General features: G+C 29.9%; 3 protein-coding genes across 3 annotated transcripts; 2 read left to right on the top strand and 1 right to left on the bottom strand.

The window, feature by feature from the left end:
• The first annotated feature begins 2529 nt into the window (after nucleotides 1-2529).
• On the top strand, nucleotides 2530-18290 carry LOC107440544 (dual specificity protein phosphatase 22-B). Its single transcript, XM_016053504.3, has 5 exons — nucleotides 2530-3576; nucleotides 5864-5980; nucleotides 11834-11958; nucleotides 15963-16134; nucleotides 17306-18290. The coding sequence occupies exons 1-5, from the start codon at nucleotides 3556-3558 to the stop codon at nucleotides 17498-17500; spliced, it is 630 nt and encodes a 209-aa protein (XP_015908990.1). The 5' UTR covers nucleotides 2530-3555; the 3' UTR covers nucleotides 17501-18290.
• Nucleotides 18291-43645: 25355 nt separating this feature from the next.
• Nucleotides 43646-58939, bottom strand: LOC107440508 (ER membrane protein complex subunit 8/9). The gene is made up of 5 exons (XM_043048135.2): nucleotides 58730-58939; nucleotides 56988-57064; nucleotides 55010-55079; nucleotides 52825-52919; nucleotides 43646-48098 (listed from the first exon to the last, which is right to left on the bottom strand). Exons 1-5 carry the CDS (start codon nucleotides 58937-58939, stop codon nucleotides 47939-47941), a joined length of 612 nt encoding a protein of 203 aa, XP_042904069.1. The 3' UTR covers nucleotides 43646-47938.
• Nucleotides 58940-59119: 180 nt separating this feature from the next.
• LOC107440534 (transmembrane protein 42) lies at nucleotides 59120-66019 on the top strand. The gene is made up of 3 exons (XM_016053492.3): nucleotides 59120-59601; nucleotides 60682-60828; nucleotides 65492-66019. Exons 1-3 carry the CDS (start codon nucleotides 59422-59424, stop codon nucleotides 65636-65638), a joined length of 474 nt encoding a protein of 157 aa, XP_015908978.1. The 5' UTR covers nucleotides 59120-59421; the 3' UTR covers nucleotides 65639-66019.
• Nucleotides 66020-106177: the final 40158 nt, after the last annotated feature.

The raw sequence follows: 106177 nt of genomic DNA, 5'->3' as shown, positions 1-106177 counted from the left end.
AAAAAAAATGTTTATTAAATATATCCACAAAAATATACGATTAATTCAGTGATTTTATATAAAATTTTATTATTTTAGTTGGGTATTCATTGTTTTTTATCAAATTTTGAAATAGTTTATCGATTTGTTTTTTGGATAAATAAATATTACTACATATTCTTTGTTTTATTCTTCATTTTGAACTTATATATATATATGTATTTAAGTTCAAAATGTAGAGAAAACAAGGGAAAAATTACAGAATATTGAAAGGGGGGGAATAATAATAATAATAAAAATAACAAGAAACCGGAAGAAGAAAAAAAAACAATCCGAAAAAAAGGGACAAAAATTTAAAAAAAATCCGGAAAATAAAAGATATAATCTTTTCATCAGATCATTATATCCCTTATTTTCCGGATTTTTTTAAAATTTTTGTCCCTTTTTTTCGGATTATTTTTTCTTCTTCTTCCGGTTTCTAGTTATTTTTATTTTGTTATTATTATTATTATTATTCTCCCCCTTCTTTCATTGTTCTGTAATTTTTCCCTTGTTTTCTCGACATTTTGAACTTATTTTAATATAGTATATAGTAATATATATATATATATATATATATATATATACTTGTTTCAAGAGAATTTTGGTAGCTAAAATGAGAAAATTAAAATAATTCTCTTCAAATTTTAATTTTAGTTATTATTTTTTATTTCAAAAACTTTGTCTTTGTTTATGACTCCGAGTCTTTGTGTTTTTTAATCCCTAAGTACACCATTGTTTCACAAATTTTTTATACTTTGATATTTTCTTAACACTTCATTTAAGTCAAAGTGGAAAAATTGAATTCCTTAAATTCAAATATTTTAAATACTTAAATTTGTTTCGTTCGCATGATTTAACCAATTTTGGATAACTGTTGCGAATACGCAGAATTTTGCTGTGATAAGTACGTTTGTGAAAAAAAGTGGTAACACATTTATAGTAAGTATAATTTGATATTTTCTAGTGTGTGTTACGAGTTTTTAAAAAAATATATAATTTATCTAATTTCTCATATCGATATAATATAGGTATATTCTTTATAAATACATTATAGTGATAAGGAATGTCTTGTTCTTACGAGATAAATGATGATATAATATAATTGAATCTGGTGATTTAACTATATCATTCGTAACATTAATAGATAGTGTTTATAAAATTTTCAAGATCATTGTTAACATTTATTTTTAAAAAAATTCGTACGAAACTTGAAAAAAATACTCGGAGCAAAGAAAGTTAGCTATTCACCTTTTTTTTAAAAAAAGTCATATTTAGATTAAGTTCTGAACATGAATATGAGTCATGCAGGAAATTTTATTCAATATCTTGAGTCTTCGTTTGAGGATTTACTTCAAAAAAGAATTTATTTATTCAAATAAAATACCCATTTTATTATTATTAAGGATACATTTATCAATATTTAGAAGTACATAATAACTAATTTTTTTTTCATTCTAATATTGAATATGATCCCAGTGGCACGGAGCTCAACAACGATATCGTAAAAACGCAGTTTCGAACATCGTTCGATATCGTAGTGAAATATTGTATAACATAAGAATGAATACCATTTCTAATATTGTTCGATATCCCAAAAAAATAATAATATAAGTAATAATTTAAGTGTTTATATTTAGTCCTAAAACTAGCAATAACATTGATTTTAAAATAGAGTTAAAAATGAAATATCAGTATTTATCTCTCAACATATTTTGACAGCTATTTAATTTTTGAGGAGCGCTATGGTCATTTTATTCAGTGTATATTTTCTCATTTCAGCTATGATTTCATTTTTCTAAATTTAGAAATTGAAAGTAAATTTGAAACGTATTATTCATGAAAGATTGAAAATCATTTAAAAAAAATTAATTAATAAAAATAATTTTGATAAGCAACGATAATTCATATAGATATATACAGAAATATTTTATATGGATATCTATATGAATAAGAGATATTCATACAAAAATGTATTTCATATGAATATCGGTGCTCTTTCTGTATAAAATTTGTTAACTAAAGTGATTATTTATTTATTATTATATTTAATACAAATTCAAAATCTTATTTCATAAATTTTTACATGGGATTGGAAAATATTCATGAACTTTCACTTTTATTTTTCCAAAATAAATATTAAACAATTTTTTCCTACTTACAGTAAACAGAAAAGATTAAATACTAAAAATCCATTTTATTTTTGTAAAATTTCTCGAAAACAGACTTAGTTGTTTAGATTCGAAGAGAACAAAAATCAAGGTCATAGAATTTGATCTGGAAAAAGTTCTAGCCCATAATGAAATTTTAAAAAAAAGCCATTTCTTCAATAAAATAAATTTCACATTTCGTAGGATGACATATGGTCCTTAACAGTTCATTAGAGTGTGACTGACTAACGGAATGGTTGACTAAAACAATCATTAAGCACTGACACGAAAGGACTTTTAGTTGTATGAAAATTTGAAAAATGGAGTAAAAAGTAACTTCCATAACATGAAGCCCTTCCGCAGAAGGTCCGCATTGGTCGAGAACGCGCATGTCCTTCTGGTTGGTCCCGGGATTCAGGAAAATCAGGAAAAGTCGTTGGAACTCCTGCGCCTTTGCTAACGCCCGTTTAGGGGAGAACACATGGGACAAAACCTGCCTGATCATCGATCCTTTGGAATGTCTTTAATTTTCAAGGTCACTTTTCAATTTCGAAACATTAGTGGAGAATGATTGACGTGAAGTGAAGTGATTATTTTGTATATCAATCAGAAGAAATCGTCTGCTTCTTTGGAATTTGTTTAGGTTCTGTATCTTCAATATTAAATCGTGCGAGCTGTGTTTAATCAATATCGGCGTTGAAGTTTCTCGCTTTTGTATCGGCATGGAAAACCTGTGGAAAAAGCTGGAATGTGTGGATTAAAAACGTCTGCAAGGACAAATATTATCCTTATTTAAAATAAAAAAATGATTCCTCGATCCGTAGATCAGGATGGGTCACATGGTCACGGTTCTAAACTCTCCGAACTCAAACTAAGTATAATATTTCCTAAAACTTAAAATGAACCTCAAACAATGTAAATCCCTCCACTGTTCCGTGTCATTTTTGCTTTAGTGCTCTAGTTTAAAAAGAAAAACCATAACTGTCATTTACACAGTTGTGAGTGTTAATAGTTATTGTTAAGTGTTTATAAATTATATTCGTTGTTGAAAATATTGTGCTTGTGCAGATTTATATTGCGTCCAACGCCTACGTGGTAATATTCAGGCTTCAATAGATGGTCAGCTAAACAATCAAATATTTTTGCTCAACCCTAAAAAGAAATAAAGTAATTTTTAATTTGCTGAGCACACTGTTGGTAAAGCACATTTGCTGTTTTTGTTTGGGAAACAAAAATATTTAAAGTATGTGTATGAAACAATCATTAGTGTAGTCAATGATGTTATCTGTCGAAGATAATTGCCATTTAAAAGCTATAAGTTAAGCTGCCAAATTATTTTAAGAATTCCTATACTGAATTTGACGTCCAAACCTACTAACAATTGGCCATGGGAAATGGAATGAACAAAGTAAGCATACTTCTGACAATTCATTTTTATACATTCATGCATTGGATTTTTTTTTTTTAAGTTATTAAGAAATTCTTAGTTTTATCACGTGTTTGTAAAAAATGAACAATGATTTAAGTTAGTTTAAATGAAATTCAGTGGCTAAGGAATAGCATAATAACTGATAGTAAAGCATGATGCATTTTGATATAGATTGACAATCATTAGATAAAAATCCTTTAAAAATTTGCTTGTAAATTCCTTTATGTTTTGTTATCTTAAAATAAATAAAAGTTATTAAGAAATTCTTAGTTTCATCATGTGTTTTGTAATAATGAACAATGGTTTAAATTAGTTTAAATAAAATTCAATGGCTAAGGAATAGCCTAATAACTGAGAGTAAGACATAATTCATTCTAATATAGGTTGACAATTAACAGATAAAAATTTGCTTGGAAATTCCTGTATGTTTTGTTATTATAGAATAGATAAAAGTTGTTGAGAAATTCTTAGTTTCATCATGTGTTTGTAAAAAATGAGCAATGGTTTAAATTAGTTGAAGTAAAATTTAATGGCTAAGGAATAGCCCAGTAACTGATAGTTAAGCATAATGCATTTTAATATAGGTTGACCATTATTGGATAAAAATCCTTTCAAAATTTGCTTGAAAATTCTCTTATGTTTTGTTTTCATTATATATTTAGAGAATAGATTAAACAGTTATCAATCTTATTAGACAAAATTCCCTGAAAAATGTTCATGTAAATTTATTTAAATTTTATTTATTAAACTAAGCACTCCTATTCATTAATCTTATTTTAATTTTAATTTCATTAGAAAATTAAAAAATTTCCTTGGCTATAGGAATAAAATATACTAAGTAAGAATAATTGAACAACTTTTTCTTGCACTTAAAGTTAGATGTGACACAGAAGTCATGCCTCACAATGTTTATAGTGATAGTGAAATAAAATATAATTTTAATTTGTTTAATTTTCTCAGCATTTGAAAACTTCATCGCCTGATTTGCAGGTCTTACAAATTTATTTTAAATTATTATATATAGTGGTGGTTAAAACCTCTGTAAATCAAATTTACCTATTTAACTAAAAATAAAGTTATAAATTGTAAGTTTTACTGTATATGTTGACACTTATAAATATTTTTAAAATATGTCTCATTTAAATGGGAGATGTTGGCATATATGTACGGTTTTCTATAGAAATTCTTTGTTTCCTCATGTAATATTAAACACATTATAAGAATCAGTTTAAATGAAAATAAAAGGGCTCACAAATAGTATATGAATCGATAGTTTGTGTTAACTTCATAAATTTTTTATCTAGAGATTGGAATTAAAAATAATATCATAGACGAAATTCTTTTTAAAATATGCGTGTAAATTCTTTTATTTTTTTATTATCACATAGTTATCAGAAAGTTTAAAAATTCTCATAGCTTTTTGAATGAAATGTAAAGTAAGCATTATTCGAACATTTTTCTTCTTATATTTATGTGCTGAAATTTTTAAAAGTTATGCATAGAAATTCTTTGTTTTCTATCTGGCACAAACAATTAAAATGATTAAAAAGAAGAGAAAAAAAATGAGTAAGGTTGAAAAATAATTAAAATAAAACTTAGTAACTGAGAATATAGCTTATGAACTGATAATGAGTGAATTTTAATGTATTAACAATAAAATAAAGAATTATTAATATCATGGGACAAAATTATGCATGGTGGAATTAATGCCTTATTTCAAAGGAATTCTTTAATTTTTCATGATGAATTAATAATAGTATGTGTTACAATATTTAGATAATTGTGCTAATTAATTTCTGTAAATTTTTCACTTAAAATATTAACTCCACTGATTTGATTTAAGGAATATGCTTAAAGAAAAAAAAAATATTCGAAAGTTTCTAATTTAGAAAAGTAGAAAATGTGTAAAGAGTATGAAAGTTGTAATTTACAAAAAAAAAAAAAAAAAAAAATTCTGATATTTTGCTTAATACTATTTTAATTTTTTTTTTAAAATTGGCATTAAATCTTAATATTTTTTTATCTGTACTTCACTTCATTTAAAAAATAAGTGATAAATAGAATTATCAGCCATTATTGTAAACTCATTATACAAAATACTAAAACTTATTCAATATATCAAATTGTTTATTTAAATTTATTATTTTATCTAAAAATGTTGCTATTTGAGAAACAATGTTTTGTAGCTTATATATATATTTTGTAATTCCAAATAGTGAATTATTTACTGCATGATTTGTAATTATCTTATTTTATTTATTTTTAGGTTCTTCCTGGTTTGTATGTTGGCAACTTCAGAGATGCAAAAGACCAGGAACAACTCCGAGCCAATAACATTACTCACATTATATCCATCCACGACAATGCAAAAAAAGTTCATGATGTAAGAAAATTATTTACTTAAATATATCTTCAGTTCATTGTCTTAATGTTTAGCATTTGGGGTATAAAAAATATTGCATGATCGTTTTGTGAAATTAATTTTACCATACAATTAATTTTACCAATTTTTATATGTTGTGTATTTTATAATCTTTAAGCTGAACCAAACATTACAGAAGTACACTTAAAATTAATTTAATGTTATTTTTTTTTATAGTGTGCTGTTTTATCTAAGAAGGATGTATTACTAGATATTCTAAAATTTTTCCAAAGCTAAGATAAAAATTTGTTGGTGACTAAATTTATGATTATCATATTGTCTTTAAATTTATTTGCCTTGAAAAATATTTCAATTTTAAAATAGTTTTAAATCCAATTTTATTATAAATTATTATATGCTTTAGTCTTTAATAAACATTTTTTATTTTTTTTTTTTTGAGATTGAATCTATATACTTATAGAAGTTTATGAATTACAAGAGCAAAAGAAACCCAATTTTGAAACTTCTTTGCAATTGTGTGCATTTTATTAAGGCAAAGACTAAATTATATATTATTGTTGATTCAGCATTGAATTTGTGGTGATATATAAAAATTACAAGACATTAGGACAATAAAAAAACGTTTTTTGTATGACTTATATGTGAGGAAGATACAGTAGTGTATCTAGACTCTCGGGGCTAGTACACAAAGTGGGGCAATCATATTTCAATCCCTGGAAGTACAATATCTTTAATATGTAATGAAATATCTTTCCAACTAGAAAGAATTTTTGAGGCGCCTTATGCTTGAGACAAAAAAGAAGACTTGTATTAAAAGTTGGATGTAATTACATAAGACTCTTATACTCTGATGTTATAACAAGTCATATAAGCCAAAAATTGTAAAGGAGACAAATAAATTGAGTTATGACCTATCCCCTGGGAGTGTAATTCTTTAACACAAGAAAAATTTATTCGAAATGAAAATGTGTCTTTATATAGGATAAAAAAAAAGGAAAAAAAATCGTATTTTGTTATTAATAGTTGAAAGAGAAAATTGTAATAGCTTTTAGTATCAAATTACATCTTTGTCTTTCCTTGATGCAGATGTTTGATTAGTCCTAAATGAAAGCCATGATAGTTCAAATATGACCCATCTTCATTTTAAATTCTTTGTTTTTTTTCTATCAATAGATAGAAGAATAGTGAATGTGAATAAAAATGGTTGAATAAAGAGATTGAAAATTTAGATTTTACTCATGAATAGGAACTTGCTTTTAATAAAAGGAAATCTAGAATTATGAAAGTCCTGATTTCTTTAATCTTTCTTTCTTTCCAAACTCTAGCGGAATCACTGAATATACTACATCACAATTTTTTAATTATTTTGTAATGTATTACATGCAGTGAAAACTGTCAAGTTGACTGTCTGCCTAAGTTGACCATTTTTATCAAGAACCAAATTTATTCTATATATTAAAAGAGAGCAACATTTTTTTAACCTGACCACATGTTTATCATGTACGTTGACCAGTAAAGTAAGTCAAATCTATTCATGGATTTTATTAAATGCCATTCTAAACTCTACATAAGTTGACTGAAAAAAACAACAACTTTTTAGTAAGTTTTTTATGTTATAAAGGTTTATAATATTTTATACTATATTTATGTTATGGTGTCAAGAGCTTACCTAAACCCTTTTGTGAGTTGACCACATGAGGAAACAATTAAGGTATATGTTATTCTAATAAAGACACTCAAGAATAACATGATATAAGAAAAAAACAATGACACGTCCCGCTTTATAACTTGACCACTTAGACAATGCAAATGGTCAATTTATACAGGTTTTATTGTATTTTTAAACCATTATTGTATTTATGTTGTGGTGTTAAGAGCTAACCTAAACCCTTTTGTGAGTTGATCACACAAGGAAGCAATTAAGGTATATTCTTATTATATGTTATTCTAATGAAGACTCTCGAAAATAACATGATATAAGAAAACAACAATGACTCATCCCACTTTGTAAGTTGCCAATAAGACAATGCAAATGGTTAATTTAAACAGATTTTATTTTATTTTTAAACCACTATTGTATTTATGTTATGGTGTTAAGAGCTAACCTAAACCCTTTTGTGAGTTGACCACATGAGGAGACAATTAAGATTCTTATTATATGTTATTCTAATGAAGACTCTCAAGAATAACATGATATAAGAAAACAACAATGACTCATCCCACTTTGTAAGTTGACCACTAAGACAATACAAATGGTCAATTTATGCAGGTTTTATTCTATTTTTGAACCACTAAAATGCAATTAGGTATTGATAAGTTAATGGCAGAAAACACAAAATATATGAAAATCAATAAGTCACACATAAACAATATTCGGGGGGGGGGATTTATTTGTCTTTGATTTAACAGTAATTTTATATGATAGTAGTTCTTTTTACATTTTGTTCTGATGCTACTAGAAAACCTGAATTTTTTTTGGGCAGGCCAGATTATTGCAGTCCTAAATTATAGGAGAAATAATACTTGTGTTGATGTATTGTTGTGTAATTTGTGAATTATTTTTGACATTAGTAATGGCATGATGTGCCATTTATAGAAAAGCTACTGTAGCATATTTTTTAAAATTTTATTTTACTTTCTTATGTTGGAAACAGTCTGATGTAAAAAAGAGTCTTTAGATGGTGCTCGGAACATGAAACAAGAGTTACAGGTTGTCTATCTCTTCATAATAATTTTAATGTCTAATCATGTCAAATAACTGTGGAGTTGGTATAATTTTTTTTTTTGTAAAAATACCAATAGTACGTATTGGGGGATTAGATATCAGAGTATTTAAATTTAGCATGTTTCACATTTCAAAATTAACAATTGATCTTTTCGATTGATTTAACAATTAACATAAAACAGTGATTCTGCTTACAATTTATAATGCATCAAATATGTGCAAAAATTCCTTGAGTGGACCAGAAAAATAAGTAATGAAAAATAAGTCATCAAATCAGTCCTTTGTTACTAGTACTTCTCTGTCTCGGAGAAAAGAATTGCGCACTGGCAGATTTATGTTGGCAACATTTTAACCAAACTTTAAATCTATATCCAGATAGAAATTTTATTTATAGCTGAGGGATACAATTTGAATAATTCTGAGTATCAAATTACATTGTTACTTATCATTGATGAAAGTGTTAGATCAGTGGTTTTGGTCCTAATTGAATGCCTTGTTTGTACAAATGTAACTCTCCTTGTTTTTGTTCTTTTAAGATTCTTTGTTTTATCAATCAATGCAAAGAATAATTATGAATGTGCATATTGATAGATGGATAAAGAGATAAAACAGTCTGTAGTGATCGGAATCTGTTTTCAGTAAGAAATTTGGACGTCCTTGGATCATAAGAACTTGCAGTTTCGAAAGTCTAGCAGAATTGCTGTAAAATATGCATATTTAAGAGTAGTCAAGCTTAATGCATTACACACTGGCATTATTGATATGCGTAGATTTTAAATGAGTTAAATACAATATTATAAGTATAATCAGAAAATGGTCATCCCTAATACTTAGGATTCTATTGTAGTTGCATCATATTAAAATATGAAATCTAGTTTGTAATTTAATTTCAAGTGAAAATTTTCATAAGAAAAAGAAGGATGAAAAAGAATTTTCAGTTTGAATAAAATTATAACCTCCTTGATTTGTTGTGATTTGAGCTTGTTCTTTTTCCTAATATGAATTATCTATCAATGAGCAAAGTACAAATATTAACATTGCATTATTGATTTAATTATTAAGTACAGTACAGAACCCATTATCCGGAAATCAGAAAACCGGAAAACCAAAAAACCGGAACGAAATTCGATAAATATTCCCGTTATTTTTTTGAAAAAAAAATTTTTTTTCCTCATAAGATTTTAGGATTTTTCTTTCTTTTTTGAAAGATGTTTACCTTACCATCATTTTGGAAATAATCATTAGTGTATTACTTCATCGTTCTTCTTTTTAAGATTATTTCCAAATATTTTTTTTTTTAGTTGAGTTTGACAATGAAAAAAAAGGCTTTTTTTTGCGATTCAGAAATCCGGAAAAATCAGTTATCCGGAATAGCGATGGTCCCGATCGTTCCGGATAATCGGTTCCCTACTGTATATCTGTCTACAATTTCTGAGTAAACTATTTATAATAATTCAACCTATTTTTTTAATAACTTTTGAATTTGTAACTTTATATTTATAAGTTTTTTTATTTTTATAAGAAAGATATTTGACTCATAAACTTTTTTAAAAAAAAAGTGATTTGCTTCTTTTTTTTCCTACTAGCCAAATTAATTTAATTTTTGAAATTTGAGGGCGTTTTTCTTTTTATTTACTGTGAAGTACTTTTGTTATAAACCTCTATATCTTAAACAAATTTAAAAAATAATAAAATAGTTTCTACATTTTATAAAAGGAAGTAGCTTGTTCTTCCATTACCTTTTTATCCTTCTAATCTTTCTTAAAGATTCAGATTTATTTAAAGGAAGTTAACTCTTTATAAACTAGACTAAGGCATAGAGAAATCTGCTAAAACATATGTTAAAGGTATGGCAATGTGTTTTACAAAGACAAAAATTTATCATTCATTGTTTTTTTTTTAATTATTTAAAAATGTAAGAGCGACGCATCCACCTTACAGCCCGTTGTGGGTAGGAGGGATATTAAAGTTTGCGCAATTTTTTTGAGCATGGCTGTGAGGATGTGGTCAACAACCTGCTTTTACATTCTTGACAAGGTGGTACCCATTGATCTGAAACTGAGTGGGCTTCAAACCGCTACTCAGTTTCGAACCCTAGTCCTTCACGATAACATCTCTGTGCTTTTTGCCACTGATCCATCACAACTTGTCTCAAAAAGTATGAATAGATATTATATATTAAAAATGCACAATTCTTTTGATAAAAACAAAAGCTCACCTTATTAAGGCAAGAGTTACTTACTACAAGTAAAGCTATTTTAATGTTAAAGTAAGTAAAAAGAATCAGTTTTCTCTCTGTTTATTTAAAGAGAAGGTTATGAATTGAGAAGAAATGTCTGTTCAATCTTGCCCAAATGTTACTTGATTGGATAAATACTTACTACTAAATTTTAAAATTGAAAGAAAACAATGATCTGTCTACAACACTTAACCAACAAGAGTTATTTTCATCAGTTTATCATTAACATCAGTTTATGATATAAGGATATTATCTTTTTGATTTTTTCTCATTAAATGCATTGCATCTACCTACTCAGGGCCCACGTTAAGGATTTAAAATTATTAGCCTAATATCAAAAATATTTGCCAATTTTCCACACTCTGTTTTTGCCAAATGCAAATCATAAAAATTTCTTATGATTAATTTTTTTTCCCATAGAAAACTATTTTGCAATAGTTTGTTTCAGGCTTATATTATTTGGACCAAATTGTAATTGGTTACACGGCACATCTACCAAAAATTACTGTAATTGAATAAAAAATAATGATTTGACATTATTTTAATTTCTTTTCAGTAGAGAAAATCATTTTCCAAAACACAATTTTATTCTCCAAATTTAAAATTTTATCGCATTTGGCAAGGTGTTAAATGCTGGCCCTGCTACTACATTTCACATATTATTTTGAATTAATGCTTAAAGTTTTATAATAGTAAGAGATGACTATTTGAAAACTTTTCATTTTAGTTATATGTTATGTCCTTGGCCATTAAAATTGAATCTAAAAAAGTTTTATATTTTATAAATACAGTTTTTTTTTATTTAAAAATATTGTCTTCTAAAAATTGTACTTTACTGTGACATAAAACTTGTTTTTATTTTCAAACTAATATGGTTTGTGTTTATTAGGATAAAGAATACCTATGTATACAAGCTGCTGATACTCCAGGGCAAGATCTCAAGCAGTTCTTTTCACGATGCAATGATTTTATTCACAGAGCTCGAACAAATGGTGGTGGAGTACTCATTCACTGGTAATAATTCATTTCTTTTGAATTTAATACCAATATTGATATCTTTTAGGTATCATTATTTATGTATAGTCATGGTGTGATGTTGAGGGATCATCGTGACCTTCGAGAGGCCGGGATAGCAGACTTAGTAGGGCGTTGGACCCATGATCAAGAAGTCGTGAGTTCAATTCCCACTGGCCAAAGACTTCCTGTGTGCGAAATGGTGGCTGGTGCACTCTAAAATCTGTCCGTGTACATCATCCCTGTAGAACAGGATGTGACGTATGTATGTTGTCTCTGGTTCATCTTTAGGGATGCTTTCTAGAATGTCGCCAATGGCCCATTGTACAACTCTAGTGCGACCGGCATAAATAAAAAGTACCATTGTGACCTCCAAAAGATTTTTACCATCCAGGAAAAACTTTGACATTTGACAAATTCAGACAGTTTTCTAATTTGATGAGCTATTTGGGGCTATATGAATTGTGTTTTCTTATGTGCATGGTTTTTTTTTATGCATCAACATCACCCAAACATGGCCCCTTTTTGTTGTATTTGGAGATAAAAATTATTTTTTATTTAGCAACTAAAAATGCAACACCTCAAGTAAAGTTTCAAAAACATCAATTAGAGAAAAATCAGCTTGTTTTGCAAGGTGGTTGTTAGGGTGTTGATATTTAAAAACCTAATTAAAGCTAAAGATGAAGCATTAATAAGTAAATGAAACAAGTAAAGCTCAAAGGGAATCAGTAGATGATGTTTAGATGCTCTTTACTTTTGATCCTCATATTTTTTAGCATTCAGAGTGGTTTTTCTGAATTTTCAGGTCTGAAGCTAAAACTTTTTCTGGGTTTTTTTAATATGTTTTTCGACAGTATCACTAAGAAAATGAATCTTAAATCCTCAGTTTTTAACCTAACATTTTTTTCCCTTTTTATTTTTCCTATCATTTAATTTTTATATTTTATATGCACAACATCTAATATTGTGTTTTATGGGCCCACATAAATAACCCTTTAAAGAAGTTAAAATAAATCTTATTTTCCAATTTTTGTAGTTTTGATTTATGGGAAATATTTTTGTGCAAAGCCTTTAGACTATTAATTGCTTTTCTATATTATCTATAAAATGAAAAAGAAATAGTAAAATAAATATTCTATGTGTAAAAAAGTTTTAAATGTCGTCGGAACAGAGTCCTTGGCAAATTCCTCTTTTCACCCCCCCTCTCTTATGGTATGTTATATAAACAATTGAAAAATGAAGTAAAGATTTTATTCTCTCCAAAGTTTCATTAAGAAATAAAATATAAGTTTAAAACTAATTACTCTTGTGTTAAAATCTTAAGTGTACTTTGACACATATCCAGCATTAAAGTATGGTTAATTTTTGAACACTTGTGTAAATCTTGTTAAATTATTCCTCCCCCCCCCTTTTTTATCATTGTAGTATTTAATTAATAAATTTGATTTTATATCTTTAAATATTTAATTTTTTGGCTTGAAGTATTCTACTAATAAATTAAAAAAAAAATTTCAAAAATTATGTTTCATTAAATTTTTTTTTTGGTACAAAATCCACAGTTCTTTTATTTTTATTTATTTCGCATTGATTGAAAAAAAAACTTCTGCAAAATGCACTTTTTGTAGTTTTTATTAGTTCACGTACCAAAAGTAAAAGTTCTTATAATTTTTTTTTTCTTTTTACAAACATTTTTTCATGTATTTTCTATTCCTTTTACATTTGAAGCCAGCCCTCTTTGTGAAATAAGCGAAAAGTTAGCTCTATTCATAAAATCTTCTTTTTAGTTTAAATTTAAGATTTATGATATAAAAACTTATTTATGATCACTAAGTGACAGATACAGTCTCTTAGGTACTTGTAAACAAACTCACTTGGTGGCTTGCCAATTTATTTTTCATTGTAAATTTTTCTATTCAATTGAAATTGATATATTTTATTTAATACAGACTAGAAATAATATGTTTATGCGTAATATCACATAAAAAGTTATTGAGTTTTAACAAACAAATCATAATTAAGTAAATATTGCCAGAAAAAACTTAAAATTTAAATTCATCAATGAATTACAATATTTACATTTATCGAAATTCTTAGTTAAGTCCTCAGTCAAGTATAATTAATAAATTTTATATGATAGCTATGCCAAAAATAATATTTGTGTTTAGCGTCACTTTAATCTAGTTCATGAAGACCCTAATGAACTGGAGTAAATGAATATTTTTTTTGTCTTAATTGTAATTATTTTATCTAGTTTAATTTTTGTAAATAATATTTGTGCATTTTGTTGGATCGACAGAAACATTTATGAGCAATAATTTCAATAAAAGGCTATATGAATTGTGTTTTCTTATGTGCATGATTTTTAAAAATTTTTTTTAGTTATCATCATCATCCATCCATGGCCCCATTTTTAGGACTCTACTTTTTATATGCATTTGAATGAGTGTTTTTTAGAGACCTCACCTGTCTGGAATTCAATTTTTTTTGTATTTCATTTTACTTAAATTTTCACAAGAGGCTATGAAATTAATGACTCATTCCGTGAGTGAATAACCCTCAGAATGTTTATTTTCTATATATAAATACAGACTCTAAAACCTTTGGGACCATTACTTCATGTAGAAAAGAAAATTTTGCCTATTGATACTTTTACACTAGAAAACAAGTCTGATAGTTGAATTTAACACAACTTTCATGTAATTACTTGTCTGAATTTTTTTTCTACTTATAATAAGATGAAAATATCAAATTTATATTACGGGATATTTCTCATTATTTTATTATGATTTCAAAAAAAATCCTGAACTAGGATTTAAATTGTTTGTGTCTTAGCACTTTTGGTATTTTAATATGCTGCTAAAAAAAGGATAATAGTTGTTATTAAATGCATTTAGAACATTTCTTTCATGCAAGATTTTTTCGAAAAAATCATAATGTAAGTTTATTGTAAACCAATTCTTTTCAATTTAATGCATAATTATTTTTGTCTTTTAAAAATAAAATTATCATTTCTATATTTAGATTTATAGTCAGCTATCATTACATATATATATATGTATATATACTTATTTAATAGTAGTTATTCTTATGTTTAAGGGCTCTACTTTTTAGAGTAATATTTTAGAACATATTTAGTTTAGAATTTCCTACCTTAAAAACTTGGTATCTCAAATTCTTTTAGCGTCCTTTCAACGTTGAAAAACCGAGAGTATACTGTAAATCAATTCGAGTGAATTGCATACTCTAGGCTTATACATAGGTGAACTTATATTTGGAAATGCATAATCACTTAAAAATAGTTTTTCTTGGTAGCTACTTTTAAGCAATTATTTCTTTTTTATTTTAGTTATAAATATGGAATAGAGAAGAATATAATTTTAAAACAATTCTAATAGCAAAATGATCATATCTTAAAGTAAATGAATTTGTCATAAAGATGTGTTGAGGGCCTAATACTTTTAATTATTATTTTGTTATACATTTATTTTTCTAATTCTTAGTTACTTTTTTATTCCTATTTTTCTAGTCATTGTGTTAATTTTCTTATTAAAATGTTAGTGTTAAACAGATTTGGTCACATATTTCATTTTTAAATTATGAACGATGAACCTATTGTACATATATATATATATTATTAGAAGATATTATTTCCATCCATTTATTATTTTTTTTAATTATTTATTCATAGTAGCAATAATTTATTTATAGTAGTAATCTATTTATTTTTTCAGAGCATTACTTTTAAACATTCTCGCTGAATAATATTTTGTAATCAAATGTTATTATTTTTTATTTTATTATAATGCATCAAATTTAGTTGATAAGATTAACGAAATTGAAAGAAAAATATAATTTAATGTCATAATTTTTTGTTTAAAAATTTGTCAGTGAAATTAAATGTATAACACACCAAAACATTTTATTTACTATTTATTAGTATTGTGTTTCTAACTGCTTACTTAGTTATTTCAATCCTTAATAAACTTTTGATTTCATGTTTACAGCCTTGCTGGTGTCTCTCGCAGTGTGACAATTGCTACAGCTTACCTTATGTCCATCACATCCCTGTCTTGCAAGGATTCTTTAAAAATCTTGAGAGGTGCGAGGAGCATTGCTAATCCAAATTGTGGATTCCAAAAGCAACTTCATCAGTTTGAATTCCAGCGACTAACCGAGGTTTTGCTTTACATATATTTTTTTTACTGACTTTTTATTATTATCTGCCCCTTATTTCATGTAGTATTTTTATTTTATTAATTTTCCTTATTTTATTTAATGAAGACCGTTATAATGACAATTCACAAAAGTCAGTTTGTCGTTTTAAGCAAATGCACATATCAGACTAATATATATCAATAAAAATCGGCATTACTATGTTAAAAATTAATATATTAGAAAAATTGTTAGAAAAAAGTCGTGTATTATGTAATGTCAAAAGTTTCATGCCTGGCTACATTTTAGTTTGTGATCTTAGAAGTTAAACAAATGTAAAATAAAAGTAATTCATTAAATAATTATGATTAGAAGGAGGTTGTAGCAACATAAAATCTGAAAGTACATTTTCTTTAGAGACCTTTATATTCAAGCATATTACTCATAAAATAATGCATATTTTATTGTAAAAGGTATTGTATTTTATTTAATGGGATTTTAGTAACATTATTTTCAAAAAATTTAACTATTTTCCTCTTTTGAATAGTAGAAAAAGAGAGTTCTTACATTTATACAGACTGTAATCTGGATAAATTATTGCCAATTTTTTTTAATAAATATTTTTGCCAATTTTCTGTCTTATATGTATTGGTTACTTCATGTATAAAATCTATAGTTTGAGATTTTTTAATCTGATGACTTCCCAGCATCTGATCTTTTTAAAGAAGTTAAAACTACCTCAAAATAATATTTGTATGGAATTGCCCACATAGGCCACAAAAGATTAAACAGACCTATTTACCTCTTTAAAATTTGCAGACCCTCATCAGAACATGTTGGAAACACCAAATTGTATTTCCAAAATGCAAATGAAATGAAGTACTGCATTTGTAACACTAAAAGTTGATTTCATCAGTAAGCTCTCCTGATGGATATGTTGTCAAAGAAAGGCACATTTTATTATGTTTGAAAGGATTTCTAAAAATAGCAGAGGAATTTTTGTTTCCAAAAGAAGAAAACTTGGCTGATGGTCACCCTCACATATTTGCTTTATTAACATAAAGTCTTTTAGACATAAATAAAGAGAAATCATTTTTGTTTTTGCCTTTTCTGCATTCATGCCTCAAAATAAATAAAATTTTATTCCATTTGAACTTTTAACATATAATCCTTAATTTAACCCTTATATTTTAAGGAGAGGCGACGCTTGAGAGAGCGGTACCCTAAACAAACCTTTCAAATCGATGAAAAGGAATGCAAGAAATTACTCGTCATTTATCATGCTACAACCAAAACCAAAGAACCATGTGGTGGAATTTGTAGAAGATATGGACCTCCACCATCTCCAAAGAGAAGATCACCTAATCGGGACAATCCCAGGTCTTCATGACAACTGTTCTGGCCTGAAAAGGCTAACAGCAAGTAAACATATTCGTAAAGTGTGATCTATGCTTAAATTAAGAAAGCTCAATAATTATTGTATATTTTATTGGAGGAAATGTCTTGCCTTAATGAATTTGGTGAGGCTAAATGAAAAGATGGTTTATAATTAATTTTACAAATTTTTTTTTGGTGCAAAAGTGCTCACTTACTGCTCTTGACTATGCAATTTTTAATTGTAGCGACAGACTAGTCAAAATACCATAAATGCATTGTTTTTAGAGATGTTTGGTTATCTAATTTGTGCGATCCCTTTAGCTGTGAGACATACTTACTGTCTTGCACAGCAAACCAGTTTTTCTCTGTACTATAGAAAAAAAAAATGCTAAGCTAGGAAATTTTATACAAATTTGCTCCAGTAGCTTTACAGTTAAAGGGTTAATCATAAATGACGAAAGATGCAGATTGAATCCTAATTTTGGCATTGTCTTTACCAGGCTCTACAGTTTACACCTGATAACAGATAGAAAGTGCATTTATTTCATAATTAATGCAAACTTTCTAGTGTGTAAAATGCAATGAACTTTCCAATGATAATGCAACAAAATCATTTCTTGATCGCAAATCAATTTAATTTAACAATTAAAACTATGAGTATGAAACAGGTTACCCTGATTAGAAGCCTAGTATAGATAACTTGTTTATCAGCTTATTGGTATAATTGCAAATTTTTTTTTTTATTTAGCCTTTTTTCAATAAAAAATATCATTTGCCATTTTTAAGTTCTGGTTGGGAAAAGTTTTTTATTTTATTTTTAAAAAGCATTTAATGCATCTTTATGTAATAGAATTTGTTTAAATTCATTTACAAAGTAAATCTGTCACTAACTAACAACTAAATAATAAGTATTCTTAATTATTAAGGAGTAGAATAGAACTGATTCAAATTATTGCCGAATCAAAGAAATACTATTAATAGAATAATAAATAATTCATGTTTGCTTGTTTTTTTTTGTTTGTTTGTTATAATGCAATGATGTTTCTATTTGAAAAGGCATTATGCGAAAGAATAGAATTTTTTATTGCGCAGTTGCATTAAATAATAGTTGTTTCATGAATTAGTGCATATATCTGATTCATAATCAAACTAGAATACTCAAAGTTATAAAAACATTTTAAATCTCATTCGTTTAGAAAGATTTAGTATTTACTAATTTTCATTAGTTATGAGAGATTTCCAACTAGTGTCAAGAGCATGACAAATTAAAAAAAAAAATTTTAAAAATGTACAGTTTTCTCTAATTAAATATATACAGAGTAAAATAATAAAGAGCAGGCTAATGATATTGTATTGTTTTCTTAATTATATAACAAGTGCTTTAGTGGATTCTTAGTTAAGATTTTGAATCTGCTTATATGGGTTAAGAAAAGTGTAAAGATTGTACTTAAAAGTTAAGTTTAAAAAAAAAACGTGTTTTTTTTTTAATGGACCAACACGTTAATAAAATCATGTAAATAACCTTGTAGCATTATGTTAGTTAACGTCTTTGTCTGTTACTTTATTTTTGATTTTTTGAAGGAATGCCAACTTACGAAGATTTCATAAAATTTTATTTACATAAATAACTTGCTTTTTTTAATTTCTTTAAATTATCGTACTATGCGATTTCTTTCAACCTTGGAATTTTTTTAAATTTGCTGGAAGAAAGATTGTAATCTCTAAAATTGAGCATTTTTGTTAAAAATAATAACAAAACTTTATTTTGGGTACTAATTTTTGACTCAAAATTTTAATTTAAATTACATACATATGTTTGTGTTTGTATTTTGTTTATATGTATTTTGTATTTCTTTTTCCTCTTTTAAAAAGAAAGGTAAAAAGTTGTTTGGAAACTTTTTATTTTCGTTAAAAGTCTTATTAGATGTTGAAATATTATAGTATAAAATTGAATCTTGAAATGATATGAAAAGAATAATATGGAAATGAATCTTTAAACAATTGCCATAAGGATTAATAGTTGTTTTTCTGTTAGTGATACCGTTTTCTGGTTATCGAAAAAATTTGTTATCCTATCTCAGTCAGCAGTTTTATTTTGAACAATGTTGAAAATTATTCCTTAAAGTTTAAATAGTTTTTATTTGTCTTATTTTCATCTTTCTAGTCTCAGTGACAAATTATTATCATTGGCATATAGAATATTGAGCATTTTATAATTATCTAAGCATAACTTAAAAGTAGCTTAAATAACCAACAGCATTTTAAAAAATGTATTAAACATTTTTTTCTTTTTTTTCTGCACTGTAAAAGAAATTTGCTTTTATGGCAATTGTACGAGGTTGGCATTCCTAATTTAAAGCTAATATTATTTAACGTTGCATGTGAACACACTGTAATACAGTTGCACATTAAGTTGTCAATGTTCAGGGAAATGTTAATATTTTTATGACTATATTGAAAGTTTCTAGTGTTGCATAGGAATGAAACAGTTTAAGGCTTGTTATCTGCAATGAAAAGTGGCAAGAGAGTATGATATTTTTTTAGGATGAATTTTCATAAAATAATTGTTGCTGCATTATTTCTACTGATAATTAAAGGATTTTCACAATAACTTTTTCAATATCAGTTTATCTGAATTCTCAAAATCTATTTTATTATGAAAAACAAAGGCGATGGGCTCATTTGTCCATTAATTATGTTAGAAATTATTTAATAGGTAGAAATTTTGAATAGATATGCTTATTGATAGCTGTTTAATGTATTTTTTAAAACTATGTGCTTCTTATATGAATTCAATTTGTTGAACTTATGAAACTCAGCAAATTGAAATTTAATTATAATTTTAATTGGCTGAGATATTGGGCTCAATTATTAGTTATTTATCTAATTCAATTCTACATTAATAGCGCAGAAAATCAATAGCCTTTGTTCCCCTAGAATATTTGTTAAATTTTTGTTATGTCAAAATTTATTTTTGTTACTATTATTTTTGTTATTTATTTTGTTATATTTTATGTATTTATTTTTTTCGTAGTATTTATTTATTATTACTGTTTTATTAAATTTTTAATTTATTTATTTTTGCTCACATGCCCTTAACTTGAGTGGTAAATTTAACTTTTTATAAAAAACGTGAGCAGTTTTTATAAATACAACCTCTTTTGTAAGCCAAAACTATAGGGCAAAGGATTTTTACATTTCATTTCATTCTAACTCTAGTTTTCGCTTCAAATTTAACCCGGGTTAAAATATTGAAAAATATGTTATTATCTTTTGACTTTGTTTCTAAGTAGCAATTTTAACTCCAAACCTCAATGTATTTGAAACGGAATTGATACGAAAAAAGCACTTTAGTAACTATTAGGAAGGAAAAAAATCTTTTAGGTCATCATTTTCAATTTTTTTCCATTATTTCAAAGAAGGATGTATTAAGAAATAATGAACCAATTTAATATGCATGACATTAAAGAATTTCAAAAAAAGGTAAGGATGGTTAAGAATGTAATCATATACTATGATAGTAAGAAATAATGCATCACTTAAACTGATTATAATTAATGAGATTTATTGTATTTTGGTTGATAATGTACAGATAGTTTTATCTTGAAGTAATCCTGATTATTATGCCTTGAATGAAATGGCACTGTGTAAAGATAAGTGTTGTTGGGAATATGAAATAAGCAAACTCCTAATGAAGTCATTTGTATTGAAATACTGGTATAAAGAAGAAAAAGAAATTCCTCTTGAATGATACATGATCTTTACTTCTTAATCAGTGCTTGTAAATAGTTATGATAAATTTGAAAGTGCCTTTTAAGTATATAGTTCATTCACTTTGTGCATTTTGCTACCTTATAGGCTTATCTGTATGTGTGGATGATACATCGAAATTTGAGCCGTTAATAAAAAAAAATCTGTTTATTTTTATTTTTTAACGATCTGCTTTTTGACATCAAAGTAGAAATGAAATTTTTCAAAGATATATTTTCTTCTATTATCCATATCAATCATGCCTTTCATTTCTTGAAATCTTAAGAAAAGTATTGTTTTAAAACATATTTTCTGTTTTAATTTGCTGTTTTATATTTTACTGTACATTCTATTTTCAAATGCTTAATAACCAAAGTTTTGTTAAAATGATAATGTGAAACTACAGTAGCCCCTCGTTCTATAACAATGGACAAGAATAAACCTCAATACAGAGAAACTCTGATTATTTGATACCCCTTCTAACATCCGATAAAAGATTTCCGACTCTCATTTCATCATTATTGCAGCTGATATTATCCAATTACTGTTGCATTTTTGGATCTTGTACAGCTGATCATTTTTCATTTGGAAAAAAATTATTTTAATTGACTTACATTAAACCCTTAACGGCTCGGGAAAAAATTTAAGTTTATCTATTTCAAGTTTTCCAGGTATAGTTATGATAATTGTTTATAATGGTGAACATAATTTTATATTTAATTATGATTGAATTCATTGTAAATCTGACAACAATAATAAATAAAAAACTTGTAAAATGATTTTTGAAATGCAACATTGCAAACAGTAAGCAGAAGTGCTATGCCACTTATATAGCAGTATTGGTCCATTAAGGCTTGATTTTATTGTATTTAGAAGTTTAGGGAGATGAAAAAGGGGCACGCCTGAATGCAGAAGGGGCTACTGTATTAATAAAATTATTATGCATTTTGATTGGAATTATTACATTAACATGCTATTACATTGTTTATATGTTTTCTAATGAGATACAATTCTATTGTTAGTTTAACATTGTTGAATTTATTTATATACTTTTAAACACAAACGTTGTAATTTTTTTTATCTTAATATTGCTGTGAACATTAGTGAGGCATTGTTTTGTAAACTTTAAATTTGTTTCATGTCATGCTTTTTGCAAAGGCATCTCAAGCATCGTTAAAAACATTAGTTTTATTTTTTATTGATTGCTTGTTTAAAATTTAGCTTTCTATCATGTATATTTCACAAAACATGCAAATTCATTCAATAATTTATGCATTTTTAAATAAATTTGTAAAATTCTAATATTAGTTTTAAAAAAATTTTCTGTATTGATTCTGAAATATACCGTAAATTTTGTTATGTAAGTCGACCCCCTATTTTCAATTACGATATAGCAAATCTGTGGTACATCAGATGTATTACTCGAGTGCTGAGAAAGCTAAGTATGAATATTTCTAAAATTAAAAAAAAATTATCAAGTCTACAAAAAAATTCTTAAGTTAAAAATATTTCTCATGTTTTTTTTTTTTTGTTTTTTTTTTTGGATATGATACATTTGCTCACAAATTGAGATATTATGAAGCCCCAAGTGAAACAGAATAATTTTTTCTGAACGCAAAGTATTGTTTCTAAAAAAAACCTTTATATGTAAAAAAATATGAGGGAAAATACAAAATTAAATATATATATAGCATATTAACAATAGATTTTTTAATGGGTAAATTGATAGAGTCATTCATATATATCTCACTGCTTATAATTCATCGATATTTCACAGTCAACGAATGCCCAATTTTATTACCAGTGTATCTATCGATCCCCTGATATTCATAAAATTTTGAAGTTTTGAAAAGTCAACTTATATACCAAAATATACGGTATCTATTTATTTTGCAGAAAAAATCAGAAATTTACTAAAAAATGTAGCTTTAAAGTTCTTATTTCGAAATATGTCATATTTTAGATAATTTTTCAATTCATTAGGTGTTTTATAATTGCTACTGAGATTGTATATTGCACTACCTTTTGTACATGCACTTTTATTTATGTGTTACTTATTAATACAATTTAGTTATATTTTGAAATTAAATTGTTAATCTTAATGTTTTCTTGGAATGACGTGAAGTGCATTTAATTATGCTTACTATTAGGGGAGAGAAAAAAAGAAGCTTAAAATAATTTAAAAAATCTATGTAACCTGGCGTCCAACTCAATTGGTTTCACTGTTGCACACATTGCTTGCTTAATACTTTTATCTATGAATACTAAGTGCCTTGTTGTCGTTGTTTTTTCCCCTCATTTGGTAAAGTTAGTACCTATTCTTGTTATTTGAACCAGTGCTTCAAGCACAACTGCAATACCTAAAAACACAAGTACCTATTTTTATTTTGATAGCTGACCTAGTATTAGTTTTAATTAATCTAGATCTAAAGCTCTGTCACATTGCACCAACTATATACTGGCACTAACTATATCTAGTTCTCATTTAGAAACATTAAGTACTTCCTTTGATTTGAACCTAAAAGTCGGAATGAAATCAGTGTATTGATGTTCATTAGATGCATAAGGAAAAAAAACTAAGACCTTATCACAGTTTTCAAACTTATATAAATGCAAACAAATCGTGACTCAAAATTAAATTAAAATTATTTAGACATAACTTTTTCCTTCTAATTTTGATCACTAATATCGAGTATCTTTAGTACACATTTGTTGCCTAATACTCTATATTATACATTAGAAATTAAAGTATAGCTTTAAAGCTCATTTAAAACAAAAACTTTGATGCTATAGTTCGAATGAGTGCTTAATGACTATATTTGCTTTTTTTGTACGTAAAATTTTTTTGCCAAGTATAATAAAGAGTTAAATGTATAAAATAATAATGTAATAAAAGATTTGCACTATTATAACGATAAACAAAAATCAAGCATAAGAGCTATAATATTAATTTCTTCCTTTAAAATGAAATTACTTTAGATATTTCTTTTAACTATTAATTTTTTTTATGAATTTTGATAGTTTTTATCTATCTTTCTATCTATCTTCTTATCAGCTAAATTACTAAATTTTACTTGTGAATTTTTGCTTTAATTAAACATTATGCTGTTTTAGCTATCCTTATGCCACAAGAAATTTTGATTTTTTTCACAGTCATTTCTTATGTATTTGTTTTGATTTTTGAACTTTTCAATATATATAAACATTTATTTATTGCATCAAGGTTTTTGCTATATAGATGTTGCAACAAATACTCCAAATCACTATTATATCATTATATTCTTTTACTCAGGGATATGATAACGTGACATTATCTAAGTCAGTGATGCACAAACTTCTAACGCTGAAAACCACTCAAAATTATTGAAAAACTTTAAATGAATGAAAGTTAATGAAATTATAAAATTAAGTTTAATGAAATTATTAAATTTATTGAAAAAGTTGCTCACCTGTTCTTATTAGAATCAGAATTATCTAGCCAACAGTGTGTATTTATGAATATTTATGAATATTTATTCTAATCAAACTGTATTAATATTAATTTTAAGTTATAATGATCAAATATTTTAACCAATAATGTGCAGACGTGTTATGACGTAGAAGAAAAATTCTTTACTTATGTATCCCTATCCCTGAAAGAGGAGAAATTATAAAAGAAAAGAAAAAAAATAAATTATTTTAAATTAATTCTTTTTTTAAATTCATTTTTTTTTAATGTAAATACAATTGAAAATTAATCTATGATTTAAAAATATTCAGTTTCACCAAAATATTCTTACCTTTTTCTTGAATCTAACGAATATTTAAGTTTTAATGACCTAAATCTTCATAATCAAATTCGTTTTAAAATTGACTTTTATTTTTCATCAACTGTTTCTTTTGAGTATCATATTTATCTGTTAAAAAATCGAATTTAATATTGTAAATTTAAGGTTAGTGTCTTTATGCATCAAATTAGATGCCTCTTTGGCTTAGTGCCTAGAACTGTTAGTATTTTTTTTAAAAAAATTTTGCACTACTTTCCTCCTTGAATTTAAGATGTTTAAACGTAAAACATAATTTAAAAAATAATAAATAAGTTTTTTTTAGTAAAAAATATTAGATTATAGAAAATTATTTTATATTATTACTGTATGATGCAGATAAAGAACTAATTTTTCTTCCTTGCATAAAATTTGAGTAATGAGTAGGTGAAATTACTGAAATAGACATCTGACAGACAACTCTATTAATTGAAAAATTAATTCACTCACTAATAGAAAAATAAGAGGGGGCATAACATATTATTTAAAAGCTGGAATATAAATTAAGTAAATTTGAGAACCATTTTAAAGAACCAATAACTGAAAGATATAATTAATCCTTATACATTTTCATGGCTCTGTTAACGTGTATCTGTTCGACATTTTTTTTTTGATAAACTGAATTCAAATGAAAAATTACAATACGAAGAATAAAATGTTCACATTTAGGATGAAAGAATTTCGGACAATTACGCAAATTAGAACACAAAACTGAAAATCAAATAACCAAAACAGAATACTCCTCCTTTACACAGATTATGTTGTTTCTAATGACACTTGGCTACTCCTTGGCATTTTGTGAATTAAGTCAGGAAGGTGCGCCTTCTGTTTGATGAGAGAGCACCACAACAGTGAAAGTACTTCCTAGCTCAAAACTCCACGGGTAGAGGGCAGCGCCACTCAATCAAAGTCCCTTACTCAAATGTAGACATAGATCTGAAGGGGAAGAAGATTTTCGCCTGATCCTTGTACTCATGGTGTTGCTCAGCGACCAACCACAGGACTTTCTATTCCACAAATTTTACGAGTACGTATATCGCATGTAAATGGTAGGTCTTAGCAGAGTCGAGAATCAAAACCTGATCCCTCCAGGCCGGAAGGGCTACCATGTCCCATACTGATTGTTAATCCAAGAGATCACTGATAATTATTCCATGGTAGTTCTAGTCAAATTTTAGTGGACCCTTACAAACTAATCGTTAATTTCATGCCTTGCTTAAGATTGAGAGTTTGTGCATCACTGTTACAAAGCATAATTGTAACTTATGACTTTAATTTAACTGTTTATGATGTAAAATTTAATAAATTTTACTGCATTAACAATAAATTAAATTTTGACATTTTTACAAGTTAGCTTTCACAATCAACATTCCTTTTGCTCACATTTACTTTATACTTTTTATGACTTTTACTTTCTAATAATGCAATCCTGAAGGAGATACATATTTAAATATTTTGCAATGTAATAATGAATCCTGATAAAAAGTGATAAGGCCTTCACTTTAGCTGTGTGATTGCTTTAAATAAAGTATTAACTAATCATAGAATTTAATTAATTGATTATGTAAATATAGACAGGGAATAATTATAGTATTAAAGTTAGCCATCTTAACAACTTAATAGAGTAAATGTTGCTAGAATTATAGGTTTTCATTTAGAAATTTATGTATATTTAGTTATAGAAAGCTAGTCAATTTTGTGAACTAAACAAAATTTTCAATTTCTGTGATAAAAAAAAGAATAGTTAAATTAAATTGCTTTTATGTTATTGTTTTATTTTTAAAGATATTTATTGCTGTTATAAAACTTTAGATATTTATATAAATTATTGAATTTATTTAAAATATTTTTTAAAAATATTTTTTTTTTCTAATTAAAATTTTATTATATTTAAATAATTGATAATTATTATTATTGGTTTTATAATATTCCGATTACCTTTTTTAAAGAATGAAACCTCTTTTATAATGATTAAAATTTTAAATTAAAAGTAAATTAAAAATTGTGTTTATTATAGATGTGTATTAAACATTACTTTGTAACAGTTTTTATAATTAAACAAAGTATTTTTGATTATTCTAAAATAGATTCAACTAAGATAGTTAATGAAAATTAAATTTCATCTTGAAATGAAGTAAATTCGAGGAGTTAATATTGAAATTGGAACTGTTTATATGACATAATTTCCCTATTCTATTATGTGTACTATATTGATAATGTTTCAAATCATGAAAGAAAAAGAACAATTATGTTGTTCGCCTTGTGTATTTCATTTTATTACATTCTAATGTTGCGTTTTATTACTAACTTGTAAATTATAAAGATATTCAAAAATGAAATCAGAAAAAAATATTAGTGTAATATACGTAACATGAAACTTGATTAATACATGTATATTATAAAGACAATCTAAATTTAAAATTGACAAAATAAAAAGTATTTATTAAAATATACATAACATAAATAATTAAATTTCTGTGCGTTCTTTCCTCCCCCCCCCCCAGAAAAATTTTTCTAAGTTAAGAATATAAATATTTGTTTCTTTTCAGAAATTTTTTTTAGTTTCTTTTTTCTTGAAAAAATATTTTATTGTTTAAAATTTAAAAAAAAAATAAAAAAATAGTTTGAAAGCTTTGGTGAAATCTGAACCGTAATTACATCTATGCCATTTACATAATTAAAGATAAAATTGAATAAAAACGGACACCAAAAAATTTAGATTTAAAAAATTATAAGTGGTGTCGAATTCCAATTTAATGAATCTGTTGCCAACGAAGTTGTTTAACTATTCTACATTTTCAGTTCACATCTCAGCAATAAAAGTATCTCCAAGTATTTAATGTTTTGTGTGTGTGTTTTTATTACATGTTTTGTACATTTTTACTACATGTTTTAATGTTTGTTTGTCATGGAAATGAGAAACGAATGACTACTTGATTCAATCAACGAATGATCTCAAATTTCCATCTCTTTCTTCTTTGTTAAAAAAATGGCGTATATTTTTGAATGAATGAAATTTGAATGTTACATGTTATTGACTTTCTATTGGAAAAAAAAGAAGCTTGCCATTCATAATTAAGCTTGCGTAATGATGTGATTTTTGTTCAAATTCATGTGATTGTTACTTATTTATATTATTTAAAAATAAAACTTAATTTCTTTAACAAAATTTTAAGTTATTTCTACCAGCTGGGGAAAAAAAAGAGTTGAATTGCAGCTTTGTAACACCATTGAAGTATTCATTACATTATACCAACCAACTCTTCCGGATTTTATGGAAGGGCTTATATCTTATTTAATGTGGTAGCAGAATTTAATATATTCATGCTTTATTGGAATAAATGTGATTTAAAATGATTTTGACTACCATTTACATAATTTAAGCACAATTATTGTAGGCCTGCTGGCTCTCTGATGAAGCGTTGACCAAATTACGATGAAACACTAGTTTACGATCTTCGTTGATATGGCAATTCTTTACCATTTTAGGAAAAAACTTTTTTTGACAAGGGTAAGAGTTGGAAAGTATGATTTACATGACATAAGGGGCCGTTCAAATATTGCATCAAGATGTTTTTGGCAATTTTGGATCCTTCCTTAGGAAAAATATGCAAATTACAAACCCAGGGTTCCCACGGTCCTTGAGAGTCCTTGAAAGTCCTTGAATTTTTTTTTGCTAAATTTAGGTCCTTGAAAGTGCTTGAAAAACGTCTTAGGTCCTTGAAAAACTTGATAGGTCCTTGAATTTGTCCAATACTGCCGGCGGCCCTTTTTATAAAACACCCGCGGATCTTTCTCGTTCTTTCTGTTTTGTTCCCGAGCTCTCTCACGTGGTTTTTAACGCCACCGTTTCTAACCGGGCCTAGCGTCTTGGTGTCTGCCAAGCGCGCGGAGCACAGCAGACAATCAATGCGTTCGGGGCGAGACTCCACTTCATCTTCTGTCGCATATGCTTAGATCTTCTTTTTTCTTATCGAAACTGGAATACTCTCGAATTTCGTAACAATATGTACCTTGTAGTTTTCAATAAATTTGCCGTTTTACCATCCGCACTTGTCCTTACGTTTGCGTCATTTCAAAACTTTATTGTAAAGCGTATTCGCAAAGGCACGGCTTCGTATTTGTGTTATGTAGTTTAGACTAGTTATGCCTGGGAAGTGCTATTTTAATCCCCAATGGATGGATAATCAAGCTTATAAAGAATGGATTTTATCGATGCCCGAAAAGAAGTTCAGAGCCAAGTGCCGATTATGCATGAAGGAGATCGATATCGCGAAAATGGAAGAATCTGCTCTGAAATCACACATCAAAGAAAGGTAAAACAAAAAAGCAGTCTCATGCCCTGAGTTCTCTTTTTCCAAAGACATCAACATCTAATTCATCTGGTGTAAATACTCCTTCAACATCGTGTGCCCCATGTGAAACAGAAACTTTAGTGGCCGAGGTAACATTGTCTTCTTATCTGGTCAAAAGGAATGTGCTTGATGCTGAAATTCTCTGGAGTCTGAAGTGCATCACTAGTAATTATTCATGTAACTCCTGTGAAGGGATTAGTAAATTGTTCTCCAAAATGTTTGCTGATAGCTGTATAGCGAGACAATTTTTTTGTAGTGCCACAAAGTGAGCCTATTTGGGCTCCTTTGGATTGGCACTATACTTCAAAGGGATTCTTATAAATGAGCTGAAGAATGTTGATTGCTACACTGTACTCTTTGATGAGACGTTAAATCAGTCTCTACAATCTAAGCAGATGGACATTATGGTAAGGAATTGATAATAAAGTTTGCACTAAGTATCTTACCTCCCAATTTATGGGTCATGGAACTGCAGAAAATATTTTGTCCTCTTTTTACAAATGCATGGATGATGGTTAAAAGCTCTCTAAAATACTTCAATTATCCATGGATGGACCCTATGTCAATTGGAAATTCTATTAGAAGCTTCAGTGTGAATTAAAAGAGAAATATTCCCACCAGGTCATATTCATTGGCAGTTGTGGATTACACATAACGAATAATGCTTTTAAACATGGTGAAAATGGGATATGTTCCTTCTAATTTTTATTTTCAGAAAGAATTGTTGCTGCATAACATTTAGAGAAGGTTGTGTAAATTATGGATGAATAATTTCAGAAACGATGTTTAATAGAGGAGAGGAGGGGGTTATGGAATAGTCATGGAATATGGAATACCTAAGATTTAGCTCTGTCTTTCATGCAGCCTTCACATGGAAATACACAGGATTAAAGGATTTCACCATTAACACCTCATTACCATTAGTTATAGATTGTGCTGAAAATGATTTTGTGAATTAATATGTAAAACCAGTAGGGTTGTTTTTAAAAAAATATAAATTTTAGTCCATAATACATATACTCTCTTCTCTCTATATAGGCAAAGCATTTAGGTATTATATTTGAAATTAATTATTGCCACAACAAGCATTGTTGCTTCTAGTAAAATAGAAGAGAATAATTTTTAAAATTGGTCTTAGATTAAGGTCCTTGAAAATTTTGTTGAGGTCCTTGAAAAGTCCTGGAAAGTCCTTGAATTTCAATCTCATCATAGAGTGGGAACCCTGAAACCCCTTCAGACTCTTACATAAGAAAGTCTCAATCCTCCTCTTTATTTACTTATTCTTTTTTTTTTTGCTTCAGATTTGAAATTAATAAAGAGCGTCTTCTTTGTAATTTAAAGAATCAATTTTGAAAAATAAATTTTTGATAACATAATTTATGCATGTAATATTAATTAAGAACAATTTTGTGCACTTGAAATTGTTCTAAGGAGCAATTTTTAGGGTTTTTATTCAGTATAGTGCGAATTTCTTAATTTTATTTCCTAGATAGTATTTGTTTTGTTTTTGTAAATGATATAAAATAAATTCCTTGTGTGTCTTTAACGTGAGGGACTTCGAGGACAATATTCTCTAGAATAATGTCTGGAATAAAATTGCCGACAATTTTATACACGAATAGTACGAATTTCTTATTACCGACAATTGAAATTATTAACGTAGAGAAAAATATTCACTTTCTTTCAATAACGAATTTTGTTCTCTTGACTTATATAAAACTATTATTAATTTATTATTCGATTAACAATGTTGCAGAAAATTGTTTGCAAATAATCTAAAAAAAAAAAAATTTTTTTTTTAGAGGATGGAAAGAACATACAAAATACTTACATTCATATTCATAGCATTACATTCATAACAAATATTGTTAATTCAATTCGTGATCATCCCTCATTTTTTGCAAAACAAAATCCCGTGCGAAGAGGAGATAAGATTTTACGAGAGGTGAAAATAGCTCCAGACCTATTTGAGAGGTTTATATAGTTTGTCTATGTAAAGAGCTCCCCTTGCCATTCGTTTGGGGGGGTGGCGGTTACTATGGATATGAGGTATAACTATTTCAAATTGGGGTGTTGGGTCATTATTGAAGATAGGTTTTGACTGGGGGAGAAAAAGGGAATTAGGGGAAAAAGAAGCTCCTTTCTTCGAAGTGCACTATTTCTTGTGTCCATAGCAGAAGACAGTCGTAGACTTCGTGGCGAAGGGAGTTCTTTCTATGGACAAACTATAGGAATTGTTTGCCTCCTGGAGGAAGAAAACTCTTCAATTCTTCAATGTGCGCTTGCTAGTGGTAACCTATAGGAAACAAATTTACCTTCCGAGTATTCCTCTCGCTTCCAGCTTGCCTCCTCAGAGTGTGGCCGGCCTTACTGTGGTGATCTAGTTTTTTAAAATTTTAGGATTAAATTCAAATAAAATATTTAATTTCCCTTTAAAATGATACTGTTTTAATTTATTTTATAAAAATTTAAAAATCTTGCCTTAAATTAAGCTTTTATTTTCAAAATTGAAATTAATTCTAGTATAATTTTTTTCCATTGAAAAATTATAAATAAGGGGATTTTAGTATTTGATGTACCTATTGCTCATACCACTCTTTCTCCGTGGTCTGCAAAAATAAGCAAATCATAACCCCACGCCCCTTAAGGGGCTACGCAATACGACGCCTAACTGCTTCGACAAATTATCATGATGGCGTTAAAAAGAAATGAGATGGGAGTAGGAATTAATGCATTAAAATCATTGAGTTTTAAGAAAATGAGATAAAAAGTTTCTATTTAAAATTAAGTTAAAATGTATGCTTATTTTGCCATCATAAAAATTAACTCAATATTATTGAGGAATCTTTGTATGAACAGTAAGTAAAAGAAAAATCACCCAAAATAACTTTAGTTATAATGATCGGATTTTCATGTGTTAAAAGTGCCGAGGGAACTGATCTCCTCTGGTAGACCTAACCTTCTCAAACATGCTAATTAATTGCTGATAACTAATAAACAGGGGTGATTGTGCTCCGGAAAAAATCCGGATTTCCGGAATTTTCGCTAACAGTGATCTGGAAGTTTCCGGAGATCGAAGGTCCAGACGTTTCAAAATATCATTTATCACAGAAGTTTCCGGAAATCAAATTTTCAAAGGTGGAACTTAAAAACACAGTTTATTTTATTTGTTTGTAAGGGAGAGCCAGAGAGATACTTTATAAGCTTATATTCATGATTAATATTCATTTTTTATCAGTAAATAGTTGTTATAATCATAAACTCAAGAAAGAAAGACATATTTGTAAATTTTAATTACTTCTCCAGGTCATCATAGCTATGTGTAAATGGTATAAGTATGTGTAATATTTTAAGTAAACTAAGAAATATAGGAAAAAAACCTTGTTTAAATTTTTTTCAATTTAAACTGTTTTTTGTTTTTTTTTAACTCAAGAAATTTTCCGGAATTTTGACTTGGGCTCACAATCACCCCTGAAAAAAGTAAAACACACTTTGTCAGGATAAATGTACTCATTTTCGACTGATTCGGATTTTTAGCCATCAAAAATTTGAGATGAAAAGTTATCCGAATAGAAATCGGACAAAAGTTTAGGCTTCTTATTGTTAATTTACTTTCACCATAGTTTGGAAAATTCTTAAACGAATCGATAACTTTCTTCACTTAATTCTATATAATTTCATTCAAAATTTAGTACGGTAAGAATTTTGAAGCTATGCTATTTTAATTAATAAAATACAACATCCGAATAAAATCAATTATTAGATCAGAAGTTATTTAATATTTCTCCCTCTGTACCGATTTCAGAGATGCCAACTGCTCCAGACACGACAAAATAATTAAAAAAAAAACGGTAAATAACTATAAAGTAAATTTTGCAATTATTTGACTATTTTTTTTTATTTACTTTTTAAAAGGCATAGAGCGAATGATGTACTAATAAGTGGTGAATTATATAAGCCTACGAATTATTTAAAAATAGTGGTGGATAAAAATCTACTAAATTGAATTTATTAAACCAAAAATCACAATTAATAAACTACCACTTGAAAATATTTATTCGCTGTCCGGAGCAAGTTGGCATCTCTGCGATTTGATTGTCTAGTTTTCCCCAAATAGCTTCTCCCTCTTTTTAAGGCCTTAAAATTTGTTGATCAAACAATACAATTTGCCATAAGTATCTAAATAGCATTTTTTTCCCTTCTAAGTTATGTTTTGTTTGAAAAATTCGTAAAATGTTAGGCTAATGAGCAAACTGTCATGAATTTTCCAATATCTGAAATTATGCGAGACTTCAATGAGATAATAAAATATTTTCTTGCATTGGTATCGATTAAAATATTATCTAAATAATAATTAATTACGCCAAAAAATAATTCCCGTGGGTAAAGAAAGGTTTTATAAAAGTTTTAATTTCGTTCTAGAAAAAAAAAAATAGATGATAGGTACCTTTTATGTAGTAATGTTCATGAGTCGTAACTTAATTTAAAGAATGTAACACTTAATTTTTTAACGACTTCAGCTGCGGTTATAAATGAGATGTCCCGGTTTTTTTATAGTGGCTTATGCACTACAAGATATAACACCACTTTCTGAATAACCTGGGGAAAAACTTCAGAGTTAGCTTCCCTGTCTAATAAAATGGTACTTAGAGATTTTTGAAAAAGTAAATCAACTAATTGTTTAACATTATCGTTTTAGTTCAAATAGACACTTTGTATATCTTAAAGGTGAAATAAAAACGCGCAATGTCTTACGTGCCGAAATAATCACAGAAAGATAGAAAACTAAACACTTTGTTAACAAAAATTGCTTCACAAGGTTACACAATTTTCCCATTCTCCATACTTTTCCTCTTTCCCTTACTATGGTATCTGCAAATCATGCTTTTTCCTCACGTCAGTATATTCTTATTTCTTACTAAAAGGAAGATTTCACGTAATCATGGTAACGGAAATGTGTGAAGAGTGGGAAAATCGCTTAACGTTAAGGAGCCTATTGCATTTACAAAGCATACGGTTATCAAATGATACCTTTATTTTTGATGTTCAAGCTTCCTTTAAACTCTGTACATTGAAATAGAGGTATCTTGCGCTAATTAGTTTTTTCCCCCCATAATATCTCTTTAAGATCATTTTGAGCCATTTTTCGCCCTAGTCGCAAAGCAAAATTACTCAGCAATTAATGTAAGTCGATACAAAGGTTTGACCAAATCAATGATGCCCTATAATTTAATTCATTTTTTCCTCTAATCCCGTACCGCGTTTAATAAAATAGGATCTCTATCTCTGCTGCTTTCCACCAGGTGGCACTGTTAGTGGTATCAACTTGCAGCACATAGCCACTTTACTGTACATAAATAGTTGATGCCGTTCGGAAGTTAACAACGTGAATACAGCTTTAAGTGGGTGCTAGAAATAACTCACGTGTTTTTGTTCTTTTTTCATATTTTATCAAAAAAACTTCTTGAATTTACGGACTAATTTTTATAAAAGTCTAACAGCAAATACTTTAGTAGCGAAAATAAAATCATAAACAGCGGTTTTTTACTGTTATTTTTTATAATGAATAAAAATGTGAACTTGTCTAACTGTAACTAATTGAAAGAAAATCAAAGGTTTTATTCTAGTTCATTCTTTTGTTTAATATTTGCTAATGTATGAAGAGGGAATATCAAAAAAGTGAGATTTCTTTTTATTTATTTGTTTTATCAAAAGCTGCTCAAACTTGTCATATCCATAGTTATCAGCTTACATGTCAAACTCTGTTATTGTGAAAGTATATATTTTATTCATTGTAGTTTGAATTACCAACAATTAGTTTTAAAATGTAAGCATGTGCTTGTCTTCAGTATTGTTTTTAATTATTATATAGTTTTGATTGAATAAATGCTTTTTTTTATAATTAAAATATTGGTTTAAACTTTATAGATAAGATGGAGTTCAAAGTTTAATTTGTTATTGTTTACAGTTCTGTACCATTAATATACCAAATAAATTTTCATTCTAAAATAAACTTTTGTGTTGATTAATTATTACGATTAATTGATTGTCCTTTTATTTCAAAGAAATGAAGAGGTAGATTATTTTGAGTAAAACAATAGTTGAAATTTCCGGGTTTAATAGTTGAAAGAATATATGCTACTTTAATTTCTAGTTTAAAAAGAAAATATTTTTTGTGAAAAAAATAATTACATGTAAATGGATGTTTTTAAAACTTTCTAATATCAAATTAAGATTTGAATTTTTAGTGGAAGAACATAAAATACGTTAAGTAACATTTTGGAAACACGCTTCGTATGTTAAACTCTTAATGAGAAAAAATTTTTTTAATTTTTCCATTAGAAGTTACTTGAATACTTAATAAATATCTAAAAATTTGATTCCTATTTTTTGAATACTTTCTAAATTCTGCAATTAAAATTGTGGAAGAATATAAAGTATGTTAAGTAACACTGTGAAAATATTCTTATTTATTATTAAGTATTTCTGGAGTTTATTAGGACATAAAACAACGGGTTGAAGATTTATTATTATCTTTAGATTGCTAAAACTGCCGAATAATAGTTAAAAGAAAAAAATATAAAAAGAAGTAGCTAAAATAATAGTTAAAAGAAAAAAAATGTTCATTCAATTAAAAAATGTATCTTTTCATTTTTCGTAAATGGCAGCATATTCATCAACACTATGATAATATAGATTATTCATTTATATATTCATACATATTATTCATTTACAAATAATCCAGTACGTAAAGCACCGATAAAAATTTCAAATTGTAGAAAAAAGTGAAATTTTTATTTAAAATATTTTTTCATCGCATTTATTCATTACAAAGAAAGAATGAAAAGATTAAAGCCAGTTTGTAGTCCTTACCGTTTTCTCTAAAAACCAAACAAGTATTTATTTTTACTCTCAGTCATGCCTTCCTCAGAACTTAGATTTTGATACCAGTTTTGTTTTTTCTTTGCTTGAATATTTATTTGTGGCTCCAAAAATTTCGAAAAAAGCTTAATAAAATTTAGAAATTATATTTATATTGGAATGAACCAAGCTAGGAAAGTGATGATAAATGCATTTGTATTTTTGTTTTTCTTTTAGCGGGCATTATTCATGTTTTTTTTGGGGGGGGGGGATAGTTTTTTTTTTCATTTTTAGTATTTTGTCTGGAAGAAAGTGGAAAAAACTGGATGGAATGGGAGAAGCCAAGGCCGGATTTACGCATAAGCTAGATAGGCTGCTGTTTAGGGCCCATACTGTTCTCTTGCAAAAAGAAGATTGATTTAGGTAGTTCAACTAAAACAATCACAATTTATTAAAATTGATGGATAAATAGTCAATTTTAAAAAAAAGAAACAAATAAATACGGGTTATGAAGTTACTTAAACTTGCAATAACTTTAGAGCAAATCGGAATTTCGAAACAAAATTCACGTTAAAATCAAAAAGACTCTTGTTGTTTCTAATGTCAGTTCACCAAGCAAATTTAAGGCAGAGGGTGCGTTTCTTTTTTATCAGTGGCGCCATCTATCACCAAAAATACGACTTCAGCCACGCATACGTCACAACCCGTTTATAGGGCTGACCCATTCATTCATCCACAGATCGTTATTTTGACCTGGAGAGAATGATCTATCTCCAGTTTCCCCAAAGGTACGATTCGTTATAGGAACATGAAGGACTTGGTGACTCAACAGATTTAAAGTGCACCTGTCACCATATATTACACGGGGAGTCTTTGGCCGGCGAGGATCAAACTCATCAGCACGTTAAATTTTAAGATCCATTGTTGCATTTCAATCGCCAGCAGATTGACCAAACACGATATTTTTTTACTCTAAGTTTAAAGGTTAATAATTCTCGAACTAATTACAGAATCTGAATTAATTCTGAAATTTCATTCTCTGAATATTTTTCTACAGCTCATCTTAATTTCAAATCTTATAGTTTTTGTACAGCAAAACAAGTAACTAAAAGAAAACAAAGAGAGATAATAATCGTAAGAAATACTTAAAACTGATAAAAATTTTCTAACAAATTTAATTAAAAAGAAGAACTCGTGTTAAGTTTATAAACGAGACTGGTCTTTTCAGCGAGTTAACTCTGTAGTTGCATCTCTGTGGTTTACAGAGCCGCCTCTTTGGTATTTTGTACGTTAAGATTAACAGTTAATAATTCTCGAATTAAAAATAGAATATTATTTTTTTTATTATTCAATCGTAATTCCTTTGAGCTGTCCAAAACAACGGTGACCCTTACGAGATTTTAACATTGTTAGAAGTACATAGTTGAAATAAAAGATTTTTAATAAATAATAAAATTTCAATTATTTGTCATGATCACTGTTATGCCGATATAATTTTTCCATTGAAAAAATTGGAATTTTTTTAAATGTGTATGTAAAATACTTTCAAATGTTTTTCATTTGTTAACGTTGTCAGAGGAATTTTTTTTTTTTTTTTTTTTTTAAATCCATTTTAAAAATTTTTATGCCATTTTTTAATGTTTTCACAAGTGAAATGAAATGCTTAAAATACATTTCTGATGTAAGGTAATTTTTTTTTTCCTTCACAAAATCTAATGTGTTGAGAAATAAAAGAAAAATTCTATATTGTAGCTTCATAATTTTACTTCTTTACTATAATTTTATTTTATTTTACAACCTTCGTTCAACAGACAACCCATTTTTTGGGTTTACGACTACTAATGTTCAACTCCGTAACCTTGTAATTCTGAACCCAATCCAGAAGATAAGGGAACTTCTGGATCAAGTATTGGGAGAAATTTGTCTTCGTGGAGGACTTTTAGATGGAACTAACCCGCAGTTGCGTCACATGGAGAGGAAAACCTCTCACGGTCAGATTGACGGCAATGGGCTCTAACCCATGATCCGTCTACCACTGAGGATTCTTTTCATCAGCACTGTGGTCAGTGTTAGCCTGATGTGGAATTCGTATCGGCCTGCCATAGCGGCTCTTTGACTTTAATTATTATGTTTTTATTATCTAAACTAGGATTCTCCCTCCGCCCCCCTCACCAACCTTTATGACTGCCTCACATTTGTCTTTGATTTTTTCTGAAAAGTTGATATTTTTCAAAAAAACGTTTTGTTTATAAAATATATAATAATTATAATTTTGTTCAAGAATATTTTGCAAGATGCGTAGAAAAAAGAACGAGATTAGTTTGATCTGAAAAAAATCAGCTATGCTTAAAATATTGAACTTAAGAACACAGAATGTATAACAAAAAGTATGACACAATGAGAAATTATAAATTAGAAGTAAAATTTACTTGGCAACAATGTGTAACTATAACCTTATAATATAAAAGATGAAATTGCAAAGAGTAACTTTGTAATACAACTGAAACTTTATATTAAATTGTAAACGAATTTTACCTCTGCTGAGTCTTTTACATTTACAAAAACTTGAAAATTAATAAAGATGTAGGTAAGTGACATTTTCGGAGGTACTATAATTAATCCGAAAAAATAATATATAAGATTCGCATCCATATGAGTATGTCTAATGTAACAGAATCGTTTTCGTTCTCGCTTTTATTGTAACATAATCCACATAAGTTTTGAGTTTGATTGCATGATTTTTATTTCAAACTAGACAGAGGTAAATAAAATAAGGCAAATGACTGTAATGAGCAAATGACCCGACTGATTATAGACGCTCTGAAAATTTTCACTTACTTGTTTCTCTTACTCCATATGTCAAGATTTATATGCGATATCTAATTTCCTCCTCATTCTTTATTGCATTCAATCAAGCCAAGTGCTTTAAAACGTTAATTTTGAGAAAGAGAAATTATTAACTGCAAATAAATAAATTGATAAATAAATAAAAATATTCGAGAAAAAAACAGTTAAATTTGCATTGTTAGCACGAATTTGAAGGGAAGGTATAGTTTGTCAAACGAAAGAACTCCCCTCGCCACGAAGTCTACGGTCGTCTGCTTTTATGGAAACAAGAAATAGTGCACTTCAAAGAGGGGATGCTTCTTTTCCCCCGGATTCCCTTTCTCGCGTCAATCCGAGTCAAAACCAGTCTTCAATAATGACCCAACACCCCCATTTGAAAAAACTAAACCTCGTAACCTCCACCTCTCCAGACGAATGGATAGGGGTGTTCTTAACATGGACAAACTATGGAAGGCATTTTTCTATTAACCTATGGCCGGAAACGTCTTCATTCGCCGCTAAGTGGTGTTGTTCACAATCGCATTAGACGAAACAGACCTGTGTAGCTGCAGTCATCGCCCGTTAAGCAACGTTTTATGCACACTGAGCTGAGCACATAATGTACGAATTTGCGGGGGAAATGTAGAAGCAGCAGAAAGATTGTATCGTAAAAGGTTTCCACAGGAAGAAGCACCGGATGTACCTTGTGATGTCCCTAACATCCCTTTAAAGTTTGTCCTAATAATCTTGGGACACCCTGTACAAGGTGACGGATATTGAGCAACATGAAAATAAAATTTTCGAAAACAGAGTAAAAATTTTATGCAACTAATAAAAGTTGGTAGACAATCAGATTTAGTCATGTTTGATTTCAATGGCTACAAAAACTTACTATATAATGTGGAATAATATGGATGACCTAGTGCCTGAATGGTAGTTATAACCTCACAAGTGCTTTTGATGTTATGGCATAGACTTCATCTGTCAAAAGAATGAGTAACAACACGAGTTGCTTTTGGTGATCAATTTAAAAACGTAGAATATTTGCCATTGATCAATAAAGAATAAAAATGCAAATGAAAAATAATAATAATAAATAGAACTATGGTGGCTCAGGAGGTAGTGCGGTGGTCACGATTCACGCTAAATCTATCGGGGTCACAAAGTCCTCCAAGTTTCCATAACAAATCAATACCCCTGGGGATACTGATCCAGGAGTTCCATTGTCTTCTGGATTGCCTTCAAAATTAATGGCTTATGGAATTGAACAGTGGTAGTCGTAAATTAAAAGTATGAGTCGGCTGTTCAACGACGGTTTTAAAATAAAATAAGTTTATTTAGAGCTCTGGTGGCTGAGGGGATAGAGCGTTCGCCTTCCAATAAGGTAAACCAGGTTCGAATCCCGGCGATGACTGGTCGATACGAATTTCGCACCGACGTAATATATCATCATTGGTAGACGGATCATGGGTTAGAGTCCCCCTGCCGTCAGAGTAACCGTGGAAAGTTTTTGTGGTTTCCCTCTCCATGTAACGGAAACGCGGGTCAATTCCGTCAAAAAGTTCTTCACGAGGGCAAAATTTCTTCCAAAACAAGATCTAGGAGTTTTCTTGTCTTCTGGATTAGCTTCAAAAATAACAAGGCTGCGAAGTTGAACATTGGTTGTTGTATACTCAAAATTGGGTCGACTGTTCAATGACGTTCATAAAATAATAAATAAGTAATGAAAAAAATCCGGATAGGCCCAAACTTTGACTGTACCTAGTTTGATTTATAAATAAAACAGTACGCTAACATCTTACTCTTTTGACTTACAAAAACAATATGTAGAAAATCTTCGAAATTGATTATCAAAATGTTCGTTTGGTAAAAAAGTTTTATAGTATACTGGGATCAGCCCAAATCCGGGAGATTTTTGTTCTATTTTGGAAAGCGGAAAATGTAGCCAGAAACCGGGAGTCTATTACTAAATGTAGCAGAGTTATCATACGAGAGTTCGCACTGAATTCAGGAATATGTTAAAATATAAATGGCGCATCTTATCGATATGAAGAAGTTTATACGCCGAAACTTATTCGGTGTGAATGACAAAGTAGTGATAACTATGCTTGTTGCATGATGGAGACATTTGTCTAGGTGAGGAAAATGTAGACTTGCCATCACATTTTTGATCCTCTGAAGAGGGTGTGCTCCCCTGAAGGTAAAGAAAAAATTTACATTTTGTAAAAGATAAAAAGTAAACACCTTTTTATATAAATCCAATGAAAGCTAAGCACCATTTAGGTGCTTTGAAAAGTAAGCACCTTTAAGCATGACTTGGGTCTTCTTAATCTTATCATGCACACTTATATCTGGGCACAGTGTAGTGAGGAGACACTAAATGTCTGTAATAAATATTTATTTTTATCAGTATTTTTTTACTTATTTTTTATCTTTTACTGACGTATCAATAATTGATATGCATACTTCAACAAAACATTATTAGTTTGACTTATTATTAATTACTTTAATGAACAAAAAAATCTTTCAGTTCCTATGCTTATACTATATACTAGGAGGCTCCGCCCCCTGCTCGTTAACGCTCGCCAACCTCCGAGAATTGCTACGCAATTCACGCCGCGAACCATGGCTCGCTGCGCTCGCTGGCCAATAAACACAATGTTATAGCACAAAGACATAATATATTATCATCAAAGACATAGTATTGTACTTATGTAGAAGAATTCTACCAATGTTCTTATTGGCTTTTAAAAAAGTATATTAGCTATTTAGATTGTACATGGTGAAAAAATCAAAACATTAGCTAAATAAGAAACATATTAGCAAAATAAATTATCAAATATTGCTTCACTAATATTCTGCGTTTTAAAGCGTGAAAATTCAATGCATAAATAAACGCGAAATATAAAAAAATTCAATGCATTCAATACAAACACTTAAACGTTTTTTAGACGTTTAGGTAGCTCCCAGTAGAAAAATATCAATTCAACAGCGGCCTTTTAAAGCATTCTCACTTTAATTAATTAATTCCTAATTGAGTTTAAATTAAATATTGTCATGTTTTTAGTGCATGAATCTGAATTGAACAACCTCATAATGCTCACTCTGGTTATTGTTATCTGGTTGCTCACTACGTGCTCTTGCGCGCCGAATCCAATCAATTAAAAATGAAAACTGTTGCCAGCTGAAAACTCATGCTCGCCAATCCGAATCGCGAGAAAAGAAATATCATCGGTTTTTATTGATACATACATACGTACGTATTAGCGTTTTATATAATATAGATAGATAGATATGTTACCGACAAAGCATGAATTGCCGGCATTCTATAGAATGACAAATGCTATTTAGGCAAAGTATGAAAAAAAAGTCCTGATGAGGTTATTATAGTAAGTGGTGTGCATTTCTCAAAAATAAAAATGTTATTCCGAAAAAATAATGAGAGTGCCATTAAAATTTTTTTATTCAAAATGCGTAACGAAACATGAAAGTTGTACAAAACAAAATTTGTGCCTTTCTTATTAAGGGAAACAAAATTTTTATATAAAAACCGCTAAGTTCAAATGACAAATTCTGAGATTGAAGCGCTCGTTAAGTCAGGTGCCACGTAATAATCGAAACGAATCGGAGATGCATTTTATACTTTGCCGGTTTCTCATTTGGCATTCTATAGTATGCTCTATAGAATACCGGGTTTCAAACTTTACCGGTAACATATATATGAATAAAACTTCTTTAAGAAGTACTTACCATTACTTCTTCATCACTTTTGAAATCATTAGTTGATATTTTATGTTGACTCGCTTTCGTCATTTTCCCCGTATGTCTCGTTTATAATGAATGATACTGAGAGGAACAATCTATATATAAAAGTGTACGAGAGAGAGAAAATTCAATATATGCATTCAATATGTTTTGAATTGTGTTTACTGAAAAAAAAAATGTTTTGTACTGAAGATTTTTTTAAATTTATATATATTAATAAAATCAATGAATTACTTTGTTAGAAAAAAAAAATATTTAGGGGGACTATGCCTTACATCATCAGGCCATTCCCCCCCCCCCNNNNCCCCCCCCAAATAAGTGGGTATTTCAAAAAATCTAACAAAATATTATTTGTGCATGTGTATTACACACGATAAGAATAAGAACCAAATTGTAAAAAATGTGTACTGTTATACAATGTTAACTTTATTATTTTTTTTTAAAAAAAGATTAAAATAATTATACAGTTTAAAAAGAAAGAAAAAGAGTGAAAAATTTCCTAAAATCAGTTCACAACCATAAACTAAATGAGTTGAGAGCATTTTTTTTCTTGCATAAAAAAATCAAACTAAATAGCTTTACTTTAGAAGTGTATTCATTACTGTCACATATTGAAATCTGGGTTAAAAAATACACTTGGGGAATTAGAATGAAATTTATATACACACTTTCAGTGAAATCGAGTCATTTAAAAAACAGCTTATACAGAGAGCCATAATGTGTGTAAATTGTAAAAAATGTGCGTCCATTAATGTGAATAATTATTACACAACAGTAAAATAATTTGCTTCAAGTACATTTTCAGTTAAAACAAATGGAAGATTTTATTTTCATGTGAAATGTTGTACAGGTCAAAACCAACATTAATAATTCAAACAAACAACTTTTAATGACTTATTATAAAATGAAATGTGAATGGTACTATTTATATAATACAATCAGAAAAAAAACTTAATATACATGCTAATAATAAATTATTTACACAAAATTTAATTTTGCAATGAAACCTGAAAATTGTAACCCTTGTAAGTTGACCTCGATTATTAAGAGCCAAATTTATCCTATATAATATTTGGGAGCAAAATTTTTGCATATTACCATCAATCTATCTTGTATGTAGACCACTGAAATAAGACAAATTTGTCTATATTCTGTTGCAAGTTAAGAAAAAACCATTATCCCAATGAAGAGAGCCTGTTTGCATCTAAGGGCACAGTGAATGAATGCCAAGCTCCAAGCGCGAACGAATATCAACATTGCCAACTCTTGAAATAATGTAGCTTGGCTTTCTTTTTGCTAAAAAAAATAGCACCAATTCAATGTGTTTAACTTATAAAAGCTTTTATATCGTTTCGAAAGTATAATCATATAATTTGATAGGTAAATAAAACGGAACTATATGCAGTCGAGGTTGATTACTTAAATCACATACCACAATAGTATTTTCTTAACTGGAGTATAGTTGTTACCGTGAATGCTCCACATCAAGAGAATGTAGACTTTCACCGGTGAATGTCAACGATCACATAGTCACTTTGGTGAATGTCTGAAATATTTGTTACATCTGATTTGTTATTAATTTATTTGTTGATATTATTATATTTATTTGTTGACATTATATTTATTTGATATTTTAATATCTGTTGAGGATAAACATCAGTGTTCAGAGTACCCGGCAAATGTATAGCCGGCAGTGGCACTTAACTAGACCTAGTATATACTTCGTACATTTACCAAAGCGACTACGTGATTGTCAACAACCACCTATTTTGGTTGTTCACAGTAACATAGTTATGTTAATGAACGATATTCTAAACCCTTCATAGGATGACTATAAGAAGAAATAAAAATCCTCTTTTAGAGATTTCTTATGACATTATATTTGGTAATAGAATTTCACTGAATTGGTGAAATCGAACTAACATCTTGACTCCATTGTGAGTTGACAGTATGAGGAAACTATCAAGGACTTTTTTTTAACAAATTGGTATTATAAAATAAATGTCGAAATGTTGAGTTTTCTAATTGAATTTATGTTTGTGTGTATTAATATTTTAAGAAATTTATAATAAATAAAAATGGCATGCCTCATAAACAAAATAATTATATTTGATTTTTAAACTAATTAGTTTAACATTAAATTGATGTAATAGATTCTAATATATTTTATAAATTAATATCACTTTTTAAGACATTATTGTGGCGTATTTGCAGAATAAAACTTTAAATTCGAATTTTAAAAAAAAATTAATTGCATTTATTGATTGGTAATATAGAAGATATACATATGAATAACTTGAACAGCATCATTATATAAATCATGATATAAGAAATGATAAAAAAAAGACTCATTCCCCTCTTTTAAATTGACCACTAAAGAAATGCAACACATGTGGTCAACTTGCACAGGTTTCACTAAACAATATTTCATTGTACAATATTTTTAGTCACAATTGGATTTATTTAAAATTCTGTAAAACTATTTGTTATATCTTTTTTGTTTATGGCAATTAGAACATTTTATTTTTAATAAATGATAGATATGGGTCATTTTCAAAATGGAGAGGCATTTAGAAAAATATTTCTTAAAAAAATAAATATTCGAATTTCGACCAATAAAAATTTAAGCTGCAATTGGAATGTTCTTTACCCATAAAAGAGTGGTGCACTTTTTGACTTCGAACATAAAATAAAACATTAACTTGAAACTGCCTTATGTTCCCTTCTGTTACCAATATTCATATGTGTTTATATATATAAAAAAAAATAAGTTACCTGAAATAGTAAAGAATTCACACTCTAGTCAAATTAAAACTAGAAATTGACTACTTATTACTCCAATTTACTTAAACAGGATCAATTGAAAAAAAGAAATGCTTATAAAAAACTGAAAAGTGTAATTTGATCTCACCATACAAAATTGTTTACATTTGAACAATTAAATGCCAGTAACAGAGGAGAAAGTAAATAAAACATCATTACCTTGTTAAAGCTTTATTTTCTTAGAATATAGCATAAACAAAAGATAATTTTTGAAATGACTACCTTATCAGAGATAGACCATATTGGCAGCCATGGGACATATTTTTGCCAACTCAATAGAAGTAATTTAATATAATTATTGTAACAGACAGAAAAAAATCCATGGGCAGCATAAAAATGCTCAATTTTTGCTCAAACGTAATTTTGAAACTGAATAGTAGATACGCTGTGTTGTATAGTAAATATAACACAATTTACATAACTAGATAAATTAAAATGATTTTCTATTAGCAGTTGGTCTAATTGCAGTAAAATAAGAGGCAAAGAAAGCTAGTAGCAATTAAGCAGTAATTAACGCATTAGAAATGTATTACAAAAGCATTATTTTTAAAATACTAGTAACAGGGTTCTCTCTGGTAATAAATAAAAGGGGAGGGAGCTTACTCTCAAAAAAGGGCTCTTTGAGAAAGGGCATTTAACTCCGTAAAAATCTATTAAAATGGGAAATATTATGTAATAACTGAAAATTACCCTCTTATACTATTTTATGTGTACATTTCAAAAAATAGTTCTCACTCATTATCAAAATAAGAAAAAAATTTGCAGGTCACAAAAAAAAAATCCTAAAAGACAAATACTGTGCACAAATTTTTTTCAAAGACAGTCAACTTAGAAAAAAAAAATATTAATTGATAAACAACTTTTTTTTTCTATAATTTATACTGAGAATTATAAGAAAATGAACATTCAAAGGTGCATATTTCTTTTTAAAAAAAAAGTTATTTATTTAAAAAATAATTTTAAAATCACGTACAGAATTTATTAATATCTCCCACCGAAAAAAGAGATACTTATAAAAATTTAACCAGTTGAGAAAAATCCTAACAAAGTAAATATTTGTCATAGTAATCGGAATTAAACTTATAAACACAGATAATTTTACCAGTGTGTAATTATTATTTAAGCAGTGAATTAATTTTTTCCAAAATAGAATATGAATAAATAGGCAGTGTTAAGGGATGGCAGTTTATATTTACAAAAAGTGCAAAGAGGACGTACTCATTGTGATCACCACCCTTTTAAAAATGATCAGGGAGAACACTGTTAGTTGTGTATCCATATTTACCAAAAACATATAGTAAATTAACTTGAATGATTAAAGATGTTATTTGAATGGTTTTTACTTAAAATCATGGGACATTCAAAAGTTCAAATTTCTTGAAAATGACCCGAATATCAAAAACAGTAACAGCCAAATCATAAAAAGGGGGCCATTCAAATATTACGAAAAATTTGCAGGTTACAAAAAAAGAAAAAAAGAGGGGGTAGACGATTTGCTTATTTTATCTGACAAGGCAGAAGGAGGGGTAAGAAAATACTGATGTAAGGCATTAAAATTCTTTTATTTTCAAAATTTTCTTAAAATCAAAATAAAAAATGCAAAGAAAAAATTTACTTGTGGAAAAATTCCAAATATGAAACAAAAAATAAATTCAGGGTAAGAAAAAATTATAGGAATTTTTTTATAAGAGTTTCAGAGGCCAAAGTTCAAGAATATTCTACTCGAAATTTTATAAATTAATTAAAAAGCAAATTTTGCTTGATGCAAAGTTACACCTTTTATTTGAATTTTATCCAAAAAATAGAGTGCTATAGTAAAAGTCAAAATTAAAACCAGAGAAGGAATGTTGTGACATTTTAAGTAAGCAAGGGAGGGGTTCTTGATTTGCTTATTTTTGCTGACAAGATACAAATTGCAGAGAATATTAAGATACAAAACTGTGGGAGATACAAAATTGCAGAGAATATGCTAACCTAATATTTGAATGGCCCATAATAGACTGTGTGTTACCATTAAAAAATTAAAAGTGCTATTTCAAAAAGTTCATTCACAAACATTTCATTTTTTTTAAAACAACCTTTGTTCATACAGGACCCACATATGAGGAAATAAATATAGACATTTTTATACATATCAAAAAAGTACAAAATGAAATATTTATAATTGAAGTTTTTCCCTTTATTACTTAACAATAATAATGTGATAAATAAAATAATATAAATAAAATTTTTGTAACAATATATTTATTTTCAATAAATAGCAGCTTTTTATAGGCAACGATCAATTTCCTCATTGATTAAAGGATTGGTCCAGTCAAAGCCTATATTGTCTAAATGATTGTCAAAATCATTTAGTTTTCGGTACATTTTAGAATGAAGCATGGCTGCAGTTGCACTCAGGGCTTTATGACCTTGTTCAAAATGAATACTAAAAACAACAAAAAAAAGTTAGTTAGCTAAAAATTTTTACTGATATATTTTTCATTTTTTTATACAAATGGTAATAAGACAGCGCCTTTAAAAAAAAATCTATGAATTTCTGAAGAATTGTCAGAATTTGGAATACACAGTTTAAATATGTAAAGGTTATATTGTCTAAATGATTTTCTAAATTATCTAATTTTCTGCACATTTTAGAACGAAGAAGGACTGTAGTTGCACTTTATGACCTTGCTCAAAATGAATGCAAAAAAAAAAAAGCAATGTCAATAAACAGTTTATAAATGTGCATATTTCTGACTACTAAATTTCAAAAAGTTCCTAGCATATGCTACAGTCGACACTCAAAATAATGACTTTGATGGTCCGGGTGAAAATGTGAGGTTGTTTTATTGTGAGTACACAATACTATAAATATTAACTCATAGCCATAAAAAAAATTATGACCAATTTTGACAAAACAATACTTTACATTAAAAATAATTTGGTAACTATCAGAAATTTACATTTTAAAAAAATATTAAATCGGTGAAAAATAATAGGCTGGTTCAGGGATGCTATTTTTGATAAGTAACATGTAAGATAACTGTTATATGTTATATGCCATTTTAGATAATTAACATAACAAGATAACTGTTATATGTTATATGCCATTTTTGATAAATAATCTATAACAAGATAACTGTGATTTGTTACATGTCATTTTTGATAAATAACACATAACAGCAAAGACCACAACTTTTAAGTCCAAAATAAATCACAGTAGGTGACTGACATTTCAGAAATAAGTAAATACAATTTTGTAAACAAGAAAAGTATGAGTGATAAATTTATTGCAGAAAGGAAAAAAAGATACACAGATTATAAACTAGGACAAAAATTTAGGGGATACTGTTACTTTTCCTTCCTTGAAAAGAGCCTCAAGGTGTTTTAAATTATTGTGTGGTAACATTAAAGTATGATTGATTGATAAATTTAATGTATCATTTGAAAAAAAGCAACACAGATTATAAAGGACCATAGTTTGCAATCACCTAGGACTTATTACAATAATTTAGGGGGTCATGTCCATCATCCAAAGGAGATTTCAGGTGTTATAAAAAATTGTGTAATAAAATCAAATGAATTAATAGTTTAAATAGTTTCTAAGCCAATTGACTTAACTTTTAATCCCTCAATTAGATAGAATAGTTGAGTGCGGGCATTAAAATAACATTGAATCTGTAGACAAGCAAATAAGACTTCGTGCATTCGTTGCTATAATGGAAGCTTTGACTGCTCTTCTTATTCCAAAAATTTTATGAGTTGATTTTTGTTTGACAGCTAAACAACACCACACTCAAACTATCATATTTGAAAAAATTAAAAAAATTTTTGTTGAATAAAAAAGTAAACTAATTTGAAATTGGGTAATGGTAAGATGAAAGAGAAAAAGAAAAATGCTACACATATTTAAGCTTTTTAGCAATTTGAGGAAAAAACAAATGGGGGAAAAAAAGAGAAAGGCAACAAAATAATTTGCCCTTTGGAATAATGTAATGAAAGCAATGACTTATAGCAACAGTTATTAACAGAGTGCAAATAAACTTTTTCAAAAAGACAGAGTAGGAAAAACAATTTTGATTTCAAGATGTCAGAATCAATAATATCTTACAACAGAAGTAATAAATGTGCAAAAAAGTTCAAATATAACTTTACACACAGTTTTTTATTTTGTTGATAAATTTTACAGGGTGGTCACTCAAATCAGGTTTCAAATTTCCCTGATATTTCCAGTAAAAATCTTAAAATTTCCAGGTCAGCGTGTTTTTTTCCTCCTCTGCTAAAGTGTAGTATATATACAAGAAAAATGTCAATATAATAGTGTAGTATTTCATTTAAATGTTATTTTTTTAATATATCACCTTGAATAGATGTGGAGGAAACTATATGTTAAGCTTGCAAAAAATAACACTTTTAATGAATAAAAAAAATAAAAAAAAAAATTTAAGTGCTTAATAGATTTTGTACAAAATGTACCAAATAACAATGACTTAAAACAACCTTGGAAAAGTACTGTTTAATATATTTTTGTTAAGCAAAAGAAAATAATTCCAGGTGATTAGAGACCAATAAATTTTTATATTTAATTATATTTTAATATAGAGCCACTTTATACTGTATTTTATGCAAACAGTGCTCTTTATAAAATTCATTGAAATTATTTTCTTTGAACCAATATCACAAGTCAAATGTTTAAATAATGTTTTTTTCGAATGAGCACTATTATATTAAAAGACATTCAGTATTGGTGAAGGAAAAATTGTCAAATTTCTTGTTGCATATTCTATAGAGAAAAAAAAAACTAGATAAAATTCTTCAAATTTTATTCTTTTTAAAAAAAAACCCAGAAAATATTAAGAATTCCTAGTTTATCCATCTGGTTGCCTAACTTGAAACCTGTTCCTGTACAGTGCAGAACAAAAAAAAAAACTAAGCTTTGTTTTGCTTCTTTCTAATAAACAAATAAAATTTCTCATTTAGCATGTTTTCCATACATTCCATGGTTTTTGCCAGCTTTCTAGGGTAAAAGGAGAAACAGTTTCGGAAATATCAAAATAAAAGTTATCATGAAATCCAGAAAATCAGCATCAATGCAATTGTAAAATTTTGCTAATAGCGATTGGTTGGCTTTGCTGATAAAAAATAATTCATGAGAGTACAAAAGCTTTCAGAAAAAGGGCGCAAGATAAAATCTCTACATAAATAATAATCAATAATTGTTCGCAGAATTTAATTAAAAATACTAAAACATTTTGAATAATTTTGTTAAAAGAAAAAAATATCCCTAAAGCATAGGGACAAACTTGAATAATTAATGAATTCAGTTCACAGACTAAAAGAAGATTCTTTAAAAAAATTCTACTTTATAAACAGACGCAAACATCCTAATCCTTTCTTCCACATTTTTGCCTTTTCTAAACTGCATAATCTCCAAAGAGGTCAAAGATTTCTCCATTCATTTCCCAAAGTGGAAGAGTTTGAAATGACATTCTAGTTAAGCAGGGTAATACTGAAGAGAATTTTAATGCATGTATAGTTGTAAATTGTAAAATGACGGACCAGGTAAAATTAATTACCCAAAATAGAAAGGAGAAAGAAAAAAATATATTGTAAAATTTAAACCCTGACAAATTAAGAATCTTAAGAACATTTATTCTGCAAATAATATATTGAACAATTAACAATACTGGATAATAATTGATTTCACAAAATATAAATTTAAATTGAAATTTTTAACAGTAAACAAGTTGAAATAAGATAGCAGCAAATTATTTAGTTAATTAAACATGAAAACGATTTCAGACAGTTCAGCACAACTAATGACAACAAAAACATAAAAACGACTCACCTCGAAATTAATATAGCTAATAGCTATCGATAAATAACAATTTTGAACGTATCATCGTAATATCTTTGGGAGCTGGTCCCGAAAAGAAAATATAACCATCTACAACACATCGAATTCAAAATAATAATTTGCTCCGTGGCGAAAAAACGAAGTAAAGGTAAAGGTTCGAAAATGAAACTTACTACTGCGCAGACTCAAACAAAAATTGTGCTGACATCTCTGAATTTGAATAAAACAAAATAAATGATATTTAATGAATTGATGCTGCTAGCGTTTAAAGTTACAATTAAGAAATAAAATATACTATATTCAGATTGAAAATTAAATAGCAATGAATAATAAATTTTTTAAAACTAAACAATGCAAGAAAAGTATTGCTAAGTTGATGATATTTCAACTTTTTTATGAAAAATTCCAGCTCCTTTTTGAAATTCCCCGATTTCTCCAGGTTTTTATCCAAATTTCCCTGACTTTTCCAGGTTTTTTCCAGTATAAAAAAATTCCCTGATAATTCCAGGTGGGTAGCCACCCTGATTTAACTAAACAGCAATTTTCTCAAGTAGGTGGTTATATAATAAACTAATTATCATATAATTTGTTTAAATCAAATTCATACTTTGATTGAAGGATTAAGTTCAGACCACAAACTTTTTTTCATGACTGATTTCAGTCCTGAGGACAGAAGAGTGGAACAGTTCTTGATGATCCTATCAAAACATTTTGATGGTTTATGTTGGTTTCCGTGCGATTCANATTTTCTCAAATAGGTGGTTATATAATTAACTAATTATCATATAATTTGTTTAAATCAATTTCATACTTTGATTGAAGGATTAAGTTCAGACCACAAACTTTTTTTCATGACTGATTTCAGTCCTGAGGACAGAAGAGTGGCAACCAAGCAATAATAATTTTTTCCTTAGTCAAATTGGAAATTTAGAGATTTAACTTTGTGTAGTAGTCTTTAAATCAAAATATATTTATATAAGAATGAAGAAAATAATAATGTTGATAATTGTTGCAATTATGACCTTAATAACATAGTCTGATTATGAACCGTTTTATGGCTACAGGTTGTGTAAACCCAATTTAAGATATGAAGGTTGTTATCAACTAATTAACTTTATTGGTGCATAGATACATCTTGTGTACAGAACTCATAAAAAATTAGATTTTATAAATAAGAATTTAATTATTTTTATTTTTAAAAATACATTATAAGACTCATTGGAGTCTTTGTAAATTGATGCTTCAAAAATTTGCCCCAATGGGCAAAGAAAAATATCATTTTCAAAAACTACGAATGAAATTAAATTTGTTTTACCTGTTTTTGTCTTTTAACTTCCATTTCCCATCATTGCACTGATACAAATGAAAAGCTACTTCATCACAGTCAAGTGATAATTTTTGGTTATCAACCTGTAAATTTAAACATTTAATAAAAATAATTATTATAAATAGATTACATGCATAATATTCATGCAAAAATGCAGAGACACTAGTTTCCAAACTAGCTGTTAATAAAAGTACAATAAAATGAAAAGTATAGTTACTTTAATATAGAGTTGTAGCATAGTACATTTAGCTTAACATAGTAATGACATAGAGTTGGCAGGGGTCAGTCCAGACATTTTGTGAAAGGTCCAGTTTTTTGTAAAATTGTGAAAAAATGACTCGTAACTTGTGAATATAAAATAAACGTTAAGTCAAATTCTTTTAACCAGGGTCCTGCTTTTTTGAATTTGTGCAAATAGGGTCCTGTTATAGCAAAAAACTTTTTCATGTTCAACACTGTAAAAGTATAGTAAAAAAAATTACATTTTCAAAAACAAACAGCAATTGCTGCTACTAAATTAGAGATGCAACATGCAAAGATCTGGAATTTAGCCTATACTGCTGAAAGTAGAATATTAATTTCGGACAAATAAAGGAAGAAGCGTCTGCCGAAGACAAAACTTTATTCGTTTACATCTGTCTTTCTCTCTCTCTCCCCCCCCCACTTGGAAGGGTTTATTCAATTAACAAAACAATAATGAAGATAAACAAATTTGTGAAGGGTCCGTTTTTATGAAAAGATATTTTGAGAAGGGTCCATTTTTATGAAAAGATATTTGGTGGAAGGTCCGTTTTTATGAAACATTTTGTGAAGGGTCCGTTAACGGACCCAAATTTTTTCTAAGCAGATCCCTGAAATGCGTCTTACTGACATCCCTGATGTCTTCGATTTAACCACAAAAGGATTTATTTAGTTTCGCGAATTTTCATGCTAAGCCTGGTAAGAAAATAGGGGTGTAAAGATACACAATATCTTTTGTTTTGTTTGACATTCTCCATTTGCTCTTCTTGCTTTAACACTGACGCTTTCAAATTTCATGACTCTTGGTAGTTAAAAGAGAATAAACTTACTTTACACAGTTTATTAGGGAAATTCTCAAAAGCTGTACAACTGTAATCTTAACTATGAAATCGTAATAGTTACAGATAAAACATAGTAATAGTTTTGCATCCATGACTATAAGAAAATAAAACGTAAAAAGTTTTTTAAATAGAAAAATCCATCTGTAGTTAAAGTAATAATAATATAAAAGGCAGCCTTTTGTTTTAATATTTAAATTTTTTTTTCTGCCGAGAAAATTCAGACATCAAGTAAAAATTATGCAGGAATGTATTATTTTTATTAAACTTAAAGGGAAAAGTTGGATGGTCTATGGAAACTTATGTTAAATACTTTATTGATACACTTTTTCTCAGAAAATAATGAAAAACACTTTTATAATATAATTTTTTTTTTGTTATAATTCTCCTTTCAAAAAAAGTCTTTCTTATTTGTTTTATCCTTCAATTTACAACTCTAATGTCAATTCTGTTACAAAATATTTCTTTATCTTCAACTAAATTTTTCATAACTTTTACACTGACAATAAATTTTTTCATGCAACTCATACAGTAATAGTAAGTACATTCAATATTATTAAAAATATCGATTTATTTAGGGTTCCAACCCAATTTCAGAAAGAATTCCCAGGGAATTTTTTTTCTCAGGTAAATTTCAAAGGAAATCCATACCATATTTTATCTATACTAGCAATTTTATATCAGAAAACTTTGATTTTTTATTTTATTTATAATGTCAAATATTAGATTTTGTGAGCACAAACATAAAATAGAATGAGAATGGAAAAGTTCAACTAAAAAGTGAAATTTTATTAAATATTGTTATAGATATTAAGAATTATTTAACTCTAATCTCAATATCTGATATACTGTAACAGAAAATTTTAAGACAGGTTATTTTTCCGGTATGATATAGGAATTTTCTGGGGTTTTTTTTCTCGCAAAAAACTTATTTTCCCTTACTATTCCCTGCTCTTTAGAGTTAAAATAAAATTATCTAACAATTCAAGGTTTTCTGTGTTCTCCCTGACCCATGAGAGCCCTGTACATTTTAAAGCAAACAACAAGAACACTTCATCAATTCCTTTCTGTAGAAAAATAAATTATGTACGTACCATAATCAAACAAGCATCAGGGAAATTTTCATAGATTTTATCAGCTATTCGATTTGCAATAAAGTTGGGGCTGAAAAATGAATTGGAACAAAAGTTTATAAAATTAGAAATAAAAAAGCAAAACAAAGTTAAAAACCGTTTTTTAAAATAAAACTCATAATTTAGGGTTTACACTAAAAAAAANGGGTTTAAAAAAAAAAAAAAAAAAAAATTTATTTTTTTCCCTTGAAGTTCAGTTTACATAAAATTCCAACTTGAAAAAAGAAGCAAAATTTTAAAAAATATATAATTAATAAAAATGCAAATTGTGCTTAACATTAAAAAAAAGTATTAAACATTATCATAACGTTACATAAATTGGATTACTTTCAAAGATTATAGACATTTGATTAAAAAAATCATAAGTTTTCAATTTAAAATAAATAAAACAAACAATAAATTTAAAACATTGATGTAAAAATCAATGATTAAGATATTTGTTCGGATTAATCACTATTAAATATGCTCGATTTGTGATGATTCCATCGTTATTTCACATTGCTGGTTGATTATAATTATTTTGAAAGCTGTCATTTTCCAGCTTTTTTAACATGGATCGCCTTATCATTATTTAATTCATGAAGATTCTAATTGGTGACGGCTTTTACAGAAGTTATTAATAATTTTTTTCGGTCCCTTTAATATGGTTCTTCAAATACTGATACGTTTAAAATTTGAATGAGCTATCATTATTTGAGGAGCTTGATTTGTGATGATTCTATCACAATTCCTCGTCATTTTTGATGGGTTTTTTGGTAGTTATTTATCATTTCATCTGCCCTTTTCACAAGTTTGTTCAAATCCTAATATTTTTAATATGCTGATATTACGTTGTGCAATTCACGACAACTCCATTAAAATTTCTTATTGTCGGATGATATTTGGTCTTTCGGAAAGTTCTTGTCAATTCTATAATAAAAAATAATGAATCTGCACGAACTTTTCGGAAAACCTAATAGTTGTGTGGGCAGTTATTTATAATTTCATCAGCCTTTTGCATATGACTTTTATACTTTCCCTGATATTTTTATAAGTTTTAATAGATGTTCAAATTAGAGTTATCACTATTTAGGGCGCTTGATTCGTGACGCTTCCATCATAATTGACATTATTTACGGCAATTTCCACTTGTTTTTTCTTATTTTGATAATTTTAATACGATGTTATTATGACAACCAAGCTTTTCAATTTAAGGAGTAGCTTTTTGACATGCTCAATTTAGATCGATTCTACTGCAAATCCGTTTATGGATGGTTTTTTCAACAGCTGCTTGTCGTTTTTTGAATATTTCTATGTGATTTTTCAATTTCGATGTAATTAGTACAATGTCATGGATAACAAATTTAATATTTTAGGAATAACTATTTCATGAGCTTGATTCACAAAATTTTCAGCGTAAGTCCACCATAATTTTTGATAGCTATTTTGTCGGTTATTACAGTTAATTTTCATTCAATTTAGTTTGTTTTTAAAATACTATATCTTAAACACATTGTTTTAAAGACCTGTTTAATAAGCTATTATAATCACAGGCAACATTTTCAAAATTCGAGAATTAAGCTCATGTTAAAACCAATTTATAGAATGTGTGAATTTTACTGAGGAAATATTTTTAATTTAAATTTTATCTTTTTCTGCAATAGGTGCCCTTTTTTAAGGAAGAATAGTGCTTTTTTTGTTTCTAGTGCCTTGCCCTATTTAAGGTCTAGAATGAACACTAATATTTTTTTATTTCTGATATTAATACAAAAATGCAAAAAATAAATATAATTTAACTTAATATCATGTGATTAATATTGCAGATTTTAATCATTGAGAAGCTTTAAGAAAAATACAATAATACATAGATTAATTAAAGAAAAAACAAATTAAAATAGTGTTAAACAAAATATATGAAATAACAGAAAACACAATAAAAGTAAAAAGTTAAATATCCAACCTGCAGTCTTTTATATGTTCATTAGCTTGATAGTAACCTGCGATTACAAGACCTTGTTCTTTACAGTATTGCTCAATCTATAAATAAAAAATATAATAAAACAGTTAACATGTAAGAAAAATATAAAAAATATAGGACATTACAAAAATTGAACAAATTATTTATCCAAATAATCATTAGGTATTATTTAACAGTAGCTTTCTCACTTAAAAAGTTTTTTGCTTAATAAAATTGTCATGATGACACTTTAGATTTTAAGTTAATATATTTTAATGAGTACAAGTAATGTATTTAGTTCAATATTTCCAAATCATATTGTTTACTATAATTTAATTTGGCAATGCATATGCACAATTAGTGTATGCATATTGCACAGAATTTGTTTTATGGATAAATGATGTATTATAATTTAGCAATGTTTTCTTTTAATCATGAACATTATTTTTTATGTATTTAGTTCATTTAAATTTTGTTTGCAAAAATCAGATAACTGAAGTATGTTTTATTTCATGTAATTTTTAATTAAAAGTTACAAAAATAAGTTTATAAGACTATAGGTTGGTATAATTTGAAAAAACAATTTGGTTTGATAATGCAAAGAAAATTTATTTGCAAAGACAAAATGTGATAAGTGGGCCAAATTTGAAAAAAACCTACTGGGTTTTTTTTGTGACTGTGTCAACCTTGATACACCCAGATATTAACTATTTTATTAATAGTACAAATAACTTTATTTATACATTTCATTTTCTTAAGTTGATTTAAAAATGACACTTTTAATACTATCATTCCAATATTATCTGTAATATTAACAAAATTTAACCTGCAAAATTATATTTCTATAATTTATGTATTTTTTACCAATATAAAGTAAAAGATTTATTTTAGACCAAAACTGTGGAATCAGTAGTTCAATTGTTTGAACTTCAGTAAAACTCCAAATAGTAAAATTAAAATGTTCACTAAATCCTTTGAAAATATTTATATTAATATTAATATAAGTCAATTCATACAGAAGTCACAGTTAAAGCAAAAGGAATTTTATTTAAACTTATATCTCATATACCATAAAGAAATGAATCTTACAAAATGTAGGTATTTGTAACCAGTATAAGAAGAGCAAGATAGCAATGCCTTACATAGTCTCAAATTAATAAGCATCTTATTGCAATAAGAGTGCTTGGAAAACATTCTAGATTTAAAAAAAAAAACTATTAGAAATAATGCATAAAATTCTTCTTAATTTTCAAATGAACTTAATAAATTTGTTTCAGAATAAATATATATATGTAATTTTAAGTAGTTCAAATATTAAACATAGGCTCGAAACTGTTAAAATTTACTTAATTGTCACAATATTCATTTGAGAAATATTTTTTGTGCAATATATTAGACTAAGTAAGTTACATAAGATTAAAATCTTGGTTTCTTTCTTCTTTAAACTAATAAGAGCAAACGTTTAACAAACCGGTGTCAAGCATATGTTTAGGAATCGCACTTCTGAAAAACTTTTCCACGACTCTGACTACAGTCCAATTTAACATACATAAAAGGCAGGCATTGATGAGTCGGATGTGGAGTCAATAGGATTACGAAGTTCATAAATTTAGAAGTACGTTCATTAAACTGCATAAACGAAGAATGGATCTCAATTAGAAACAGCTACATATGCTACAATAAAATATAAAAAAAGAAGAAAATAATGCATTTAAAAAGGAAAAAGATATAATTTAATCATTTACTTGAACCATTGCAACTTCAAGCATTGGTGTTAAATTTAAATTTAGGTGAAATAGTGGAATGCCGTCGATAATATTAACAGAACCAGATCCATGTTCTTTGCTTTTTCTTTTTTCAGCTAAAAATACCCCATTAACAGCTTGATGAGGGTATTTCATAGCATGTAAAAGCATTTTACTGTACGCTCGAACACCAATTACGATGTCAGCCATCTTTTTAGTTATGTTTTCATTTTTGCGTTGCCATATATAAAACTACAGTTTTTAAATCTTAAAAAAGATCTGCTGCAAATGTAATTTTTGACAAGTTTTAGATATAGTTTGTTGGAAAATATCCAAAGAATAAAATACTATATTAGGTACAGTTAATTCGGCTCTAAAAAGAGGAGTGAAATATTTTTCAAAATTAAAAAATAATCTTTCTTTTTACTCAACTCATCTAATGTTGTCTGCTTCACTCGATTGTTATTGTTTTGAATTTATGATTAACCGTCCCGTTACTTTTTCAGATAATTAATTGTAACATTAAATGAGATTTGTTATTTTTTAGAACTTTACAATGTCACCCCCAACGTGCAGCTGTCTAACTTAAAACTATATGACTGTAATTGTAGTTTAATTAGTTTTAAATTTGCTTTTCATCGTATCTAACTTTGATTGATATGTAATCGTATTAATAAACTTATTAGTTTAAAATGAAAGGTATAACATTTTCATTGCTATCCGGTTTATTGGCTGCTACAGCGTCTCTGTGTGGAAAACTTTCTATGGCTGCTGAACAAACGTTGTCTTTGTGTGAACAGTTCATGCAGCACTTTTATCCTATTTCATCCCACAAAGAATTAGACTACACATATTCTCCTTTTTGTCAAAATGTAAGTATTAAATAGAATATATTCTCTTTTTTTTTGAATTGTAAGTTTTAAATAGAATTAATCCTCTCTCAAAATGTAAGCTTAAGATTAATCCTCTCAAAAAATGTAAGCTTACGTTTTAATACTCTCTTTTTGTCAAAATGTAAGTATTAAATAGAATATATTCTCTTTTTTTGTTGAATTGTAAGTTTTAAATAGAATTAATCCTCTCTCAAAATGTAAGCTTACGATTAATCCTCTCTCAAAATGTAAGCTTACGTTTTAATACTCTCTCTTTGTCAAAATGTAAGTATTAATTAGAATTAGGGATAACAATAAAGGAGCTGTGCAGGTCTATACTAATGGTAGTAAAAGATACTAATGGTAGTAAAAGATCGTACTGGTAGTGGCATTTACATTAGAACCCCTCTCCTAGAGCACTTATGCAACGCAACCCTGGTTTACCGTTCTGTCGTTAGCAGTGAGCTAATTCCGATCAGTGTTGGGCTTGATGCTATCTTGTCCGTACGAAAGTGATTTCAGTGAATTATGGACTTTACCGGATAGCCGCAGCTCACTGCAGCATCTAAATGGCTGGTCCTCTGCAAGAGACAAAACCAGCGTTTCCATTTTGCACAGAGTAAGGACAATCTCTGAGAATCACAATGTTCACCTTTGATGGATTCTATTATGCGAGGATATTCGCGGTGATGAAGTAGAGAACAGATTGGAAAAATAGGGAAGTGAAGAAGCCACTGGCTCCTCAGTTACTTATAATGAACTCCATTCAATTGGAAGATCTAAGCTAAAAGATTTTGTGGCGTTTACCACCTACATACCACTGCTATCATGGGACATCCCTTGCTGGACATGAAATGCCACTGAAAAACCCAGACCTGCTTTGGCCAGATTTGTTAGTGGCCATCTTAAGTGCCTTGCTTTAGTGGGAGGCAGAAAGATCTTCCATGCTTTCAAAAAATAATTGCGTAAAACATTTTTGTGTTAAAGGTGATATTTAGTCAATTTTTTTAAAAAAATATTCTGATTTTTATATTCTTTAAAGTATTTTTGTTTTACCTCTTGAACTTATCTGTATTACAGACTCTGTTTTGGACAAGAGTGGGATTTTTCATTGCAATGATGCTGTCAAATCTTCTCATGTGGACTCTCTTCTCAAAAGCATTAGTTGTGTGTTCCACAACATTGGAAGCTACCGTCACCAATACTGCGGCCAATTTTTTCTTTACAGTTGAGTATATTGAATTCAGTGAATGATTACAGTGGCTACTGAGTATATTGATACTAAAATTGTTTAGTTTTCTGTTTATTTCATGATTATTTGTGACTATCGGTTACCATCTTCAAAAATAGCGTAAAGTTTATATTATTCAGGTCCGACACCACGTTTGGTTTCTATTAACATTCATATGAAAGAAAAATTAAAGAAAACATTCATACAAAACTGATTTTTTAAAAATATGATTTATTTATTTTATTTAATTTTATTTTATATTTTATTTTATTTAATAATTGTTCTTGAACAGTGAACACAATTATTGAGTTTACGACTACTAATTTCAACTTCGTAGCCTTGTCATTTTGAAGCTAATCCAGAAGACAAGGGAACTCCTGGATCAAGTATGGTCGAAATTTGCCTTTGTGAAGGACCATTTTTGATGGAACTAACCCTCATTTGCATTACATGGAGAGGAAAACCACGAAAATCTCCTTTAGTTAGCTTGACTGCTAGGGGACTCAAACATATGATCCGTTTACCACAGAGGATATTTTACGTCAGCACAAGCCGGGAGCGGATTTCGTATCGACCTGCCATTGCTGGGATTCGAACCCGGTACTCTTCTTTGGGAGGCAAATGCTCTATGTCCTGAGCCACCACGGCTTAATAATATAATCTATCGTCATTAGCAATCGATACTATTAAGTATCCACTTCAAGAAAGAGGAACTTTTTCTGTTCGTAGATACTTTCTTTCAGTGGCTACTGCTTTTTTTTGTATTAAAAAAAATCATAGATTGAATGATTCATAGTTTCAGCTTCAACTACAGTCCAACCTCGTTGACATTCAACTCGAAGAGGGACAAAAAATTTGCCCACATTACCAATTCTGCAATTTTTTTTTTGATACACAGATATTTTCTATTAACTGTATCTGTTATCTATTTGCATTTTAATCTTAAATCTCTATAATGAATATGTATTTCATTTTAATATATTTCTTTATTATGTGTGTTATATTAAATTAATACTTCTATGCAACTCATAATAAGTACACCTAAGTTCTTAAATTAAAATAAAATTATAAAGGAAGAAAAAATATTATAGTGTAGAAGGAATTAAAAAAGTGTACTTACTTTCGGTGCTCTATTTTATCTTTTTCTTAGTTTTAAAGATGCAAATTAAAAATTACTGAAAAATAACTAACCAAAAGGAATAAATTGATTTTCTTTGCACAAATTAGAGAGGATTAACACCAAATAATCGGTGCTAACTCGCGGGTTTAGTTTCTTATTTGCGCATGTTTTCCAAAGTTTTTTAACTTATCAATTGCATACAAAATATGATTTGAATTTTCATTTTTCATTACAACGGAACGAACAGTTATAATCGCTTCGTAAGTATCCATCAGCGGAAAGTAAACCTAAGTATTCGCCACCAAAATTTAATTATTATTATTAAATATTTAGTATTATTTGTAATTTTAAATTACGATCAAATTAAAACGATTAAATTAAGTTCTGAGAATGAATGAATGGATGTATGAATGGGTCCGCCTTATAAACGGGCAGTGATGCATGCGGCTGAAGTCATATTCTTGGTAATAGATGGCGCCACTGAAGAGCAGGAAACGCACCTTCTGCCTTAAGTTTGCTTGGTTCCACCAAGTAGGCTTAATGGTATTGGTAAGTAGCAATAGAAACAACAACAACCTGTCGGAAGGGAAATAAATTTCCTGTTCACATTAAAAGTAATTTTTTTTCAAGAATAACGAAATTCGAGTGCATCTTAAAAGATATCTAACGTTAAAAGTATTATATCCGTATACAATTTGACAGGGAATTGAAAATTAGTTCACGTTAAAAGAAATTTACGTTGAAGATGGTTCTATTGTATATATTTTCCAATTTTTATGGTATAACTTTTGTCCTGGATCTCCTGTATCAAAGTTACATTTTTGTCAGTGATATTTTTATTCTGGACATAGGTTGAAATGCGTGTTTAAGATAACAGACACAGCTTAAAATGTTCTCAAGCTAACAGCTCAAATTCAATGTTCAACCCTTAACAATTAAACAAGGAATTCCATTCTCACTTTTTTAAAACACTAAGCGTTATCGTTACGGGGAAAAGTCTCAGACTTTAGGGTCGGGTATATTACAGATGTAACTTTACAGGCATATCTTTGTATTCAGTACACATTCAGAGCATATTCTAATGAAACATGCCAGAAACACGCTACCTTTAAATTAAGTAGTAAAAAAAAATGATATTTTGTATGAAATGGTAACAATTATAATGGTAGCAATTATAGGAATATTTAAAAGACGGAAATATTTATAGGAACATTAAAAAAAAATTTTCATACTAATATCAATCAAAAGGATAGATGTCAAAATTTCTAAGAACATATATATATGCTGAGAAATATTTATAAAACATTTTTAAGTTTTTTTAATATTTTAATATAGAGCATTTTTTATTCCATATAGTTAACACGGGTGTCGCTAAAATCAAGGATGATGCAAATATGATATGAGGCGGTTTAAAAAATTTGTGTAGTATGCATTTAATGTCTACTATTGTCTATTTCGGCTGTAGACATTGCTCGCATTTGTTTTATAATGTTATGATATTTGTTTGTATATTACATATAACTGTAAATAATATAAAAAATGTTAAAAATTAATTTTAAACAAATTTATTTACGTAATCACAATCCAGTCATTTTGATTGCTTTTGGACAATATACTTATTTTCCGTCTTTCCAATGTTAAACAGGCATTTTGAGTGGTGTCCATGTCGCGCATTTTAAGTTGTATGCAGAGAAAAGACGTTTAACGTAACGTTTAGATAAACGTCGTGACATTTCGCTCCCTGTTGTTCTTAGTTTTACGCATTGGGAAAAAGAAATCGTTAATATGAAACACTATTAAGCAAAAAATGTAATTTTTGATGGCTGGGAAAATGTTAATGCACAGGACAACGATACTAAATTCTATTTTTATGATTTGTCGTGTTGTTATAAGCAGATAAATGTTTAAAATACAGTAAGGAACCGAATATCCTTAACGATCGGGACCATCGCTATTCCGGATAACTGATTTTTCCGGTTTTCTGAATCGCTGCAAAAAGCCGTTTTTTTTTTTACTGTTAAACCCAACTGAAAAAAAAAAAAATTGAAAATAATCTTAAAAAGAAGAAAAAACTATGAAGTAATACACAAATGATTATTTCCAAAATGATGGTAAGGTAAACGTCTTTCAAAATCGAAAGAAAAATCCTAAAATCCTATGAGGAAAAAAATTTTTTTTTTAAATGGCGGGAAAATGTATCGAATTTCGTTCCGGTTTTTTGGTTTTCCGGATAACGGGTTCTGTACTGTAGTAGTAGAAAATCTAATCTCTTGTGTTTTGTTATTTCCTTTTTTAATTAGTGCCTAAACTTCCATTTTTAATTAGTAAGATTGTTGGTCTCTTCAATTTTGTAAAAAAAAGTAAATTGGTCTAAAAAATAACAACTGATAAAAGCTATATTCTGGGAGGTTCAGATTTAAAATTTTTGTAATTTTTTTATAATAAATGAAAATGTGTATAGTATAAATATAAGTGTTACTGTGAATCAGGGTTCGTGATTTTTTTGATTTTTTTTAAAAAAATCGAAAAAATCGGATTATTTTGATTTAAATCGGATTTTTTTGATTTAAATCAGATTTTTTTGATTTTTATTTAAATACACTATAAGAGCTTTAATTTATGATCAAAAAAACTTTATAAATGTTTAATCAAAATTAAATTAATATTAAAACTATATTATAACAATATTTTAGAAGCTCTAACTTACTAAAATAATTTTTCATTATAATGCATAGCGACCATTTTGATACAAAGGCATGATTGAAATTAAAAGACAAGATAAAATAGATAATTTAAAGAATACTACTTTAACTAATAACACAAAGTTTCAATTAGCACAGCATAATTTTAATTTAAAATTGTGATCTCTTTTTTTTCNATAAAATTTTAAGAAAAAGTATTTTGTGAAACTACCGTTTTCCCTAAAGTTAAATTTGTGAAACTACCGTTTTTCCTAAAGTTGAATTTGTGAAGGTACCGCTAAACGGTAGTAAATTCGGCCAGGACAGACCCCTGTAAATGTCCGAAATATATACGAGGTCTATTAAGTGCCACTGCCCGGTATGCATTTGCCCGGTATGCCCTACATCCATGTTTTTTAAGTCTTAAGTGCCACTGCTCGGTATGCATTTAACCGGTACTCCGAACACTGATGTTTCTCCTTATCAATCCTCAGCAGATATTAAAATTTTAAATAAATATAATAATATCAACGAATAAATATGAAATTGGATATAAAAAAAAAATATTTCGAACATTCACCAAAGCGACTATGAGATTGTTGACATTTACAGGTGAAAGTCGACATTCTCTTGATATCGGACATACACGGTAACATATGCATTTTAATATGCGTTCCATAAAAACACGCTTTACTTTAAATGTCTATTTAATTAACACGTGAATAAAGTACAAATGAAAGCACATCTGTTCCTGCATGTCTGCCTTATTCACTTTTTTATATTTTTGCTTTAGTCTGTTTTATTACCTATTTTGAATTTATAAAGAGCTCGCTAAGTGTTTTTGATGTTACATTTCAGGCTGTATTTGGTCAAGTTTTTTTCCGAGAATCTTTATCTTTTCTTTGGTGGATGGGAACCATGTTGATAATTCTTGGACTTGTCATTATGCACAAGCACGAAGCAGAGTCTACAAAGTCGAATTCTCTTGATAAAAAACAGCAATAATTCATCTCAACTCTACCAAAACTCACACATTCCCGTATCTTGCAATACTTCATTCATGCAACTGGACAGTATTCTTATCAATAATTATATTGTTCGAGGTTGGTGGTTGAAGACGCTGAGCCGTCATTGTAATGAACTTGGGTTCGATCCACAATGGCGGCTTGAAAACCACCCAGCTTCCATTCAATGGGCACCAGTTTGTCTGGAAAATGAAGGCGGCACTGTGCGCTATGTTGACAATTTTGCCTTGCCACCACCCTGCTGTGTAGTTATGAAATGTGGAACTTTATAGCTCCATGATCCCGCTGGCTCACAACGGGCTGTTGTTGTATGCTTTACTTTAAAATATATTGTTTAAAAAAAATAAACACTATAAATAAACTATGTCTGTTCTTTTACCAGCAACCAAATTGTATAGGTATGTTTATTTTTTGGAAGTTCTAGAATAAAATTTTGTCTGTTTATAACGTCCCTCAGTGAACTGATCATTAAAACACGGTTCCCTATAGAGCACTTCAGTCAAGCATCACTGGCTGCTGTCAGTGCGCAGGTGGGTGACCACTTTGTTCTCGTGGAACTATTCTACCGAGAAGTGCTCGACTTCGTGCGCAGATATTCGGGAAACCGAAGCAGGGTCGCCTCCCATCTTCGCAGAGGATCAAAATTGTGATGGAGTGTCTTCGGATCATCCTCAGGCATGTTTCCAAAACCGTTGCCAATAGCAAATTGTGCAGCTCGAGTGCGACGTAAAGCAATAGCGACAACAGTTTCTTTAAAGCATCGTTTAGTTTTTATCATGAAGAATTTAATGTATAGTGTCCAAAAATAAAACACGGATCACCTTAATATAACACCTGATAGAATGATCAGACTTTTTGTATTAGGATAATTTGACTAAGCATTGAATTTGACTTGCTGATGTCATCCTCTTATTGTACAATGCCGAAAGCTTTAAAGGACTTTTCATTTAATGATCGGATGTTCACAATTCTAGGACTCAATCTTAAAAGATATGAGGGGTTGATTTCAATTATGCTAATTAATTTGTGCAGACGATGTTTTAAGTTGCGAAATCAGACATAAAAACGCATTTCGTCTGATTAAACATACCTTTTTTTCACGGAATTCGGACTGCTCAAATATAGGGGGTAGTCCCAATCTGGGAAATATTATCCCAATAGTTTGGTAAGAAGAGCGGTCCAAAGTCCTTAATTTTACTTTTTAAGTATTTTACGTGCTTGGAAAGTATGCAGGGTGTCCTGTAAATGCTGAGAAACTTTTGGGGAACACACAAGGATTAAGAAATGCATAAGAACCCATGACCGGAAATGTCATCTTACGCTTCTAGGGGCGCTTTTCTATTATGGACATGTTGTTCATGTGCCTTTGAACTTTTATTCATCTAAAATATTTAAATTTCATGTTAATTTTATGTTTACAATTAATTATTGTGGAGAGTTCCATGAAAATAATGCTGTTTTATTGTAACTTAATGATTTGGCGACTAACTGGTCAAACTTGTGTAATTATTAAATTAGGACAAAACACCATTTCCGAGCCTATTTTAATGGAACTCTCGACAATAATTAATTGTAAACACAAGAGCCGTGGTGCCCCCAGGGATAGAGCGCTCTCTTTTCGACGAGGTGACCCGGGTTCGACCCCAGCAATGGCTGCGATTCGAATTCCGCATCCGGCTCGCACCTACTACAGTGCTGAACTAAAATATGCTCAGTGGTAGAAGGATCGTGGGTTAGAGTCCCCTTGTCAGGCCAACCGCGCTAGGTTTTCGTGGTTTTCTTCACCATGTAACGCAAATGTGGGTTAGTTCCATCAAAAAGTCCTCCACACGAGCAAATTGCGGCTAATTCTTGATACAGGGACTCCTTTGTCTTCTGGATTGAGTTTAAAATAGCAAGGCTGCGAAGATGAACATTGGTAGTCGTAAACTCAAAATTGGATGGGCTGTTTATTAACGGTTATTTAAAGAAAGTGAACATAAGATTGACATGAAATTAAAATATTCTAGGTGAATAAAAGTTCAAAGGCTCACGAACAACATGTCCATAATAGGAAAGCGCCCCTAGCAGCGTAAGATGGCATTTCTGGTCATGGATTGCTATGAAATTCTTACTTCCCCCAGAAATTTGTCACAGCATTTACGGGACACCCTGTATATTCATTTACATTTCAAATCTTGCTGCGTGATTTATTAAAAATTTCAGGATTTCTTTTCTTCGATTTGAAAGCAACCAAAGTTTTAAATTTTTCAGTCGAGTATGTCAAAAATTTAATTAAATTCTGCTTTCGAAACTGAACAGCGTTAAAGAAAATTCAAAAGATTGTATTGCGGTAAGAAATGGGATAGGGCCAGTTTGTAACCTCTTACTAGAAAGAGTACGGGTTTAATTAAACTTTTTTCGAATGCACATAAATGATAATAGATCTTGCAAGAATTAAAGATATGAACTAAAAAGCTTTTCAAAAAGCTTACAAAATATGAAAATAAGATTTTAGAAAGAACACATAATAAATTGTGTGAGAGGGCCCGTGAAACTTATTTCTGGTCTTAGAAAAAAGATTTATAAAATTATGTATAGTTAATTATGAAATCTAATATTTAGTAATTGAAAGTTTAAACAGAAATTTCATTAAGCTACCTGAATTGCAGCTTTTGTTATTTTACAGCAGTTCAACACTTTAAAAATAAACAAAATGTGTAATTAAAAAGTTGAGTAAGAGTATTTTGTAAAATTTTTTTTTTTGCAACATTAAATTTAATACTTTTATGTTGAAAGGATGCAAAAGCTTCATAGGAAATAAACTACTTTTTAAAAATTTGAAAAAAGAAAACGCTATTTTAATTTTTTTTTCTTTTTGTAATCTTTGAATTTTAAGGGGTGAGAACACTACTGCTCCAGAAATAAAACCTTTTTAGAACACTAGTGTTACCGAAAATTTTATAGTTATTCACATCTTCCATAAAGATATCAAAAATTAGAACAATTAAATGTTATATTACAAAATATTAAATTTAGGTAGGTATTTTGTTTACGTTGGACTAGAGTAGCATAATGGGCTATTGGCGACGGTCAGGGAAACATACCCGAGGTTGATCTGAAGACATGCCATCGCAATTTTGATCCTCTGCAGAGAGGATGACTCACCTGCTTTGGTAGCCGAACGACCTGGTCGCGAAGTAGAGCATCTTACGGTAGAACAGTTTAGCGAGGACCGATACAGTGCACCCTCGATCCATACGCAAGCTGATCAAAGTGGTCATCCCCCCGCTTAATAACCCAGGCCAGTGCTGCTTGACTTCGGTGTTCTACTGGGAATCGTGTCTTTAGGATGAGTCCACATCGAGATTTGAAAATTGAGTAAAAGTATTTTGTAAATAAAATTTTTTCAAAAAATTAAATTTAAATACTTTTATGTTTAAAACAATGCAAAAGCTTCATTGAAAATAAACTACTTTTAAGGATTAGAAAAAAACAACAACATAAATACTGATTTAATTTTTTCTTTTCTTTTTTGAACGGTAGAATTTTAAGGGATGAGGACCTCTATCCATACCTTATGTTACCTTAAACTCCTCCAGAAATGAAACTTATTTCTATCCCTATTCTGTTACTGAAAATTTCATAGTTATTCACATCTTCCATAAAAACATAAAAAAATAGGACAATTGAATGTTATATCACAAAATATTAAATTTAGAAAGAAAAAAAAAATCCAAATTTAACTTTAAGTTCAATACTAAAACAATGTTTAGTTAGGATATCTATGTAATGCAATATGTTAAACATTTGAACTTTTTTTTTATATATATATACGTATATAATGTTTTAAAGTTTGACTGAATTTTAAAGTTTAAGAAAACTTAAAGCTTAAACTCTGATAGTAAACAAATTTATATCTTGAAAAAATTATCAACTAAACTTCCGCTAAAAATTAAATAATAATTTCTTATTATCAACAATAACATTGTGCTAAAATATGCTACACGAATTAAACTTAACATCAGTTTTAAAAATCATTTATTGCAAACATTTCAGTTTAGCGAGCGAGCTAAAAATTTCTAACAAATTCAAATCCTTTAGTAATAGATGAGATCTCATGTTTACGAAACATTAGCCTAGCATAAAACTTATCACTACTAAAGCAGTGTTTTTAAAATTTAATAGTTTATAATTTATGTTTTCCTTTTGATTTTAATTTGCTTATAGGATATAAATTTTAGGAATAAAAATTGAACATGAATGTGATTGAAAAATCTTAAATAACGGAATTTAAAAGAAAAAAAAAGCACTTAACTAAAAGTTAATTATAGATATTTCAAAATATATTTTGCTTATAAATTTCAAAACAAATCTAATTTGGTAAAAATTTAAAGCATCTACCCCTGAGTCGATACTTTGATTTGCAAATAAATTTAAGATTATAAACAAATGAACTTAGCATAACTTAAGCTGAAAATAAAGTTCCTCTAAGTAATTGCAAGAATTTACAATAGAAATTGATCTTCACTGAAAAATTCAGTTTTAAAAATCTTACGAATCGCAAAAATGTTAATTTAAAATACAAATCCAGCTCTTGTCATAAAATTCAGATTTCCAAGCAAATAATTAGAATATTTACGAAACATTGGAATATTAAAAAAAAACTTAAAAAATGTTTTTTTAACATTACTAGCACGTTTTCCTCAAATTCAAAAATTTCTGATTTCAGCAATTTTACAGTTTTATTGAAAAAACCTTAGGATTGATCACTAATTAACAAAAATAGCTTTTCTCGTTTATAAAATGAAAGTATGAAACTACTAATTAATTCCCTCTTAATCTTTTTGAACAAAAAGTTTTGTTCCCTTATATTAAAAAAGATTTGCATTTATTCCTTTTTTTACAACATTTTATTAAAGATATTTCTTTATTGTGAAATTGTAATTAAAATTATACTTCATAAAAATTATGATAAGAAATTTTCAAGCACAGATTACAATTAAAAACTCTACTATATCTACTATATACCATTATTCACTGTTACATAATAATTTCCTAGACGTAGAAAGAATTAATGAGTTTTATATAAACAGAAATAATTTAAAACAAGTTTGTTGATAAAAAAGCAAATGAACCACATAAAATAATTCGGTTTAAACTTTAATCAAAATAGACTCGAAAAATAAGCCGGTAAAACCAAATCTGCTTTAAGCGAAATAAAAAAATTTCGGATCTGAATTGAAATATTTGATTTCGAGTTAACAATTTTCTGGGAATCAAAAAAACAAAACCGATAGCTAAGGTACCATAGTAAGGATTGAGTTATAGAAGAGAGCATTTTCTAGGAATAAAAATTTAACATGAGATTTTCAAAACAAATAAAATTAAATAACACTTAAAGAAAAGATAAAAATTCAATATTCAAAATATATTTTATTCGTATAAATTCCAAAAAAACAAATCTAGTAAAGGTATAAAATTTCACGAGTCGCTTACACCAAAACTTAGTTTTTCTTCAAAAAACTAAATGCAATTTAGTTCCAAGAACATTTCAAAATAAATTTTTTCCTCAATAAATTAAACAGTTACTAAATATAAGAAATATAATAAAAAAATTAATGATAGATACACCTCGTTTTTTTTTTCTTAAGTCGAAAACAAGCACGTCACGATAAAGATTTTTAACACTCATAACAGACAAAAAGAAAAGAAATATATACCGATTTCAAATCGTAAGTCTGTTAACTTCAGACTTCAAGTCTTCATTCTTTTTCGGGATTCTACAACGTTGACGTCTGGGTACTTTATGCAGAATGTAAAAACACAAGTCGTAGAGTTTGTCCCAGCCTCCATTGGCGACAAATCCCAAACATTCTTTTCTCAACGATCTAGCGATAGCATTCACAGTCCTTCTTGGAGCGTCAGTAATGTTGTTCAGATAGAAAAGCACAGCCAGGCGAGTGATTTGGGCACAGAAACATAGAAAATCCAGCATTTGGAACTCTCCGTTAAAGTGGGCATCAACCATACCAGAAGCAAATTCATCGAAATGTTCGCCGGAAAGAACATTGCACCGCAGAAAGTCAAAGGCAACCAGAGTTTTTTCCTCTTGCAAAGTACCAAGATATCGTATAACGTGGCCCACGCATGGTACAAAACGAAGTGGTGCGATTCTAAAACGTGTATCGATTCTTGTAAACGGTAGGTCATAGCCTTGCATCACAAAGTGCATCAAATCTTCGGCGAAAACAAAGCTAGAATCCAAGTCGAAGGAGTTCATATTTTTAAAGAGTTGCAGCTTTCTTTAATACTAGATTTAAGTCTTAGTGCCCGTCCGTATTTAGCAACGTCGTCTTTCAGCGATTAGCTTAAGTTGCTCTTTATATATCCTAGGGTTGCCATATCCACATTACGTAACTGTGTGTTTGAAACACTGTAGTTAGAAAATCGGTTTTGTTTCGTTATTTTTTAACTTGAGTAAAGCTTTCTGGTTTAGATTAGATTTTCTTTAAGTTTTTAAATAAGAGGCTAGAGTTGCGTAATGACATAAAATGCAATTTAACTGAAAATTTAATTAGTTGTTTCAATATTAATTTTATATATGTTATAGATCTACTTTTTTTGCAGAGTTCTAGATGTTCAAAGTTTCGGAAATCCCTTTTTTTAATGAATGTTGAGATGGAAAGCTTTTATAGATTTTAGATTGTTGAAAATATTTTAGAATTCCTGTAGAAAAACATAGGTAGTGATGATTAAGCAAAATTTAATCTTATTTTTGTAGTCCAGAGTTTTCTTTACTTCCAAAGTTGGTTTAGAACAACAAGAATTTCTCTTTTGAAGGAGATAAAATAATTTTTTTTTTTTTTAAATGAAATCAAAACTTTTTTTTATAATACGCTTTTAGAACAGATTTCAGATAATCAAAAAATTCTAAACTATTGATGGAATATGACATCCGAATATCGCTTTAATTAGATAAATTGGAAGCCATCTATCAGAATGTAGAATTCTATTTTACGAAACAAGTAAAAGAAAAAGAAGCATTTTAATTCAGTAAAAACACCTTTTTATGATAGCTTTTTTAATATTTAATCTAAAAAAAATTTAAAATATTAAAAAAATATAATTAAAATAACTTAGTCTGGAATATAAATGAAAATTTGAATCATTTAGAATGAATTTTTATTTTTGCATGTTTCATTGTTTCTAAGGCAATAATGGAAAAAAAGTTTCTTGTAAGTTTAATTTATCAATGATAATTCAGGTTCGAGATAGCCTGGTAGGTAGGGTGTTGGACCCATGTTCAAGAGGTCATGAATTTGATCCCCGCCTGCAGAAGACTCTCAGTGAAGTAAAAGGTGATTGGTAAGCATTAAATCTGTCGGGTCACAAAGTCCACCATGTTCCCATAATAAATCATACTTATGGGGGTACTGAATTGGGGACTAATTCTTTGGTTCTGGTCAGAATTGCGATCTGCGGATGAATGGATTTATATATGAATGGATTGGCTATATAAACGGGTTGTGACATATGTGTGTGGCAGAAGTCAGCCAAAGATGGCGTCTCTGGAAAACAAGAAGACCCTATTAGCCTTAATGTGCATGCGACAGCAATAATGCTGTTGTTATCCAAACAGTTTATGGTCAAAAAGTAATTCAATACAAAGAATGAAAATTATTTATTATTTTTATTATTTATTCTAATGATGTTATGATTGAACATAAAATTGAACTGCAGTTTATAAAAATTTTATATTCTCTTAAACAATGCAACTTCTACATTTGGAATGAAATCGGCCGAATTTTTTTTGAGAAATAAAAATTCATATAAATACTATTTTTGTTTTCAATTTAACTTTCATAAGAAATTGTTTACATTTTTTTTTATTTATTTCATTTAAAGATATATGATTAAGAGAATATTTTTGTATAAAATTTTCCTTGGATAAGCAAGTTTTATCTACGTGTAGAATTGAAAAATATTTTTATTTTTGTAATTTTTTTTTCATAACCGTCGTTGAACAGCCGAACAATTTTTCGGGTTTACGACTACTAATATTCAACTCCGTAGCCTTGTCATTTTGAACCTAATCCGAAAGACAAAGGAACTCCTGGACCGAGTATTGGGAGAAATTTGCCTTCGTCGGGGACTTTTTGATGGAACTAAAGCGCATCTGCGTTACATGAAGTGGAAGACAACGAAAACCACCCACGGTTAGCCTGACGGTAAGGGGGACTCTAACCCATGATTTGTCTACTACTGAGGATGTTTCATGTCAGCACTGTGATAGGTGCAAGCCGGATGCAGAATTCGTATCGACTGGGATTCAAACTCGGTTCGCCTCATTGGAAGGCTTGCGCTGTATCTTCTGAGCTCTATTTTTGTAATTTGAAGAGAAAGAGGGGATAAATTTTACGTAGATCTCTTGACGAGACAATTGGTTTTTGACAAGTTGTAGCTACCTCATATTTGCCAGTTAGTAATCTATAGTAAAAAAAGAGACATTTTTATTCCATTTGACGTGCGTAAAAGAAATTAAATTTTCTCCTTTGGACTCCCCATCATTATTCACATAAAAATGACTTCTGCAACTTTAAATTAGCATTTTTAAAGTTACACCTTAATGTCATTACTGTTCGGCATTTGACACTGAGATCACTATAGTTGCCCGGTTTGTGCGGTGAGCAACGTTTTCGTCCACTAAGGTTTGGAACAGTGTTCGATTCTTTGAGGTAATGGTTGGGTTTTCATGGGACTATCTTTTCGATCGAGTCTTAGTAGTTCGGAATCTACTCTATGTCACTTGTAAAGTATGGGAGCAAAAACCCGGTCCGATGGATCAGTACTACCATCTGTTATATGATTTTTTGTAGAAGTGTTGTGCATCAGTTTTGTCTTTGTATTGGTTTAATGGTTACATTTTAGGCCATGGTCAATAGCTTATTTTTGCAACCGTAGTGTGACGTTAAAAATCAAGTATTTTACCTTATAACCGTCGTTAAACAATGAGCAGCATACCCAATTTCAGTAAGCGATTATCAATGTTCAACTTCGTAGTCTTGTAAATTTGAACCCAACATAATTCATTGCAAAATACGATTCATAAGAGTCCTTGTCCAGGTTAAGAACAGATAACACAAGTTAGAGAAGGACGCCACAAAGACACATCTAGTGTAATGGCTGGATTCGAACCTTCAACAAACGTTCTCAAGTTTCTGAGATCCTGAAGCTTTTCTCGGATACTTCCATAAAACTCGTCGATGTGTGGACATGCAAATTCCAAGATCTTCACGACGGATACATCAACATTAACCTGGTACAGAGGAAACATCATCGGCAGGTCATTAAATCTTGGAGTGGATTCAATTCCTTCCGTCTCTTTCAGAACGAATCCCGCAGTGGACTGATCGTTAAGACACGGTTCCCAGCAGATCACTGAAGTCAAGCATCACTGGCTACGGTCAGTGTGCGGGTGGGTGACCACTTGGATCAGCCTGCGTAGGGACCGAGGGTGTGCGGTCTGGGTCCTCGTTAAACTGTTCTACCGTAAAGTGCTCGACTTCGCTTGCAGGTCGCCGAGCTACCGAAGCGGGGGTGCCATCCCCTCTGCAGAGGATCAAAATTGCGATGGCATGTCTTCGGATCATCCTCCGGGATGTTTCCCAGACCGTCACCAATAGCCCTTTGTGCAGCTCTAGTGCAACGTAAATGAACAACAACAACAGCATCTTTCAGAACGTAGTTAAAAAGATCGTCGAAGAATTTCATCATGCTGTTTCGAAAAAAATGAGGCGAAGAAATTAGTCGCGTCTCCTTCCATTTTGTTCGACTCTCTGAATATCTTACTTTTAACAGCCAATACACCAGAGAATCAGCAAAGACAAGAACTGACTGGGAAATGGCGTATCTGAGCTTCTTTTTAAGCCTATCTGAAAAACAAGTTTAGTTGTTCTTGGGTTGGATGAAGAAGGATCTTTGCTCTTCGCTTTTATTCTCTGTGCTCAAGTTTTGGTGTTGTGAAATATTACTTGAATAGTAGGTGCCTCTCTGGCCGAGCGATCTCGCATTTCCTCAATTAGTAGTATTTAATGTACGTCGCGATATAGCTGCACAATAGGCTTTTGAGTTGTTCCACAAAACGCTCTGCAATGTGGTGGTAGCAGGTCTAATCCTCAATGCATCTTCATGATGACTTTCCCTAATTTTTGACATCTGTTTTTCATCTTGACTTGGGCTGATAAGCTGGAACACGCAAGCCTGCATATTTGTATGCATATGTAAAATAAATTCTTAAAAAAAATTTAGGCTCTGTGTCCGAGAATTATTTTAACTTTATATTTCATTCTATAAGCGGCTTTGGGCAGATGATCAATTTTTGTGTGAACGACTGTAACAGCTGAGCCTAGTCATTTTGAACCTAACCCAGAAGAATATGAACACCTGGATTAAGCATAGGAAGAAACAATCGTGCATTCTTATTCTTGATCCGTCTTCCACTTGTGATATTTTTTCTCAGAACTGTAGTCGGTGCAAGAAGTAAGCAGAATTCCCATTGAATATAAAGCTCTCTGATTCGAACCTGGGTCACCTGTTTTGTCTCTCTACCGAAAAATCAAAAGTGAACAAGCGGATGGGAGGCCTCTTTGATCAGGATAATAAAGAACCAAGGGTGTCCTCGTTAAACTGCTCTACCGTAAATAGCTTGACTTCACTCTCACGGCGTTGGAGTACCAAAAAAGAGAGAGAGCCATCCAATCCGCAGAAGATCGAAATTGTGATGGTATGTCTTCGGATGATCTTCAGGGATGTTTCCCATGCATATGCAGACTCTAGTGCGCACATTACAAAAATGGTTCGTTAGCCCAGTCACGTTATAATAAATTAGAGAACTTTTTCTTTCTCCAATACCCATCTGGATAGATATTTCGTCGATTCGGGCGTATTAGGACAAATTTGTTGGCTACTTTTTCAGGGACACCGTATTAGGTGGGCCAACTTTGCTTCTACAGTAAAGACAGACAGAACAGAGAACGAAAGAACATTCATGCCTTTTCCGGGATTCAAACCCAAAAGCTTTCTGATGCAAGGCCAGTTCCTTGACCCTTACACAGTCCAGTCGGCGACAAATTACAGAATAAGTCTAAAATATATTTAATATTACTGTGGGATTCGAATTCGTTATCTCCATGTTACAGAGCGTTTAGCAGATGAGCGAGACCACTCAGAGGCCAGAGAGGACCCCATGCATAAGCTTAGGTTCAGCTTTTGTGTTCTATTTGGAGTGTGCGTGATGAAAATATTTTGTTTCACCCTAAGCATGACTGTATTTGGTTTCAGCATTCTGTAGTGTCTGATGAAAATTTTAAATCCTAATTTGACTCTTAATTTTGCGTTTGACACCTCTTTAAACACTTCTATACTAACACATTTTTTGATTTTTTTCTAAACATACTTAAAAAATTATTTTATAATTTTATTAATTTTTAAGTGTTTAGGTAATTAAATATTTCATACTTATCAATAAAATTCAACGCTTTTAGATGTGCGAGGGACGGAGAATAAATTACAAACAGATAAAAGTGTTTTTGTACACCTTATGCCAAAAAAGGGAACAATAAATTTGTAACAATTATTTTGATTATTATATGCAATAATTACACAAAAATTCTTAAACCTAGCTTATATATTTATGGAGCTATGGACATTCTCATAAAAAATAACTTTTTTTTGTCTTACGTTTTTATTACTGTTTTAACTTTATAAATTTTCAATAAAATTAAAAAAATTTTTTGGAGAAATTTAGAATTATGAAATTATTGCTTCAAAATTAGAGAAAATTGTCTAAAACTGCCCAAGATATGAGTAATTAAATTCCTTTACACCGGGCATTGACTAGAAAAATTTAACTTTTTTTTTTAAAATTTTTTAGAGAATAGTATTGGCAACTGATTAAAAATAAGTCTGAATTGTTTAATAAATTGTTAAAGTTTCAAGCAATTTTTTAAGTAGTTTTTGTACTTTTTAAAAGAAAGCTCAAAATGAAAAGTGTGCTTTCCACAAATTTCATTTTGTATTCATAAACAAAATTTATTACAAACGACACAGACATGGTTGGGGATCATACCTCATAAAATTATATTTTCTTTCGCATTTTTTCGTTCCTTATACAATCATATTTCGGTGTATGAACGTTTATTGCAAGGTGTTGTCATTTATTATTTAATTTTGTTTTATAATACAAATTAATGTTTTAGGAAAACCTCTTTTTATTTAGAGTTTATTTTGAAAAGTTCAAAAAGTACTTGGAAAATCGCTAGGAACTTTTTTAAATTTTCACGATATTCAAGTCGAACTTTCTTCACTAGTTGCCAAATACAATTGACTTCAAAATTAGGAAAAATTTTTTCAATAAAAATTTTTTCACGCATTTTTGCCGCATAAAAGAACTACTCTATTTACATATATATTGCGCAGTTTTGAACGAATTTTGTTTCAAATTTTAAGGCAAAAATTTTAATTTTAAATTGCTCTAAAAATTTTATTTATTGAATATTTTTAAAGTTGTAGCACAAAAATTTTCGACAAAAAAAATTTGCTTTTTTAAAAAATTTCAATATTTTCATAAATATTTAAACTAGGCTTAAATTTTGGGCAATTATTATATATAATAACCGAAATAAGTGTTACAAATTACCAATATATTGCTACAATTTTGACATAGGGTGTCCAAAAACACTATTTTCACGTTTGTAATTTATTGTCTGTCCCTCAAACCTCTAAAAGCTTTAAACTTCATTGATAAATATGAGAAATTGCATGATGTAAACACTTCTAAAGTTACAACATTATTCTTTAAGTATTTCTCGAGAAATATGAAAAAATATATTAGTATAGAAGTGTCTCCATCATTTTGTTCACCCATATATATATATTAAGGGTGGACATTACAGAACTCCCTGTATGGGGAAATACCTTCATCATGTTACGTAGGCATAAAAATCATCTTTAGATATGCAGGCTTTTGTATGGAACAAACCAGTTTTTCGCTAATTAATAAGAAAAATGGGTATTTAGGGGGTATACTCAAAGATTTTCTAATTTGTGTAAGAATTGAATAGTTTTAATTTAATTAAAATATGACCTGATTTAAAGTCAATCCATATAATACAGGTGACAAAGAGCAAGATAATGAGTAATATGAACAACCGGACAATAAGAATACACAACAATGTTCTAATTTACTATTTATTTCAGAATAGTGTAATCAAATTCAGGAAAAATTCCTTAATCGCAAAACAAGTGAAAAACATTTTTCGAACACAAAACTTTATAACTGATGCAATTTTATTTTTTAATTAAATATAAAAACATTATCAACTTCGGTAAAATCCTTTTTAATATAAATTCTAAAACTAAAATGCGTTAAAAGAAGCAAATAAACAAAGCAGGAATTGAACAAACACATGTCTATAAATTGTTAAAAACCATGTGCTAAATTAACAAAATATCTTGATTTTATGCTGACATTTTCAAATTAAGAAAAGTAAACATGGATATCTGCAGAATCATATGCAGACGTGCTGCAAATTCGAGATTTGAAATATTACTTACTGAATTGGCCTCATTATTTAAAGAAGTCGTAGTTTTAACAATTTAACCCTCACAAAAATTAGAGGCCGTTAATTGAAGTCCTGTTTCTTCAAATTATTTAAAATTTAATATGAATTAAGATTTGATATTTATGTCGGCTGGATGAAATTCAATAAGATTTTGCTAGTTATTATATTAGTTCTAAAAAAATTAAACGATCAGTTTTTATAGAATATAAACAATCAAAAGTAAAACAATGCAACTCGATTTATGAAGTTATATGAACTTATTATATATCAGTTTAAAAAGAAATCAATGGTAAATATTTCAGAAAATAAACATGCAATTAAATAAAATGCGTTTGAATGCAAAGCTAATTTACTTTTGCTAGGAGACACTGATTCAGGTAAGAATAGTTTAAGATGAGAAGTACTCTGAGATCTCACCACATTTCAAATTTCGAAATTCACGAACCCAGTCGTTGGAATCACGTATGATCTGTAACACTAATTCGTGAGTTTTAATAGAAGAAGCCAACTGTAACTCCATTTCACCATCGAATACGGTATCAGTGATTGCTTCGATGAAAATCTTAGGATTTATTTCACCTGTTTTGTATATCAATGAAAATACTCGAGAAATGATGGCGAGAAAATACATTTCTAGTTGAGGAGTCCCATTGAGAAATTTATCGGTTAAACGTTTAAGAAATAGTTTTAAATCTTCTTTAATTCTTATCTTTTCCTTGATGCTTTGGTAAAATTTGTCTATGTCCGCTCCTGCTACTTCTGCCAATACTCGATGTATTGAAAAACCCAGATTTCTATCGTAAGAATTAAATAAGTCCGAAAAGTTAAACGTTAATCCTTCTCCTGGTGCATATCCCGAAGAAGTTGCATATCCTGATGCAGATTCTGATGCGGATACATATTCTGATGCTGACGCAGATCCTGATACAGATGCAGATCCTGATACAGATGCAGATCCTGATACAGATGCAGATCCTGATACAGATGCAGATCCTGATGCAGATGCAGATCCTGATGCAGATGCAGATCCTGATGCAGATGCAGATCCTGATGCAGATACAGATCCTGATGCAGATACAGATCCTGATGCGGATACAGATCCTGATGTAGATTTTGATGCAGATGATGGTCCCGATTCAGATCCTGATGCTGTCGTACATTCTGACGAAGCCGAAGCAGATCCTGATGTAGGCGCAGACCTTGTTTCAGCATAATGCTCCAAAGAAGCTGAAAGTGCTAGTGATAATTCATAATCGTCATCAGGCTCATTTTCTGATGAAGGTACAAGTCCTGATTTGCACGCAAACCTTTCAAACTTTTTCACTACAGGAGTTAAATCATAACCAGTTGTAGATTCTATTCCTTCAGTTTCTTGCAACACGTGTCTAAATAGATCCTCAAAAAATTTGAGCCAATTGTTTCGAATGTTTTCTATAGAAAATATATCTGAACTTTCTTCCATCTTTACTACCAATGACTTCTCTAGCTATTGTAACACGAAAAACTATGAGTATGACGGATCACTTTACATAACTAAAATACAACTGTTCTATAAACTGCAGTTATAGTAAGCAGAAAGAATAGTAACGAGAGGGTATATGCTTCTCGCTTTTAACCTTTATGACATGAGTATTGATATTAATGAGAAACAGATTTTTAAGGAAAGATTATTATCTGAAAAAGCTAATCAAAATAATGATAATTTTCATAAATTTTATAATAGCAATGTTTTACTGTCGCACGCCGCAATGATTTTAAAATCTCTTACATTTGGAATTTTGTTACAATTTGATTTTTGAAAGTTTGATTTTTATTTATTTATGTATTCGCACAATAAACATTTCCAGGCTTGTGTTGTTGTTGTTGTTCATTTACGTCGCACTAAAGCTTCACAATGGGCTTTTGGCGACGGTCTGGGAAACATCCCTGAGGATGATCCGAAGACATGCCATCACAATTTTGATCCTCTGCAGAGGGGATCCAGGCTTGTGTATAAGCCTTTGTAAAGTAGAAGGAAAGATAGCACAATACAGAGAAGGATACCACAAAGAATACATCCAGGGTTACTGTGGGATTTGAACCCGCTACCTCCACTTTTAACAGAGAGTTCAGCGGGTGATACCACTCTGCCAGGGAGGCCCCAAGTTCGTTCTTTGAAGTTATTAAAGAGCTTGAGCACTAATGCACGATTAGATCTGAAAGTGAAAACTACGGGATATTAATAAAGTTGCAATAGTAGTTTATTTACGTCGCATTAGAGCTGCGAAATGGGCTAATCTAAGAGAAGAAGAATTGAGAAAAGTTCCTGAGGATGATCCAAAGATATACAGTCATAATTTTGATACTCAGCAGAATTTATAGCTCTCTGACTTTAGCAGCCCAAAAACCTGCACGTGAAGTCAAGCACTTCACGGTAAACAGTTTAATGAGAATCATCCACCCTTTTGCATGCTGATCAAAGTTGTCATCCACCCGTTTACTGACTGCAAACAGTGATGCTTGACTTTGGTGACTTACTATCGTGTCTGACGATGAGTCCATTTTGGGACCTTATCAACATGAAGAACAAATAGCGCAAATCAGACAAAGTATAATTCAAAGATACAGACAAGGATGGGGTTTTCTTCGGCGGAAGGGTGCAATTTCTCCAAATGTTTAGTAGAGTGGAGCCGGTTTAAATCCTGTCGTACCCCGAAAAGTATTTTTGTGATGTTTTTCTCTCACTTGTGATCTCAGCTCATCTGTTCAACAAAGTTTATAAGCCGTGCTATGTAATGAACACACAAGTGTGATTTGTATGAGTATATGAGTGATAATAAGTTGTACAAAAGTGTCCGAGATTACGTTGGATTTAGAGCCCGTTACTTCAACTATCTAGAGTAATTGTTTAGCATAAAGGTTAGTTGCCTTGGCATGGAAGCTGATTCATGGGTAGTTGAGTGGATAACATGAGGAGCTTGTTTAAAAATTAAGATACACTGGGTAAGTAAAAAAAGCTTCAAACCTCGGTATCTAGACTGTTAAAAAATCCCTATAAACTAGGACTTTTTACATCTGGAGTATTATGAGTAGGTCAATATGATACGAATGTGTTGTGAGATTATCTGATTGAACATAGATGTAATTTTTAAATCAACTTAAAATAAAAATAAAAAATACCTATAAATTGGGTCTAAGTACTGCTAAGTAATCTTAGGTCTGTTAGGTACTTTAATGACGTAAGCATGAACTTGCGTCTTTTTTTCTCTCAGTATAATGCACTTAGTCTCTCTGCTGCCCGAATAAACTTTTCCGAGTCATCTAGTAATAGAGTGTGTGTACTTAAGTGTGCTGTTTTTTCTTCAACATTACAAGATCTACGAGAATTGTAAGCAGTATTTAGTGCACAAGTTTGCAAATATATTTGTCACACTATATAAACAAATCAATCAAGCCCATATTTTATGAGCATAGTAGTGTTTCATCGACATCGGGATATAAAGTTACTGTCTTAAAAAGACAGTAACTTTATATCCTACAACATTTCGCTACATTCATACACAACTACATTTCGCGACCACAAAATCTCTTTAATTTTAAATATACCGAGTCGTAAGCTCTACCGAGTAAAAAAGTGAGCAGCATAAATTTTATTAACACCACTCACTATTGTTAGTTCTGTCACTGCTTTGCATAAAATATTCAGTTGGTGAGGTCAAAGAGACAGGAGAACAAGGTTCAAGAATTGAGAACCAAGAATAGGGAAGAAGGTTCTAGAATTGTTCTTGCCTCTAGGTAACTTAAATAATTTCAGCGCTTACACTCAAATTGCATACACTTGCTTAATTAAATCAAGGTAATCAGTGTAAATTAATCATCATCTGGTCATCGATGGTCGTGTCTTGAGAGTAGAACAAAATTGCTGTTGTTGACGAAATTGATATTGCTGTTGCGAAATTGTTTAACGAAATTGCTGCTGTTGTAGTTCATTTACGTCGCACTAAAACTGCACAATGGGCTATTGGTGACGGTCTGGGAAACTTCCCTGAGGATGATCCGAAGACATGCCATCTCAATTTTGATCCTCTGCAGAGGGTATGGCACCTCCGCTTCGGTAGCCCGACGAGCTGCACGTGAAGTAGAGAACTTTACGGTAGAATAGTTTAACGAGAACCAATACCACACACCCTCGGTCCCTACGAGGCCTAATCCAAGTAGTCACCCACCCGCACACTGACCGCAGCCAGTGATACTTGACTTCGGTGATCTGCTGGTAACTGTGTCTTAACGATCAGTCCACTGCAGGACTTGACGGAATTGCAGTCATCAAGATATCGTGGCTCATAGAGCTTACTCCTGAACCTTTCTTTTACCTCGAAGCGATTTCTAAATGAGGGCTTTTGAGCAAACGCAAATCTCTTTTGCGCAGTAGTACTTAATAGTAGAGGTACGTTATTTCTGCACAATGGGCTATAGGTGACGGTCTGGGAAACATCCCTGAGGATGATCCGAAGACATGCCATCAAAGGTTTGATCCTCCGCTGAGTGAATAGCTCTCACGCCGCAGTAGCTCGACGATCTGCACTCGAAGTCGAGCACTTTGTTGTAGAACTGTTTAACGAAATCCCTTCGCGCTCATTAAAGTAATTAATCATTAATTACGAGCATTTTTTCTTGTTATTGTAATTGTCACTCGCCTGACTAACAAAATGGTTATTTAGTACGAAAAGATTCTAGTAAATACGGTTGAATTATCTGACTATATTAATAGGTTCATGTTTTAAAAGAAAGCAAAGACCCCGCGTCATAAAAATGCTTAATACTGAGATAATTAGAGAAAAGTTGGAAACTAAATTATTTTAAAATTGCAAGTCGAATATGAAATTGTTTCGTCACAAGAGCTGAGAGATTTAGTCGCGATCGTGAATTTAATAAAAGAAAGAAGGTCAAATAAAAGAGAAGTTTAAACATTACTAATCTGAACAAATGAGTTATCTGTTTTTTAATGCTGAATCAAATATCTAAGCCAATAAGATAAAAATATAAAATATAGGGTATAAATATATCATTTATAACTTCAAAACTATTAATCCTATAAATTTAGTTTTATTTCAATTGAATAAAATGTATAAAAGTATAAAACAAATAATATCCCACTTGTCTGGAAAGCAATATCAGAGAAGTAAATTCAGTGTATGTAAATTTTGGATTTGGGTTCATTCTGCTGAACGTAAAAAAATTTAAGAGGCAACAGCGCCTTCTTGTCTAGATATGTATAGTTCAGCTATCTGGAAAAGAGTTATGTAAGGTTGCTCTCGTGATTGCTAGAGATTGCTTCACCCTACTTTGACCACCTCTCTTTCAATAAATTTAATGCGGTGGTAAGAGCTTCAGGAGAAAGGGACACAAACTTCTAATAACCATATTGGGAATCATTCAACAAATATGGAACAAAAATTATATATATTTACTCTGTTTAAGGATTGGTATTTTTCTTGAAACTTGGTTTCTAAAAGCTCAGATATGTGTTCAAAACTATAAGTCACGGTAGAATCAGTTAATGTAATTAAAAAAAGGCCCCTTTATCATGAGGCTAAAAAGACTATAAATCTCTTAAAAGTATTGACTGTAGAAGTATGTTTACTTTGTACTAGAACTGTACAATAGGCCATTGGTGACAGTTTGGGAAAAATCCCCGAAAATGATCCTCTACAGAGGGGATGGCAACCCCGCTTTGGCAGACCGAAGACCTGCATGTGAAGTCGAGAACTTTACAATAGAACAGTTTATCGTTGACCGATACCGCGCACCCTCGGTCCCTACGCAGGTTGATCAAAGCAGTCATCCACCAGCTCACTCACCGCAGCCAGTGATGCTTCACTTAGGTGATTTGCTGAGAACCGCTACGTTTAGTCCATCATGACAAATGACAGAAAATACGACTTTTGCTTAGAAATATTCAGATTATAAGAAAGTAAATTCATAAAAATAATAAATTTTTTTAAAAAATTTAATTTTATTAAAATTGATTATATATTTGGTTATTCGATAAAAAATAATAAATTTCAGTTTTCAGCATTATTTTACATATTCTAAGTATACTTTCATAGCGTATTTCATCACATTTCGGTTATTAAACAATTTCCATTAGGCATAATTTATAAAGTATTTAACTACTATAGCAATGTCTACAAGATTACTTGAATTTCTTACTTTTTCCACAGTTTTTCACTGCAATTAAAAATTCCGCTTAAATGATGATAGTTTAAATTATGTTTTTCTAATGATGATCGCTTTGTAAAGGTATAGAAACAGAAAAAAATTCAAGTGATAAAATTTTGCCAAATACATTATTATTTGCCATATACATTAAAAAATTGTATACTAAAATATGCTGGATGCTATGCATCAGAGAGTTAAAACAATTTTCAGTCTTCAACCTTATTATTTCAATGTTGGAAGTCAGAGTAAATATTTCGAAAATTAAGGTGCAAATATTTTGAAGGATTCATTTAAAAAGCGTCACATGGTAATCGAAAAAAAAAAACGCATTATTGTTGCTCCATAAAACATGAGAAATGCAAACAAAAGGAAATAAATATCAGTGCATAAAATATAAAGTTTTTTTTTATTTGATTACATACTGAGAGATAATATTTTTTAACAACTGATAAAATTATAACTTAATTTCAGGGTGAAAGGTAGTACTCGTTATTAGATAAATAATATTACTAACTAACTGACGATTTAAAAGTAATCAAAGTTTAGCATTAAAAATTCTCAAAAGCAATTCATAAAATTTTTAAAACTCATTTTGATGTAAAACTATCACAAAATAAACAAGTAATACTTTTTATCAGGCTCTTAAAAGTAATTATGATATTTATTTCTAGTAAATGTCCCTAGAGCAAATATTACATAAAGGGTACTCCGTAATCAACACCCACATATTTTGTAGAGCACTTGTTAAAAATATAATAAATTATACTCATTAAGATTTGTAAACTAACAGTTATGCATATAAAAACAAAACTTAAAATTCTAAAAATCACTCACTACTGTGGAAGGTGGGACAAAAAACATTAAAAATGGTTTGATTCCCTAATTAAACACGGAGCTAGTTCCTACGATGAATTAGGTTTTGGCGTTTTTTTTCTCCTACTTTCCTTAGTAATGATTAGTTAAATTTCATAAGTATTTTTTCCATATAAATATTGATTCATGACCTTAATGTATGTATTTTTTCGAGAATGATTTTAAAGGTATACATCAAGATCAACTACTATGGTGTAACCTGAAAGCTCTTAATTTGGAATTGTTAAACATGACACAATTACATTTTTATATATTAGTAGAGAAAAACAGATCTACGATGATAAATTTAGAACGATATATGTATAGTTAAAATAAAAACTACGGCAGAGTTAAAATTTGTCTTGAATAATTCAAATCAGTCTTTAAAACTAGATTACACGATATTGAATAACAGAAATAAGCAAGCTAAAAAGAATCATTTGAGAAAGATTCTTCATTGAAACGCAGGTTCTAATATCGATGTAAAATTTCTGAAACACACATCTTAACTAACATGCACAAGAGAACAAATTTGTAACTACTAACGTAGTTAAAAATTCTGGTCACCGAGTCGGTTTGGAATTCCGTGTCACCTATTAAACTTAGAATTTCGTGTCACCGATTAAACTTAGAATTTCATGTCACCGATTAAACTTAGAATTTCATGTCACCGATTAAACTTAGAATTTCCTGTCACCGATTAAACTTAGAATTTCATGTCACCGATTAAACTTAGAATTTCATGTCACCGATTAAACTTAGAATTTCCTGTCACCGATTAAACTTAGAATTTCATGTCACCGATTAAACTTAGAATTTCATGTCACCGATTAAACTTAGAATTTCCTGTCACCGATTAAACTTAGAATTTCATGTCACCGATTAAACTTAGAATTTCATGTCACCGATTAAACTTAGAATTTCCTGTCACCGATTAAACTTAGAATTTCATGTCACCGATTAAACTTAGAATTTCATGTCACCGATTAAACTTAGAATTTCCTGTCACCGATTAAACTTAGAATTTCATGTCACCGATTAAACTTAGAATTTCATGTCACCGATTAAACTTAGAATTTCCTGTCACCGATTAAACTTAGAATTTCATGTCACCGATTAAACTTAGAATTTCATGTCACCGATTAAACTTAGAATTTCCTGTCACCGATTAAACTTAGAATTTCATGTCACCGATTAAACTTAGAATTTCATGTCACCGATTAAACTTAGAATTTCCTGTCACCGATTAAACTTAGAATTTCATGTCACCGATTAAACTTAGAATTTCATGTCACCGATTAAACTTAGAATTTCCTGTCACCGATTAAACTTAGAATTTCATGTCACCGATTAAACTTAGAATTTCATGTCACCGATTAAACTTAGAATTTCCTGTCACCGATTAAACTTAGAATTTCATGTCACCGATTAAACTTAGAATTTCATGTCACCGATTAAACTTAGAATTTCCTGTCACCGATTAAACTTAGAATTTCATGTCACCGATTAAACTTAGAATTTCATGTCACCGATTAAACTTAGAATTTCCTGTCACCGATTAAACTTAGAATTTCATGTCACCGATTAAACTTAGAATTTCATGTCACCGATTAAACTTAGAATTTCCTGTCACCGATTAAACTTAGAATTTCATGTCACCGATTAAACTTAGAATTTCATGTCACCGATTAAACTTAGAATTTCCTGTCACCGATTAAACTTAGAATTTCATGTCACCGATTAAACTTAGAATTTCATGTCACCGATTAAACTTAGAATTTCCTGTCACCGATTAAACTTAGAATTTCATGTCACCGATTAAACTTAGAATTTCATGTCACCGATTAAACTTAGAATTTCCTGTCACCGATTAAACTTAGAATTTCATGTCACCGATTAAACTTAGAATTTCATGTCACCGATTAAACTTAGAATTTCATGTCACCGATTAAACTTAGAATTCCATGTCACCGATTAAACTTAGAATTCCATGTCACCGATTCAGTTTAGAATTCTATTTCACCGATTCAGTTCAAAAATCCATATCACTGATTCATTTCAAAAATCCATATTACCGATTCAGCTCAAAAATCCATATCACTGATTCAGTTTAGAATTCCTAATAACGAACACAATTCAGAAAAATTCATGCTGGAAAATAGTCAGATACTTCACCGCATTTCAGATTTCGAAATTCATCAATCGAGTTAGGATTTTTCAAGACGTCCCCGATCAATGATTCAATATTCAAAGCAGGCAAAGATTTTGTTCTTTCTACTTCTGATGCTCTATGCTCCATCACTGTTTCAACGAGTTCCTCTATGAATACATCCGGGCTCACTACACTTGTTTTGAATACCAAGGCAAAGATCCGGGAAGCGATGGTGAGGAAATACAGCTCATGTTGTGGTGGACCGTAAAGAAACTTATCGATTAGACAAACCAGGAATGATTTCAGATTTTCTCTAACCTGTATCCTTTCTCTGATACTTTCAAAGAGCTTCTCAATATTGACACTTGAAACACTCAAGATTTGAATGATGGCATCGCCTATATCTTTCTGATACAACTCCATGGCAAGTGGTAAGTAATCAAGCTGAGATGTATAATACAATCTTTCAGTCTCTAGAGATACGTGCCTGAAAAGATCCTCAAAGAATCTTTGCAGGTTACTTTGAATAAAGAGGCTGGCCCATATGTCTAAACATTTATTCATCTCATCCACCGACAAATCCATTTTAACCTTCGCTGTTTTTTTAAATATGAAATATCTTTAGCTTTTGTGAAATACTAAAGAAAACTTCTGATCTCTACAAATCTGTCTATACGCAGAACTATCCAATATCGAAGTTAGATTAGGCAAAAGAGTTGAGATGTAAGGTGATGTGTAAGCTTAACTCAGAGTGCTTAATGGAAAAAGTGTATTGTCCTACCACCAAATGTTTTGTATTGTTAAAGTAGCGGATAAGAATTCCCAAGGAAGCTCTAGATAAATATTTAAAAGGCTTATAATTTGTTTGAATATTCAATCCTTTCTGAAATGTGGTGTTACTGTGACTAAATTTTCTTAATTTGATTTGTTGTCATTTATTTGAGTTTATCTTGAGTTATCATTTTGTCGAGCACTTTACGGTAGAACAGTTTAACGAGGACCAATACCGCACACCCTCGGTCTTATATTTGCCGAAACCTGGTAGGTACGTATTTTATTTACGTTGCACTAGACTGCACAATGGCCTATTGGCGACGGTCTGGGAAACATCCCTGAGGATGATTCGAAGACATGCCATCACAATTTTGATCCTCTGCAGAGGGGATGGCAACCCCGCTTTGGTAGCCCGACGACCTGCACGCGAAGTCGAGCACTTTACGGTAGAACAGTTTAACGAGGACCCATACCGCACACCCTCGGTCTCTACGCAGACTGATCCAAGTGGTCACCCACCCGCACACTGACCTCAGCCAGTGATACTTGACTTCGGTGATCTGCTGGGAACCGTGTCTTAACGATCAGTCCACTGCGGGACCACTAGAGATGCATAATGATATTTTGGCGACGGTCTGGGAAATATTCCAGAGAAGGAATATTTGTTTTGCTCCGCTGCACAGTGAATGACTCCCTTGCTTTGGTATCCTGATGACCCGCGTGCGAAATTATTCATTTTACGGTAGTAGGGGAGAGTGGGGTCAATTGTAACAGGGTACGATTGTAACAGAGCAAAAATTTCGAGTCTCGGGTTCTACATTTGGTTCCTAGGTGGCGCACAAGGTGTATTTAATAAATCTACATGTACACCCCTTCTGGCAACCATTTTATGTACTTTTGAAAGATTTACATCACAAAAGATATTTTCAAGCTACGCAAGTACTTTTTTTGGTATTAGATTATTATATTGTAACAAAGTAAATTTGTTTAAACAAATAAAAATTATTAACCGAATATGTAAGCGGACACCTTGATTAACATTTCAATAAAAAAGAATTAGCTTTGTTAATTAACTAGAAATGTTTTTAACAAATGAAACTGAAATGGCGTCTTGGGGACAATTGTAAAAATAAGTTAAGGGACGATTGTAACAGCTGAAAATAAATAATCTCATGTTTACAAACCATTACTTAACTCTTTAAGAGCCACCAATAGTTTCCTATATCATTTATATTATGTTGCATGTGCATTATTTTATTTGTCACCTTTCACAGCATAAATTAAAATTTTTAACCCCTTAAAGTTAAAAGTTTAACCCTTTAGGTCTCTGCTCATTATTATTTTTACTCCTAAAATATCACTACTATTTTGATCAATAAAAAAATATATCACAACTATGATAATATGTATAATGACTATGTTTTAGTTGAATTTATGAACTGTTACAATTGACCCCGTAAGTGGGGACAATTGTAACAAGTGCACGACTGTCAAAAATTGTTAATAACTAATATAATAACACTTAAAATAAGGTATTTATTTTCTTTCTAGTAGAGGATAGTCTACTTTACTTGTCTGTCAATTAATATTAATAATATATTGGATTTTTTGTTAGTTAAAAATAGTTAAGTAAAAAATGCTACAATTGACCCCACTCTCCCCTACTATTTACCGAGGACAGATACCACACACCCTATGCAAGCTGATAAAAGTGGTCACCCACCAACTTACTTACTGAGCGCAACCAGTGATGCTTGACTGTGTTGTTTTTTGTACTAGAAACCGGGTCTCAGTTGACTGTGGGACGGTGAACACTTGGGGCATACAACCAGTGCGCAACTCATATTGAAATCATACAGGTTTGTACACAAGTCAGGTCAAAAAGTACTACTACGCCACTATGGCACGATCGGAGAACTTCAATTTAAATTCTGTACTCAGTCTTTAGCACGGAGGATCAAACCCAAGATCAATCACGGGTAGGCTGAAGAACATGAAACTTGAGAGATGAATCACACAAAACGACAATTAAAAGTTCTTATGGTTCACTCAAAGCATGAATTAAATCAAAACTTTTATTTCATGGTATTACAAGTAATGCGCATTAAAACGTTGAGGCAACAAATTCGATTCTCACCATAAAACGCCAAGGATGCATTTTTCTTTATTTATTCATTTAACCATGCATAAATCTGCGGAATGATGTGTTTTTAGAACTTACTTATTGGGCAATTCCATATGTGACGGAATGACATTTTGACTTGCAAAATAACAATTAATTGAAGTTTCTATGCATCTAATTTGAAATGAACATTGTTTTTTCTCATGCATATCATTATTATTGGCAAAATGCGATTCATAAGCTAAAGAAAAAGGATTTTCAATTTTTTTTATTTTTAATTTTAAGAACTTTTTATTTGTGTGACGGAATGACATTTTGGCAACCAAGCTTTTGGCATGCCGCTTAGAACTGGTTGTTTCTGTGAATTTTGCAGCTATTATTTTTCTGAACTATTTTTTACTTTTAGTATAATGTGTAAGCAATGTAAAATGTGAATTTGGAAAATTTACCTCAGGGGCCAGCAGTTATTAACATCTATTTGCTGTGACGGAATGACAAAAAGTTTAGCGGAAGAAAGTCTTTATTTAAAAATTGTTTTATTAATATGCAAATGATAAACAGAATGTAACAGATAAACAGGATTAATATTTATATAAGAAGTAGTAAAAATTTCAACAATTTGAAAATTAGGTTGTCTTTTGAAGAGGTTTTATATCTAACTTACCAATGCCACATCTTATCTTTGCTCTCAGGAAATTTTTGCATAAATCAATTTTTGTTCCCTCTTCTTTTTAGTACTTTAACAGCTAAATCGTCTTTGTTTATCAAAGTAATTTGCGCCACATATAAATGTTCTTTTTTTTTTCGCAGTATGGAACAATGATTAAAGAGCCGACCGCACACTCCTCAGTCAACCAAATTAAACAGCCCATCAACATTACTTTTCTCACTTAAATTAGTTTTCTTTTGAGTTTGATGTTAAATACTTCTCATTTAAAGACTGAATTAATTTTTTTTACCTCTATTGGTGATTTCGGAAGTGAGTGTACAATTTTTTTTATGGTGAGTGTGCAATTTTTTTATGGCTTTACCAAGACTCTGTCACGATTTGTATAGAGAATTTAAATTATTTGTATGTGAAGAGATTGTGTAAACAAAGAAAAAATCAAATTCTACCAATCTCTGCACAACAGCGTTTGCACTTCTAAGTTTTTTAAGTCCAGCTTTTGTCACGGAAGCTTTCTTCTCTGCCTTTCTTTCTCTGTTTTTTTTTTATCATATCATGGAGATCTTGTTCCCTTTCAACATTCTATCTGTCTTTCATCAGCTGTTTTAGCTATTAGGTTAATTGAAAAAGAAAAAATTCCCTAGTTTTTGGAAAAGCTTCTCAAGGACTCGTTTTGTCATTCTATCGCCGAAGATGTGTCATTCCGTCACACTAATTATTGGAAGTTAATAAAAAAATACATAAAATTTCATAATTTCTCATTGATTCTTATGCCACATCTGCTTTATATTCTAAAATATACGCATTTTCATTTTGAAATGCAGTTGCTATCTAAAAAAAAGACTAAAACATGTGACGGAATGACACAAAAAAAATTTACTTTTATTTTACATATTAAACTTAAAATGACTTAAAGACTATGTTTTAAATGTTTAAATTTTGTACTATATGCATATTTTTATCAAAATATTGCAAAAGAAAGATACATTTCTTTTATTTTATAAGTATTTTTCAAGAAAACAATTTGAGCACAAATGTGGACAATTCACTTGTCAGCCATGTGATTACTTTAGAATGCTGCCAGATTCAAAAAACTTAAAATTATCAGAAATGAAGCAGAAATATGTAGACTTTGGCTATTTTTGAACATATTTTTGAAATTAAAATATGCAATTCATAAAAACGAAAATTTCACTTAAAAGTTGACATTTTCGTGGAATTGCCCTATTGTTATTTAATGCTATACATGCTTATACAGGCATGCGTGCTAATTACAAAGATGACTTATAAGCCATTGTCAAATTGAAGAATAAATAGCACTATTTATAGAAGACACGTCCAGGGGTAGGTTTGCTCATAATTTTAGCCATGGATTTGCATATGGCAAAAATTATATAAATAAACAAAGAAGTTTTTTAATAAATTTACTTACGACAATATGTAATTAACTCAACGATTTTATATAGAATTTAATTACTTTAGTTAGGTATCCATTGTTTTTTTTTTTATCAAATTTTGAAAGAGTTTGTCTATTTGTTTTTTTGGATAAATAAACATTACTACATATTCTTTTAATTACATTCATTTGATTAAAAATGGCATTTAAATAGATGTTATTAGAAACATTAGAATTCCAAGTAATTTGTTTATTTATATTAGAATTAAAATAATTTTTTTATCGTATAAATCAACAAAGCAGATATTATCTTCTTTTATAATAACCAAATCCAAAAAATTCTAATTAATATTATCATCCTGATTACGAAGCAAGATTAATTCCTCGGGGTAAATTTTATTTGATAAAATAATATAATCTTAAAAATTAAGGATAATTAAATCATCAATAAATATAAAAACAAATTTAATATTAAGAGCATAATTTTTTTTATAATAATGAAAAAATAAATTAGCCAAGAGAGATGAAATATTAATTTTTATAATTTTTTCCCTTTTTTGGGGGATTTTTTTCTGGATTTTTAATATTTTTATTATTATTTCTCTTTTTCCCTTTTTTCATTCTTCTGTAACTTTTCCATGTTTTCTCTACATTTTGAACTTCTCTACATTTTGAAGCTCCATCACCAATAATTTATAAGTCAGTATGCTGTTGCACCGCTTATTTTTAAAACTTCTGCAGCCATTATATATTCTGCAGCCGAAAAATAAATGTAAGGAATTAGTTCGCAACTAAGTTTTTATTTTTATGAAAATACAAAACTATTCTATATTAATAGGGAGATTTCGCAAATTTACGTGAGTTCCCTTACGTATGATTTCTAGTGCTCATGTGTCAGTTCTAATAAAATGAGCATGCGCCTATGAAAAAGTGCTTACGCTAGTGAAAATAAGAGATTTTGCTAAAATTCGTAAGTTAAAAACGCTGACGTAGTGAAATATTATTTTAACTTGGACCACAAAATCAAAACTAGCATTTACAATGCATGTAGACTTTTGCTCTACGCTAAACTGCGGTTCTGAGAGCAGAAAATTTGGTAGATTTAAGATTTCGATGAATTCAGAGATAATGAATGCAGCTTATTATTAATGTCATTAATATTTCAAAAAACGTTATTGAACTCTTATTGATTATTTAAATTCTTTTAACTTAATAGGTCCCGCCGTGAGCTGATCGGAAAGACGCGATTCTCAGTAGAGCACCGAAGTCAAGAATCACTGGCTGCGGTCAGTAAACGGGTGGGTGACCACTTTGATCAGACTTTCAAGGAACCGAGGGTGTGTGGCATTGGTCCTCGCTAAATTGTTCTTACGCAAAGCGCTAGACTTCACGCACAGGTCGTCGGGCTAAAAAAGTAGGGGAACCACCCCCTCAGCAGGGGATCGAAATTGCGAAGGTATGTCCTCGGGTCATCCACAGGGATGTTTCCCAGACGGTCACTAATAGCACATTGGTGCAGCTCTAGTGCTATGTAAATAAAGTACCTACCTACCTTTAACTAAATTCTATAGTTTAAATAAATATTATTGATAATTTTGAAATAGCGAAAATACATCTAGTTTCTTATGGAACAATTCAACAACCATAATGTTGAACAAAAACCAATAAAATTATTTTTTTAGTAAAGGAACTAATTGTTGTAAGATCATACAATTCATTTCTAAATTTTACCAATACATTCCTTCAAATTCGCATTCCATATCATGTTTTTAGTTCGAAGGTAAGCTTAACAGGAAATAACATTTCTAAGCTATAAACAGAGTGCTTGTAACTTTGTAGCGCAAATCACGCCAACACATAACCTAAAGATACGTAGCATCTAGAACAGTGGTTTCCAACTGGCGGCCCGGGGGCCGCTTCCGGCCGGCGAAGCCTTTTTTTGTGTCCCGCGAACTAAAATATATTAGTTGTCATTTTTTTACGGACAATTTTCGTAAAAAATCTATATGAGTTTAAAATACTTTTCTCGTTAATAAAAACCTAATTTCTTCGTTTCCGTGAAATTTAACATAGTGAAATTTAACATAACGTGAAATTTAACAGTGCAAAAAAATTTATTTCTTAGGTTTTGCATCCAAGAAAATATTTGTTCAGATATAAAAAGAATCGTTTTTGTTGCTCTTTCTTATTTCATTTTTTTGTATTTTGTGAATATGATTTAGCATGTGTGTATCAGAAATTTTCTTGAAGAAATTCTCCGATTTAGCTTTTTGAAACCACTTATTTTGGACTAAAATATTTACACACACATTTGTAAATTTTGAATTTAAAAAGTAAATATCTATTCTCTGGTGGTTGCAGCAGGCAAACCTCAATTTTGCCATTGAACATTTTGCGTGCAACTATGTAAGTTTAATACCAACCTTTTTAAAGTTTTATGTCTTGATAATTAGATATCTATTGCACATTAATTGTTTAATACAGGGATGGGCAAACTACGGCCCGCGGGCCAACTGTGGTCCGTCGGAAGGTTTTATCCGGCCCCGCGGATAGAATTTTAACTTGCCTATCCGTGGCAAATATAAATAAGATACCTTATACATCGATTATTTTGTCTACTTTGTTAAAAGCTATTTTTGTTCTTTCTTTTTCAACAAAGTACTGATGACCTTTTAACTATCTCTATAGGTGAAATTGATGGAAATAGTTAGCACAAATAGCTTCAATTAGCAAAATGTTGAAAGCATAAGTTCTTTATAGAATAGCTGCAGATTAGCTTCAGCAAGCGTTTGTGTTTCTCGAGGATCAGACATATGTAATCTAACATAGGTGAATTGTGCTTCACATGTGTCAGACAGCGCATTTTAAGCTCCATAGAGCGGAATTTTTCTACCGGTGCGAGTTCTAACATTATTTATTGATTATGGAAAGATTGCACACTATTGTTGTTTCTAAACATGCCAAAGTTTGAGTTTTGCAAATCATTACCCAAAGCTAGTTTCCAAAATTTAATATCTCATGCCCAGAAAATCAGTGCTATGTTTGCTTCGTCTTATATATGTGAACAAGTGTTTTCAACTATGAACCTTAGAAAAAATCATTTCAGAAGTAGACTAACAGACAAGCATTTAGCCTCGTTCCTTAAAATAAGCACATCTCACTTCGAACCTCAATATAAGGAACTTTTAAAAATGAAATCGCAATTTCATTCATCTCATTAACTATTTAAATTAAAACTTGTATATCGCTTTTTTTATTTTAGAAGTTTTTACTTGGCCCACCAAACTTTTTTTTACTCGATTTTTTGCCCTCAACCAAAAAAGTTTGCCCATCCCTGGTTTAATACATGGGTGTAAATTAAAGTTATTGTAGCCCAAATTTTTTAATATGCAATTAAATATTTTCGAAAATATACTTCTTATTTTAATTTGTAATTCAATACTTTTGTTTTGTACAACTTGGTAAAAATCTGACAGTAATATTTAAAGTTCCTACAAACATGTAAGAGTCCTACATAAAATTTTGATAAAGTTGCGGCCCGCCATTTGATTTGTGTTTTTAATAGTGGCCCACGGCTTCATGTAAGTTGGAAACCCCTGATCTAGAATAAACGCTCAGCATGCACAGTTGCTTCAATCTCACGTACGGGTGCGTATGGAAGCTGACGTGAAAGTGCGAAATCTCTCTATTCTATGCGTATTTAACGTATAACTATGTATTCAAAATCACTTAGATCATTACTCATGACACCCTAACAAACTGAATCTAAATAAATAATTGACGTATAGCAAACCACTCAACATTACTTATGGTATCTGACTTAGTGCAAAAACATGATTTTGGGTAAAATTTTCGAATTTGAGTTTATTATAACGGTAATTTAAGCTTTCTAAAAATACTTTTTGTTTTTACTCTATTTATTTACAAATTTATAGTAGTTTTTGTGCAAGGTTATAACACTAGATAGAATAGTGATGTTAAGTCTTTAAATGCGTTTATCTCAAAATCAGATTTTTTCACATTTTTATACAACTTTAAGCACGATATCTCAAGTTAGTTTTAAAATAGTTTTATATAATTTTTCTTGAGTGTCTATGATTATAGCACACATGGTTTTACTTACAGACTAAGAGAAAAAAGTAGAGTTTATTTTTTTATGCAAGTTTTTCACGTTGACAAGCGCGAAAATTAAAAAAAATTTGCTTTATTAATTGCACAGTAACATATGCACTTGCTTTTAAGATAATTGTTCAAGCATAGTTGATAGCTTTTTAAATAAAATCCAAAGGATTTTTTGTTTTGGGATACAGAAATTCTTTTACAGTGTTTAGCATATATGCAAAAAAAAAATACCTTATTCTTACCTAAAAATGGAAATTTAAAGCATAAAAACAAACTTTTTATTGCTAGTTTATTAATGATTGATTGAGATGGTTTGATTTCTTTAGGATACTGGGTGAATAAAACAAATAAACTTGTTTTCTGAAATTTTATTAATTATAGTATTGCTAAAAGATCGAGAAAAATCAGAGTTTATGGTGCTGTATTAGAGCAATAAATATAATGTTTTGGATGGAATTTTTCTTGGATAGATAAACTTATAACTTCCTAAAGGTTTAAGATTTAAAAAAAATATATTATTGACTCTTTATCTGACTTTCATTAAACTAATTTCTTCTTAAAAAGGAATCGAAAGAGTACTGGACTATAATTTCCTCTATGGGATTACTCCATGTTTTCCATATTTTGATAGTCAAGAAATCCATTGAAAAAATTATGTTTATTAAAAAAATTAATTTTGGTACTAATTTCAACACTTATCGTTGAAGTTAGGTGAAGGTTCTTTTGAGTGTGTGCTTTGCTAAAAGTTCTGTGAAACAGTGTAGCATTTTTTTGTGCCAAAAATACCATGGATATGTTTTTTTTTTCCAGAGACATAATATTCGTGTATGTTTCTTACACGAGCATTAAGATTCGATATGTTTATTATGTCCAATATAGTGGATAGCATTTGTTAAAACTTTATCGCTAAAAATAATTCAAAATTTCTTATTTTTCTGTTTGTTTGCCTTCACACAGCGTTTTCTATGCAGAAATATAATTAAATTCATCCTCATTGTTTTAAAAATATTACAAAGTATTAAGTAAGAGTAGAAACTCTATTCAAGAAATTTTTGGGATAGTTGTATAGCAAACAAGTCACACATTGTTTTATACAATAAATATCATATATAATAAATATATTAAACAGTATTAATGGTATTTAAAATTTTTCCAAGGCAATTAAATTCTCAGTTTTAGATTACTTTATTTAATTTTCAAATTTTTAATAGTAGATCACATCTCAGCATTTGTAACAAACTATCATTTACTAGTCACAGTATTCACAGGGAAAAAAATCTACAGTAAATTATCAATGTTTGAAAACAGTAAATATAATGTAGTTTAGTGTCACTTCATTAAGAAAATATTGACGCTTGCTCTCTTTAATAGTTCTTATAAAACATCCACCTTTCAAAAACCCTTTCTAAATGTTAAATTAAAATCGTATTTTCTGATAAGCACAGACGAAAAAAACACAGCTTTAAAATGTGCTGAACAGAAAAATTCTTCTTGAAATGTTAAGTTGTAGAACATTTTAGTCTATAATTGGAAATAATTCTAAATAAAAGGTGATAAAACCATAATTTTGACTTTACAGACCATTCACCTGGATTTTATTCGAATGCTCTAAAAATAATCAGATGCCTTACCACATTTAATTCCACGAAACTCGTAAAGCAGTTCCGGATTTATTAAAATGGTTTTCACCAACTGATTCATAGATTCAAAACCTCCCATTTCCATTATCTTTACTTTATTTTCTTCTAAAATCTCAGAAACTGTTTCAGCATACTTCTCTATTGTACAGTACGGATCTTCCTCTCTCTTGGTGAATATTCTGACAACGATTGCGATAAAGAACAACAAATAGTGGGAAGATCTACCAAATAGATTGTCTGCCAAGCGGGAAAGGAATGCCTTTAAACGATCTTTCTTCTTGATATGCTCTTTAATGCCTTCAAAAAGTTCATTGATATCTTGATTCACCAAAGAAATGAGATTAAAAATGACATCGCCTAGCCCCTTCCAGTATAGTGGTACCACGAAAGACGAATCCTCTTCCATCTGTGTGAATAAATGATGATTTTTGTTCAGCAACAAAACATGCTGGATAAGTCTTTCAATTAACTTTTTAAAACTGCGACGCACAGTACTCGGATCAGATGCCAGGACATCTAATGTCTCTTCGTCGACTTCGAAATGACACTCAGCCATTGATGAAATATTGCTCAAATATTAAATTAAAGCATATATGTGCTAGCAAAACATGAAATCTTTGCTGTTGAAATCGGTTGAGAGTGCGAAGATCTCTAAGCTGTACGCTTGCACCTTTCTTTACTGTATAGTATAAGAAACAAGCGAGTTCGAATCCCACTGTAACCCAAGACTTCGTGATGTGCTTCAGGGTCTGAAGTCGTACATTATAATGATCAAAATCCTGAATATTTTATTAATTTCATTGTTGCACATACATATGCTGACTTGTGTGCACATTATAAAAAATGGCGTCCGGCAGGTGACTGAGTGTTAAGACATGGTTCCCAGTAAATTAGAAGAATTCTAATCCAGAAGTCAAACATCACTGGTTTCGGTCAGTGTGCGGGTGGGTGACCACTTGAATCAGTCTGCTTGGGGACCGAGGGTGTGTGGTATTGGTCCTCGTTAAACTGTGCTTGACTTCGCACAGGTCATCCGGCCACCGAAGTAGGAGTGCCATCTCCTCTACAAAGGAATTTTGTAATTCTTCTACAGAGGCCTTAACCTATATATATATATAGGTTCATGACTCAATTTACTTATTTATTTTTATATATTTTTGCAACATACATCTACAGACTTGTCTGCTCAGTTAAGGCTTATAAGCTTTTGTCAAGCAGAAGGACATCACAAAGAATACATGCAGGGTTACGGTGGGATTCGATCCCGTCACCTTTATACTTAACAGATAGCTCAGTGGGTGACACCGCTCGGCCAGGGAGGCCCTGCAAAATTTGGACCGCTACTTGCATGATATTACTATTTATCGCTATACATACATACGCAGGTTTTTATGTGGGTTTTAAGTTCCTGTCAAGCTTATAACTCAAATTAGCGATGATCATAAAAATCGAGATTTGTGGAGGGATTTGAACTTGTATCTCAAGAGCACTTTGTGGCTCAGGGATACATTCGACAAGATCATCAATTAAATAAAAAAAAAAGCTTTTGGTAATGTCAAATCTAAGTTCTTGAGCATGCGTGAAAGTTAATTTGTAGTTCGAGCTATTTCGTTTAACTGTCTTATTTGAATCCGCAATAACTAGTTATCATTCAAGACTATAAACTATGTGATTTTGCACATGTAATTTTATAACTTGGTTCTTTTTTAATTATTAATTTCTTTATATTAGCAAAGTTATAAAAATTCGCGAATATGGCCAGTTCAGATGCACCCAAAAAGCGTTTAGAAGCCGTTGATATGTGTTTGGAATTCATGACAAAAACATTAAAAGCGGAAAAAGACAATTTAGAAACCACGGAAAAAGTCATGGAGGACAAGAAAACTGAAATAGAAGACACTAAATTATGTCTAGAATCGAATAAAAGAACGGTAGAAGCTCTGAAAGGAACTCTTGAAGCGGTAAAAAAATCTGCAGATGGTGATTTCGAAATTTTGGATGGAGTAGAAAATTCATTAGAGACATTGAAAACAACTGTAGAAGGTGGAAAAAAATCTGTCCAAAATGGCATAGAAACTGTGAAAGGCGAAACAAACTCTGAGGACGTACACGCGAAAACCCCAGTAACCATTGGGTACGTTGACCGAACTGTATGCTTAAGGGGCATTGAAATTACTACACGAGTAAAAGAAGATGTTGGACAAACTGTAGTAACTGATATTTTTAAAAAACCTCTATGTGCTGTGATTAAAAATGTTAAAACGAAAGGAGATACACTGAAAGCCAAGGAAGCTACTGATAAAAATGAACAAAACTGCATAAAGGACTGCAATGCTAGTAAAATATTGAAAACAAAAGAAAATATTTCTTGCTCTTCATCATCTTCTATTATTGTTTCATTGGCTTCAGAAAGAAATAAAGAACAATCTGATTTGGCCAAGGAAAAATCTGTGCGACCTAAAGAAAAGTCAAAAATATCTAACGAAGAATTTGAGTATGCTAAGGAAAAATCTGTACGACCTAAAGAACATGAACTGGCAATTGGAAAAACATTAATTTCCAAAGAAAAGTCTAAAATACATTTTGGATCGAAGCGAGCTGTGGATAAGTCAGTGCCGCCCAAAGGAAAGTCTAGAAACACCAATGAAGTAGTTAATCAGGTTTGGGAAAAATATGTGCAATCCAATGAAAAGTCTGATTTAATTAACGGAAAATTAACGAAGAATCCATCTGAGAAAAATTCCGTGCAACCCAAAGAAAATTTTTTGGGTGCTAATGAAAATCGTGCTGCTCACGGTGAAACCATCCCTCGTATCAATCATCCAGGCATGGATAATCCATTCAACGCAATGCTATTTAGTGAGCAGCTCATTGAGTATGTTTTGAACCAGCTGGGTCATGTTTGGCCTTGTCAGGAAGGTGCCAGGAATCTTCCGATTGGAAGTGTTACACCGAGATTCTCAAAGGTGATTGGAGAAACCATGATTGCAATTATTGACAGCAACATTGGAAATATAGCTGAATCATACAAACAGCTGGTTGAAAAAGATGTGCGCAAAATTGATACATTCAGGAAAGAAGTTTGTATTACAGCAACATTTTTCTTTTGCAATGGTTACAGCCATCGTAACTTTTTAATTTATGCAGCTCAGCTTGCAGGTCTTTCAACTTTTTATTTTGCAAGTGGAATTAAAAAAATTGCAGATGCTTCGGCTCAAGTACTGGCTTATATTCTGAATTACTATATTCACCAGCTCTGGTTTTATCCGGGTAGCGATTGGTTTAATCTTCACTTGGCAGCTCAAGAACTGAGAAATGAAATTCAAAATCGCAAAATTAGATTTGTTTTGCCATTTGAATCATCTAAGTCTGTGAAATCAGGTACAGAAAACCCACTTTGATGTACTAGAATATGGCTTAATCTATCATTGATAAAATCTAGTCTTATATAATCTATCATTGATAAAATCTAGTCTTTTATAATCTATCATTGATATAATCTAGTCTTTTATAATCTATCATTGATATAATCTTGTCTTATATAATCTATCATTGATACAATTTAGCCAAAATCTATCATTCTTCTAATCTATCATTGATATAATCTAGTCTAATTTAAATAATCAGTGATAGTGTGTTCCTAAAAAATCTATCATTGATATAGTCAAATCATAAGCTTTCATTGATAAAGTTGGTATGAATATCTTCAAAAAAAGTTTGTATGTGTAAGTTGGTAGATTATATATTCTCTGATAATTTATCATTTTCATAAGCAAATCTCATAAAAAGCAATTCGTTTTAGAAATTATCTATTTATATGAAATTTTAACGTTTCTATGCATAACTTTTTAAACTTAAAATAAATGCTAAACATTGTTTAATAAATCTTTTAACTTTTACCATCCATGTTATTGACAAATCTTTTAAAAAGTGCTTTTTGACCAAAGTTGGTTTAATTAGAGATTTATACCTTTTATTTTCTTACTAAAGGCTTACTTCATGTAAGTTTAAACCCATTAAATTGATATACCGGTCTCAATTTAACCAACAAATTTTAAATTGCTTATGATAGAAACAATGTAACAAATAATTTTCTTATTTTTTAATAAATGTAATCTTCGATTTTACCTTGCTTATAAATATTTAAGTGTTTTTATACGAAGTTCTATCAACGTTTATTATACTCTATGCTATATTTAATTTTTTTTAGATTTGTTGATCTTCGATTAACAAGTGAATTGGTGGTGTGCCAATTTTTTAATCATGTTTATTATTTTTATAGTTATATTTGTTTATTTATTTATTCTTAAGTGTGTTTATAAAAACCTAATGTGATACAAAGACGATGCAGAAAAGTTATTAGGTAGAAATTAACATTTTAATATCGATATATGTTATGTTTTGTAATTGTTGTTAAAGCTGAACTGTACAAATTTAATGGCATAATAATTACAGGCATAAATAAAAGTTTTAATATCCATGCAAACTGTATATTTTATATTCTGAAAACCCAATTTATGCAAATCCAATCAGAAATGTGAAAGCGAAAAAGCTTTTTTGAAAGGTAACTTATATGTTTTACAAATTGCTTAAAGATCTTTATCAAGCATGTTGATATGCAATTACGAAATCTATCAATTTCGTAAATGCATATCATGAGCGAAATCTATCAGCATGCAGCGTTTTAGGTTTACTGTTAACTGTTTTTAATTTAGTCCACTTAGTGTTAAAGTATCGTGATTGCTTTCAAATAATTTCTCGATAAATCTGAATTGAAAATTTAGTTGAATATTGATAGTCGTAAACAAAAACAATAAAATAAAAAATGGTTCGTTAGTTAAAAGCTGGTTGTAAAATACGAAATAAAAATTAGCCTACAAAAAGGTAAATTCAGAAAAATTAAAATCCAAATAAATGACTCATTAAAAAATGAAATTTTGAAAAAGATTTTTGTGCAAAAAAAATCTAGCATTTTCATCAATATGAAGGTTTATGGAAGATATGATCATTGGCCAATGGCTGGAGCTAAACCAGTAACTTTTGAAAACAGCTATAACTGGGATTCAGGCCGGAAGCTATAATTGCTATGGAAAAGGGTGCGACACATAACAAAGATTAAACTGATTCCTAAAGACGAATTTTATCTAAAATGTATTTGACACTGTTCCCAATAGGTCATCGAAGTCAAGCATCATAGGCTGCGGTCAGTGTGCGGGTGGATGGCTACTTTTATCAGCTTGCAAAGGGACCGAGGGTGAGTGGTATGGATGGCATCGCGTGGATGCCGTCTAAATATGGCACTCTTAACTATCCTATTAATTGAAATAATCAATGGAATCAAAAATTGTAAGTATTCATGCAGTCCCGTTGTGAACTGATCATTCAGACATGGTTTCTTATAGAACACCGAAGACGGGTATCACTGGATGCTATTAATAAGCGGGTGGGTGACCACTTTGATTAGCTTGCATAGGGACCGAGGGTGCGCGGTTTCGGTCCTCGTCAAACTGTTCTACCGTAAAGCGCTCAACTTCTGTCGCAGATAATTAGGTTACCAAAGCGGGGGAGCAAAACCTTCCGCAGAGGATCAAAATTGTGATGACATATCTTCGAATCATCCTTGGAGATGTTTTCCAGACCGTCGTGTGTCTCTAGTGCGACTTAAATAAACTACATTACAAATTAAATATCCAAGCAAATAGATAAATAGATTTACTCTTGTAAGTCAGAGTTTTTTCAAAGAAAAATCATTCAGGTAAGAAATTTGATATAAATAAATTTTGAGAAAGTTTTATATCAGATTTACTCGTATATCATTATTAAGTCGAATCGGGGAATTTCGTATTATGACCAATTTAGAATTGTTTAAGTTTAAAAAGATGCGAAATGCATGCCTTACAGATTCTTATACTATCTTTTCTGTCTTACTAAGAAGGGCTCAATGGAAAAAGTGTTTTTCGATATTACAAATTGTTTTAAGAATTGAATTGTAATATTAAAATTTAAAGGAGATTATAAATGATATTATTATTGAATGGAATTTAAAAAAAAACTTTTATTGAATTTGACCGTGAAACTTCACCAGCGCTTTTCTGAATTATAGTTTTCTCACATTTACGAAAAAATAATCAAGATAAAGTTGATTTCTCCCTTTACATTTTTTTAGTAACCATTGCTCAATCCCCGCTCCATACAAAGACAAACATTGTAAGTGAACAAAATTTAGAGATTATTGTATGAAGGAAAATAAAATTCGTGAAAATGAAAGTTATGAATAAACTTAAGAACACAAAAGAAAACAAAAATCGATTCTTTTTTGCACTGCCCTAAGAATGCATAGTTATGACTCAAGAACTATGAGTCGTAAAATCGAACAAGCTGAAGACTACATGGCAAAAGTTTAAAAAAATCTTTTAGATTCATCCAATGATAATCCATACGGAGATTCGAACCTGCTACCTCTGTGCTATGGTAAGTCTAGCGGAACGGTGACGCTGCTCAGTCATAAAACCCCCCTATAAGCATAGGGCACGTCTTTCCTTAAACTCAATCACTCAGTGTAAGGTCAAAATTATATGACTTTAAGCAAATCGATGGTAAACTTAAAAATTGTGAGATTAAAATCCATATAAATTTCCCAATATCAGATTCAAAATCAGATTATAATTGATCAGTTGGTAGGTAGATACTTTATTTACGTCACACTTGAGCTACACAGTGGATTATTGGCGACGGTCTGGGAAGCATCCCTAAAGATGCGACAACACCATCGAATACATAACACCACACGTTTGATCCTCTGCAGAGAGGATAGCTCCCCTGGATTGGTAGCCCGATGACGTTGTTGTTGTAGTTCATTTACGTCGCACTAGAGCTGCACAATGGGCTATTGGCGACGGTCTGGGAAACATCCCTGAGGATGATCCGAAGACATGCCATCACAATTTTGATCCTCTGCAGAGGGGATGGCACCCCCGCTTCGGTAGCCC

The sequence above is a fragment of the Parasteatoda tepidariorum genome, chromosome 6 (genome assembly GCF_043381705.1).
Source record: "Parasteatoda tepidariorum isolate YZ-2023 chromosome 6, CAS_Ptep_4.0, whole genome shotgun sequence".
Classification (NCBI taxonomy): Eukaryota; Metazoa; Arthropoda; class Arachnida; order Araneae; family Theridiidae; genus Parasteatoda; species Parasteatoda tepidariorum.
The sequence above is the reverse complement of the archived record's forward strand: the minus strand, read 5'-3'. Positions and strand labels throughout refer to the sequence as shown.

Excerpts from the sequence above, each read along its gene's own strand:
- LOC107440534 (XM_016053492.3), top strand. The coding sequence starts at position 59,422 with ATGAAAGGTATAACATTTTCATTGCTATCCGGTTTATTGGCTGCTACA. Across the intron at positions 59,602-60,681 it reads ATTCTCCTTTTTGTCAAAAT|ACTCTGTTTTGGACAAGAGT; the intron begins GTAAGTATTAAA and ends TCTGTATTACAG. Across the intron at positions 60,829-65,491 it reads CGGCCAATTTTTTCTTTACA|GCTGTATTTGGTCAAGTTTT; the intron begins GTTGAGTATATT and ends GTTACATTTCAG.
- LOC107440544 (XM_016053504.3), top strand. The coding sequence starts at position 3,556 with ATGGGAAATGGAATGAACAAA. Across the intron at positions 5,981-11,833 it reads ATGCAAAAAAAGTTCATGAT|GATAAAGAATACCTATGTAT; the intron begins GTAAGAAAATTA and ends TGTGTTTATTAG. Across the intron at positions 11,959-15,962 it reads GGTGGAGTACTCATTCACTG|CCTTGCTGGTGTCTCTCGCA; the intron begins GTAATAATTCAT and ends TCATGTTTACAG.
- LOC107440508 (XM_043048135.2), bottom strand. The coding sequence starts at position 58,939 with ATGGCTGACATCGTAATTGGTGTTCGAGCGTACAGTAAAATGCTTTTA. Across the intron at positions 55,080-56,987 it reads GAACATATAAAAGACTGCAG|CCCCAACTTTATTGCAAATC; the intron begins GTTGGATATTTA and ends TTCATTTTTCAG. Across the intron at positions 52,920-55,009 it reads CTGATGCTTGTTTGATTATG|GTTGATAACCAAAAATTATC; the intron begins GTACGTACATAA and ends TTAAATTTACAG.